The 144,179-nt window shown below is 42.5% G+C and overlaps 2 protein-coding genes across 2 annotated transcripts; both read right to left on the reverse strand.

Annotated features, from left to right (window-relative positions):
• Positions 1-3,015: 3,015 nt before the first annotated feature.
• Positions 3,016-4,173, reverse strand: LOC123774482 (uncharacterized). Its single transcript, XM_045768816.2, has one exon. It carries the CDS (start codon positions 4,171-4,173, stop codon positions 3,016-3,018), a length of 1,158 nt encoding a protein of 385 aa, XP_045624772.2.
• Positions 4,174-65,957: 61,784 nt separating this feature from the next.
• Positions 65,958-105,223, reverse strand: LOC123774567 (zwei Ig domain protein zig-8). The gene is made up of 6 exons (XM_045768931.2): positions 104,814-105,223; positions 80,242-80,498; positions 79,111-79,315; positions 75,803-75,901; positions 71,278-71,469; positions 65,958-67,758 (listed from the first exon to the last, which is right to left on the reverse strand). The coding sequence occupies exons 1-6, from the start codon at positions 104,887-104,889 to the stop codon at positions 67,649-67,651; spliced, it is 939 nt and encodes a 312-aa protein (XP_045624887.2). The 5' UTR covers positions 104,890-105,223; the 3' UTR covers positions 65,958-67,648.
• Between the last annotated feature and the right edge of the window lie 38,956 nt (positions 105,224-144,179).

Consider the following 144,179-nt stretch of genomic DNA (forward strand, 5'->3'; position numbering starts at 1 on the left):
GTCTTACGATGTTGACCAGACCACACACTAGAACGACGACGTTTCGGTCCGTCCTGGACCATTCTCAAGTCGATATCTTCTGCCATGTTATCGTGACTCATCGCCTGGATATCGATCTTGCAATAATATTGATAATAGCACTAATAATAATAATAACAAAATAAAGAGGAGAAGCATTGCATGGTGAGCAAGACTGCAACCAAACAAGCACACCAACACACCAGGAACATCAATGTATCATTGTTTGGTGTAAACTTTACGGTTGATGTCAATAGTTCCAAGCTTCAGAGCTGAAATATTTCCAAGCGTCACGAAATATTCAACTTTTTAACAACTTTCATTAAAAACAGAAAATAACAATACGGTATATGAACAAAATATTAAATTTTGGGGAATCGTCAGAAGCATTGTTTGTTCCCCTTTAAGGTGACTTGTTCTTCCTGCATAAACTCTATAGAAAATTATTGACAAAAAACTTAACTAACGATAGTAGACCAAAATTTGCACTATATGGGTCTAGTCGAACCTGATCTCGTCCCAAATAAAGTACTTATATGTAGTTCATTTGGCTTAAATTCTCATTATCAAGGACGCCGTTGGCTGCCCTATGGCACCCGTTGTGCCCAAGGTGGCACCCGTTGTGCCCAAGGTGGCACCCGTTGTCCCCAAGGAGGCACCCGTTGTGCCCAAGGTGGCACCCATCGTGCCCAAGGTGGCACCCATCGTGCCCAAGGTGGCACCTATTGTTGCCAAGTTGGCAAGCGGCCAGCAGTGCCTGCCCTTGGTTCCTTAAACCCAATCCAAAACAAATGCATAATTATAACATTATATTGCTGTTTGTTTTGATATTTCAAACATTATTGCTGAAGGTGGACAGCCGCTCCTTGATGCAGAGTAGATATTATCGTGGCCACAATGTTTTCTTTTCCGCGTCGATGGTTTCCCAGCAGAATTAGGACTATGGCGTCGGGATTGATAAGTGAGAGAAACAGGAAAAAGTTCAACAACAATACCTTTTTTAAAGACTCATAAAAAAAATTGAGATTTTTGTGAGCTTCAGGGAGGCCTGACAGCAGAGTGAACAGCGCTCAGGATTCGTTGTCCTGAGGTTCCGGGTTCGATCCCCGGTGAAGGCGGAAGCAAATGGGAAGAGTTTCTTTCACCCTGATCCTCTTGTTCAACTAGCAGTAAATAGATACCTGGGAGTTAGACAGCTGCTACGGGCTGCTTCCTGGGGGGTTTGTGCAACAAAAAAGGAGGCCTAGTCGAGGACCGGGCCGCTGGGACGCTAAGCACCCGAAATCATCTTAAGACAACCCTCAAGTTAGGAGAGTGCAGCCGGCACCACGTCAACAACAGCCCCAATTTACGCCGCCACACGTCCCCATTTTTCCAGCCTGGCGCTCGTCAGATTCTAGGAATGTGTCCGTGATCAATAGCGAAGTGTTTACTGCCAGCGAACGCGATCAACGCGATGTGCCAGGCAGCTAACAACCATGAGTGTAGTGGCAGTGTTGGCATAACTAGCTGGCTTATACCAGAGACAAGGTCAGCTAATCAGTGTATGTGATAATGTGATTACAATATGAATTATTGAGGTGGTTGTAGGCGAGAGTCATCCTTACAGCACAGATGTTCCAAAGGTTTCACACTTCCCAGAAAGTGTGCCTTAGCTTGAACTTGAGTTCGTGAAGAAAGATCGTAAGTCCAGTCGAGCCCTCAAGTGAATTCTTAAGTTAGAACAAGAAACTAAATTTGCAACTAAAGATTAAGGCCTTAAACAAACTCTTAAACAACTTAAACAAGTAGGAGTTAGAAGCTAGAACCATCTGCTCAAAGCCATAAGTGTTTGAGGAGGTAGTTCTAAGACAGATACTCCTTTCCTGGAGACGGAAAGGCCGTATTTCCTGAGGCCCCTAATGAGGAAATTCCTCATTTACCGAAGTGAGGAGCAACATCATTCATCACGAGACTTACAGGCTTCCCTGTAAGTCACACAAATCGTCTTGAAACGTCCCTAAGTAGGTTCGGGGAATATGTCCATTTGATTTTCCACCGTATAATCCGCTATCACAACTTGGGGAACTGAACTCGTCTCTACCAGTGCCTCGGTGAGAATCGCGAAGAGAAGCTCATTGATCCTACTCGACCGGCTGTCACCTCAGTAGATACTATGCATATCAGTGTGGCGTCTCACCCACGTTGGCTGCCCCATCACCCACGCTGGCTACACCATCACCCACACTGGCTGCACCATCACCCACGTTGGCTACACCATCACCCACGCTGGCTACACCATCACCCACACTGGCTGTCCCATCACCCACGCTGGCTACACCATCACCCACACTGGCTGCACCATCACCCACGCTGGCTACACCATCACCCACACTGGCTGTCCCATCACCCACACTGGCTACACCATCACCCACGCTGGCTACACCATCACCCACACTGGCTACACCATCACCCACGCTGGCTACCCCATCACCCACACTGGCTGTCCCATCACCCACGCTGGCTACCCCATCACCCACGGTGGCTGCCCCATCACCCACGGTGGCTGTCCCATCACCCAGCCAACCAACATGTCCTGCGGGTCACGCTTCAACTCCTCCCTGATGTTCCACATAACTTTCATAGACTTGGAATTCAGTCATATAATTTGCATGCATTGAATAAACGCCGCTTCCCAAATGTTGGTTGATTATTGGGACGTATGTTGAGTTACTCACTCCCATAATAATTGCAATAGTGAACGGCGCTCGGTGTATCTAATTCAATCTGTAAAGCTGAATAAGCAATCGCCTGCCAATATATATATATATAATATAAGCAATTATTATGGTAAACGCTATTTAAAACGCATCCAGTCCGTTCAGTAATGCGTTAACACTCTAGCTAATTGGTTAGTTATGCGGTTCGAGCTTTATTTAATTTCTCAGATATGTGGCAGGGAGAATAAATTAGTTACTCAGGTATTTACTAATGAAAACAATTATATCTTTCCGATGCTTAATCTTCGTAATCACTCAAGTGGAGGTTAAAGTTACTTAGAACAACTTTGGGTTCCAGCCCAACTCTAGTGGGGTGGGGGGTGGGGGTGGGGGGGGTAGGGAAGGTGAGGTCTAAAGTTTGTAAAAAATACAAGATATTTGAGATATAAAGTTTTAAGCTGAAGCAAACTTTAGGCGAGACTCTGGAGTTAACGACATGACGTGATGAATTAAAGAAGTTGTCCCTTATGGAAAGACGTGTCGGGTTAGTTGACAACTTGTGTGGAAGGTCCCCAAGTGACGTGTACTGGAGTGTGTCAAGTGGAGGGTCCCCAGGTGACGTGTACTGGAGTGTGTCATGTGGAAGGTCCCCAGGTGACGTGTACTGGAGTGTGTCAAGTGGAAGGTCCTCAGGTGACGTGTACTGGAGTGTGTCATGTGGAGGATCCCCAGGTGACGTGTACTGGAGTGTGTCAAGTGGAGGGTCTTCAGGTGACGTGCACTGGAGTGTGTCATGTGGAGGGTCCTCAAGTGACGTGTACTGGAGTGTGTCAAGTGGAGGGTCCCCAAGTGACGTGTACTGGAGTGTGTCAAGTGGAGGGTCCCCAAGTGACGTGTACTGGAGTGTGTCATGTGGAAGGTCCCCAGGTGACGTGTACTGGAGTGTGTCAAGTGGAGGGTCCCCAAGTGACGTGTACTGGAGTGTGTCAAGTGGAGGGTCCCAAGGTGACGTGAACTGGAGTGTGTCAAGTGGAAGGTCCTCAGGTGACGTGTACTGGAGTGTGTCAAGTGGAATGTCCCCAAGTGACGTGTACTGGAGTGTGTCAAGTGGAAGGTCCTCAGGTGACGTATACTGGAGTGTGTCAAGTGGAAGGTCCTCAGGTGACGTGTACTGGAGTGTGTCATGTGGAGGGTCCTCAAGTGACGTGTACTGGAGTGTGTCAAGTGGAGGGTCCTCAGGTGACGTGTACTGGAGTGTGTCAAGTGGAAGGTCCTCAGGTGACGTGTACTGGAGTGTGTCATGTGGAAGGTCCCCAAGTGACGTGTACTGGAGTGTGTCAAGTGGAAGGTCCTCAGGTGACGTGTACTGGAGTGTGTCATGTGGAGGGTCCCCAAGTGACGTGTACTGGAGTGTTGTCACCAGCAAGCAAGGACAACAAACAACACACTGAGCCATCAACACCCACAGTAAACCCACAACCCCAGACAAATAATCTCATCCCACTCTAAGAATTAGCAACGATCAAAATCTAATTCTGTCGACCGGTGTGTCTCCCAGGTCTCTCTCCAGCCCGTCCACTCGACCAGCTCGTCCACTCGACCAGCCCGTCCAATCGACCAGCCCGTCCAATCGACCAGCCACTCTGTAACAAATGTAACTATTTTACCTAACCAGTTACATGCGGTCCCACGTTACTATTGAGGCCAATGGAAAACGTTTCTATTACGTGGCTCTAATGTTTAACAATACAATTGATATGTTAAATGGATTGGTCGATTCCGTTCAAAATATGACGTATTAGACTGGAGGTCGTGGTATGCGATGCCAGGCTCGACATTTTGTTGCATAGCGCCCTTAATACTCGCCCCGTCTCCCAGTCTTCTCTCACAAAGTGAAAAGTGCAAAATATAAAGTAGTTTTACCTACATTGGAGGAGGATATATGATCAGAGATGGACAAGCAGCGTAAAGCTTGTAGGGGTCGGGAAGTCGTAGGCGGGGAAGACTAAGTAAGAGAGGGGGATATACATTACCAGGGAGGAGGGTCCGCCACTCTCGCTTGTTATCAATACAGTGCTGACACGCACTCATTGAGAGCGTTGATGATTAAGTGCATATCGTCAAGGGTAAGTTGGGGCGCAAGAGTGAAAGGTTCCGCACTATGCGTTGGCCAGGGCTTTGTATTCACCGTCGTGGCCTCAGCATTTATCTTATTGACAAGAGGAATAATTTTGTTTGCAAGTTTCTACTCGCCTGATTTTTTTTTTGGTCAATTTTAAGTACATACTTCCTTATGGATCCTGTGAATCAATGCGTGATGTTTATCAAGACTCGAGTCAGTGCCACAGTTATCATCTTTCGTTCCCTCATGATGACATACGTGGCACTCATTATAAAATAATTAAGAGTGCTTATTGCCCAGTCGATAGAGCATCGGCCTCACATGCGTGGGGTCCACGGTTCGAGACTCCTACAGCCCAGGTGAGTGGAAACTTGTGGCAGCCTTTGTGTTACTCAAGATGGCATTGTTGATGGTCATCCAGTTCCTTGCAATAACGTGGTATTCCTTCTCCAATATTCCATATGATCGTTATGATGCCAAGAAGTGCTTTGCATCATTCATTGACGTTAAAGTGCCTAGTGGAGGGCTTTTGAATGATTCATCTCATTATATTGTAGTGTTTTAAATATGGGGTTTGAAAACTTTCATGGGTATGGTCATGTTCTTGGAATGTGAATATGTTGATATTTTGTCATGTTAGATTATAGTGAAAATAACGAAGTTGTCAACACTCTATTGCACCAATATGACCTGCACCACAGTGGTTGCACCGGAAGCAACATTGTTATTTCGTATACTGCCTCTTATAGAGCAATTACCGTACTCGAGTTGAAGATATGTTAGTTGTCTTCATAATACTTTAATAATTTATTGTTCATAATAGGATAATACTGAACCCTCAGAAAAGCTTGTTATTGTGGTTTAGTTCAACAGCTTCGTCTCCTGACCACATTCTTAAATGCTCATCCTTCAGTTTTTCATTGATGTCTATTCATGCGAATAACTCAATGAATATTGAATTCATTCGCATGAATTCAATATTCATAATTGAATTATTCATTCGTAAAATATACATTATTCCTTGTTATACGTAAGAAAGCTGTTTCGAAAAAACTTATGCCCTTAAGATTACATGGAAAAAGACAAAATTTATTCTAAGAAAGCAGGTTAATTTTCTTTTCACTTTAATAAAACATTTATCTGAGCATTGTTAGTACGTCCTCGTTCCACTTCTCAGACATGAATATAAAGCATAAAGTAGACTGTTCACTCGACAATAATGTAGATGCGAATAAGCCTTTTGTTTCTTTATGGAACAATCTTTCAGAGCAGTAGACGTCACAGAACACTTCTAAGGTGCCATTATGCAAGGAATTGATCCAATAAGTGCACAAATCACAGAGGAGAGACTGTTCACTTCAGGTGAGGAGCCTCAGCACTTGTTTTTACCTATATTTTTGGTACTATAATCTTTTTATTTAGGTAAGGTACATACATAAAGAGATTTACAAAGTTTGTTGGCTTTATAGATAGAGCTAGTACATACAATGCCTAAAGCCACTATTACGCAAAGCGTTTCGGGCAGATGTGCCTTCCTCGTATAGATATTTTGGTGCTCTTGGTAAAGATTGAGAGTATGGCAATTGTTTGCGTGTGTGTAGAGATATTTTGCTGCAAAAATCAATTCAATAGATCACATAAATTTTGAGGAACGTTTAAAATGTCTAAATTTGTATTTTCTAGAGAGCAGGGGAGAGAGGTTCATAATAATTTAGCGATGAAAAATAATAGAGAAACTGGTTCCAAATCTGCATTTGGAAATAACTTCATTCGAAACCAGGAGGCATGGCAGGAAGTGCAAGATAGCCCCCATGACAAGCAGAGGAGCAACAGATACGCCAAGAAACAATTCTTTCAATCTCAAGGGAGCAAGAATTTTGCATTCGTAAATATTGCAGTGTTTTTTTGAATCACTAAAACATTGATTTTTGTTATGTGAGATAGCATCAAAACTGCGATGCACTAAGTGTGAGGACAGCCCGCCAAATACACACCGAAACTACGACGTTGGTACAACGTTCGAACAAGTTTTAACACCTCCTAACCAGTTATAACAACCAATATAGCAAGTTGTAACAACGTTCTAATACGTCATAAACATGTGCCGTTCAACAACTTATTATTATTACGCTGGAATAAAACAAACTATAATTAGTTTAATTAGTTTAATTAGTTTTTGTTAATGACCCCTTGAATAAATAGTGAACCAATTATTCACAATATGACGTAATTGCTGTACTCTAGCCTTCTGTAATTTTGGGCAGGATACAGTTTTCTCTCCATGTGAGTGAGGGTCTAACCATGACACGATCTGGCTCAGTTGCGGGGTTGAGCTTTGGCTCTTTGGTCCCGCCTCTCAACTGTCAATCAACTGATGTACAGATTCCTGAGCCTACTGGGCTCTATCATATCTACATTTGAAACTGTGTATGGAGTCAGCCTCCAACACATCACTTCCTAATGCATTCCACCTGTTAACTACTGTGGTGTTAGTCCTGTGACACTGAACTACCATGGGGGAGCTTCTACCATCAAAAATCAACGACTGTTTGAAGATTCTACCAGGATATTCAACTACTATGACAACCTACTGCGATTATAATCTACTATTATGATACCCTGCTACATTAATAATCCAGTGTCATGATAACCTACAACCATGATAATGTTATCATAATAATTATTCTACTACCATGAAAACATACTCTCATAATCATCTACTATCATGATACTCAACTGTCAGAATAATTATATCATTACAATCTACTTCAATAATAATCTACAATAAAAATCTACTACAATGATACTCTATTTCAATGAAAATTTACTACCATAAGAATCTACCACCGTGTGAGACTGCTTCTAGTTTTGTTGGCCTACAAATGAATGCCAAATATTATTTTAAAGCTTTTATATTGCATGAGAAATAATATGCTCCTTAACCCATTTTCTTTCACTGTTATAAAGCCAAGGACAACCACAGTCACCATTGCATAAAATCTTGTAAAGCAAGTCGCTAGAAAAGACCAACTAACAGCTTTATAATTATATCGTTATACGCTACAACGTTTTGTTTTGTTTTATGTGGGAATTAAATATGTACATAGATTTGCCTTTATATTTTCAGTCCAGCAAACACGCTCAATTATATTGCATGTTTTGGTTCTAATTAAGCCAGCTCAGTTTCGATGCAATATATATTATTTTGCTTTCAATTAAGGGAACCTAAATTCGAAGCAAAGATTATTTTTCTCCCAATTAAACAAACGTCGATGCCAATGGACGGTTTTGAGTTTCAATTTAGCGAACCTTATTTTAATAATTCGTTAAATCAAATCGTCGAAAAAGAGATCATTTGTTGTAAATGACGTAATTGAAGGTAGCGGGACTTGTATAGATCACGTATTTATCGGTTCAGGTCGCGTGTTCTATCATGTCACCCTGATGGTTTATTAAGTTGACGACCAAAACAGCTCTTGCCAGCCCCTTTACGACTCTTGACAACCTGCACACGACTCTTGACAACCAGCACACGACTCTTGACAACCCAAACACGACTCTTGACAACCCAAACACGACTCTTGACAACCCACACACGACTCTTGACAACCCATACACGACTCTTGACAACCTACAAGGCTCCTATTTCCAAAACCCTTATCCACTTAAGTTGTTTGTTTTGGTGTTGGACTTAACAACCGCGGGAGGGTTATTAAGACCACCACAAAAGCTTACACTGACCAACCAGCAAGTCTGCTTTAGTCCTGAGCTTAATCCAGGACTCTAAAGTATAAACATTCAGTACATATAAACACCGGAAAGCGCCGGGAATAACCACCACTCATGGTATATATATATATATATATATATATATATATATATATATATATATATATATATATATATATATATATATATATATATATATATATATATGTATATATATACAATCTTTGGACAACACCCACCAGTGGGACTCGAACCCAGAAAGCACAACTACCTTCCAGTAGCTGGCATAACTAGTATGCTTTAACCCACTACGCCATCAGACCTTACAAAAGAAGTAGATAGTTCGAGATATATATATCTCAAACATCTCTACCTCCCGAAGGCACCAGATGAGTGAGGGGTCAGTCTGCAATTTTCGTCAAGCCACTGTCAATGTGAGAGAACTCGTGTCCAGCTTATAAGCCTATACTTGCATAAACCACAAGTGAAGATAAACAATCTTTGGACAACACCCACCAGTGGGACTCGAACCCAGAAAGCACAACTACCTTCCAGTAGCTGGCATAACTAGTATGCTTTAACCCACTACGCCATCAGACCTTACAAAAGAAGTAGATAGTTCGAGATATATATATCTCAAACATCTCTACCTCCCGAAGGCACCAGATGAGTGAGGGGTCAGTCTGCAATTTTCGTCAAGCCACTGTCAATGTGAGAGAACTCGTGTCCAGCTTATAAGCCTATACTTGCATAAACCACAAGTGAAGATAAACAATCTTTGGACAACACCCACCAGTGGGACTCGAACCCAGAAAGCACAACTACCTTCCAGTAGCTGGCATAACTAGTATGCTTTAACCCACTACGCCATCAGACCTTACAAAAGAAGTAGATAGTTCGAGATATATATATCTCAAACATCTCTACCTCCCGAAGGCACCAGATGAGTGAGGGGTCAGTCTGCAATTTTCGTCAAGCCACTGTCAATGTGAGAGAACTCGTGTCCAGCTTATAAGCCTATACTTGCATAAACCACAAGTGAAGATAAACAATCTTTGGACAACACCCACCAGTGGGACTCGAACCCAGAAAGCACAACTACCTTCCAGTAGCTGGCATAACTAGTATGCTTTAACCCACTACGCCATCAGACCTTACAAAAGAAGTAGATAGTTCGAGATATATATATCTCAAACATCTCTACCTCCCGAAGGCACCAGATGAGTGAGGGGTCAGTCTGCAATTTTCGTCAAGCCACTGTCAATGTGAGAGAACTCGTGTCCAGCTTATAAGCCTATACTTGCATAAACCACAAGTGAAGATAAACAATCTTTGGACAACACCCACCAGTGGGACTCGAACCCAGAAAGCACAACTACCTTCCAGTAGCTGGCATAACTAGTATGCTTTAACCCACTACGCCATCAGACCTTACAAAAGAAGTAGATAGTTCGAGATATATATATCTCAAACATCTCTACCTCCCGAAGGCACCAGATGAGTGAGGGGTCAGTCTGCAATTTTCGTCAAGCCACTGTCAATGTGAGAGAACTCGTGTCCAGCTTATAAGCCTATACTTGCATAAACCACAAGTGAAGATAAACAATCTTTGGACAACACCCACCAGTGGGACTCGAACCCAGAAAGCACAACTACCTTCCAGTAGCTGGCATAACTAGTATGCTTTAACCCACTACGCCATCAGACCTTACAAAAGAAGTAGATAGTTCGAGATATATATATCTCAAACATCTCTACCTCCCGAAGGCACCAGATGAGTGAGGGGTCAGTCTGCAATTTTCGTCAAGCCACTGTCAATGTGAGAGAACTCGTGTCCAGCTTATAAGCCTATACTTGCATAAACCACAAGTGAAGATAAACAATCTTTGGACAACACCCACCAGTGGGACTCGAACCCAGAAAGCACAACTACCTTCCAGTAGCTGGCATAACTAGTATGCTTTAACCCACTACGCCATCAGACCTTACAAAAGAAGTAGATAGTTCGAGATATATATATCTCAAACATCTCTACCTCCCGAAGGCACCAGATGAGTGAGGGGTCAGTCTGCAATTTTCGTCAAGCCACTGTCAATGTGAGAGAACTCGTGTCCAGCTTATAAGCCTATACTTGCATAAACCACAAGTGAAGATAAACAATCTTTGGACAACACCCACCAGTGGGACTCGAACCCAGAAAGCACAACTACCTTCCAGTAGCTGGCATAACTAGTATGCTTTAACCCACTACGCCATCAGACCTTACAAAAGAAGTAGATAGTTCGAGATATATATATCTCAAACATCTCTACCTCCCGAAGGCACCAGATGAGTGAGGGGTCAGTCTGCAATTTTCGTCAAGCCACTGTCAATGTGAGAGAACTCGTGTCCAGCTTATAAGCCTATACTTGCATAAACCACAAGTGAAGATAAACAATCTTTGGACAACACCCACCAGTGGGACTCGAACCCAGAAAGCACAACTACCTTCCAGTAGCTGGCATAACTAGTATGCTTTAACCCACTACGCCATCAGACCTTACAAAAGAAGTAGATAGTTCGAGATATATATATCTCAAACATCTCTACCTCCCTACCTCTACCTCCCTACCTCCCTACCTCCCTCATCTCTACCTGGGTTCGAGTCCCACTGGTGGGTGTTGTCCAAAGATTGTTTATCTTCACTTGTGGTTTATGCAAGTATAGGCTTATAAGCTGGACACGAGTTCTCTCACATTGACAGTGGCTTGACGAAAATTGCAGACTGACCCCTCACTCATCTGGTGCCTTCGGGAGGTAGAGATGTTTGAGATATATATATCTCGAACTATCTACTTCTTTTGTAAGGTCTGATGGCGTAGTGGGTTAAAGCATACTAGTTATGCCAGCTACTGGAAGGTAGTTGTGCTTTCTGGGTTCGAGTCCCACTGGTGGGTGTTGTCCAAAGATTGTTTATCTTCACTTGTGGTTTATGCAAGTATAGGCTTATAAGCTGGACACGAGTTCTCTCACATTGACAGTGGCTTGACGAAAATTGCAGACTGACCCCTCATTCATCTGGTGCCTTCGGGAGGTAGAGATGTTTGAGATATATATATCTCGAACTATCTACTTCTTTTGTAAGGTCTGATGGCGTAGTGGGTTAAAGCATACTAGTTATGCCAGCTACTGGAAGGTAGTTGTGCTTTCTGGGTTCGAGTCCCACTGGTGGGTGTTGTCCAAAGATTGTTTATCTTCACTTGTGGTTTATGCAAGTATAGGCTTATAAGCTGGACACGAGTTCTCTCACATTGACAGTGGCTTGACGAAAATTGCAGACTGACCCCTCACTCATCTGGTGCCTTCGGGAGGTAGAGATGTTTGAGATATATATATCTCGAACTATCTACTTCTTTTGTAAGGTCTGATGGCGTAGTGGGTTAAAGCATACTAGTTATGCCAGCTACTGGAAGGTAGTTGTGCTTTCTGGGTTCGAGTCCCACTGGTGGGTGTTGTCCAAAGATTGTTTATCTTCACTTGTGGTTTATGCAAGTATAGGCTTATAAGCTGGACACGAGTTCTCTCACATTGACAGTGGCTTGACGAAAATTGCAGACTGACCCCTCACTCATCTGGTGCCTTCGGGAGGTAGAGATGTTTGAGATATATATATCTCGAACTATCTACTTCTTTTGTAAGGTCTGATGGCGTAGTGGGTTAAAGCATACTAGTTATGCCAGCTACTGGAAGGTAGTTGTGCTTTCTGGGTTCGAGTCCCACTGGTGGGTGTTGTCCAAAGATTGTTTATCTTCACTTGTGGTTTATGCAAGTATAGGCTTATAAGCTGGACACGAGTTCTCTCACATTGACAGTGGCTTGACGAAAATTGCAGACTGACCCCTCACTCATCTGGTGCCTTCGGGAGGTAGAGATGTTTGAGATATATATATCTCGAACTATCTACTTCTTTTGTAAGGTCTGATGGCGTAGTGGGTTAAAGCATACTAGTTATGCCAGCTACTGGAAGGTAGTTGTGCTTTCTGGGTTCGAGTCCCACTGGTGGGTGTTGTCCAAAGATTGTTTATCTTCACTTGTGGTTTATGCAAGTATAGGCTTATAAGCTGGACACGAGTTCTCTCACATTGACAGTGGCTTGACGAAAATTGCAGACTGACCCCTCACTCATCTGGTGCCTTCGGGAGGTAGAGATGTTTGAGATATATATATCTCGAACTATCTACTTCTTTTGTAAGGTCTGATGGCGTAGTGGGTTAAAGCATACTAGTTATGCCAGCTACTGGAAGGTAGTTGTGCTTTCTGGGTTCGAGTCCCACTGGTGGGTGTTGTCCAAAGATTGTTTATCTTCACTTGTGGTTTATGCAAGTATAGGCTTATAAGCTGGACACGAGTTCTCTCACATTGACAGTGGCTTGACGAAAATTGCAGACTGACCCCTCACTCATCTGGTGCCTTCGGGAGGTAGAGATGTTTGAGATATATATATCTCGAACTATCTACTTCTTTTGTAAGGTCTGATGGCGTAGTGGGTTAAAGCATACTAGTTATGCCAGCTACTGGAAGGTAGTTGTGCTTTCTGGGTTCGAGTCCCACTGGTGGGTGTTGTCCAAAGATTGTTTATCTTCACTTGTGGTTTATGCAAGTATAGGCTTATAAGCTGGACACGAGTTCTCTCACATTGACAGTGGCTTGACGAAAATTGCAGACTGACCCCTCACTCATCTGGTGCCTTCGGGAGGTAGAGATGTTTGAGATATATATATCTCGAACTATCTACTTCTTTTGTAAGGTCTGATGGCGTAGTGGGTTAAAGCATACTAGTTATGCCAGCTACTGGAAGGTAGTTGTGCTTTCTGGGTTCGAGTCCCACTGGTGGGTGTTGTCCAAAGATTGTTTATCTTCACTTGTGGTTTATGCAAGTATAGGCTTATAAGCTGGACACGAGTTCTCTCACATTGACAGTGGCTTGACGAAAATTGCAGACTGACCCCTCACTCATCTGGTGCCTTCGGGAGGTAGAGATGTTTGAGATATATATATCTCGAACTATCTACTTCTTTTGTAAGGTCTGATGGCGTAGTGGGTTAAAGCATACTAGTTATGCCAGCTACTGGAAGGTAGTTGTGCTTTCTGGGTTCGAGTCCCACTGGTGGGTGTTGTCCAAAGATTGTTTATCTTCACTTGTGGTTTATGCAAGTATAGGCTTATGTATATATATATATATATATATATATATATATATATATATATATATATATATATATATAAATTCTCATCTGCTGTGGGTGGGTGTGTATTTATTATTTGTTTATTTTCGTTTTGGAGGGGTGGGGGAGGAGGAGGCTGCTGTGTTCGTTAATGTGAATTCGGTGTTTGAATATTGAAACTTATCGAGAGTTATTTAAATGTTAGGTTTATGCAAATTCCAGAAGGATTTAACGTTAAACAAATTCTTTACGAAGTTCTGATGTTTGCCTTTTTTTTTTTATTATTCATATATACAAGAGTTTTTACATTCTTGTACAGCCACTAGGACGTATAGCATTTCGGACAAGTCCTTAATCCTAATTTTCCACACACATACATCCCCCAGGAAGCAGCCCGTAGCAGCTGTCTAACTTTCAGGTACCTATTTACTGCTAAGAAACAGGGGTATCTGGTTGAAAGAAACTGTGCTCATTTGTTTTCGCCTTCCGCCGGGGATCCAACCCGGACCCTTAGGACTACGAATCCCGGGCGCTCTCCACTCAGCCGTCAGGCCCCTTGCCTTCTGGAGGGCAATTTTACGTTAAAGCTGTTTGTGGAATCGCTAGATCTCTGACATCGTATACGTCAGTGTTTGCCCATGCAGCTGCTACCATGAGAATCTACTACCATGAGAATCTACTGCCATGAGAATCTACTACCATGAGAATCTACTACCATGAGAATCTACTACCATGAGAATATACTGCTATGAGAATCTACTACCATGAGAATCTACTACCATGAGAATCTACTACCATGAGAATCTACTGCCATGAGAATCTACTGCCATGAGAAACTACTGCCATGAGAATCTACTACCATGAGAATCTACTGCCATGAGAACCTACTACCATGAGAATCTACTGCCATGAGAATCTACTGCCATGAGAATCTACTGCCATGAGAATCTACTACCATGAGAACCTACTACCATGAGAATCTACTGCCATGAGAATCTACTGCCATGAGAATCTACTACCATGAGAATCTACTACCATGAGAACCTACTACCATGAGAATCTACTGCCATGAGAATCTACTGCCATGAGAATCTACTACCATGAGAATCTACTACCGTGAGGATATACTACCACGAGAATTTAATACTATTAAAATTTAAAATCGGGGAAATCTTCTACATTGACGATCTGTTACCATGAAAATCTGCTACCATGATAGTTAACTAGCATGATAATCTAATATTATAAAAATCAACTGGCAAATGGGTCTTCAGCCAAGAGAATCTAATACCATGATAATCAGTTACCAAGGGGCAAGGGTTACTATCTCCTGATGGTAACTGATATCATCAATTACCATCACTAATGATATCAGTTACCATCAGAAAAAAGCTCCAGGCCGTTGCAACTATATAGCACTTGGAAGGGATAAGGATAATGATTTGGGATGGGATGGGGGGTAAGGAATGGTGCCCAACCATTCGGTCGGCACACACAGTTACAGCCCCGCTCCTGTGGTGCCAGGTAACTCCACTTCGGGCTCACCCTAGCCCGTGCTACTTGTAACTTTTTGTTCCGTGTAGCTGAATCTAAAACAACAACACAACATTCGGTCGGGGATTGAATGGGCGGTCGAGGATTGAACGCCGAACCTACACAAAGCGAGACCGTCGCTCTACCGTCCAGTCCAAGTGGTTGGGCAATCAGCTACCAAGTGAACCAACCACTCGCCCATATGACGACCTCCATCCTGTAAGTTCTCTGTTGTCGAGCGCTCAGATTCCTCCCAGCAGCTTCTCCGACCCCTCACGGAACCTCACCGACATCAAAGATCACTGAGAGCAACTTGGAAGACAGTATGCAAGACGCCACTCTCCTTCACACCACGGCTCTTCCCTCGCAGAAGAGGATATGCAGATTATCTGCTTTGAAAGGCTCTGCGCTGAGCAGGAAGGGAAAAGGATTGGGGGAACTGGTGAGATAAGTCATGCATAGATCATGAAGGCCGCTCCAGAGAGGTAGAAGGGCTTCCCCTCTGACAGTCTACCAAAGCCGGTCTACTGAAGCCGGTCAACCGAAGCCGGTCTACCGAAGCCGGTCTACCGAAGCCGGTCTACCGAAGCCGGTCTACTGAAGCCAGTCGAGGTAACCTGACGCAGGTAATGCATCCATGGGCACTATAATCGATAATGTGAAAGCTTTTTAGATATGTACTATTGTTTCGCTTCTTAAAATGGTAACACACTAACCCACAAAAGTTTATTTTCCAAGTGACTCTCATAAGTGTTGCCTAAACAAGTGAGTCGAGGATGGTGGAGTTATTCAAGCGAGGCCTCGTATGAGCAATGATCAGGACCTCTAAGATGATACCGCCATGCCTATTACTGATGCAGCGGTGAGCGAATGAGTTGTCTGCTGTGAGTGGATTCTCTGCTGTGGGTTAGTGAGTTGTTCGGTGGTTGTGAATGAGTATACGGACTGCACACACAAACCTTCTCATCTATCCTCTCTTCCACCTTCCCCAAACTAACTCCACTCCAACGTACCCACCCACCCAGCCTCCCACCCAGTTTCCCGCCCACCCATCCACCCAGCTTAAGCTTCCCGCCCACCAAACCATGCCGGGGCAGTGTTTTGACCAGCGACCCGCCGAGTCTCATATTATTTAACCCGGTGTCTCGAATCTTTGTACCATGTGCAGGCTAAAGTCCTATTCCTCGTTGTCCATCCACTTCCCATGTGATTAACTTACCCACGCTCTCACGCACGCACCCACGCACGCACACATTCACACACACACAGGGGGGGGGGGGGCCTCGTAGCCTGGTGGATAGCGCGCAGGACTCGTAATTCTGTGGCGCGGGTTCGATTCCCGCACGAGGCAGAAACAAATGGGCAAAGTTTCTTTCACCCTAAGTGCCCCTGTTACCTAGCAGTAAATAGGTACCTGGGAGTTAGTCAGCTGTCACGGGCTGCTTACTGGGGGGTGTGTGTGTGGTGTGGAAAAAAAAAAAAAAAGTAGTTAGTAAACAGTTGATTGACAGTTGAGAGGCGGGCCGAAAGAGCAAGGCTCAACCCCCGCAAAAAACACAACTAGTAAACACACACACCGGGGCGCCGGTGGCTGTGTGGACAGCACGCTGTACACGTAATTCTGTGGCTAGAGTTCGATTCCCGGCGCCGAAGAGGAAACAAAATGGCCAGAGTTTTACGCTGATGCCCTTGTTACTTAGCAGTAAATAGGTACCTGGGAGTTAGACAGCTGTTACGGGCTGCCTCCTGAGGGGGGGGGGGGGGAATTTAGTTAGTTGTTAGTAACAGTTCATTGATTGACAGCTGAGAGGCGGGCCGAAAGAGCAAAGCTCAACCCCCGCAAGCATATCTAGGTGAATATAACTAGGTAAATACACACACACACACACACACACACACACACACACACACACACACACACACACACACACACACACACACATACATTACTGCTTCGAGCGCTGTCAGGTGTTGGGTAAATAGTCTCACGATTAAGAACATTTTTGTACAGTGAATTTGGCTATCGTACCAGATACGCCGAGGTGCATAGTGCTCCTGGCTATATATATATATATATATATATATATATATATATATATATATATATATATATATATATATATATATATATATATATATATATATATATATATATACATATATATATACATATTTCTCCTGCCGGAAAATTAACGGAAATACTGTGAGCTGCTGTTGTGCATACTATGAATATTTAATGTAATAATTGGAACTGACCGACTAACTGTTGCACTAGGGAAGGTAGAGGCGAATTAATCTCTCCTGGATTAATGAACACGAAAAATAATATTTTATTCTGCCATTTTGCCTGAGCATTTTATCATAATATTTTTCATTTATCTTTTCCACGGCTTCATTAAGGCGAGACGGTTACACAGTTACTCAACGAACACTGTTTTATGTTACTAAGTTTGGGTTCGGTTAAGGTTCATCATATTAATACGGAACACAGAGCCGGTCAGTCAGCCGTGTTGGCGTTGGTGTTGACTTGGGGGAGGCGTTGACGACCTGGGGAGCGGATCCGCTTCCCGGGGTCTGGGGGGCGTTGGTTGGGATCCCCCCACTACGGGCTCTTCAGACCTGCGTCGCTCGTGGGGTCTTGTGGGATATGTTGGTAGTTTAGAAGGGGGCCGAGTTGCTGCCGAAGGGCGAGATATTTCAGGTGATCCTCAAACTTAACTCGATGTCGAGTTTCCAACAAATCCAGCTGGTTTTAACCTCTACTCATGAAACTTATGAGTTTCAAAGACATATTTCGAATCACGCAAACGTAAAAAGTACTTCTTCACCCCCACACAAAAGGTGAAAAATGGATAAAAATTCTTCTGCTCCGAAACTTTGCCAAAAATTTTTACACATCAAATGATGAGTAACGAAGGCTGGTAGCTATCTCCGCTCCTGAGATGTGATTGGATACCAATCGTTATCTTAATACGAGTGCGGTTAGATATTTTCTGTAATTTCAAGTTTACGCCTTTAAAAAGCTTATCACAGAACTTGTGTACATCAAACCTGAAAAGCTAACTCGCATGCTATAAAAGTTATTCTGTATACGTTTGCATATGTTAACAATAATTTTAATTTCTTCCACCTGGATAAGCAGGGAATCGAACCCCAGACCAGTGATAGAGGAACACAATGTAATATATCATCAAATGACAATCATATTTACGTAATATTAGCCAAGGTAACTAGTGTGTTATTTGACCAGCTTCCTTCCAAGAGATGTAAAACATATGAAATATCGAGAAAATCTGTGTTAGCATCATGGATTAAACCTCTTCAGTCATAATCATTAACACATGTTTACAAAAATGACTGCGTCCAGCATATTTATACAGTATATCTAAATATATATTTAGATATACTGTATTAGGTGTACAGGCCATTTTGGTGTGGAGAGCCTTCAGAATGAACCTCTTCCATCACAATATTCGTTTTGCACACCTATTGTAATAGTACCCGGCGGTGCCCGGGGGTTACTGGGTCGACCTGGTGACCGAGTAAACTCTAAATGATTGCGCCATTTAAGTGTTGGGCGCCCCCAGGGTGTAACTCTGCCATCTGAACATGCAATGTTCATATCACAATGATGATTGAACCTCACGCCAGAAGATGAAGAGACGACGACGTTTCGCTCCGTCCTGGACCATTACCACGTCGATTGTGGACCATTATTAAGTCGATTGTGGACCATTACCACGTCGATTGTGGACCATTACCACGTCGATTGTGAACCATTATCAAGTCGATTGTGGACCATTATCAAGTCGATTGTGAACCATTATCAAGTCGATTGTGGACCATTATCAAGTCGATTGTGAACCATTATCAAGTCGATTGTGGACCATTATCAAGTCGATTGTGGACCATTATCAAGTCGATTGTGGACCATTATCAAGTCGATTGTGAACCATTATCACGTCGATTGTGGACCATTACCAAGTAGATTGTGAACCGATTGTGATTGGGGGAGCCGATTCCTCTTGCAGGGGGACAATGGAGCCGAGCCAGATACGCTTACAACAGGCTTCTACTACCTACTACTTCTAGAAGTAGAACTACTACCTAGTAGTTCTACTTCTACTTCTATGATGTATGTTTTAGTAATTAATACACAGGTTCGCTGTGGCGAATATAAAGTCAGACATGTATAGGAGGTATAACTGGAAACTAGTAATAGAAATAGCAAGCATCCATCAGTCTCAGGAGGAACCTTGAATCTCAAATAAGTCACAGAGATGTCAAGCAGAACGTCTTCAGTGTTAGATGCCGTAAGGCCGTATACCCGCCAATCACACACCGAAACTACGACGTTGGTACAACGTTCGAACAAGTTTTAACACCTCCTAACCAGTTATAACAACCAATATAGCAAGTTGTAACAACGTTCTAATACGTCATAAACACGTTAAGCCAAGATGTAACAACTTTATTACAAGTTGTAACAAGCGGAAAATAGAGACAGCTTCGGTTTGTGTTTCCAGGGTATAGGATGGCTTATGAGGAATGATTAAATAACTTCAGATCTGAGAAAAATGTGGGACTTGTGTCATGACATTACTCTTGGATATATTCCTCAGGCAGAGGTATTATATAATGCTCGACTCTGCAAGTATATTTAAGTGAGTACCATCATATTATTACATTGTTTCAAAAAAAAACATTTACATTTAGTCAACTTAAATCCCTCAATCGCCCCATTGGATCACGTGATAATAAAAACAAAATATATTGAGACAATAAAGGTTTGGTGGAAATTAATGTATTGGGTAACAATATAGTGTAAATTTAGAGGAAATAGTTGGGAGTTGCGTACGATAACCGACCAGCTCGGGCTAAGATATACTAAGCTGATATAAGCCATACTACCAGCCATGTATTCGTATGTGTATTAGCCATGTAAACATCCAGCTGTCTACGAATTATTTCAAATATACACAGTGCAGTGTATAAGGCGAATTCTGTGTATGTTATTCCATGCATATAGAGTGCATATAATGTTATACTCTGTGTGTGTGTGTCTATATACGTTTGGGCTGGTTACTGCGCTGGTAGCCCAGAAGAAATACAGACAGATATACAAGTATTTGTAACTAGATCAGCAAATGTGTGTGTATTTCATGCATAACTCACTGAACTGTGTGTGGCTTTGTACTTCAAAACTATCCACATACCGAGAATAACATTAGTAACCAATTCCTGATACATAACACACTGCGTTACGTGATTAGCTCCGGACACATAACACTCCAAGATGATTATTTTCGTAACAAGCATAACAATAACATAACAAGCTAAGCTGAGTAAGATATTACCGATACATATCACGTTCAGCTGAGGGAGCAACTCCGGTCACATGCAGATTAGTTCTGCAATCCTTGCAAGACTTGTATTTACATTACAAGCACTCCAACCCAAGGCATCAACGCAAACACATTTACCTTCTGTCAACACTGAAGACGATGCATGTCGAGAGTATGCTGGTTATATGCGTAACTAAATATGTGCACACTATGCTCGCGTTAGTGTATGTGCATGGGGGCCGGAACGTTGAGACCGTGGATGGTGGCTGGCCCATCAGAGCGGGTTCTAGAGCCAGGGGGCAAGGGGGCGGGTTCCAGTTGTTGGGTCCTGGAGGCCGGTTTCTGGACGCTGGAAAAATAGGGCCGGGTTTGGAGGCTGCGTCGTGAAAACCGGTTTCTGGAGGCTGGGAGGAAGGAAGCTGGGTTCCGAGGCTGAATCCAGGAGGCCGGTTTCTGGAAGTTTGGCCCAGGTAGTCGGGTTTTGGGAAGCCGGATTAAAGACGCCGAGTCTGGGAGGCCGTGTCTAAGAACTGACTCCTCGAGTTTAAGCCCTGAAAAATTACCTTGGAAGCCGGGTTCCTGGAGTCCGGGTTTTGGAGGATGGATTTCAGAAGATGGATCCAAGAGGTCGAATCCAAGAGCAGATTTCTGGAAGCTGAGTGAGCAGACTTTTGAAGGCTGAACCACAAGACAATGGGTTCCTGACGGTGTCCCCACCACAAGACAATGGGTTCCTGACGGTGTCCCCACCACAAGACAATGGGTTCCTGACAGTGTCCCCACCACAAGACAATGGGTTCCTGACAGTGTCCCCACCACAAGACAATGGGTTCCTGACGGTGTCCCCACCACAAGACAATGGGTTCCTGACAGTGTCCCCACCACAAGACAATGGGTTCCTGACGGTGTCCCCACCACAAGACAATGGGTTCCTGACTGTGTCCCCACCACAAGACAATGGGTTCCTGACGGTGTCCCCACCACAAGACAATGGGTTCCTGACAGTGTCCCCACCACAAGACAATGGGTTCCTGACAGTGTCTCCACCACCCACAAGACAATGGGTCCCTGACAGTGTCTCCACCACCCACAAGACAATGGGTTCCTGACAGTGTCTCCACCACCCACAAGACAATGGGTACTTTTCTGCGTTTCTACCACACCGAGATAATCGTCCAGTCCTACAAAACAAATAATTTTATTCTCGACAACTCATAAACAATTCTGGTTTCCCTTCAAAATTCACAAATCTTTCATAAGCAAAACATAACAGAAACAGTGAAGACACAGAGTGTCACTAGACACGACACCCTCAGGCAATACATGTATCACATACAGGTATCACCACACCTTCAGTAATTGACCATTCCCTGAGAGGGATCAGGACGAGCGAGGTCTGATTTCCCCTGAGCTTAATCTCCCTGTGTTGCTGATTTTTCTCCCTCTGCCAATTATCAGAAGCTTCTTAATACATTCCTTCAGAACAAAACTCATTTTCCTCAGAGGGGAAAAGATGATAGATGTTCTCGTCATGTAATAAATATTCGTTAACTGTTTGATTTCTCTTAATTTAATGGTGGTAATTAGATGTCTCTTATATCTGCGTAAGTGATTAGGATCGAACCTGCACTAGATTCTGTATTTTGACGCAAAACTTCCCACCTGCTTATAACTTAGAGGAATTATTGTTTACACTAATATATTAGTGGTGTTATTTTCTGTATTTAATGATCAATATTTTCTACATATATTATTCTCTTTATTACATTATTATTATTGTTGACTTGAGCCATCTTTATGTTTTCTTAATATCCACCGTCGGCTTTTGGACGTGGACTCTCGAGGGCCAGACTGTTACTCACTCACCTCCTCGCCTTTTACCGCGCTCTAAAGGACCTCGGTAGAGCCTGCTAGAGTTAAATTGGGTGAGAAGTGTTTTAAAACTGCCTGGGAGCGGAGTTTACCGCAGCTGCGTCACGGGTCATTGTCAGCAGCGAGCCAAGTTACAGTGTTAGGCTGGCGAACTCTGCACATTACCCATGTAACGTCTGGCTGTTAGGCACCAGGGGTATTATTTGTGTGTGTGTGTGTGTGTGTGTGTGTGTGTGTGTGTGTGTGTGTGTGTGTGTGTGTGTGTGTGTGTGTGTGTGTGTGTGTGTGTTTACTCACCTAGTTGTGATTGCGGGGGTTGAGCTCTGGTTCTGTGTGTGTGTGTGTGTGTGTGTGTGTGTGTGTGTGTGTGTGTGTGTGTGTGTGTACTCACCTAGTTGTGTTTGCGCGGGTTGAGCTCTGGTTCTTTGTGTGTGTGTGTGTGTGTGTGTGTGTGTGTGTGTGTGTGTGTGTGTGTGTGTGTGTGTGTGTGTGTGTACTCACCTAGTTGTGTTTGCGGGGGTTGAGCTCTGGTTCTTTGTGTGTGTGTGTGTATGTGTGTGTGTGTGTGTGTGTGTGTGTGTGTGTGTGTGTGTGTGTGTGTGTGTGGTGTGTGTTTACCTATCAGTGCTTACCTATCATTGTCCACTGGGGAAGAGAGGTCTTTAGCGCCTCTGCCTACTAGCCTTGAATCTGTTGCGTTTCAACTTAATTACTCTGACTTTCAAATTCTTTGCTGAATCGGGCCTTAAAGTTGCGGACGTAAGTGGCTTCCATGCACAACTTCCTCTGGTAGACCAATCCACTTGTTAACTACCTGTAGAGAGTACGAGTACTTTCTTATATCTCTTCGCTTTATTTGCGTTTTCAGCTCCCACCTGTGTCCTCTTGTCCTGCTTTCTCTCAGTCTAAAGAAGCTGTTCTTCTCCACGTTATCTATTCCCCTCAGTATCTAGTATGTTGTAATCATATTCCCTCTGTTCCTTCTATCCTCTAAGGTTGTCAGATTTAGTTCCAGTATTATATCTTCCTAGCTTAGACCTCGTAGTTCTGGCACCAATTGTGTAGCAGACCTTTGTATTTTCTTCTATTTTGGCTTTGTTTCACAATTCCATACCTGTGATATGAATTCTAGTATTGATCGAGGAAATGTTTGGTTTATTGCGTTGAGTCCTGATTCAGGACTCAATGATGTTCTTATATTTGCCAGCGTCCCATATGCCGCCGATGTTACCCTGTTCAGGTGTGCCTCCGGTGTGTGAGTATCTGAATTGTACCCAGCTCCAGATCTTTCTTTCTATCTGATTAAAGCACAACGGTTAAGGCAGGCGTCTAGGAATCCCCAGAACGCTGGTTCAAGTCACCTCATTGCTTCAAAATGATTTTCATTGATATATCACGCCATTGAGATTATATATATATATATATATATATATATATATATATATATATATATATATATATATATATATATATATATATATATATATATATATATATATATATATATATAATTAAATGTGTTAGTGTCAATAGGCACTATGCAGTTTCATTTATTCATATATTACTAAGACAATGCTGATTATCTCGATTAATATTACATAATTATTAATGTTATTTGATGTAATATTATATTGTGTTCTATGTTAGTTGTTTCGGGGGTTCGATTACCCGCAATTCCAGGTGGATGATATTTTAATAATCATGTATACATGCATATATATATGGTTTTTAGAGCTTACAAACTTTAATGTATATATTACACAACTTTGATGTATATAATTAACAGCTTTCATGTATATAATACTCAGCTTTGAGGTATTTAATACAAATTTGTATGTATTTCAACATTTATTTTTGGGCGTACACTTGAAATTTTGTGGAAAAATAGCAAGTCCATTATGTGAACATCGCAGAAATTATGAGGCCGTATCGTGTTGAAGGAGGAAGGGAACTGTCAGGAAAAAACGCCAAGCCATTACGACTATATATCACTGGGAAGGGGTCAGGATAAGGATTTCGGATGAGACGGGAGGAAGAAATGGTGCCCCAACCACTTGGACGATCGGGGGATTGAACATCGACCTGCATGATCCGAGACCGTCGCTCAACCGTCCAGCCCAAGTGGTTGGACATGCGTATCGCGTTGAAAGAAACTGTTGAGTATCCGATCATTCCTCAGGAAGGGAGATTTGCGTAACTGCTTCGTGAATCTGGCCCCCAAGATCAGGTTCCATGTGGGAGGAGAGTGAGTGGAGTATTTCTGACGTTTGCCCTTTTCCGAATATTTAATTGACACGTATAAACTCAAAGGTTTCATGAGTAGAGATGAAAACCAGCTGGTTTTGGCGGAGACTCGACATCGAGTTAAGTTTGAGGACCACCTGAAGTATCTCGCCCGTCGGCAGCAACTCGGCTCCCTTGTAAACTACCAACATATCCCACAAGACCCCACGAGCGACGCAGGTCTGAAGAGCCCGTAGTGGGGGGATCCCAACCAACGCCCCCAGACCCCGGGAAGCGGATCCGCTCCCCAGGTCGTCAACGCCTCCCCCAAGTCAACACCAACGATAACACGGCTGACTGACCGGCACTGTGTTCCGTATTAATATGATGAACCTTAACCGAACCCAAACTTAGTAACATAAAACAGTGTTCGTTGAGTAACTGTGTAACCGTCTCGCCTTAATGAAGCCGTGGAAAAGATAAATGAAAAATATTATGATAAAATGCTCAGGCAAAATGGCAGAATAAAATATTTATTTTTCGTGTTCATTAATCCAGGAGAGATTAATTCGCCTCTACCTTCCCTAGTGCAACAGTTAGTCGGTCAGTTCCAATTATTGCATTAAATATTCATAGTATGCACAACAGCAGCTCACAGTATTTCCGTTAATTTTCCGGCAGGAGAAATATGTATGTATATGTATATATATATATATATATATATATATATATATATATATATATATATATATATATATATATATATATATATATATATATATATATATATATATATGTCGTACCTAGTAGCCAGAACGCACTTCTCAGCCTACTATACAAGGCCCGATTTGCCTAATAAGCCAAGTTTTCTTGAACTAATGTTTTTTCGACTACCTAACCTACCTAACCTAACCTAACCTAACTTTTTCGGCTACCTAACCTAACCTAACCTATAAAGATAGGTTAGGTTAGGTTAGGTAGGGTCGGTTAGGTTCGGTCACATATCTACGTTAATTTTAACTCCAATAAAAAAGAATTGACCTCGTACATTATGAAATGGGTAGGTTTATCATTTCATAAGAAAAAAATTTGAGAAAATATATTAATTCATGAAAACTTGGCTTATTAGGCAAATCAGGCCTTGCATAGTAGGCTGAGAAGTGCGTTCTGGCTACTAGGTACGACATATATATACATATATATATATATATATATATATATATATATATATATATATATATATATATATATATATATTGGTTAGAGTCTTTGTTTGGAGGACGGGCTGGAACAGCCCGTCCTCCAAGTTCTGTCCTCCATGTCCAAGGCTGTTCCAAACGTTCCCGTTTGGAACAGCCAGTTCCAAACAAAGACTCAAAAGCGATTCCGTACACCCACCAAACTCCCTGTTTATGAATGAAAAACGGTTTACACACGACTCACAACTGATGACTTTCGAACACTTCCGGAATAAGTGTTTCACTGACAAATTTTGTTCGAACCACAACTATGTAAATGCTTCACCCACATACTTCAAATTAAAATAATCTCCAACATAGCCTAAACACCTAACCCAACTTAAGCCACACCTAACTATACATTTGAATACTTTGAATACGCGTTACATTAAACTGATCAGAGCGTCATGGGGGAAGGCGGCAGCTTTAACGACCCTTGACTGAGGACAGGATGGTGATCAGCTGTGAGTCGTGTGTAAAGTGTTTTTCACTCATAAGAAGGTGGTTTGGTGGCTGGATTAACGATCATTAAACATTATTGATGAGGACGGGCTGGTGTCGCTGCGAGGCTTCTCGCATCACTTCAGAGACATGGGCGTAAATCACAGAGTCTTCAGGCGTACGTAGACGATGTGTTTGGGAGCAACGTGTTAACGTTTGTGGAGGGCTTGGTGGGGGGGGGGGAGATATGGTGGGGGTGCTGTGTGGGAGAGGCATGGTGTAGAGGGTGCTGTGTGGGGGAGGCATGTAGGGGGGTGCTGTGTGGGGAAGGCTGTGTGAGATTAAGAAATAAACGAAACAACATGATTTAAAACAAATACGTAGAGGAATGATGAGGAAATGGATAGGAAAAACTCCTTCTTCCACTCTCCCTGTCCAAACCCAGACAGCTGTAATATCCTTAGAGACAGTCGAGATTCAACCCGCCTCAGAGCCCAGAGCCAAATAGAAAAACGGTATCAATTTTCTAGCGGGGTGCGTACCCCTGTCGACGGTTGCTCCCGTGGGCGGTGGCGGTGGCGGTGGCGGTGGCGGTGGCGGTGGCGTGGGCGGTGGCGATGGCGGTGGCGTGGGCGGTGGCGTGGGCGGTGGCGTGGGTAGTGGCGTGGGTGGAGTGGGCGGTCACGCCTCGTCCGGAATAGTGTTTTCCAATTTCCGTCAACAGTTTCCGTCCTCTCTCTCTCTCTCTCTCTCTCTCTCTCTCTCTAAAAGTGACCCTCTGGCTGAGAAGACGTGCATTCAATCATTGCTTCTTCATCTGTTGACTTACAAATGTGAACCCAATTCTTGAGTGCAATAAAATAATATAAACAAATATTTCAGAAAAGTAAATATGCAACATCTTTCATCTCTTCATGGCTCGTACACGAGTGGATGAACTCGTATGTATAACGATACACTCTTAGCTCAAACACGAGTGGATGAACTCGTCAGTATATCAATGTTCGCAAGTCTAGAAGGTGAGTGTGTTGATGGTCGAGGCAATCACCCTGTAGTCGAAGTCCAGCTAAAATATTTTCCTTTTTTTTAATAGTGTAACACAAAGTGTCGTATTACTTGTTCAGAGAGAAAGAGTGACATATTTAGGAAGGGCATGACACGATAGAGATGTCATGCCCTTCATACTTATTGAATTTGTCGAAATTAAACCCCCAAAAGTTTTTAATATTCGTCACCATTCAATTCTTGATGGTATATATATAAATCACAAATGATTTCCACGTATATCGAACGAGCAGAAAATCGGTGCTCATCGGATTTCTTCCCAAATGCAGCTTATAAAATACCATGAGCTTCAGAGAACCTCTGGCCAAATATTTCAAGCAATATTCCATAGGGGATTTTACCTGATAACTTCAACACAGTGATGTATTCAATGCAGTTTTAAAGTAAGCAAACACTTACGTCACATGGCAATCAACTTGATGCCTGACACACTAACGTCAAGATCCAAAGATGATACAAATCTAAATTATTAGCGAAATATTAAGTTAAGGAAAGTACTGGTGCGCATCGTAATCTATTTTATATAGATTTACCAGAGCCTTTCTGATGACCAGAATGTTCTTGTGTGTTAGCCCTGCACAACACACAAGAACGCTGATACAGTCGTCTTTGAGACTGCATTAATACACACCTTTCGTCTTACAATGTCTGTTTCAATGCCCTCAATGTCATTCATCTATGATTTCTTCTAACGAGTTCACATCTACGCTAATGTAAGTAGGTTTAGGATCCAAATGGATTTTATTTGAGACTGTTTTAATGGCTTTGAAGCCACTCTCAGTTATCGTAGAGAGTTCTATATGTCTGTGCCACTGAACCTAGACCAGAAATGTCTATGACACATGATTTAGACCTATGTCTATGACACATGATTTAGACCCATGTCTATGACACATGATTTAGACCCCAGGGGTGGCCAACCCGCGGCGTGCCAGGCATATGCGGCTTGTGAAAAATTCTTGAGAATCCGAGTATTCTAGAGATTTCGACCCGAATCCAAAGCAAGAAAGGTGCGGGCATATAACATGTTGCGATACCTAGAGATGGGAGCTCAGTGTAAAGTGCAGACATGATATATCCGGAACATATCCTGAATTAAAGAAAACTTGTTTGCAATTCTCGTCAATTTTCACCACAACACACTGTTGAGAATCACTGCACTGTGTAGTGAAGTTTGCCTCTGGATCATGATCGGGGTTGAGTCTGTGCCAGGACTCAACACAGTCTGTGCCAGGACTCAACACAGTCTGTGCCAGGACTCAACACAGTCTGTGCCAGGACTCAACACAGTCTGTGCCAGGACTCAACACAGTCTGTGCCAGGACTCAACACAGTCTGTGCCAGGACTCAACACAGTCTGTGCCAGGACTCAACACAGTCTGTGCCTGGACTCAACACAGTCTGTGCCTGGACTCAACACAGTCTGTGCCAGGACTCTACACAGTCTGTGCCTGGACTCAACACAGTCTGTGCCAGGACTCAACACAGTCTGTGCCAGGACTCAACACAGTCTGTGCCAGGACTCAGCACAGTCTGTGCCAGGACTCTACACAGTCTGTGCCAGGACTCAACACAGTCTGTGCCAGGACTCTACACAGTCTGTGCCAATGAATTAAGACTAGGGATAGTTTTTGCCCATAGATCTAGAGGAGGGCAGCTGCCTGCGGGGTCTCCCCAAAATTAGCATTTCGATTACCCGACAAAAAAGTTATTAGCCTATCATGAATTGCCATTAACTTGATAAAACCTGAATTAATAGTTAATTATCACTAAAAAAAATACCGATTTATCTATTTCTAATAACAACAAAGATTCAGTTATTGCTGATATTATAATAACTTATCCATTTAAAGTCATTCAGAGAAGCAATATCTTTTATGTGTAAGATTTAGATTCTTGCGACTGTTGGGCAGTACATGAATTAAATATTTTGAAAGGTCGATTTGAGTTATAGACTGATAATATTCCTCTGTATTCGAGGAGGAAAACGGTATCTCACCGTAACGTTATGGACGCGTCGAGGGCTGAACGATGGGTCACCTTCACGTGCTGGACAAAGTATTATTATACCGTCAACAAGGCTGAAAAATACGAGTGTTGTCTTACCTCCTCCAGGGAGCGGCGTCAACATCGTCCACAATATACTGCAGAGCTTGGACGGTAACGGTGGTCGTGGGAGGGTCGGTCTATAATGGTGCCCGAGGTGAGAGAGAGAGAGAGACAGAGAGAGAGACAGAGTGAGAGAGACAGAGAGAGAGAGAGAGAGAGAGAGAGAGAGAGAGAGAGAGAGAGAGATAGAGAGAAAGTGAGGAGAGAGAGAGAGACACAGGCAGAGAGACAGATAGAAAGTCCAACTCAGTGGACAACCGGTAGATAGACCCGTAGCACTAGGCTCTCAACCTTCAACAGTCTTATGCTGGAAGGGCCTTTCTCAAGAACATCATTCCATCAGCAATCATTCATTCCTAGGCTTACATCTGGAACTTGGTCACTCAACAGGTCGATACGTGGGTGATCAGGTCAACTGATCACATGAAGGCTCTGGCACACAGTTGGCTACAGGCTCATCCTGTTCCTTATATGAGTGTTACCTAATGTTACTAATAAAGTACATCCCTAATGATGTATATAACAGGCTCGTGCAATGAATAGGTCTCTAAGAGAAGGTTTCAACTGAGCTGAGTTAGGATTACAGCTATCACTGGTAATTCCACTAGGTTCCTCATATGATAGTCACTATATAATAGTTCCATATGTGATAGTTTCAAAGTACATTCTTATGAAATAAATGAGTCTCTTGCAGGCGATGAGTCACAATAACGTGGCTGAAGTATGTTGACCAGACCACACACTAGAAATTGAAGGGACGACGACGTTTCGGTCCGTCCTGGACCATTCTCAAGTCGATTTCCTGGACCATTCTCAAGTCGAAACGTCGTCGTCCCTTCAATTTCTAGTGTGTGGTCTGGTCATCAAATGAGTCTCTTACTTGCAGTTTCACTAGGTACATCATTTCATAACCCCTGTGAACACTAGACTTAATAAAAAAAAACAGAGAGAGAGATAGAAAGAGAAATGAGAGCGAGGAAGAGAGAGAGAGTGAGAAAGAGACCGACTTCAAATGGAATTACATGAAGAAAAAAAACAGGTTCACAGAGAAGCTTTATCCCTTTGAAAGTTTACCTAGCGGGAAGAATAAGCGCTGCTGCTGGTATCTCTGTAAATTATATATGCACAAATAATGGCCGGATGGAGAATAGACTCACCCTCCGCCTCCCAACACCGGCACGGGGGAATTTTATTATTTTTGTTATAAATCATTATGGATATGTAATACCTGAAAATGAATGGCGAACCTAATCTTACTGTTGCCACTGCTACTCACAGTAGCAACAGTAAGATGTCAACCTACTTACTCACACTTCTGGCACATGTACTACAATCAGGTCCACTACTTCAACTACTACTACAATCAGATCCACTACTTCAACTACTACTACAATCAGATCCACTACTTCAACTACTACTACAATTAGATCCACTACTTCAACTACTACTACAATCAGATCCACTACTTCAACTACTACTACAATCAGATACACTACTCCAACCACTACTACAATCAGATCCACTACTTCAACCATTACTACAATCAGATCCACTACTTCAACTACTACAATCAGATCCAGTACTTCAACCATTACTACAATCAGATCCACTACTTATAGATACTCAGGTGAAGATGAGTATCCTGAGTAAAATATTCAGGCGACGGTGAGTATCCTGAGTTAGATATTCATGTCAAGGTGAATATCCTGAGTAAGATATTCAGGTCTTATCTTAGGTGTCCATTCTCCCACTCGGTGTGACTTGCTGCCTGGCCTTATATCCACAGTTCGTGGGGTTTTTTTACGTTCTATAGTAATCAGCGTTACAAAATGCGTTACAAATTTAACCTACTGTTAAAAGTAACGGATCACATATATGTTAAGTGGGATGTTTGGGTTCGGCACGTTTCTGGTCAGGTTAGGTTGGATTATTTTTTTTTCGGAGTGGCGAATGAGAAGGACGGACGGGTCATAGTTTGAGTCAAGTTAATTGGCTGAAGTTAAACGATGTTATTGCTGCAGTTGAAGAGGTCGGGCTGTGTGTAATGTAGAGGGTGGCTTAGTTTGCACCGCTTGCACCTGTTATGTCCCTGTTGGAAGTGTTATGACACTTGTACAAGTGTGGTGGGTTTTTTGGCCAAACATGTGAACAAACGTGGGTGGTGGGAGGTTGGCCTCATACCTGTACAGGTGTCGGGAGAGTGTGTTTTGACCACACACATTTGTACAGGTGCCGGGAGGTGGGTTGTTATGTCTTCACATTTGTACAGGTGCCAGGAGGTGAGTTGTTATGTCCTCACCTTTGTACAGGTGCCAGGAGGTGGGTTGTTATGTCTTCACATTTGTACAGGTGTCAGGAGATGGGTTGTTTTGTCTTCACATTTGTACAGGTGCCAAAAGGTGGGTTGTTATGTCCTCACCATTGTACAGGTGCCAGGAGGAGGGTTGTTACGTCCTCACATTTGTACAGGTGCCAGGAGGTGAGTTGTTACGTCCTCACATTTGTACAGATGCGGTGGGTGTTGGGTGAAGCAGTGTCGGAGAAACCGACACTGAATATGCCAAGTATATATATGCCCTGACTGAGGCATGCGAGGCACTATGCAGTTTCCATAGTAAACAGCGCGCTGAGAGAGGCATATGTATCTCGGCTTGTCCAAAGCATGTCGTTCCTTTTCAGAAATGACGCGACTCTTTCTCCTTCGATGATAAATAGGTCACTCTGAAACTGAAGACATATAATTAACTAAGAAAAATGTTTTTCACTCTATTATTGAAAAAGGAATTCTATGAAATGCATTTTTTTAAATTGAAATGTATTAACTTCATTCTCAGATTTTCTGGACGAATTAATAAATGTTTTTGGAGGTATTTTTTTAGTAATTTTCTATCTCGTGCCCTAAACTGATTTTTTTTTCCCAATTAACACCATTAGACAAGTGGATAATAAAAAACCTTTTATTAGGATTTAATCTTTTAGTCACTTTTAGTCACTTTTAGTCACTTTTAGTCATTTAGGTGATTTTTAGGCAACTGGTCAGTGGGAAAACTTGCACCAGGCTGGGTGGAGGGTTCGTATCTCAAGGTACGAGTATTTTCGGGAAATAGCCTCGGCTACCAATGTCCTTTGAACAGTCACGGTGGTCGAGTAGTTAAAGAACCAGTTACGTCATGGTGCTCCTGGCTGTCTGGGTTCGAATCCTTCTGGGGTGTGGAGTTTTCAGTGATATGAATATATATATATATATATATATATATATATATATATATATATATATATATATATATATATATATATATAAAGTTGCACACGTTTGGTTTTAACATGTATTTATGTTGATTGTTTTTACCATGTTTTGTAAAATCTTCTCTGTTCATATTTAGTTTGTGTCATGTCTTAATGTGTCAATTGCAGCTAGATTAACTGTTCCTGTTGCTGCCCTGTATGGTTGTTTTATGATTGGTGTCGGGAAAGGTGTTTTGGGGTTTTATAATTTGATTTGTACATCTGTTATATGTTTGTGCTACATACATACCATTAAGAAAAAACAAATTGACACCCAAAGTAGTTGATGACCGAACTGGGACAGAGAACAAATGAGAATGCAGGTCCAGATGCAGGCGATGAGTCACAATAACGTGGCTGAAGTATGTTGACCAGACCACACACTAGAAATTGAAGGGACGACGACGTTTCGGTCCGTCCTGGACCATTCTCAAGTCGATTGAGAATTGAGAATGGTCCAGGACGGACCGAAACGTCGTCGTCCCTTCAATTTCTAGTGTGTGGTCTGGTCAACATGCAGGTCCAGATTAAGCTGTCCATTCGACAAGTTAACTACCACCCCCCCCCCCCCTCGTTCCACAACACTCACAAGAACTATATATATTAGTTAACTGTTGTTTTGTCTCTCTATACCTGAGAATGCTTAGTGGAACATAATAATGTACAGGTCAAATTTGTCCTCGTCTATCGAAGTTTCACAATGAACTTAAAATACCGTCATTATGAGAAATTATTTAACCCAAACCACTACAAAACATCTGGTAAGAGGAGATAGTCATCCTCCAAAATCATACTCAAGCCAGCCTCGAAAGTCTTAAATATTGCCTTTTAATAGAGCTTCCGATAGTTATTGACAATATGAATTTATGATGCTGCATAAAAGCAATAACCTTAGGAGTGTGTGAGGAGGAGGAACCAGGATGAATTATATGATGGAGCAGCATCCCAATATGCTCTCCTTTCAGAATAAACTATTCAGGATAAAATATTAAGGTTAAACGATAAAATATTAAGAATAAATTATTAAGGATAAACTATTAAAAATAAATAATTATGGATAAACCATTGTGATAAAATACAACCCATCTTATTTACATCGTATTTACATCGTAAATATATTGACATAAAAGGTAATTAGATAGTTGAATTTGGTACTATTTATAGAGTCCGAAAAAATAAAGCTAAAAAAAACAAACGTAAATATCCTTAGTATAGCACATATGTGTACTATATTAGACCTCAGATAGTGTAAATTACGCCTAGGAAAGTTAGATTAGGTTAGGTTAGGTTAGGTTAGGTTAGGTTAGGTTAGGTTAGGTTAGGTTAGGTTAGATTAGGTTAGTTTAGGTTGTCTTTGGAACATAAATACACAACCTTCTACGGTTTGCCCAAATTAAATAGTACCGTCTACTGTCTACTCTAGTATTTGGCTGTCTAAATAGACATAAAGTAAGTAGAAAGTAGTAGAAAGTAGACATAAAATGTCTACTTTCTATTTGGCTGTTACGTCAATATATGTACGATGGTTCTCTTCGTTACTATAAGTACTTCTAGTATTTGGCTGTCTAAATAGACATAAAGTAAGTAGAAAGTAGACATAAAATGTCTACTTTCTATTTGGCTGTTACGTCAATATATGTACGATGGTTCTCTTCGTTACTATAAGTACTACCTAAAGAGGAGGATGGTCTGTAAGACATTAACGATAAACTATAATTGATAAAATGTTAAGGATAAAGAATTAGGTATAAACTATTATGATAAACAGATTAGTATAAACTATTAATATAAGCTATTAAGGATTATCTATTAAAGATAATCTATTATCGAGATTTTGTGTTTGATTTTCTTGGGAAAATTTATATTATAAAAATTTTATATGTATTAAAGTAATTTCATGAAGCCAAGAATAGGAGTATATTCACTGAAGAGGATTACAAAGAACACAATTGTTCTATCTAATCAAGTCCTATGCTTAAGAACATATTACTATTTTCAGTTGCTTTCCAGACCTACCCACGTAAACAAATAAAAGAATTGAATACAAACTCACAGACAAAAAAAAATGCAGTCACATTCATGAAAAGAAAGTGTTTTGTAAAATCATTTTCTGCCGGTATGTTGTAAGCCAATTTCTGGGGTGTTGTATGCCTATTTCTGGGGGTGTTGTAAGCCTATTTCTGGGGTGTTGTAAGCCTATTTCTGGGGTGTTGTATGCCTATTTCTGGGGGTGTTGTAAGCCTATTTCTGGGGTGTTGTAAGCCTATTTCTGGGGGAGTTGTAAGCCTATTTCTGGGGTGTTGTAAGCCTATTTCTGGGGGTGTTGTAAGCCTATTTCTGGGGTGTTGTATGCCTATTTCTGGGGTGTTGTAAGCCTATTTCTGGGGTGTTGTAAGCCTATTTCTGGGGTGTTGTAAGCCTATTTCTGGGATGTTGTAAGCCTTTTTTCTGGGGTGTTGTAAGCCTATTTCTGGTGTGTTGTATGCCTATTTCTGGGGGTGTTGTATGCCTATTTCTGGGGTGTTGTATGCCTATTTCTGGGGTGTTGTATGCCTATTTCTGGGGTGTTGTATGCCTATTTCTGGGGTGTTGTAAGCCAATTTCTGGTGTGTTGTAAGCCTATTTCTGGGGTGTTGTATGCCTATTTCTGGGGTGTTGTAAGCCAATTTCTGGTGTGTTGTAAGCCTATTTCTGGGGTGTTGTATGCCTGTTTCTGGGGTGTTGTAAGCCTATTTCTGGTGTGTTGTATGCCTATTTCTGGTGTGTTGTATGCCTATATCTGGTGTGTTGTAAGCCAATTTCTGGGGTGTTGTATGCCTATTTCTGGGGTGTTGTAAGCTTATTTCTGGGGTGTTGTATGCCTATTTCTGGGGGTGTTGTATGCCTATTTCTGGTGTGTTGTAAGCCTATTTCTGGGGTGTTGTATGCCTATTTCTGGGGGTGTTGTAAGCCTATTTCTGGGATGTTGTAAGCCTATTTCTGGGGTGTTGTAAGCCTATTTCTGGGGTGTTGTATGCCTATTTCTGGGGGTGTTGTAAGCCTATTTCTGGGATGTTGTAAGCCTATTTCTGGGGTGTTGTATGCCTGTTTCTGGGGTGTTGTAAGCCTATTTCTGGGGTGTTGTAAGCCTATTTCTGGGGTGTTGTATGCCTATTTCTGGGGTGTTGTATGACTATTTCTGGTGTGTTGTAAGCCTATTTCTGGGGTGTTGTAAGCCTATTTCTGGGGTGTTGTAAGCCTATTTCTGGGGTGTTGTAAGCCTATTTCTGGGGTGTTGTAAGCCAATTTCTGGGGTGTTGTAAGCCAATTTCTGGGGTGTTGTAAGCCTATTTCTGGGGATGTTTTAGTCTACACCTTGTGCCTTGTAAACCCATATCTGATTAGTTTTAAGTATATTTAGTAGCCCTGGATCACGCAACGTCATCGACAGGAGCCGTGTGGCTGTTGTGAGACAGGAAAGCGGGTGGAATATCACTGACGGAAACACTGGACAGGCACGTCACTATCTGTCTGTCGTTCGCAGGCGTCGAGGGAGAGTTGTCTGGTATATCTCTGGAGAGTTGTTTTTTGTATTTTTTGAGCTCGGAATATATTACAATTTCTAGTTGATACCACATACCTCACACATTTTTTCTACGCTGTCGAGTACAGGAACAGAAAATTTCTAACTCCTGTTTGCAGGCTGATAGCTTGCCCTTCCTATAGTTCATAGCAAGCCTTACCTAGTAGTTTGCCATGGAAAACGACCCTACTCAATTACGTCTGGGTTAACAGAGGCAAACAGTTAAGGATTGACGCCCAGACAGTCTTGACGCTATGACGCTTGACGCTTGACGTTTCTGACTGACTTGACAGTCAGTCAGAAACTATAATATCAAACCAAACATTGAGCCGCTAGAACTATTACAGATACCGTCTTTACATCTTTAAAAAGAGTACTAAATGCTGAAAACTGCTCCTGGGCATTTATCCTTTATAACACACTATCCAGCAATGGTAACTCATAATTTGATTTTTTTTGTGAGGGATGATACAGACCAATTCACTTCACGCAATAAGAATTTCTTTGATGTCTACAAATAATTGTATACAAAGGACCTTTTAGAAAAGGACCTAAAAATCGAAACTGCCTTCAAAATAAAATTAAAATTTGTACAACATTCACTTTGTTAAAAGTATGCGATGGTTCGATTAATTCCTCTTTATAAATTCAATTGTTTTTTCCCTGCTTTCATGTGTATATTGTAAATGTTATATCGTGCTTAATTAAACTATATGGTCTTTTTATCTCTGAGGCAGGAGATGAGTCACAATAACGTGGCTAAAGTATCTTGACCAGACCACACACTAGAAGGTGAAGGGACGACGACGACGTTTCGGTCCGTCCTGGACCATTCTCAAGTCGATTGAGAATGGTCCAGGACGGACCGAAACGTCGTCGTCCCTTCACCTTCTAGTGTGTGGTCTGGTCACCTTTTTATCTCTTGAGTTGCTAATCAACAGCTACTACGAACTTTTCAAACATTTTATCGCAGCGACGCGCGGAGTTGGTCCACAGCAGATTGGACTTTAGCTTGATTTTCAAACAAGATGAAACGTTCGAACATCTAGTCATTCTGTTCACGTAGCAGTAAATAGGTACCAGGGGGGGGGGGGGAGGGTGAGGGGGTTTAGGCAACTGTTATGGGTAGCATTCTGATGAAGGTCAGTCGTATCCTAGGAGACGGTCACGTCTATGGTAGTTTACAACAAAATATCTATGACCGGCTTCCTTTTTTTTTAGTTTAGTTCATTTATTATGCACCCCATGCCCATCTTGTGGGCGGTAGTGGAAAGGGTTACAGAGGCACATAATGGGCTCAGAGACAGAACCCCACAATTTATTTAGCTAAGCAAGTTACAATCTTGATGAGCTAGTTACAAAATTCAGTATAAGTCGCCACATCAACAATGGGTTTCCACAATCTGTTTTGATCAGTCACACAACTAAATGATTGTTAAATATCTTCTAAACCAGCGATAAATTGTCCTTCATACGAGAGATTTTCTTCCAATAGGATTTATTTTTCCCCTATGTCTACAAATTATATTTATTGATTAGTTTATATATGGTTGTAAAATTACGTATGTTGATTATAAACTGGTTCATTCCTGTAAAGTCACTAACACGCATAATGTCTCTGCCAAACCTTAAAGGTAAATCAGAAATTGTAGTGAATTTTAAATTAAAAGGGGAAAACAGGGGTTTGGAAGCAAATTTTATATATATATATATATATATATATATATATATATATATATATATATATATATATATATATATATATATATACATATATATATATAATATATATATATATATATATATATATATATATATATATATATATAATAAATACGCAATGGACAAAGAACTGAACAGGCAAATTATGATGGAGACAATATATGAATACAAACAGGAACAAACAGGATAAACATAACATAGTAATAATACATGAAAACAAACAGGGCATATAGAACAAAGAAACAAAAAAAATGAAACATACATGCTGCAAAAAAAAAGTATAAAACCCCCCTAACTGGGCACTGTATACACAAAAAAAAAAAAAAACTGAAATGTTATAAAGCAAAACGTCCAGAAAACAATGGACACAAAACATACACAGCTGGAAGGACATAAATACAGAAAAACAGCCAACCACACAACCCACACACACTAATACATAATAGAACATAAGAACAACCAGCCTCGCAAACCATATACAGAGAGGCATAAGCACAAAACAGCAATCAGCCACAAAACATACAAATAAAGACAGTCACACACACACACACACACACACACACACATACATAAAGACAGCACCACACAACAATCACACAGCTACACAATCACACAGCACGCTACCAGAAAGAACGAGAAGAAAGCACATAACGAAAAACTGTAGCAGAGCAAACCGCAACACACACACACACACTGCTCCTACACAGGGAGCGCAGGCCCGGGGGCAAACCAAAAGGCCAAATGGAAACAGAAAAGCACAAGCTCACACAGGAGCCAGGAATAAACACCCATACCGCACACACACACACACACGCACACACACAGACAACCACCAGAACACGCAGGCTCCAGGAAGCAAAACACAGGCACAGGCACAGCATAAAAGACACACACACACAATCCACCCACACCGCCCTCTAGAAGGTCCGACGGAAGGGGAGGGTAACACAGAGGGAAAACCCGTCCTCACCACCCACCCAAACCAACAACCTATAGCCAACAACCCAACCCCACCCCCGAAAACACGCCAACAACCCAACCCCACCCAAAAACAAGCACGCCCAACCACCCACGTACCCACCCACCGGCCCAAGAACCCCCCCCCCCCCCCACCCCCCCCCCCCCGAACATACTCATCCGTAAACCAATGACAAAAGCCGCTGGGAAAGCGCGCTGGTTTGGAAGCACATAATACCCTGTTCCTTCTCACGAGACGCCACGCCTTGCCCAGGCTGTCGCTCGTCTCAAGGTGTCCTTTCTGTGTGACAGAGCTGTCACATTGCTACAGTTTTGTTCCCATTGGCTCGGAAACCCTTGAGGTTCGCGAGGCCAAGAAGTTCTTAAAAGAGCTGGGCAACAGACTAATTAGAATTACAAAAGACCACAGAGCGATAAGGTTCTTGTTTCAGTGTCTCGTTGTCATACTTCAGACTGGAAATGCTGCATTTTGAGTACGCGTCCAATCTCGGAAGAGTTCGAGAAGTTTGACTTGTAAAAATTATGAAATTAGTTTTTGATTTTTATTAATAAATACTTTTCATTTGTTCTTCCCTTGTAATATCAGTGATGTATGTTAGTGCAATGTAATTTTCAACCATGTAAAAATAAACAATAAAGTGTACAATTGTAAAAATAGACGGTTGTAGGAGATGTAAATGCTCATTCGAAATCAAAGACAAACGGCAAGATTTCCTCAGCAAGCTCTTTATTTCCTTTTCCCAGTTTTTAACGTACATATTACAAGTATTCATTAAGTACACATTTGCAATTGAATTCCACGGTCATCATAATAAATATGTTGTATGTACCAATATTATATTTGCACAATGTCACCAGTGTTCTGACACGCCTCCCCGTGTGTGTGTGTGTGTGTGTGTGTGTGTGTGTGTGTGTGTGTGTGTGTGTGTGTGTGTGTGTGTGTGTGTGTGTGTGTGTGTGTGTGAGCGTGACAGCCGTGGTCGGAACTCCCAGTCTGCTGACACCAACAGCCGGCTTGATTACTCTCTTATATTTTATTTTATTTTTAAATTGTTTGCATCATATTAGAGGAAAAATGACTAACTGGAGTTCCGTAATATGAACCGAATATCAATTTACATTGGTATTGGATGTACCATTTAATAATGTGATGTATCAAATAAGCAGCAGTTTGGGTGAAGGTTTAATAACCTGTGGTTTTGGATGCTCCTGGACGCAGGTTCGAATCCTCGTCACGGCCCTTGTGGATTTGTTAACCTGGGGAGTATAATTATAACCACTACAGCAGCAGAGCTGTGACCTAAGATATACTCAGTATATATTCCCTGAGATATAAGGCTCTCATCTCGAAGTATATATATATTCCATGTTGAATCCACTATAGTGGATTCTTTTATTTGTATTCAACATTAAAATAATGAATAAAAATATATTAATTTTGTACGGATTTTAATTTAACAAAATAATTTTATTTGTATTATTATATATAATTTTTCGCAAGCAGACCTGAATATCGAAATATACTAAGCAAGGGATCAAGTAAGTTCAGTAGAACTTCGGTTTCAACCCTTTTACCCTGTCGTAGCTCAGTCGATTAAGGCAGTGTCTGGGATGCTCCTGGACGCAGGTTCGAATCCTCGTCACGGCCCTTGTGGATTTGTTCACTCGAAATTTACTAAGCTTGGAAAATTTACCTAAATGCAAATTGCCGTTATTCTCTTGGTAGAAACAACTTCAAAGTAATGACATAGCAGCATTGATTATTTCTACCCCACTAAGTATTCTTCTCATTGCAATAAATCCGGTTAAATTATCCCTTCCTTGCAGAGCTTCACATGATACTCTGTATTCGCCGCCCTCCTTTTACCCCTCAAGCAATAGTGGTATAAACTGCATCGTTCCGGGCCTGGAGGCGTCCTACTCCTCGCTCTGCTCTCGTAAACAATGAACGACCTCGTAACCCTATCGTCCTTAAGCTGGGGGGGGGGGGTCTTCTACCCTTCACTCCGCTCGCATAAACAACGACCTATTTGCAAACTATTCCCTGAACTTCTCCTCAGTACCAGGAGAGTTGGCGTTCCACCCTTCACTCCGCTCTCGTAAACAACGAACGTGCTCACAACCCTCCCTTTCTTGAGCTTTTCTGCGGTTATTTGTTTTACTCACATCGCATTATCATATCTTCCTCTCACACTCTCCCCCATCAGCCATATTACTTACACAAAACTGGGATAGGGTTTTGCTTCGCCCACATTTCCAGATTCATGATAACCTGAGCATTTCTTCTGACCATTCGTTGGTGGAGGGAAATGTTATCTTATAATTTTCGTACCTTTTGAGTCATTTGAAGGTTGACGGTACAGTGAGAATAGTAGCGGCGGCTGTCTTACACGGTGCTGGGTGATGGTGGCTCTGTCAAACTTACCAAATGTTATCTAATCAAAGCTAAAATCCTATTGGGTTAAATCTATCATATTGACACTATGATAGATTTGCTGAAGTAACTGACTGTTTTGGTCGGTAACCTGATACTACAATGGGTTACGTATTTGTGGGTGTTTTGGGTGACAAGAGCATCGAAATGGCTCAATTCGTTCCCAGTAACATTTATCTAGTAAAGATAGGACTCCGTAGTCCACTGTAACATTACTCACCGTTATCTGAGTCATACTCAGGAGGACGGGCTAGCATACTCACCCCAAGCCTACAAGAAGAACTGTCTGGTGAATATTTTATGTATGACAAGATGAGTACTTATTTTTAATAAGCCTAAGTATGACTGAATGTAATTTTTTGTTGAAATTAAAAAAATAAAAACATGTTGCTTCTGCTATTTACATGTCTGGGTTTTCTGTCATTTATTGGAGGGGTTATATATTGCTACTCCTGTTATCTTTGGTCCTCCCATTGTCATGGGGCCTGTTACGTAGTCTCTGCAGCCCAGATATCATGTCCTTAAAACTAGTCTTTTGTTATCAGTAGTGTATTCACCTAGTTGTGCTTGCGGGGGTTGAACGTTGCTCTTTGCTCCTCTCAACTGTCAATCAATCAACTGTTACTAGCTACTATTTTTTTTTCCTCCACACACACACACACACACACACACACACACACACACACACACACACACACACACACACACACACACACACACACACACACACACACACACACCAAGCAACCCGAAGTAGCTGTCTAACTCCCTGGTACCTATTTACTGCTAGGTAACAGGTGAATCAGGGTTAAGGAAACTCTGCACCCTGAAAAAAGCACACACTGAACCCCGACGCACCCGTCGGGGTTCTGTCCCCGACGGGTGCGGGGATCGAACCTCGGTTTCTAGGTCCACGCGCGTAGAGCGTTGTCCACTCAGCCACCCAGCTCCCACAGTGTGTGTGTGTGTACTCACCTAATCACCTGATTGTACTCACCTAATTGTGCTTGCGGGGGTTGAGCTCTGGCTCTTTGGTCCCGCCTCTCAACCGTCAATCAACAGGTTCTTGAGCCTATTGGGCTCTATCATATCTACACTTGAAACTGTGTATGGAGTCAGCCTCCACCACATCACTTCCTAATGCATTCCATTTGTCAACCACTCTGACACTAAAAAAGTTCTTTCTAATATCTCTGTGGCTCATTTGGGCACACAGTTTACACCTGTGTGTGTGTGCGTGTGTGTGTGTGTGTGTGTGTGTGTGTGTGTGTGTGTGTGTGTGTGTGTGTGTGTGTGTGTGTGTTTGTGTGTGTGTGTGTGTGTGTGAGTGTGTGTATGTGCATCCAGAGAGCAGATGAAATCATTTACCTTTGTCGATAGGAATACATTGAATGTTTGGCTACATTTTAATCCCGTCCACCAAAATTATACCTTTCTCCCCCACATCTTCTCAAACACGAACCAAAAAAAAAAATGTAATTTTCAAAATCTTTGGGATTAAGATCTTGACAAAGAAGATGTAAAAGAAAAGCCTCCATCCACAGTGGCCAATAAACTCCCGGATGTTTGCATACATTGCAGAATGCATTTTATTACATGAGTTTTAGTTTAGATCATTTATTATGCGCCCCATACTCATAAAATGACCGATAGTGGAAAGAGTTACAGGGGTACTTAATGGGCTCAGGGACTGAACCCCAAAATTCATGTGGCTCAGGAAATTACAGTTTTGATGAGATAGTTACAAAACTATATCGATCACTAATCAGGCTTGGATACCTATTTGCATGTGAAACAGGCTTGTAGATTCCAGAAGATGAGAGGAAATGTCAACACTGTGGAGAAATGCCCGACAGATCACTGGAACATTATCTAACACAGTGCACAGTTACAAACCCATTAAGATTTCAACTTAGATTCAACAAAGCATAAGAAGTTGTTAAACACATGGGACAAAATCTTAATGAAGCGACCATACGAGTCATAAATACCCATACTCCGCCCAAGTAAAACAGAAACAAGCAACACTTAGTGGGTCAGCCAGAGGCTTAGGGCCCGCGCAGGAATATCCCTGCAAAAAAAAAACGAAAAGTACCAAGGGGTTACCAGAGTAGCTGTACTCTCCTAGTTGTGTTTGTAGGAACTCTAGCTTCACAGTCTGGCTTGCTATTTAACTTTCGAAGCTGACATATATCGTAGCAACCTTCATATATATATATATATATATATATATATATATATATATATATATATATATATATATATATATATATATATATATATATATATATATATATATATATGATACAACATGTAACTTGATCATTCATTATAGTTTTCAAAGTTATGGTATTCCAGGACGGATAAGAGCTAGCTAAGCCACGTCCTTACAATGAGAACTTTACTTTTTATATATATACAATGAGTCTACATTCAGTAAAATATATGTTTCGTATTTCTAAATTCGTTAAATTTTGTTAACTTTAGTGTTTCCTTGTTACGATTTTACGTGTAAAGACTGAATCAGGAGGTTCACGAGAGTAAGGAACCAGTTCTTTAATAACCTTTAGGTTATTAAGGTTAAATAACGTTAATAACCTTTAGGTTATTAAGGTTAAAGGTTATTAAAGAACTGGTTCCTTCCTCTCGTGAGAATAGTTTCCTTAGGAAGCCCCATGAAAGTAGTGTATGTCTCTGTCACCTGAAGTCTCACCCTTCACCTTTCCAGCGTTTTAGGGTCGTGTCTTCTTTGCCTTTCACCCTTCACCTTTGCTGCGTAGTGAGGGCACTTTCTCTCACCCTCTCTCTCTCTCCCTTTTCTCTCAGCTCCGGCACAGAGCATGTAGCAAAGTCTTCCATATTCTCCCTTTTCGAGTTACGTTCTAATTGGCAATGGCTCTATACCTTAGGCAGCATGTTCCAGCGCTGGTCTCACGTAGGTGAACCCTTGTGTTCTGAAGGCTGCCACCTCGAGGTCACTAACGGCATTCAGATATCTGTATATGCGCTCACATACATGTACTAACCTAGAGATGCTTGATGGGCTAGGCTTCAGATAAGAAACTATAAGAAACCATAAGCCTTAAGGCTCACTGGTACGTTTTATTTGACGAGATTGTACAGGGGAAAAGTACCAAGATATCGATGAACAACTCCAGGAGAGCAATGATTGGCTATCAGGAGATTGATAACTACTAGGTAATTGTTAATAAACTACCATAAAGTTGATGATTAACTACCAAGAGAATAATAACCAACTATTTATAAGAGTTTATAAACCAACTAGCAAGAGATTGATCATCAACTAATAAGAGATTGATAACAGGCTACAAGGATACTGATAACCAGCTATAAAGAGATCAATAACCAGCTACCAGTAGAAAATTAACCAACTAACAGGAGATCGATCACCGACTACCAGGAGATCAATAACCAGGAAATCAATGGTTACATACTAGAAGATCAATAACCAACTACCAGAAGATCAATGACCAACTACCAGAAGATCAATGACCAACTACCACAACTACCAGAAGATCAATGACCAGCTACCAGAAGATCAATAACCAGCTACCAGAACATGGATGAGTTAAGCCCAGCAGAGTGTTGAGTGTTTTACACTGTTTAAAGTGTCTAACACCACAGGAAAGTGCTTAAGAACAGCTGTTCGCACTTCGGAAGCGGATAAATGGATTCCATTACGCATTTAACACGCAAACCCCCTCTCAGGATTTACCTGAAACAGCAGCAGAAAAAATACTTTTATGCTACATGAAAGATTTATGATATTTTATACTTTTTTTTTAGAAAACAGATCATGTTTTAACTATTATTACTCACTATTACACTATCACTATTATTAATCCTTATTTAGATTACTAATTTAAGATTAAAACAGCATCTAACACTACAAATATATCCGTTTGTTGAGATTTCAGTCCCGTTATCGGATTTAAGTGAGTTCACTATAGCCGGATAAGCGAGACGCGTCCATTAGTGATCCGGATGTCATTATGCTGGTCTTTCCGGAGCGCTGACCTTCCTGCGTGAGGTGATAATCTTCCCTGAAGACTCTACAAGCACCGATCTGCACTTCACAGATGCTCTGCAACGAACTAAGAAGCGACTTAACATAATATGAATTAAAAAACTCAATAAACTGTTCAAGAACCATTTCGTTCAGCTCATTAAGAGCGACGTATTTCATGAACAGATGTTGACTGTGAAGTTAGAATAATTTAGAGAGGTGTCAGATAAATACTGTCAGAAGGACAAGTTATTTCTGTGCTTGATACAGCAGACAGAAGGATTATTTTCACACTTTATTCTGCCCAACAGAAGGAACATTTACCTTTCTATATACTATAGTCTTGGAGTTAGGGTTATGTAACCAAGGGAAGCCTGAAATATGGTTGTTTTCACTGTAGCGTGGGCACGTCTCTTGGCTACACTGCTTCAACCATAAAGCTGATGATCGCGACCTAGTGCTGACGGAGAGATAGAGAGATAGAGAGAGACAGACAGAGACAGAGAGAGAGAGAGAGAGAGCCGTAATTTGCTGATTGGCCTCCAGTGGTCACGAGGATGCTGAGACAGCACAGACCACAAGAGGACTTGTTCATCTTCCTTATCTCCCAAACGCCACAAAACTGAACAGGCAAGATTCCCAAGATTGATTTAGGCTCCTTTTCCAGCCAACAGACAATGAAAGACTGGAGAAAAAATCCCACCAGACGTGGTTAATATTATCAGCGGCATGTAAGTCACTGTCATAGAATTCGTGGTGAATATGTGACAAAGAATTGACGTTGCAGTGCCAGCATTCAGTGCCTCACTGCCCACACCAGCACCACCAGGGTTGTAGTGCCAGTGACTATTGCACTGTCGGGCAATAACTGGCCGTGATGCTGCTGAAAGTGGAGGTTTCTGGTCAAATTCATGGTGTAGGTGAGCTTTAAGGACTCGCTACGCCCGGATATTGGCCTCTCACCCGACCTGCCTCTCTCACACTTACTATACTGCTCTACACGGGTAGTCTGGTGTATACAGGGGTAGTCTAGTGCATACAGGGGTAGTCTGGTGTATACAGGGGTAGTCTAGTGCATACAGGGGGTAGTCTGGTGCATACAGGGGTAGTCTAGTGCATACAGGGGTAGTCTGGTGCATACAGGGGTAGTCTGGTGCATACAGGGGGTAGTCTGGTGCATACAGGGGTAGTCTGGTGCATACAGGGGTAGTCTGATGCATACAGGGGTAGTCTGGTGCATACAGGGGTAGTCTAGTGCATACAGGGGTAGTCTGGTGCATACAGGGGTAGTCTGGTGCATACAGGGGTAGTCTGGTGCATACAGGGGTAGTCTGGTGCATACAGGGGTAGTCTGGTGCATACAGGGGGTAGTCTGGTGCATACAGGGGGTAGTCTGGTGCATACAGGGGTAGTCTGGTGCATACAGGGGTAGTCTGGTCCATATAGGGGTAGTCTGGTGCATACAGGGGTAGTCTAGTGCATACAGGGGTAGTCTGGTGCATACAGGGGTAGTCTGGTGCATACAGGGGGTAGTCTGGTGAATACAGGGGTAGTCTAGTGCATACAGGGGTAGTCTGGTGCATACAGGGGTAGTCTGGTGCATACAGGGGTAGTCTGGTGCATACAGGGGTTAGTCTGGTGCATACAGGGGGTAGTCTGGTGCATACAGGGGTAGTCTGGTGCATACAGGGGTTAGTTTGGTGCATACAAGGGGTAGTCTGGTGCATACAAGGGTAGTCTGGTGCATACAGGGGTTAGTCTGGTGCATACAGGGGTAGTCTAGTGCATACAGGGGGTAGTCTAGTGCATACTGGGGTAGTCTGGTGCATACAGGGGTTAGTTTGGTGCATACAAGGGGTAGTCTGGTGCATACAAGGGTAGTCTGGTGCATACAGGGGTTAGTCTGGTGCATACAGGGGTAGTCTGGTGCATACAGGGGTTAGTCTGGTGCATACAGGGGGTAGTCTGGTGCATACAGGGGTAGTCTAGTGCATACAGGGGGTAGTCTAGTGCATACTGGGGTAGTCTGATACATACAGGGGTAGTCTGGTACATACACGGGTAGTCTGATACATACACGGGTAGTAAAATAGACACAGCCCTCTCATTGTATATACATTCATTATCATAACCTTATTTTATGTTTCAACATAATTTTGAAAGATTATTGGCATCTAGAAAGAAAGGGAAGGCTAAGAATTGCATATTTTTTATAGGTTTCCAAAGGTTTATATTTTAAGGTTTAAGCTTTAGGTCTATCATTATAGATCTATCACTTTGCCTACTGTTCCAGCTTTAGGTCTATTATTATAGATCTATCATTTTGCCTACTGTTCCATCAGCTACTTGAATATTTTCGATTTTGTATATTTTCAGTTTTAATAATTTGCTCACTTTTCCACAATTTTCTTCTGCTATTTTTTTCTTCAGTTGATAAGTTGTCCCAATTATTTTCCAATACATTTGCCTATCTTTCCCTAATTATCTAAATAGGACAGAATTTGCCAATTGGGTTATTTTCCTGACTCGTCGGCCCTGGTTAATCCTCATGGCGTTGTTATAATGGTCACGTGATATCTTCTTATTATGACTTTCCTTGGTGTAAATATTGTGATGAACTTCTGTGTAAAGTTTGTTATAAATGAACAATCGTTTACGAATAAAGATTTTAAATTTGATTTTGAGTTATTACAGGTCTCTCTCTCTGACACTGTTATCGGCTTCTCTCTGACACCATTATTGGCGTCTCTCTGACACCATTATCGGCTTCTCTCTGACACTATTATCGGCTTCTCTCTGACACTATTATCGGCTTCTCTCTGACACCATTATCGGCTTCTCTCTGACACCACTACCGTCCTCTCTTTGACACCACTACTGTCCTCTCTCTGACACCACTACCGGCTACTCTCTGACACCACTACTGTCCTCTCTCTGACACCACTACCGGCTACTCTCTGACACCACTACTGTCCTCTCTCTGACACCACTACCGGCTACTCTCTGACACCACTACTGTCCTCTCTCTGACACCACTACTGTCCTCTCTCTAACACCACTACCGGCCCGAAGATCATCCGAGAGGTTTCAACAACGCGGGGTCCTGTGGTAACATGATTCAATACTAAGAAAGAGTTCAATGACAACAGGAGGTTTTAAGAACATCAAAAGGATTCATCCGTAACAGGAGTGAATCAGCAAGTGGGAAATCAGGTACAGAAACCTCACAGCAACAAGGAGGGATATCTGTGGCAACAGAAGGATCGACAAAAAGAAAGGAGCATTAGGTTACGAAAGTCTAGTTCATTTCGGTTTTAAATGACTTCCTCTAAGGAAATGAAGAAAAATTTTCCAATCTCGCTCAGTGTAACTTTACATGGAAATGAGAGACTAAAGCAGACGAAAGTAAGGGATAAATGAGAGTGTATAGGTGAAAGAAGAGTGTAAGGGAGAGTGAAGAGTATTAGGAGGAGAGGAGAGTGTAAGAGAAGAGTGGAGAGTATTAGGAGGAGAGGAGAGTGTAAGGGAAAAGTGGAGAGTATTAGGAGGAGAGGAGAGTGTAAGGGAGAGTGAAGAGTATTAGGAGGAGAGGAGAGTGTAAGGGAAGAGTGGAGAGTATTAGGAGGAGAGGAGAGTGTAAGGGAAGAGTGGAGAGTATTAGGAGGAGAGGAGAGTGTAAGGGAAGAGTGGAGAGTATTAGGAGGAGAGGAGAGTGTAAGGGAAGAGTGGAGAGTATTAGGAGGAGAGAAGAGTGCAAGGGAGAGTGAAGAGTATGAGGAGGAGAGAAGAGTGCAAGGGAGAGTGAAGAGTATAAGGAGGAGAGGAGAGTGTAAGGGAGAGTGAAGAGTATAAGGAGGAGAGAAGAGTGCAAGGGAGAGTGAAGAGTATAAGGAGGAGAGAAGAGTGCAAGGGAGAGTGAAGAGTATAAGGAGGAGAGAAGAGTGCAAGGGAGAGTGAAGAGTATAAGGAGGAGAGAAGAGTGTAAGGGAGAGGGTGATGGAGTTGCCATTAAGACTGGAAAATACAATTGAAGGTTGTTAGTGGAAACTTTTGTTAAAGGGGAAATTTATTGTTGCTGAAATAAGTAAAGATCTCGCAAGAGTTGTCGGAATTAAATGATAATTTGACAGCAAGGTGCCCACTGACAACACAGCTATCAATTAACAGCAGGGGCACCAATTGACATGAACACCAGTTGACAACAGGGGGTGCCAGTTGAAAGCTGGGGTACCAATTGACAGCACTGCTGCCAGTTGACAACAGGGAACAGGTGTGCCAATTTGAAAAAAGTCAATTAATCGCAAATGTTTCAACTGATATTCCTAACGGCAATTGACAAGTGCCAGTTGACAAAAGTGCCAGTTGACAAAAGATGTGTCAGTTGATAGCTGGAGTGTCAACTGACAACAAAAGAACCAATTGACAGCACAGGGTGCCAAATGGAAAACTTTTATTTCAATTGGCCAGAGAAGTGCCACTTGGCAGCAGGTGTGCCAATTTATTCCAAATGTTTCACTTGACAGCAGGGAAAGTCGTACAACAACTGGTATTTCAATTGGCAAGAGGAGTTTCACTTCACATTGATGACCTGCACGAGCCCGCGGGGCAGACCACTGTGACGAGGACGGAAACTGTGAACTGTTTCACGGTTAATGTTGTGTTGACAATGACAGTCCCAGGCGGGCACCGAGCGAGGGAGGGAGGAGAGTGTGACGAACATTCCAGTGGGAGATATTGACTGTGAATTAGATAGGAGACTGAAAAATAGACCAAAGGAGAGAGAGAGAGAGAGAGAGAGAGAGAGAGAGAGAGAGAGAGACACACAGAGTCACAAGGTAGATAGATATGCCCAGTGGGGAAAAGTATTACCGCAAGGTCAACATATCTATCTATCGATATACCCAACGTTTCAAAATACATGTATTCCGATGTACAAATTGTTCACCATTATAAAAATGTATTAATTTTTGAACCTATGGTACGAATGAAGGAAAGCCAAATTTTCAAACTACCTGACAGCATGAGAAAAATATACATATTTACGAACTCCCAAAAAGCAAGAATTTTTACCGTAAGTTAAATCTAAAGTTTACAGTTCAATTTGTAGGATATATGTTACAAAATAGGATTCTTTTGAGTGTCGTTGCGCTAGATATTATAATGAAGCTTTTCGTTTCGCTGAATATTTTGCTGAATATAAACAATTAAAATTCCAAATTCAATAGAGATACAATGGGAACAATAATAAAATATTGTAGAGGAATTTTATATCTGATTTAAATAACTGTGTTTGGACTCGCTGAACTATACTTACTTATTCATACTTGCTGGGACTGAGCTTTGGTTCCTTGCTGTGATTTGTCTCTCCTAGCGCCTAGCGTGTGCAGCGTGCTGTGACTAGTGTCTCCTAGCACCTAGCGTGTGCACCGTGCTGTGCCTAGTGTCTCCTAGCGCCTAGCGTGTGCACCGTGCTATGCCTAGTGTCTCCTAGCGCCTAGCGTGTGCAGCGTGCTGTGCCTAGTGTCTCCTAGCACCTAGCTTGTGCACCGTGCTGTGGCTAGTGTCTCCTAGCGCCTAGCGTGTGCACCGTGTTGTGCCTAGTGTCTCCTAGCGCCTAGCGTGTGCACCGTGCTGTGCCTAGTGCCTCCTAGTGCCTAGCGTGTGCACCGTGCTGTGCCTAGTGTCTCCTAGCACCTAGCGTGTGCACCGTGCTGTGCCTAGTGTCTCCTAGCGCCTAGCGTGTGCACCGTGCTGTGCCTAGTGTCTCCTAGCACCTAGCGTGTGCACCGTGCTGTGCCTAGTGTCTCCTAGCACCTAGCGTGTGCACCGTGCTGTGCCTAGTCTCTCCTAGCACCTAGCGTGTGCACCGTGCTGTGCCTAGTCTCTCCTATCACCTAGCGTGTGCACCGTGCTGTGCCTAGTCTCTCCTAGCACCTAGCGTGTGCACCGTACAGGCACATGCTCTCAACACAATGGCTCACTGCGTCTTCTCTCTATACATATCCTTCAGTTACGTGATATCAAGTAATTGTGTATTTATTTCTTCTACACTCCAGAATATTTGATATGTCGTGATCATATGCTCATTGATTTCTCCGTTAATGCAGTCGTCACTGTTGACTTCGTCCGTGTAACACTGTAGCTCGCCCCGTTCACTGATGGGTTCAGTTTTGTAACAAACCTCTGTATTTTTCAGATTTAATTTAGGGTTTTAATATGTTTACCATCCACTCTGATTCCCTTACACAGCGATAGCCTCCATTCTTACATAGCGGTACTCTCCTAGTTGTGCTTGCGAGGGTCGAGCTTCGGCTCTTTGGTCCCGCCACTTAATTGTCAATCAACTTGTGTATTGATTCCTGAAAGCGCTGTTCGATCCCCGATGGTGCAAGTGATTATACTGCGTTCCTTAACTCCGTCCTCATATCTCACCTTCTTGTCTTCATATCCCTTCATAGTGTCATACAATGTTGTTGGTGCAGCGCTTTCTTCTGAAAATTAACCAGCCTCACTTTTCAGAAGTTTGGGTTCCACGTTGGTGCTGCAAACTGTACCAGTTCCAATACAGCTGAAACTTATGCTGCATACAACTTTTTAAAAGCATTATTGGCTAAGCACCTGAAAGCAATCCTGAGATTCCTCTGTTTTTCTATTTGTCACTCATGTAACACCGTTAACATATCTCGCTTCGTGCAGGTCGGCGTTCGATCCCCGACCGTCCATGTGGTTAGGGCACCATTTCTCCCCCCCCCCCCCACCCCCGTCTCATCCCTAAACCCCTTATCCTGACCCCTTCCAAGTGCTATATAGTCGTAATGGCTTTGCGCTTTACCCTGATAGTTCCCTCCCTCCTTTTCGAGACCTGCTCTTTGTTCAGTCCGTCCTCCTAAGGTTTCCCAATGACAAGAAAACGGGCAGTTTAATATGTCGTCTCCTAACCTACCAGAGGACCCAAAGCAGAAAACGGGACAGTACGTCACTTTCGCGAGCCGCTTCCATTTACTAGTACGACAGTTTTTGGCCTTAAGTAACGCATACGAGCGAAAAACGACGTTCTTTGTTGGGGTGTGACAAGTTGTTGTGTCACGTTTTCTTTGTCACTTTACTCCTATCCCCCATGCTCAAACCCTTGCACTTACCATCATTAAAGTCTGGTAACCACTTGTCCGACCAAGTGGTTATCTTCCTGTATATCGTTATCTTCTACAAGTTATCTTCCCTATATATCGTGGCAATTAAAAACTGAGTGAACTCGTGAAGTTATTTCTCTGAACAATTTAAAGATAACTTTTTATACACTTAGTATTCATGAGACTTAATATTGGTGTAATGAGGGTACTCATAGAGCGAGAAAAAGTTTCCTTTAATTGAGTTTTCCTGAGAAATTGAAATATTTGATGGAGAGTTTACAGTGGCTAGTTAGAGGAGGGATACAGTGATTAGTTGCTGGAATAATAGTTGCTAGTTACTGGAATGATACAGTGATTAGTTGCTGGAAGGATACAGTGATTCGTTACTAGAGTGATACAGTGATTAGTTGCTAGTTTTATAAAGTGATTAGCTACTGGAGTAAAACAGTGATTAGTTACCGGAGTGATAAAGTGATTGGTTACTGCAATAATACAGTTATTACTTACTGGAGTGATTCAGTTATTACTTACTGGAGTGATACAGTGATTAGTTACTAGAGTTATACTAAGATTAGTTGCTGTAGTGAGCGAGTGGTTAGATACTGAATTTACACAGTGTTTAAGTGCTGAAGTGATGTAGCGGTACAGTGAGGTTAAATAAGCAATGCACTGATACAGGCATGCAGCAGTGCACTGACACAAGAATGCACAAATGCACTAATACAAGCATGTAACACTGCATTGATACAGGTATGCAGGAATTCAATTTTACACTCAGAAACATATATTAAGAAATGCAGCGATCCACATACACAGAAATTCAAGGACACAAGTGGGCACAAATATGGGGGTAACATTTATATGTGAAGCAATATTGCAGACGTATTGACAAACCTGTATGCATGCATTGCAGACGTATTGACAAACCTGTATGCATGTATTGCAGACGTATTGACAAATCTGTATGCATGTATTGCAGACGTATTGACAAATCTGTATGCATGTATTGCAGACGTATTGACAAATCTGTATGCATGTATTGCACGCGTATTGACAAATCTGTATGCATGTATTGCAGACGTATTGACAAATCTGTATGCATGTATTGCAGACGTATTGACAAATCTGTATGCATGTATTGCAGACGTATTGACAAATCTGTATGCATGTATTGCACGCGTATTGACAAATCTGTATGCATGTATTGCAGACGTATTGACAAATCTGTATGCATGTATTGCAGACGTATTGACAAATCTGTATGCATGTATTGCAGATGTATTGACAAATCTGTATACATGTATTGCACGCGTATTGACAAATCTGTATGCATGTATTGCAGACGTATTGACAAACCTGTATGCATGTATTGCATGCGTATTGATAAATCTTAGTGTTGTATCTGTGGAATACAATTGCCGGAGTTGCCAAACAGGTCAAGATATATAATCTCGCTTTTTGAACATTCAAAGGGGTGCATTGATTTAGTGAATTCAAACCTATGAATTTCGTGGTTCGTAAACACACTTTGAGTAAGAAAACATTCCATTTTCTTGCACCTATATCATAAGAAGCAAGAAAACACTATGGTGGCATACCGTGGGTTATTTAGTCAACCGATTTTTTTTGTCTAGTTGGTGACGTTTGGAAACTATCCTGGTGGCCATGGCAACCGACCTCCAGTTATTTCAGAGGACAAATTACAAAATTTTTTAACTTTTACAAAATGAGAGTAAATATTGCACCGGTTATTTCATAATACAATAAAAATCCCACACCGAGCACTCAACCGGAAACTATTCACCAGACAAAAGCACAAACATTTTAAATTCGATATATGTATATTTGACAGCAAAATGGTTTAGGATAACGGTATGCTAGCCAACAAAAATATGTCTAAAAAGTAACTTCTAATATATTTTCCGAGGTAACTTCTATATTTTAGGTAAAAAAAAAATATGTTATTTATCAATAATTAGAAATCAATATATATATTCCCAATTTGGTATCGTATGTTGACCAATCCACACACTAAGAAAATGAAGGGACGACGACGTTTCGGTCGTCGTCCGACTTGAGAATGGTCCAGGACGGACCGAAACGTCGTCGTCCCTTCATTTTCTAGTGTGTGGTCTGATCAACATACTTCAGCCACGTTATTGTGACTCATCGCCTGCATTTGGTATCGTATTTTTTAAGAAAACTTTAAAACCTGTTAAAAACTTCCTAAAAACTGTAAACTGAAGTTTATATTATTTTATCTCCTTCGGCTATTCTTATTCTCGCTTATTTTATTTAACTTGAGCATAATTTAGATGTCTCAGAGGAGTTCCGAGAACTATTGTGGGATGCACAAGACGATTTTCACTCCTGCTCTTCAGGCAATAAAGTCGTCCATGTTTGTGGATGTGAGGACTAAGCGACTTTTCTCGGAACTGATCTGATGTAAGTGGTATACAAGATCCTGAACGTCTCCTTCTTCAGATTTCTGAACTAATTTAATATGTTGGCCAACTTTGCATATGCAGCGGATGAACTCCGGTTGATTTATGTTTCATGAGATGTATCCGATGTTATATGAGCCAGGAGGTGTTTTTGTCTTTCCTGACTCCAGTGCGTTAACCTTCCTATTTGATATATTATACTTGGTCTTGAGTTTTCAGCTATTTTCTTCATTGCATTACACTTGCAGGAGTTGAGTTCTAGAATCCAAATCTAGTGAATAAATTAAGCTTAATATTCTCTATACATAAGCTAGATTTTTATTTCTTTGGATTAACTTTTGTCATCTCTCACTGTAAACGCTCAAATTAATTAATATCCATTCTAAACTTAAGTGTGTAATCTAAATGAGGCTTTGCAAAGGCAAGATCAAGCAGAATAATAATAATATCAGATGTGTTACTAACTCTTCCAGAAATATATCCAAGAATCCTGTTTTTTATTTTTTCCGCACATGTGTGCATATATTTTTTCTCTTAAAACCTACTAATCATGAGTTCTAGATCTTTCTTGCATTCGAAACTCACAATTTTAATACTATCCAGCTGATATCTGGGAACTGTTATTGTTACCTAAACTCAAAACCCTACATTTTTTAGCATTCAACTGCATCGGCCAATCGTCCATTTTCTAAGTCTGTCTAGATCGTCTTGAAGCAATTTTATGAATTTTAAATATATTTCAGGGCCAGTTTTTGTATCGTTTTGCAAATTTGTACAACGATGCTTTTCATTCCTGTCTCTAAATATATATATATATATATATATATATATATATATATATATATATATATATATATATATATATATATATATATATATATATATATATTGTGACGGTAACGCGTTGGTGTTCGGCTGTTCAAAAGCTAGGGGTATGGCCTCGTCACATATAGAAACAAAAAATAGAAAATCTGGAACTTCGTCTGTGGTAAGGTAATGAGAAGACACACAAAACACAAGTAAATTTAACAATGAAATTTTAATTACGTTAGAAAAGCAAAACATGAATAAAATGGACATACAAATTCGTATAATAAAATCAATCAATCAAAATAGTAAGAATAATCAAATGACAAAATGAAAAGTTACGTTAAGACAAGTGAGTAATAACAAGTGAGCAATATACAATCAAATAAGAGGTGCAGGAATATTGGCTTTAAGCTATCACCTCTCTTAGTACACGTAAGCCACAGCTTAGTCTACCAACGAGACGTGTTAACCTGATGAAAGCACTGGATATTCTGAGATCTGGTGGTCGTGTGGCCCCAGACATCAAGTAGTGTGGTGGGTGGAGTGCAGTTGCAACTGGACCCGCAGCCAATCAGCGATGAGCAGGCGACAAGATAGGTAGTTTGGTGGTTCGAGGTGGAGCAGGTGTTCCTGGCTGCATACGTTTTGCGCTTCTGGCAAAACTTGGAGATGTTGTTGTCGTTGTTGGATATTTCTTCCATATTAGTTGTATAGGGATGTATGTATCGACGTATTTTGAAGGGAAGAGCAGGCTCAATCTCTTGAAGGAGATTATCGTCACAATATATATATATATATATATATATATATATATATATATATATATATATATATATATATATATATATAGTAAATAATAGGTGTTCCGGTGAGTAACAAGAAAGTTACAACCCATGTACCACTCCAACTACTTGGGCTGGACGGTAGAGCGACGGTCTTGCTTCATGCAGGTCGGCGTTCAGTCCCTGACCGTCCAAGTTGTTGGGCACCATTCCATCCCACCGTCCCATCCCAAATCCTTATCGTGACCCCCCTTCCAAGGGCTATATAGTCATAATGGCTTGATGCTTTCTTCTGACAGTTTTCTTCCATTCCGTTGGTAACTTCTCGCAAGTTTAATGCCTCTTCCATAACTTTGTAATGTTTTGCAAAGGTTTTATCTATCTACCTATATAAATATCTATCTATCTATCTATCTATCTATCATCTACCCAACCATTTATGCATCCATCTGCTTATCTATCTTTCTATCCATTTGCCTGTTCATTTACATATCCATACACCCATCCATTAATCTATTCATAATATATATCCATCTATCTATCTACTGTCTTTGTTTCTGTCTCGCTTTATCTCTGACTTTTTTTTCTACGTCTTTCTCTTTGTCTCTGTTCCTATCTCTATCTTTGCCTGTCTCGGTCTCTACCTCTGTCTTTACCTGGCTTTATCTTTGCCTCTCTCGGTCCATGTCTCTGTCTCTCTATCTTATAAAATATGTAATTGTCAAAAGTGTGAGTGGTCGCGAGTGAGAGGATCTTAGGCAACTGAAATACTAAAACATAATAGTTACCCCCCTTAGTCTGCAACCCGTTCTCGCACTTGCGTGTAGTCAATATTGGCTTATTTAATAAGTGCATATGTGACATACTAATTGATTGTGAATAGTTTAGTTTACCTTGAAAAGCTTCATAGAAAACACCGACCTCACCTAACCTTCTTAGTATGTTAAGATAAGCTTGTCTGTTGTCTCTGTCTTGTCTTGCCTGCTTGTCTCTGAGACGGGACTCTGGCTTGAGAAACCTTAGTAGCTGTGGGAAGGATCGTGAATTTTATGCGAATACGGGCAAATTACCGACAGGGGGGAAATTTATGTTAATTTTCCCGAGATCATTAAATAATGTGCATATTAATATATCAAAATATTGTATTTTCATTATAAAAATTATGATATAAAACAATTATATTATTTTAAAATTCCCCACCAGTGTTGCGCCTAACGATTCCTCTTCTCCACACTTTGAAATACTGACACCATGATCCGAAGTTAATATTGTGGTAGTGAGAGTTTCGTACCCATCTATTGAAATGGTAATTGCATACGTCCCTGAGAAGCGTGTCGCCTCCCACCAGAGGAAAAGCCCATTGCAAGAAGACTTGTAATATTGGCAATATGCTATATTCAATTTCCCCTCTGCTGTTTCTGGCAGCACGGGGTGCAAAGTTGTAAGGGAGGGAGTGGACGGAGGCGAAGGGTTCAGTGTCCATTCACTGGTTGTGGTTGACAGATCCAATATTATTTTTTCGAGGCCTGAGCAGCTTGATCTCTCAATGCTACAGCTGCCGGGTCTTGAATGCTGGAACCCTCAACACCATTGATCCTGAATATCGAGTGTTGCAGTCACTAAAGACACTGATCCCGTCTCTTGATTTCTAGATCACATAACACTGTCGATTGTGCGTACTGAGTCCTGGAAACCCAATTCCAGCACTCCAAAGTACTCTGGGGTGCTCCAAGGTACTCCAAAGTATTTTGGAGAACTTTGGAGTACTCCAAAGTAGGCGATGAGTCACAATAACGTGGCTAAAGTAAGTTGACCAGACCACACACTAGAAGGTGGATGGACGACGACGTTTCGGTCCTTCCTGGACCATTCTCAAGTCGATGGACTTGAATCGACTTGAGATTGGTCCAGGACGGACCGAAACGTCGTCGTCCCTTCACCTTCTAGTGTGTGGTCTGGTTAACTACTCCAAAGTACTTCATTACTAATGGATCTTGTTACTGGAACTCCCCAACTCATCACTGTTAGCAGATCTTCTTTGCTGGAATCCCCAACACCAGTGCCACAGAGTATTCTTTGTAGGAACCTCCAATTCTGCAACTTACGGGTCTTCACTGTTAAATTTCGCAACATTCAGGATCCAGTGTCATGGCTGCAGTGTCTTCCCCATTACCACTGGTCGCTGGTCTTAGCATCAAGACTCCAGCATCATAGGCACCGAGTTTTCTAGTGCTGAAGTTCCCGCCACCACCACCACTGTCGGGTCCCGAGAAGGCTGTTTTCAGATTTTTTTCCTAGAAATAGAAAGTTGCTGGATGCTGTAAACATTGAAGTCTGTTTATTCTGTTTGATCATAAAGAGATAGAGAAATTTTTTTCAGTAATTCTATCAAGTAAAACCGCTCCTCGTGTAGACAAACAAAATATTTTTTCCTGACAAATTATTTTGTCTTGACAAATGAACTTCCATCAAACTCACCCCTCCCCTCCCTTTCCAAAAGAAAACAAAAATATTAACGTTGGTGCATTGCTTGCTACCAAAATTAACTTTAAACTGAGGACGATAATGAAACTAACCCACAACGTCCACATGGACTATTAACAGTCGCCGCTTCTCCCCAGATATCGAGGACGTCGTCACTCTTTAGACCAATGTTGACACACCTTGGGAAGCGACGGACACTGGCGACTGGTGAGTCAAAGTAACGTGTTCCACAGTCTTGGTAACACGAAGAGAAACTGGTGAACGGCTGAGTACACGGGGGACATGGGTGACGTATGGAATACTAGTACACACGGTGAGGCAGTACACGGTGAGGCAGTACACGGCGAGGCAGTACACGGTGAGGCAGTACACGGTGAGGCAGTACACGGTGAGGCAGTACACGGCGAGGCAGTACACGGTGAGGCAGTACACGGTGAGGCAGTACACGGCGAGGCAGCACACGGTGAGGCAGTACACGGTGAGGCAGTACACGGTGAGGCAGTACACGGTGAGGCAGTACACGGCGAGGCAGTACACGGTGTAGGAGGGAGGCTGGTGGGATACAGCAATGGGTGTTGAGAGAAACCGTCCACGAGAGAAAACTGCCTCGTCTGGGCCACTTCCTGATAAACTGGTCATTTATGAACATGGAGAGAAGCTTGGGTCCCTGCGGATGATGGAATACCGACCGGTAAAGAGGCTCTCACTCCTCTCTCTCTCCTCTCTTCTCTCTTGCTCCCCTCTTTATTCTTCTCTCGCTATCTTTCTCTCTCTCGCATGCTCCCAAAGCGGTCAGAGCTAAGGACTTCCACTTCCTGATTAATGTGAAGGATTTTTCAATTGGAAAAGACTCCTTCCTATATACCTTTATTGATGGAACAAAAACTTTTAAGCATTAATATAGAGGAAGACTGACATAAACTTCAGGATGATCAGGATAAACAGAACATATAATCTAACAATTGGATTTAGGAGTTTTACTCTAGCAAGTGCAATGTTATATCGATCTGGTGAGGAAACGGGATGCTGGACATTAGATATCCTATGGAAAGGAAAATATTCTTTGAAGGAAGCAGAGTAAAACTTGGTGGATTACATCACACAGAATCTGCATCCCAAAACCCACATCAACCAGATACCATCAGCTGCATATGCAATGATCAGTAATTAGTGTAGTACAAGTTATATTAATCCTGGAATATCTGGTTCGAAGCTGGAGAAAGTCAAGAGATTCGCCGCCAGACTAGTCCCTGAGCTGAGAGTCATAAGATAATAAGAGAGTCCAGGGACATTAAACCTCACGACACTGAAAAAAAAGAGAAGAAACAGAGCGACCATGAGCACCAGATACAAAATACTTAGTGCGAGGGGAAAATGATAAGAATTACAAACGTTAAACTATTCTTGTAAGAAACCACATCTCTAACCCCCAAGCCAGCACAGCAATAACCCCTAAGCCAGCATAGCTATAACTCTCCGTAAACACGACTACAACGCCCTCAAACACACCTACAACACCCGCAAGCACACCTACAACACCAGCAGGCACACCTACAACACCCGCAAGCACACCTACAACACCCGCAGGCACACCTACAACACCCGCAAGCACACCTACAACACCCGCAAGCACACCTTCAACACCCACAAGCACACCTACAACACCCACAAGCACACCTACAACACCCGCAAGCACACCTACAACACCCAAGCACACCTACAACACCCACAAGCACACCTACAACACCCGCAAGCACACCTACAACACCCACAAGCACACCTACAACACCCGCAAGCACACCTGCAACACCCGCAAGCACACCTACAACACCCGCAAGCACACCTACAACACCCACAAGCACACCTACAACACCCACAAGCACACCTACAACACCCACAAGCACACCTACAACACCCACAAGCACACCTACAACACCCGCAAGCACACCTACATATTTTCAGGGTCGTCTCCAAATCGGCTTCAGTTGTTCTTGAACTATTTGATCGTGGATTAAATGCTCGCTGGGAGAAAATCCCTGAAAGCTGTTAATTAATAACTGTGACCTTCATTTGCACAGTGTTCGTGCTTGTGAAGAGAAAATGTGTTCAATCTGAAAAAAAATTATGCCTGGGTTCCAGTGGCTTTGTTTGCTGGAGTAACGTTGGGCTCCAGTGGCTTTGTTTGCTGGAGTAACGTTGGGCTCCAGTGGCTTTGTTTGCTGGAGTAACGTTGGGTTCCAGTGGCTTTGTTTGCAGGAGTAACGTTGGGTTCCAGTGGCTTTGTTTGCTGGAGTAACGTTGGGTTCCAGTGGCTTTGTTTGCTGGAGTAGCGTTGGGTTCCAGTGGCTTTGTTTGCTGGAGTAACGTTGGGTTCCAGTGGCTTTGTTTGCTGGAGTAGCGTTGGGTTCCAGTGGCTTTGTTTGCTGGAGTAACGTTGGGTTCCAGTGGCTTTGTTTGCTGGAGTAACGTTTGGTTCCAGTGGCTTTGTTTGCAGGAGTAACGTTGGGTTCCAGTGGCTTTGTTTGCAGGAGTAACGTTGGGCTCCAGTGGCTTTGTTTGCTGGAGTAACGTTGGGTTCCAGTGGCTTTGTTTGCTGGAGTAACGTTGGGTTCCAGTGGCTTTGTTTGCAGGAGTAACGTTGGGTTCCAGTGGCTTTGTTTGCTGGAATAACGTTGGGTTCCAGTGGCTTTGTTTGCTGGAGTAACGTTGGGTTCCAGTGCCTTTGTTTGCTGGAGTAACGTTGGGTTCCAGTGGCTTTGTTTGCAGGAGTAACGTTGGGTTCCAGTGGCTTTGTTTGCTGGAGTAACGTTGGGTTCCAATGTCTTTGTTTGCAGGAGTAACTTTGGGTTCCAATGTCTTTGTTTGCAGGAGTAACTTTGGGTTCCAATGTCTTTGTTTGCAGGAGTAACGTTGGGTTCCAGTGGCTTTGTTTGCAGGAGTAACGGTGGGTTCCAGTGGCTTTGTTTACAGGAGTAACTTTGGATTCCAAAGGCTTTGTTTGCTGGAGTAACGTTGGATTCCAGTGGCTTTGTTTGCTGGAGTAACGTTGGGTTCCAGTGGCTTTGTTTGCAGGAGTAACGTTGCTTCATATCTACGATTAATATTAAGTGGCCTCATATTTACGATTGAATTCAAGATATCACGTTTCTAAGAGTAACGATAGTTTCAAAGATTTCACTACTCGGAGTAACTTTAGAGACAATTTAGCTGTAACAGCTAAATTACACACAGCACAACCTGCTACTCAAAAAGCAGGTCCAAACGAGGCATTGCAAGATAAAATATGAATCGAGTCTTGCTTCATTACCAGAAGAGGACCCCGGAGACGGTTTGCACTTTGCAAAACTGTGTAGTGGAGCTACAATATCACGGGTGGATCGCTCCCTCTTAAGTAGTGGCGCTTTTCCTACAGATACAAAACAAATAAGACTCGTCTTGATGCCCTTTATAAGCACGGGCGAAGGAGCGGATTCGCGATTATCTGGCAAGTGGGTCCAGGACTGTAACGCTGAATGCAGCATGGGATTATTGTGTTCTAAAAACAGTTTATGTGTGCTCGTCTAGTTGTGCTTGCTGGGGTTGCGATTTGGCTCTTTGGTCCCACCTCTCAACTGTCAATCAACTGGTGTATAGATTCTGGAGTCTATTGGGCTCTATCAGATCTACATTTGAAACTGTGTATGGAGTCAGCCTCCACCACATTACTGCCTAATGTGTGTATGTGTGTTTGTGTGTATTTGCGCGCGCGCACACACACACACATACACACACACACACACACACACACACACACACACACACACACACACACACACACACACACACACACACACACACACACACACACACACACAGGGGGGACATGATCACCACATTCAAGATTCTGAAGGGGATTGATAGGGTAGATAAAGACAGTCTATTTAACACAAGGGGAACACGCACAAGGGGACACAGGTGGAAACTGAGTGCCCAAATGAGCCACAGAGATATTAGAAAGAACTTTTTTAGTGTCAGAGTGGTTGACAAATGGAATGCATTAGGGGGTGATGTGGTGGAGGCTGACTCCATACACAGTTTCAAGTGTAGATATGACAGAGCCCGATAGGCTCAGGAATCTGTACACCTGTTGATTGACGGTTGAGAGGCGGGACCAAAGAGCCAGAGCTCAACCCCCGCAAACACAACTAGGTGAGTACAACTAGGTGAGTACACACACATACACACACACACACAAACAATACATTAGGACACACACGAATATTATGCAACCGACGGTTAGAAAGGTGGGGTCCAAGAGCTAACAGCTTGATCCTGCAGGTTCAAATAGTAAACACACATAAACACACATATATTTATTATATTAACGTTGATCTGAACAAAGAATACTAACTATAAACATTTGAGGTTACTTTTACTGAATGTGACTTAAGTAAACATTAATGACGTTATTCAAACTGAAAGTAAGGTGCTAACCTTACAAGTGTTAAGTAGTTGTACTATCAAAAGAGCCTTGGTGGTACAACTACTTAGCACATGAAGGGATATGAGGACATGATGTACCTTCTCACTTGTTCCAATCGTCTACCACTCTGCTGGCAAAAGAAAACTTTCTAACATTTTATCGACATCTATGTTTTCTTATCTTGAATCTATGACCTCTTGTTTGTGAAGTCGCAGATTTCAAGAATTTCCTCTTTGTCAATTTTGTCGATTCTTGTTACTATTTTGTAAGTACATATCGTCTCTTTTTCTTCTTTCTTCCAGCTCTGTTCCACTGAACGCCTCTTGCCTCTCCTCGTAGCTCTTTTTTTGTCGGTTCCGGAAGCCATTTCGCTGCATGATCTTGGGCCTTTTCCGGTTTATTGATGTGCCTCTTGAGTTATGGGAACCACTCAGCCGCTGTGTAGTCAACAGTGTGTATTTACTATTTGTCTGCAGAATCGAGCCATTACCTCTTGAACCCGACCTTTCTAGCCGAACTATTTTTCCTCTATTATGTCTGCAACATATATTTCCCTTTGCCACACTCACACACACACACACACACACACACACACACACACACACACACACACACACACACACACACACACACACACACACACACACACACACACACATCCACAGGAAGTAGCCCGTAGCAGTTGTCTAACTCCCAGGTGCCTATTTACTGATGGGTGAACAGAGGCATCATGGTGAAAGAAACTCTGCCCAATTGTTTCCGCAACCGCCGGGAATCGAACCCGGGCCATTATGACTACGACCCCCAAGGGCTGTCCACTCAGCCGCGAGGCGTCCACTACACATAATACAAGGGCCTCGCGGCTGAGTGGACAGAGCTCTGGGATCCTGGTCCTAAGGGCCCGGATTCGATCCCCGGCAGAGGCAGAAACAAATTGGCAGAGTTTCTTTCATCCTAGTGCTTCTGTTCACCTAGCAGTATGTAGGTACCTGGGAGTTAGACAGCTGCTGCGGGCTGCTTCCTGGGGATGTGTGTGTGTGTGTGTGTGTGTGTGTGTGTGTGTGTGTGTGTGTGTGTGTGTGTGTGTGTGTGTACTTACCTAGTTGTGCTTGCGGTGGTTGAGCCCTAACTCTTTGGTCCCGCCTCTGAACTGTCACTCAACTAATGTACAGGTTCCTGAGCCTACTGGGCTCTATTATATCTACTCTTGAAGCTGTGTATGTAGTCAGCCTCCACCACATCACTTCCTAATACATTCCATTTGTCTACTACTCTGACACTGAAAAAATTCTTTCTAACGTCTCTATGACTCATTTGGGCACTCAGTTTCCACCTGTGGCACCCTAGTGCGTGTGCCCCTTGTGGTAAAAAGTGTGTGTGTGTGTGTGTGTGTGTGTGTGTGTGTGTGTGTGTGTGTGTGTGTGTGTGTGTGTGTGTGTGTGTGTGTGTGTGTGTGTTTGTGTGTAAACTCTCGTGCGCTTTCTTAGGGATGCATTGTATGTTAGTGTTTTAGTATTTAAGTTCTAATCACCAATAATACTAGTGCTTGTACCCACTGGCTGTAGAGAGGGTCCAGAGAGACTGTGCACTTTTGCGTGTGTAGCTATCAGCAATATGAAGGCATTACATCCATGCGTATGTAGTGGTCAACTTTATGGCGGCATTATACATGTGTATATTGTGTTAAGCTTTATTTTAGTCATACACCTGTCTTTCGAATATCGTTAATTTTCTATACTACTGCTGGCTGTTTATATTAAAGATGACAATATAAAAATTTTTATTATTATTATGATATCTTAGTAATATGATTGCTATATAATAGTGATGATTGCCAACAAATAGTTCTACTCATGGGGCAGTTATCCCCCAATATTAAGTTATTTATAAAAGGTTAAAATATTAAACAAAGTTTGAGTACACATTTATTTCAAAATAGGGATCTGAGGCCGCAACAGAAAGATGAAAACACAATTTTCATATCATTATATCCTTCTGCCACGGTAATTGTAGTCATCGGCATCTAATTATGCACACATTACACATAAGTGTGTATGTATACATATATATATATATATATATATATATATATATATATATATATATATATATATATATATATATATATATATTTATATATATATATATATATATATATATATATATATATATTTATATATATATATATATATATATATATATATATATATATATATATATATATATATATATAGGCTTTTATAAAACTGCATTGGAAAGTGTATCAAAGTGTAAGAAAAGTGTTGAATGTCACTTATGTAGACAGTCTGACATGTCGACATTCGCCAGAGTATGATAACAATCAGTGCAGAAAGCAATGTTCTCATTTCTTGTCTTCAAACTGTTATTTGTCTGTGAACAATATCTCTTTTTTTTCTTTCTCTGACAGTTTTGTCACGTGTAATTTGGCAAGACAAAGATTGTATTAGTGCACGATAACACTCTTGACTCTGTCTTAGCACGTGTATATTTTCCTTGAACTGAGTTTTAAAAACAATTCAAGTGGTTTCTAAGATTTTTTTATACCGAAATGTCTGAGTGATATTTTATGAATGGTTGAAATATGTAATCTTGAGGTTATCTTGAGATGATTTCGGGGATTAGCTTCCCCGCGTAATTTTAATTACGGATTAATTCCCCGCCTATTTTTTGTTACTCACCCCTAGGAAGTAGTTCGTAGCAGCTGTCTAACTCCCAGGTACCTATTTACTGCTAGATGAACAGATGCATCAGGGGTGAACGGAACTCTGGCCATTTGTTTCTGTCTCCATCGGGGATTGAACCCGGAACCTCAGGACTACGAATCGCGAGCGCTGTCCGCTCAGCTATCAGGCCCCTTGCAGGAATCATTATTTGTTAGATTTACATATATTTTACGTGTTGTATATATATATATATCCTGACGTAAAGGAGAATATATTTAACATACAAAGTAGGGTTCATTAAATATTTTGAGAAATCACATTCGTCAGCGGTCAAGACTATAGAGCTGATCTTCAACATACGTCAGTTGCTCTGCAGCTGCTGACGGTGCAAAAACATCTGTTGATTGTATGAAACATTTCGCAGGTAGGTGTTTTTTTTTTAGGTAACATCAGTGCTCATTGTTCCCACAGTTTGACGAGCGTCAGATTTGTAGCGGTATTTCCCTAACCTAGTAAAACCCAGCTGACCTATTACAACCCATTAGTCCAAGGAAGGGGTCGATATTACGTAGCTTTGAATTTGACTCAAACACCTGTAATTTGACAGTGAGGTCCATGACGCCGTTAAACACGGTGCAGGTGTCATTCCACACATATTGCATATGTCATGTCACACGCAACGCAGATAAAACACCATACCCCACTGCACGTGTTTTCCCAGCCTGTTTTTCCCTCGTGTTCTATGTTGAATATTTCTATTGTCCCTTGATTTGCTCCGACATACAGGAGGGAATAACTCATTACTCATAGAGTTTTGACGTAAATATGTTGAGGATGATCGCTTAATGTTATTTCATGACACTAACGAATCAGTCACCAGTTTTTGGTCTGTGTCGGGGGGTAATGGTAATTGTGTTTGTTGGTGACCTCCTGTGTCCTTGTTAAACTTAGGGTTGAGCTGAGAAGATATAGTTTACACCAGGAGGAGAGAGAGACATCTTGGGTACACTTCTGCCGCTCTACACACGCCTTGGGTACACTTCTGCCGCTCTACACACGCCTTGGGTACACTTCTGCCGCTCTACACACGCCTTGGGTACACTTCTGCCGCTCTACACACGTCTTTGAGATCCAGGAGCAAGACGGTGGTAGAGGCGACTTGAGGCAGCAAATGGAGATGAAAGTGGAGAGGCTGGAAGGTCAGGTAGATGAGCGTCCCGTCAGCAGGGCGAGGAGCAGATCACTGTCACGTCAGGAGGAGCAGGAGCAGTGTCAGCAGGGAGGCAACGGGCACCAGCAGGACGGTGGAGACCCAGGTGGCTGAGTTGCCATGTTGCATGGCAGCTGGCGGGTCACCTGAGGGGGTAGAAGTGATGACACGTGTTACTCTAGTGTTGTTGTTTGGGTTAAATGGGTTCCCTGCTTGCTTGGATTTTTTTTTAACTAGGGGTTAAATGGGTTAAATGGGTTCCCTGCTTGCTTGGATTTTTTTTTTTTTACTAGGGGTTGGGTTCATAAGGGCTGTCTAATGACGTACCTAGTGAAGCTGCAAACCAGAGCTGTTATTCTGCCTTAGGTCATTTGAAGCCTGCTCTTAGGAGCTCATTTATTTCATAAGAATGTTCTTTGAAATTATCACATAGAGAACTCTAATAGAGGAACTATCGTTAAAACTATTTATCAGTCTCTTTGTCTGATCCTGTCTTTCTGTCTGGCCTCTCTCTCTTTCTCTCCCTCTTCTCACTCTCACTCTATCATTCTCTCTCTCTCTCTCTCTCTCTCTCTCTCTCTCTCTCTCTCTCTCTCTCTCTCTCTCTCTCTCTCTCTCTCTCTCTCTCTCTCTCTCTCTTCTGATAAGAGATATATATTGTCACTACTTGTAATGACAACATATCTCTTATCACAAACAATTATTTCAAACGCTAGTCAGCTATCAGAATCTCCAGCCCCAGATCACACCAGTCTATTTAACAGTTCCATCTAAAGTGGTTTTGGTCAATTTAACGTGTACACAGCGTCAAGGAATGTAAACTATAGATACGGGGTCATGTGACCCAGCACGTACACGGGGTCATCCCAAGCTTCACATATGTACGAGTCCAGTTCAACCTAATTTATGTACGGGGTCAGGTGAGCCTAACATGTACATGTATTTCAGGGTAATTCAATATATAAACTGAGTCAGTTCACCCAATGCAAAAAATATTTGGATAGGGTTGCAGTATTTCAGAATTACAAATGTATATAAATGTTCACTATTCGTTTCCATCATGCCAAGGGCTAAGCAATAAATATGCTGGAAAAATTAAAAACTAAACAAAATCCTAATTAAAACAGTTTTCCATATTGGCAAATACAGTACAAATAAAAGTAGGGATTTAGAAGTGAGCTGTGGTTAAAGGAGCTGGTTGTTGTAGAAGGGATTATTCTTAAAATTACCAACAATTATTTTGTTTTAATAAAACAAATTAGACTTTGTCACGGTGCCATATTGGGACGATGCACTATCTTGGTCTAACACAGAGGTTTAATAAAATAAATATGTGAATATTGTGTGTATATAATTAACTGATTTTGAGAATCACTCACTAGTATATATATATATATATATATATATATATATATATATATATATATATATATATATATATATATATATATATATATATGTCGTACCTAGTAGCCAGAACGCACTTCTCAGCCTACTATGCAAGGCCCGATTTGCCTAATAAGCCAAGTTTTCATGAATTAATGTTTTTCGACTACCTAACCTAACTTTTTCGGCTACCTCACCTAACCTAACCTATAAAGATAGGTTAGGTTAGGTTAGGTAGGGTTGGTTAGGTTCGGTCATATATCTACGTTAATTTTAACTTCAATAAAAAAAAATTGACCTCATACATAATGAAATGGGTAGCTTTATCATTTCATAAGAAAAAAATTAGAGAAAATATATTAATTCAGGAAAACTTGGCTTATTAGGCAAATCGGGCCCTGCATAGTAGGCAAAAAAGTGCGTTCTGGCTACTAGGTACGACATATATATATATATATATATATATATATATATATATATATATATATATATATATATATATATATATATATATAACCTCTTGAATGTTGAGAGAACCTCAAGAGAGAACCTCTTGAATGTTGAACAGCTAAGCCACACCCAACAGAAAGCAGAAACAGCCCAGCTGGTGGAAAAAATAACCACTGCCATGATTCATTAATATCGTCTAAAAAGAGGAAGTATAATTCTAGTTTCAGTTTTCGTAGGTCCCTACTACCTCGTAGGCCCTAGCCCTACTATGCCTAGTGTGCCTGATGATAATCTGGCACTATGAGTAGGTGCTAACCTACTGAGTACCTTATATATGCACATACTGCATATATATATATATATAACTCAGCATGAATGTGTGTCTGCCCATCTCTGTCTCTCGGAGCAGAACCGAAATCAAACAGCATCAATCGGAAAAGCAGGCGAGGCGTGTAGCAGTGAACGAGGGAGCCATCAGTATTCCAGGCAGCACCCGCCACACATCCCTCCTGCACCATACGCTAAAACCTTAAATTCCGACAGCAAAACCCCGCTGGTCCCACTGGGGGTCAGATTCTGAGGAGGTGCTCACATCCTCCTGCCTCGTCTGCAAGTCAAGTAGTTGGCTGTTGCAACCGTCCCCCCAAGACCTGACTCACCCCCACACTCATGTGAATAAGCCTTATATGAAGGCGATGAGTCACAATCACGTGGCTGAAGTATGTTGACCAATCCACACACTATAAAATGAAGGGACGACGACGTTTCGGTCCGTCCTGGACCATTCTCAAGTCGATTGAGAATGCTCCAAGACTGACCGAATCGTTGTCGTCCCTTCATTTTCTAGTGTGTGGATTGGTCAACATCCTTACATGAAGGTTGAAGCGCTATAGCATGTTATAGTCACCAGTATAGTTACTGGTGAGCTGACTCACTCCTTTATCCTTAATCTCATGTCTTTATATGATAGGTTAAGGGCTATAGCGTGTTGTATTAAGGGTGATTTGACTCACCGCTTTTCCTGGTACTTGGTAAGCTGACTCTCGCAGAGTACAAAGCTCCGAGGGCAGAATGTTTTCATTGAAAACAGTAAATAAATTTTACTTATCAAATTATTAGGTCCCGTATTTCATTTTATTTAGAAAGATCCCGGGTATCATAATTAACTATGAAGCAGTTAACACAAAATCCATCTCAATAAGCTAACCTACTCTTGTGAATCAGCTGACCTACGCTGTGAATCAGCTGACCTACGTTCTGAATCAGCTGACCAAAGAGATAACAACAGCACATGCAACTAGGGACCCTAGTGCATTATTCAACACGGTCAGCAATATACTTACATATATACTTACATATATATACTACATGAAAAAAATTGACTAAATATTATGCAGTTCGTAATGAGATGTTTATTTACTAACGTGAAGAGGTTACGTGAGCTATAATGATAACACGAGTCGGAAAATATGTTTATATTAATTACAAAAAATAATATTTACGACTAAGGGGAAACAAATTATAAAAATTGTGAATATGTTCAAGAAAAATTACAGACTGTCCATTATAGAAGGGATGATAATGTGTGAGGTGACAGCATTATAGTTACCATGTGTGTGAAGTCGGAGCATTATATTTACCATGACAGCACTGTAGTTTTTATGAGGAGACAGCATTGTAGTTCCTATGAGGTGACAGCATTGTAGATACTATGACAGCATTGTAGTTATTATGAGGTGAAAGCATTGTAGATACTATGAGACCATTGTAGTTATAATGAGGTGACAGCATTATAGTTGCCATGTGTGAAGTCGGAGCATTATAGGTACCTTGTATGACGTGGACGATGACGTTGTCAGGGCGGCCTGCAGAAGGCCAGCAGGAATAGTTGCCTGAGTCATGGCGCGTGGCCCCGGCCACCGTCAGTGTACTGGTGGTCACGTTACCCACAATGGTGACCACCTTCACCCTCCCGGAGTCCCGGTCCACCAGTCTGTCGCCCTGGTACCACAGCACCAGTCCTGTGGAGGAGCAATACTGTGGTGACTCTCTTGGTAGTGTACCACAGCACCAGTCCTGTGGAGGAGCAATACTGTGGTGACTCTCCTGGTAGTGTACCACAGCACCAGTCCTGTGGAGGAGCAATACTGTGGTGACTCCTGGTAGTGTACCACAGCACCAATCCTGTGGAGGAGCAATACTGTGGTGACTCTCTTGGTAGTGTACCACAGCACCAGTCCTGTGGAGGAGCAATACTGTGGTGACTCCTGGTAGTGTAACACAGCACCAGTCCTGTGGATGAGCAATACTGTGGTGACTCCTGGTAGTGTACCACAGCACCAGTCCTGTGGAGGAGCAATACTGTGGTGACTCTCCTGGTAGTGTACCACAGCACCAGTCCTGTGGAGGAGCAATACTGTGGTGACTCTCCTGGTAGTGTACCACAGCACCAGTCCTGTGGAGGAGCAATACTGTGGTGACTCTCCTGGTAGTGTACCACAGCACCAGTCCTGTGGAGGAGCAATACTGTGGTGACTCTCCTGGTAGTGTACCACAGCACCAGTCCTGTGGAGGAGCAATACTGTGGTGACTCTCCTGGTAGTGTACCACAGCACCAGTCCTGTGGAGGAGCAATACTGTGGTGACTCTCCTGGTAGTGTACCACAGCACCAGTCCTGTGGAGGAGCAATACTGTGGTGACTCTCTTGGCAGTGTACCACAGCACCAGTCCTGTGGAGGAGCAATACTGTGGTGACTCTCCTGGAAGTGTACCACAGCACCAGTCCTGTGGAGGAGCAATACTGTGGTGACTCCTGGTAGTGTACCACAGCACCAGTCCTGTGGAGGAGCAATACTGTGGTGACTCTCCTGGCAGTGTACCACAGCACCAGTCCTGTGGAGGAGCAATACTGTGGTGACTCCTGGTAGTGTACCACAGCACCAGTCCTGTGGAGGAGCAATACTGTGGTGACTCCTGGTAGTGTACCACAGCACCAGTCCTGTGGAGGAGCAATACTGTGGTGACTCTTGGTAGTGTACCACAGCACCAGTCCTGTGGAGGAGCAATACTGTGGTGACTCCTGGTAGTGTAACACAGCACCAGTCCTGTGGAGGAGCAATACTGTGGTGACTCTTGGTAGTGTACCACAGCACCAGTACTGTGGAGGAGCAATACTGTGGTGACTCTCTTGGTAGTGTACCACAGCACCAGTCCTGTGGATATATTTTCTTGAACAGAGTTTGACACGTTCCAAATCATCTCAGTTGGGAGATAGGCTTACACTTTCTCCATCTCTCTCTCTCTCTCTCTCTCTCTCTCTCTCTCTCTCTCTCTCTCTCTCTCTCTCTCTCTCTCTCTCTCTCTCTCTCTCTCTCTCTCTCTCTCTTTCTCTCTCTCTCTCTCTCTCTCTCTCTCTCTCTCTCTCTCTCTCTCTCTCTCTCTCTCTCTCTCTCTCTCTCTCTCTCTCTCTCTCTTTCTCTCTCTCTCTCTCTCTCTCTCTCTCTCTCTCTCTCTCTCTCTCTCTCTCTCTCTCTCTCTCTCTCTCTCTCTCTCTCTCTCGAATACATACTGTATCTCTTGTCAAATGAATGTACTTTACATAAATAACAATTACTATTACTACTATTATCGCTATGGAATATTTTGAAATTCTGAAACCTACTCAAAAACTCTTGGGAAAACATATCAACGATTTCAGATTTCCTGAATTCGCAAAGGGGGACGATATAAGTGCCGATATTCTTAATGAAGGGCAATTGGGCCGACTCCGACCAGCCCAGGTGTTGCACCAACCCTACAAAAATCCCCTTAAAATGTGAGACTTGGCCCAAGCGTCTAGCCTCGTAAAGACACAGACAGATACATTCTTTTGTAGATTTACATCGATATATCCATTAATAGATATAGATATTAATACATACAACAATTTGCACACTAATTTCACCTCTGAATAATGTAGGTTACGTGAACCCTGCAACCAAGCCGGCCATTGGGAATGCACCTCAAAAATATTAAACTATTGTTCATTGAATTATATATAATTTTAATAAACTATTGTTCATTGAATTATATATAATTACCATACGTTATGTAAATTGTCTAATTAACTGTTGCACAATTTTTTTATCCTGATCTATATACTGGTTAAATATTATGTTATGTTGAAATAGAGCAAAGCTCTCTTGGCAACTAGCATTATACGATAGATTATAAGTATTACACACTTGACAGATGACACTATACAATACAGAATCACACACTTGACGGCTGACACTATACAATACAGTGTTACACACTTGACAACTGACACTATACAATACAGTATCACACAGTTGACTGTTGACACTATATAATACAGTATCGCACACTTGACAGCTGATACTCTACACTACAGAATCAAACACTTGACAGCTGACACTATACAATACAGTATCATTTGACAGCTGACACTATATAATACAGTATCGCACACTTGACAGCTGACACTTACAATACAGTATCGCACACCTGACAGCTGACACTATACAATACAGTATCGCACACTTTACAGCTGACACTATACAATACAGTATCACACACTTGACAGCTGACATTTACAATACAGTATCGCACACTTTATAACTGACACTATACAATACAGTATCACACACTTGACAGCAGACACTATACAATACAGTATCGCACACTTGACAGCTGACACTATAGAATACAGTATCGCACATTTGACAGCTGACTTCAATAATACAGTATCGCACACTTGACAGCTGACTTCAGTAATACAGTATCGCACACTTGGCAGCTGACTTCAGTAATACAGTATCGCACACTTGACAGCTGACTTCAGTAATACAGTATCGCACACTTGACAGCTGACTTCAGTAATACAGTATCGCACACTTGACAGCTGACTTCAGTAATACAGTGTCACACACTTGACAGCTGACACTATAATACAGTATCGCACACTTGACAGCTGCCACTGTGCAATAGAGTATCACACTCTTGAGAGTTGATGCTACACAGTTCATTATTTCACAAACTTAACATTTACAATTATTCATTTCGATATAAAACTCTTGACAGATGACAGTAAAATAAAGTGTCAAACTCCTGACAGATGACACTGTATTCACGTTGAGTTGTGAGCTGATGTGTTCTTTGACTCATCAACATGATATTCAACAGTGTAATACAGCCAGCATGATTTCTAGAGCAACACTGAGTTGAATCATCAAAGTGTTCACATAAAAAAAACCGTCATTAATTTTCCTTGGGGAAGGGACACTTTCAGTGATATATCTGTGCCCAAGCGTTCTGGAGGACGCCAATATATTTTCCTTATACGGCTGTTCATCTTTCGTACCACAGAACATCGTCCTGGCCACGCCACTGAGTTAAAGAATCTATAGGTTATAGAATGTATTGATTACACAGTCACTATCTGAGATAACGTTTAATCTCTCATTACAAATATTTGAGTCTTTGTAACATGTATTCCTGTATATATACACAAGTACAGATTTCTGTAAGAAAATATCTGGATTACAACATACACATGAACCTATATTGTACGTGTTAGGGTTTCCTAAATGCATAATTTTTAATCCTGCCTTGCTCTTATATAAATGGAACTTAAAACTTAAATTAATACAAATTGACCCTTAATTTAAATCTTAAAATAATACAATTAATACAACATCCAAAGTAGGAAAAATATTGTTGTTAACAATTTCAAAATCAAAATCAAAACCTCAGTTATCTAGAATTGTTTAGGAAGAATTAATACCTAAACCAAGCATGTCATCACATCTATGTTCCAGACAACCAGCATTTCCATATTATACTTTGCTGGGAAGATTAGTCTCAAAATATTCCATGTATAAGGTAAGTAACGTAGGGAATATTGGCTTCCACATTGGCACTTTTTCTCGCGTCGACAAATTTCATGCAAATACGTGCTTAAAACTTATGTATGCATATATGAATGAGATACATACAACTCATCAGGGATGACACGTGGATACGCAACTCACAAGGGATGACACATGGACACACAACTCACCAGGGATGACACATGGACACACAACTCACCCGGGATGACACATGGACACACAACTCACCAGGGATGACACATGGACACACAACTCACCAGGGATGACACATGGACACACAACTCCCCAGGGATGACACATGGACACACAACTCATCAGGGATGACACATGGACACACAACTCACCAGGGATGACACATGGACACACACAACTCATCAAGGATGACACATGAACACACAACTCACCAGGGATGACACATGAACCCACAACTCACCAGGGATGACACATGGACACATAACTCACCAGGGATGACCAGCTCCTCCTTGATGACACACTCAAGACTGACGGTGCTGCCCATCTGGACGTACATCGTCTCCTTCCCCAAGATGTTGGCCCGAGCCTCTGAGGAAACACACACACCAAAACATCTCAAGTACAGCTCAAGATGTATAACATCCAGGCGCATGCAGCTTGCAATACCTGCAAACGGGTCCTACTACCATGTGAAGATTGCAGCTGGTGGCAGAAAATGGTCAATTTTTGACAGACACTGTAATGTAACCAATAAACTGTTAACCCATCCGTTTCATTACAACAAATGTTAACAAAAGGCAGACTATATACGTACTTTGTATTTTGTTTACAGTTTCAATGCGTTTGTATTAACATCAATTAAATATACACTGGCTTCTCCAATTATCGTCTTGTATTAATCGTGGAATGTCAAGAGAGGAGCAAATGACGATAAACTTGGTAATATACCTAATACGCTAGGTATTGTAATACTCACTAAACCTGGTATTGAATACCCATTAAATCTGGCATTTTAATATCCACTAAACCTGGCATTCGTATGGTTTCAACCTATTATCACCTTAGCTCACAGTCACCTGACATCACAGTCATTCCTCATACCTCAACAGCGGTGAACTCCCTTCAACCTCAGTCATCATTCTCGCAAGTTCCCTTAAGGTAGCCTACATGTACTTAACTGAACCTGCTGAATCTAATGACAAAAATTATTTAATGTAGCATTTTCCCGTTCCCAGACAACTGCTTTAGTGCCAATACAACAAGATGAAGATGGGAATAGCCGGGAAGATTATGCTGGAATATATATATGGTTGTCGTTGGTCTTTGTTTCTTATGTAGGTCTTATTTTCCTTAAGTGATTCCTTAATCTCATATTTTCCTATGAGATTTTTCAAACATTCCCCAGAAAAGTTTCTCGACTTGCTCATGTGGAAGGTCCAGGAGCACGGTACGGGGTCGTGTGCTGGAACACTGACATATTCAAATGATTTGACTGAATATAAATTTGAGTTTAAGCAAGAATTCGTGATAACATTGACTTTTGTCTCCTAAGAAAAACGCGAGTCTCGATAGACTGTCAAATATAAGTCGGCAAATAGTTTCTAGTTCCTAATTCTCTTCTACTGTGTGATTTAGCATCAGATTGATATTTTTTGGTTGAGAACTCACTCGGTATTCAGCTCCTTTCCTGATGAATATCCTGATGAATATCCTGATGAATATGGAACATAATATTCTCCAGCTCGAGGAAATATAATTTTTTTTTGTTCAGACCTGCTTACATTAAGCCAAGCTCATTTGCATTTCTTCCGACAAAGAAAATTGTGAATCTTTAAGTTTGAGAAGAGCAAATATTATTTTTGCCTCAAGATATTTTTAACTGTTACAGAACAGTTCAGACTGCTACACAGTCTGAACTATGACGAGGAGCCGCCGTCCAGAGGCAGTTATTGATCCAGGAGACTGTCGTGTAGACACAGTCAGTGTTCCGTGTGTAGACACAGTCAGTGTTCCGGTGCTCTTCCAGTCAGGAGCTATTGCTGGTTACTAATGAAACAGTGTGTACTCACCTAGATGTTCTTGTGTGGTCGAACTAGGCTTCTTCCCGCCAAACACACACCGAAACTACGACGTTGGTACAACGTTCGAACCAGTTTGAACACCTCCTAACCAGTTATAACAACCAATATAGCAAGTTGTAACACCGTTCTAATACGTCATAAACACGTTAAGCCAAGATGTAACAACTTTATTACTAGTTGTAACAAGTGGAAAATAGAGACAGTTTCGGTTTGTGTTTCCAGGGTTGGCCCCGCCTTCCGAACGTCCTTAGATTACTGCATGTAGTTTTTTTTTTGAGATATATACAAGAGTTGTTACATTCTTGTACAGTCACTAGTACGCGTAGCGTTTCGGGCTATTCCAAAATTCCATTTCCCTGGAATACGATCCCCGCCGCGAAGAATCGTTTTTACAACCCAGTACACATTTTACTGTTGAGTTAAACAGAGGCTACAGTTAAGGATTTGCGCCCAGTAAATCCTCCCCGACCAGGATACGAACCCATGACAAAGCGCTCGCGAAACGCCAGGCGAGTGTCTTACCACTGCACCACGGGGACTGATACAGATTCACGTACAGAGGACGTGATTCATTTCTCACGCTTTTATAATGTTCACATATACAATTTTGAATCGAATTAGCTGTAACGACTTGTACATCTAACCTGTTCCACTTATTGACAGCTCTGACATTGTAAACGTTCTCATTTATTTCTATACGACAGATATGTGTCTGTAGTTCCCTCTATGACCCCCTTGTTCTGCTGTTCCTAGCTATGAACAAAACTGATTTGTGTACTTTATCAATTTCTCTTAGAATCTTGAATGCTGTTGTCATGTCCCCCTCTACATCTCATTTCCTCCAGTGTGGTAAGGTCCAATTTTCTCAGTCATTCCTCATAGCTCAATTCGTTAATCTCAGAAAGGGGTCTCGTTGCATATCTTTGGAGCTTTTCTAGTTTCACCATGTCTTTTTCAAGTAAGGGGTTCCATGCTGGAGATGCATATTCAAGAGTGGGTCTCACCTTTGCTGCATATAGGGCTTTGATTGCCCTTTGTCCAAGTTCCTGAAGGATACACGGACTTTGGCCTTTATGCCATATGCTGCATATGATATAAAGGCCGAAGTCCTGGGGTTGTACCAGGAATGACCCGTGACTGACCTACGACGGTGAAGTTGTACCAAGAGTGACCCGTGACTGACCTACGACGGTGAGGTTGTACCAAGAGTAACCCGTGACTGACCTACGACGGTGAGGTTGTACCAAGAGTGACCCGTGACTGACCTACGACGGTGAAGTTGTACCAAGAGTGACCCGTGACTGACCTACGACGGTGAGGTTGTACCAAGAGTGACCCGTGACTGACCTACGACGGTGAGGTTGTACCAGGAGTGACCCGTGACTGACCTACGACGGTGAAGTTGTACCAAGAGTGACCCGTGACTGACCTACGACGGTGAGGTTGTACCAAGAGTGACCCGTGACTGACCTACGACGGTGAGGTTGTACCAAGAGTGACCCGTGACTGACCTACGACGGTGAGGTTGTACCAGGAGTGACCCGTGACTGACCTACGACGGTGAGGTTGTACCAAGAGTGACCCGTGACTGACCTACGACGGTGAAGTTGTACCAAGAGTGACCCGTGCCTGACCTACGACGGTGAGGTTGTACCAAGAGTGACCCGTGACTGACCTACGACGGTGAGGTTGTACCAAGAGTGACCCGTGACTGACCTACGACGGTGAGGTTGTACCAGGAGGCGAGGGGGGGCTGGGTGTTGACCTGGCAGGAGTAGCTCCCGGCGTCTCGGGGCTGAGAGTATCTGATGGTCAGGGTCCACGAGTCCTTCAGGTGAGTGACGCTGACCCGCGAGTCTGATGAGAAGGTCACCTGACCTGAGCTGAGCACGTGTAGGTCGCGACCCCTGATCCACGACACCTGTGTACGGGACACCTGTCAGTCTGGACACCTGTTAGGCTGGACACCTGTCAGTCTGGACACCTGTCATCCTGGACACCTGTCAGTCTGGACACCTGTCAGGCTGGACACCTGTCAGTCTGGACATCTGTCAGGCTGGACACCTGTCAATCTGGACACCTGTCAGGCTGGACACCTGTCAGTTTGGACATCTGTCAGTCAGGACACCTGTCAATCTGGACACATGTCAGTCTGGACACCTGTCAGGCTGGACACCTGTCAGTTTGGACATCTGTCAGTCAGGGCATCTGTCAATCTGGACACATGTCAGTCTGGACACCAGTTAGTATGGACACATGTCAGTCTGGACACCAGTTAGTATGGACATCTGTCAGTGGTTAGGTTCAGTCATATATCTACATTAGTTTTAAATAAAATTAAAAAAAAATTAACTCATAATGAAATGGATATCTTTATCAATTCATAAGAAAAAATATATAAATTCAGGAAAACTTGGCTTATTAGGCAAATCGGGCCTTGCATAGTAGGCCGAGAAGTGTGTTCTGGCTACTAGGTACGACATATATATATATATATATATATATATATATATATATATATATATATATATATATATATATATATATATATATATATATATATATATATATTACCCAACATTCTTATTGATGAACATGTCCAGTTCTTCCTTTCTATTTAATTAACTTTGCAAGTTTCTATTTGTTAACTTTTAATTTGGTGTTCCGGGTGCAGCCTATCAACTTCTGGAGGGTTATTAGGTCCACCCCGAAAGCCTACTGGCAACCATGAAGTATATTTTAGTCAAGAACTATAATAAACTTTCAGTGAATACATCACCGAGAAATTATGCTCACGTTACGTTGTATATATCTCTATGTTGACTACCTATACGACCTGTCGCTTACCTGCCTGTTGGCCAAATGCTTGACTATGCAGGTGAGGGCTGCGGTCTGGCCGGCCCTGACTGTGACGTGCCTGGTGGGGGGCTCCAGGAAACTGGGTCCCTCTCGTTCCCTCTCATCGTTGTTCTCGTTGGCCGACCCATCGCTGGTGCCGGTTCCAGGCTCCTGCTTCAGGTTGTGGATCACGTTCTGTAGCTCTCTGGGGTTCGCCTGGTCCGTCTGGGTGGCGTGGGTCGTCTCACTCCCACCAACCACTGCAACTAAGAGCAAATACATACGTCAACTCCTGACTATTGGCTAATACGAGTATTTATTGCGGTGGGGCTGTCTTTGAAATCCGTGTTCAGGAAATTGTGGCCGACTGATATCCGGCCTCCAGCCGCATACGGAAAATTGCTACCGGCTCGCTGGATGCATAAAGAGAGAGTACAGAGAATGAGTCGCAATAACGCGGTGGAACGCAAATAACCGAACTCCTCACACATGAAATGAAAGAAAAGTGACGTCTTTGCCGCCCGTCTTCAACACTCATGACGATTTCGTAAAAGCTCCACGACATATATTCAACAAACACTTACCCAAGTACTTCCGAACCTTTACACCTTTTCTCAATCTTTGACGGCTTTGTCTTCCTTTATTAAACGGTGTAGGAGCATCGAAACTTCCCAAACAAATGTTATCATTGTTATAAACATGCTTCTGGTGCTCTGGAGCGTGTGAACGATTTAATAAATGTAAACCAAGCCGCCAAAAATGTAAACAAATCCGCCAAAAATGTAAACCAAGCCGCCAAAAATGTTAACAAATCCGCCAAAAATGTAAACCAAGCCGCCAAAAATGTAAACAAAGCCGCCAAAAATGTAAACCAAACCGCCAAAAATATAAACAAATCCGCCAAAAATGTAAACCAAGCCGCCAAAAATGTAAACCAAGCCGCCAAAAATATAAACCAAGACGCCAAAAATGTAAACAAAACCACCAAAAATGTAAACAAAGTCACCAAAAATTGACAAAAGATATACAGGTTCGTATGGACTTGCGTTATACACTTCTTGTTGAGGGCGGCCCGGCGAAGTGTGTTCCCTTTTCCCTCGTATATGTGGAGCGGGTAATTGACGAAGAGAGTCTTCGTGAGAACATGGAGGTCTGAGAGGCTGTAACCCTCAGGACGTCTACCATCATGGGAGCCGAGGTGCCGATGGACTCCACCTCCTGATTAAGCTCTGACGAGGCATATTACCTAGAGATAAGCTTTTTTGTAGCTATAACTATAGATAATATTTAAATACAGTACCAAATAGTGATTCCAGTCTGGGGGAGGGGGAATACTTCTCCATAACACCAAATGCCGTTGTCTGGGGGGAGGAATACTTCCCCACAACAGCAAATACCGTTGTCTGGGGAGAATACGTCCCCACAACACCAAATACCGTTGTCTAGGGGGAGGAATACTTCCCCACAACACCAAATACCGTTGTCTAGGGGGAGGAATACTTCCCCACAACACCAAATACCGTTGTCTAGGGGGAGGAATACTTCCCCACAACACCAAATACCGTTGTCTGGGGGAGGAATACTTCCCCACAACAGCAAATACCGTTGTTTGGGCGCCCTGACGCCGGCCTGTGGATGCTCTCACTTTAGGTCTGGTCAAAGAGGATAACTGGTGTTGTTCGCCTGTAAACGTAATTACTTGTTTGGTTCGAGAACTCTTCTTCTCTTTTACTCTATATTTTGTGTTTTCTCTCAAAATTAGCGTGTGTATGTGTATGTTTTGTGGGTAGATACTCATATGCACGTTTGTATGTGTTCGGCATCTGTTCGTGGCATCTCTACGTATGTATAAATGTTTGTATGTATATATGACTGCATTCATAATTATATATATATAATGTGTGCTACAAGAGAGAGAATGTTTGTCACTCTGTTTATTTGTCCAAAGCTGCTAGTTAGATGCTTGGTCTAGCACCAAGCATCTGACTTCTGGCTACTAGATACAATATATATATATATATATATATATATATATATATATATATATATATATATATATATATATATATATATATATATATATATATATATTAGTATATTTTGGTAGCAGTCTTTCCTGTAGACATATATTATTAAATATGACCGAAAAAGTAAGATTAATAATTCTAACACGAATTTTCTCAATCTTTCGTACATTTCTTTTCACTGTTGGAGGTAAATCAAAAATCAATTCTCCAAAATTCATTTTTATTTCTAGTCTGACGCGACACGAGCGCGTTTCGTAAAACTTATTACATTTTCAAAGACTTTAGTTTACAAATACACAACTGAATAGAACTTACGCATCTCCGATTTTATATCTACATTTTAGTGAGGTGGATGGGGTGAGGTGGCATTAATAGGGTATTAATTTCATCAACACAAGACAGAACAAGAGGTGGCATTAATAGGGTATTAATTTCATCAACACAAGACAGAACACGAAACAATGGGTATTGAATAGAAGTGTTTGTAGAAAGCCTATTGGTCCATATTTCTTGATGCTTCTATATTGGAGCGGAGTCTTGAGGTGGGTAGAATATAGTTGTGCATTAATTGGCTGTTGATTGCTGGTGTTGACTTCTTGATGTGTAGTGCCTCGCAAACGTCAAGCCGCCTGCTATCGCTGTATCTGTCGATGATAGATACAACACAGAAATCATCGATAGATACAGCGATAGCAGGCGGCTTGACGTTTGCGAGGCACTACACATCAAGAAGTCAACACCAGCAATCAACAGCCAATTAATGCACAACTATATTCTACCCACCTCAAGACTCCGCTCCAATATAGAAGCATCAAGAAATATGGACCAGTAGGCTTTCTACAAACACTTCTATTCAATACCCATTGTTTCGTGTTCTGTCTTGTGTTGATGAAATTAATACCCTATTAATGCCACCTCTTGTTCTGTCTTGTGTTGATGAAATTAATACCCTATTAATGCCACCTCACCCCATCCACCTCACTCAAATGTAGATATAAAATCGGAGATGCGTAAGTTCTATTCAGTTGTGTATTTGTAAACTAAAGTCTTTGAAAATGTAATAAGTTTTACGAAACGCGCTCGTGTCGCGTCAGACTAGAAATAAAAATGAATTTTGGAGAATTGATTTTTTATTTACCTCCAACAGTGAAAAGAAATGTACGAAAGATTGAGAAAATTCGTGTTAGAATTATTAATCTTACTTTTTCGGTCATATTTAATATATATATATATATATATATATATATATATATATATATATATATATATATATATATATATATATATATATATATGTATGTATATATATATATATATATATATATATATATATATATATATATATATATATATATATATATATATATATATATATATATGCAAGGTCTGATTTGCCTAAAAAGTCGAGTTTTCCTTAAATTATATATTTTTCTACAAAAAAAATCTTATCGAATGACAAAGCTTTTCATTATGTTATATATGATTTATGTTTTTGTTTAATTGGAGTTAAGACGAGAGTAGAGATATGACCAAACCTAACCTATCCTAACCTATCCTAACTTAGCCAACCTAATATAATTAAGGTACTATTTCAAGTTCTTTATATAATATAATAATATTAGTTTAAATCAAATAATTTAAAATTTTTGCTGAAAATAACGAAAATCACTCTGCCAGTTAGGCAAATCGGGCCTTGAATACTAGGCCAAGCAGTATGCTTACCAAGTGATTGTTCGAGGCTGCAGAGGAGAGAGGAGAGAGGGGGGTAGGGGTGGGAAAAGAAGAGGTAAGATGGGAGAGAAGCAGGAGGTAAGAAGGAAGAGGAGGGATGGACTGGAAGGTAGGGAGAACAGCAGACTATCCCCGGGCACAGCCGGGTACCTCTCCTAGTTATCTATCCACCACAGCATCACGCTTCAGATAAACATGAGTGCAATTATGAATTGTCTTCATAGAAAAGATAAAATAATTCACATATCGTGTAGAAGTAATTATTAAAAAAATGAAAATGAGTAAGTTCACATTTCATCGATGTTAATAACAAAATTTATATGATTTTTGTAAAAAAAAATTAATGTCAGAAGGTCAGAAAACATGAAAACGCTTTCTATTTAAATTTACTGCCAGGAGCGTTATTGAAATTATAATGGCATTTGATAAATTATAATAAAAAGGAGTAATAATCGTTTGATGTCCAATAAAATAAAGAATATAATTTTATTTTTTATTTGTCAAAAATCTGTTGCAAGTACCCGTCATTAGCGTCTTTCTATCTCTTGCATTGCTTCGTTTTATATTAAAATGTGCATTCTGTTTGAGGATAGGAAATTATATTCTGCTGAACGTAAGGGCTGTTGGCTGGCTGGCTGGCTGGCTGGCTGGCTGGCTGGCTGGCTGGCTGACTGGCTGGCTGGCTTGGCTGGCTAGCTGGCTGGCTGGTTAGCTACCTGGTTGGCTGGCAGGCTGGCTGGTTGGTTGGCATTTTGGGATGGGGTTGAAAGTGGTAAAGACGGGGGCTGTGAAGGGTGATGATGATAATATGTGAAAGATCAGAAGCACTGAAGGGCCAACAAATGTGATGTAAGGGCGGGATGGGACAGTACTTCAGGAAAGGAAGAGGAAAAACAAGGTGGGGACAGAATACTGATTGATTAACCAACCACGCGTTCCTCTCCCACCACAGACGAACAGTGATCTCATGTTTGTACTGAGATGGAGAAAGATGCCCACAATGACCAGAGGGGAACTGCTCGGTGGCTGTGTAGTTACGAGGTGTTTTTAGCGAGATGGGAAGGGTGTTTACAATGTGAGAGGGGAGCATGTATGGATGCTCCCCTCTCTCTTACACACACAGGTGTTGCTCCAATGACACGTGAAAATTTAAATGGCAAGTAGAAAATACGTATGGGAGGGGTGTGGACAAATCGTGTTGTGGTGGGAGGCTTGAGTCCAAAGGTCTCATAATCCCTCTCGGGGAATCGAACCCGGGTCGTGTGCCGACGGCGCTACAGGTCACCATCCTTAGGGGACCGAGATCAGGCATGCTAGTCATTTACGAAATATTTTCACAGGAAATCTGAAATAATCCGGAGAATTTCCTTATTAGAATTAATGAGTTCCAAAAAGTTTCTCCTCTGACGTCAACAATTTTGTTTACACGACGCTCGACCTTCCTGCCAGACGAGAGACTCTAGAGAGAGCTTTACTGAGACTCTAGAGAGAGCTTTACTGAGACTCTAGAGAGAGATTTACTGAGACTCTAGAGAGAGCTTTACTGAGACTCTAGAGAGAGCTTTACTGAGACTCTAGAGAGAGCTTTACTGAGACTCTAGAGAGAGCTTTACTGAAACTCTAGAGAGAGCTTTACTGAGACTCTAGAGAGAGCTTTACTCAGACTCTAGAGAGAGCTTTACTCAGACTCTAGAGAGAGCTTTACTCAGACTCTAGAGAGAGCTTTGCTCAGACTCTAGAGAGAGCTTTACTGAGACTCTAGAGAGAGCTTTACTGAGACTCTAGAGAGAGCTTTACTGAGACTCTAGAGAGAGCTTTACTCAGACTCTAGAGAGAGCTTTACTCAGACTCTAGAGAGAGCTTTACTCAGACTCTAGAGAGAGCTTTACTCAGACTCTAGAGAGAGCTTTACTGAGACTCTAGACAGAGCATTACAGAGACTCTAGAGGCTTTACTAAGATCACAGAGATTGCCTTACAAAAATTGGAGATAGCTTTAATAGTACTAGGGAGAGAGCTTTACTACGACTGGAGATAGCTTTACTGCCACTCTGGAGAGAGCTTTACTGTAACACTGGAGAGAGAGCTTTACTGCCACTCTGGATAGAACTTTACTGCCACTCTGAAGAGAGCTTTACTGCCACTCTGGAGAAAGCTTCACTGCCACACTGGAGAAAGCTTTACTGCCACTCTGGAGAGAACTTTACTGAGACTCACTGGGAGAGCTTTACAAAAACTCTGTAAGAGAAGTTTACTTTGGTTCTGTGAGAGCGCTTTGTTTTGATACTGTGACAGAGCTTCAATAAAACTCTCTGAGAGATTCAATAAAGTTTCAAAGAGAGCTTTACTAAAACTTTGTCGAGAGCTTTGCAAAATAATGGTGAAAGAGCTTTACTAAGATTTTGCGAAGAGCTTTACTATTAATATGTGAAGAGCTTAACTAAGACTCTGTGATAGATTTTTTCTAAGACTCTGCAAGAAAGCTTTACTAAGACTGAGACACTTTACTAAGACTGTAAGAGAGCTTTAATAACACTGTGAAAGAGCTTTACTAAGACTGTAAGACGCTTTACTAAGACTGTGAGAGAGCTTTTCTAAGACTGTAAGAGAGCTTTACTAAGACTCTGTGAGAGATTTACAAAGACTGTGAGAAAGTTAATTAAGTATATGAGAGAGCTTTACCAATACTCTGAGAAAACTTTACTAAGACTCTGTGAAAGAGCTTTACTAAAAGTGTGGGAGAGCTTTACTAAAAATCTACTAGAGAGCTTTACCAAAATTCGAAAAAAATTTTACTAAAGTTCCGAGAAAAGCTTTATCGTAAAGCAATAAAGGACGTATGGGAAATAGATACACTTTATATGTGGAATAGCACAGATGGGTTGTGTTCGATCTTTGTTTTTTTCATGATGTTGATCCTGCAACTGTTCTCCCACACCTGTCTCCCCACACCTGTTCCTCCACACCTGGTCTCACACACGTGTTATCACACGCACGTGTTTTCACACATAATATTCCTACACCTGGCCTCTCACACCCACAACATATTCCACACCTGCTTTCCCACACTTGTTCCTCCACATCTTTTTCCCATAGCTGTTTTTTCACACATATTATCCCACACCTGCCATCCAGTACCTGTTCTTCCTACCCTACCTGTCTTCCCACACCAGTTTTCCCATACCTGCTCTCCCACAAATGTTCTACTATACGTGTCCTCCAACCCCTGTTGGAGCTAACACAAGCTTCCCGTCACTTGTTCTTCCAATCCTCTTCTCCCACACACCTGTCTCGACAGAATGCCGTCACTTCTCATCCGCCCCCTGTCCCACTAATTTGAAACACGACCTCGCTATTTCTTTATTTTTACCGTCTCTCTCACAAGTTATGTGTGCCTTCGTTATCAAGGGCCACATGTGTGTGCGCTGGCTACGAGAGTACCGTCCGAGGCAGGTGTGTGTACAACTGTTGCCTGAATGGGGGAGGGAGAGAAGGGAGGGTGGGTTGTGGATAATGTGGTCGGAGTGTTCTGAGTGGCGGAGTCCCCCGCCAAACGAGTCATTCTTTTACGTCAAGAGAGGAAGAGAGAGGGCGGTAAGATGGACGTGCTTTTAGCTCTGAGCTCTTGATTAGTTCCGGTGAGCCAATTAAGACTCCGGGTCTCCACATCCCCACCACAGTGGCGAAATGTGATTGGCCAAGACCTACCTCGAGATTACAGGAGGTGGCAAGGTCCGCAAGGATTCGAGTCTTGACCTTAGTGGAGGGCGGATATCAGTCTGTGTAAATCCCAGGTTGACAGTTAATCAATCTTCTGGGAAAGTTTGTCCCCTCGCTGGAAGCTGCGAGAAGACGTCGACGCTGGTGAAGACAATTTCTGAGATGATTTTGGACCGACAAAGGAGTTCCTGATGCAACAAAATCATTCACAACTATTGTACTGGGTTGCGGTTGCAACTGTGCGCCTCCGAGCTCGTAGGATCGAGGCTCTGAAGGCGAATTTATAGACTTAAGCTGGCGGTTCGTTATTAACGTTATCAAGGAGGCGGGATGGGCGTCAGTTGCAAGTGCGCGGTGCAGAAAACTGCGCTGGCCAGCCTAAACGTGACTCGGTGAGTAATTGTTAAAATCTCAGACAAGAAGGCATGTGGGCTGTGCCCTCTGTGAGATCTATGGCTCTGTGGAGCAGCCTCAGAGTTATGCCTCAGCCTCAGCCTCGTGTTGTTAATCTCCCAATAAGCGTAACTCATTACCACTACATTGTAACACTGATCTTACGCACCTGTTCATCTACACCACTTCTTCCTCACTTGCTCTCACACAGCTCACGCAGGAAACAGTAACTGTGAGGGGGAAGACATCAGAGTGGCGAGAAGTTACCAGTGGAGTCCCACAGGGCTCTATACTTGGACCTATCTTTTTTTCTGATATATTTAAACGATATTCCAGAGGGCATAGACTCATTCCTCTCAATGTTTGCTGATGACGCAACAATTTTGAGAAGAATCAAGACAGATGAAATAGACAGCGACTACAAGACGACCTGGACAAACTGCTGGAATGGTCTAGAAAATGGCTACGAAAGTTTAACTCAGGAAAGTGTAAAGTAATGAAATTAAATGAAGGGAGCAGGAGGTGGAACACAAGGTATCATCTGGAAGCAGAAATCCTGCAAGAGTCAATTAGAGAGAAAGATCTGGGGGTTGATATCACACCGAACCTGTTCCCCAGAGGTCCACATCAAAAGAATATCATCAGCGGCATATGCTATATTGGCCAACATAAGAACTGCCTTAAGAAACTTGTGTAAGGATTCGTTCAGGACCCTGTATGCCACTTATGTCAGACCAGTCCTGGAGAATGTAGCTCCAGCCTGAACTCCATGCCTAGTTAAACACAATTCAGAGTTAAAGAAAATTCCGAGGTATGCCACAAGACTAATCCCAGAACCGAGAGATTTGAGCTACGAGGAAAGGTTAAGGAAGCTAAACCTCACGTCCCTAGAAGACAGAAGAGTAAGGGAAGACATGATCACCACATACAAATATTCTTAGAGGAATTGACAATGAGTGGAGAAACACAGACTATTTAGCATGGGTGGAACACGAACACGAAGACACAGGTGGAAACTTAGTACCCAAATGACCCAGAGACATTAGAATGAATTTTGTCAGTGTCAGAGGAGTTAACAAATGGAATACATTAGGCAATGATGTGGTGGAAGCAGATTCCATATACAGTTTCAGATGTAGATATAATAGAGCCCAGTAGGCTCAAGAATCTGTACGCCAGTTGATTGACATTTAAGAGGCGGGACCAAAGAGCCAAAGCTCAACTCACGCAGGCACAACCAGATGAGTACAACTAGATAAGAACAGCTGGTGTATGAAAAAGACTGTTTTAATACACCAGTTCTCCTGCACCCTCTTTCACTTACCAGCTATCCAAGTGCACTTATCTCACAATGCACTCGAGTTTCTGAAGTGCAATCACCTAGAACTAGTCTTCTCCCAAAGACCCTCAGAAGTCTTTATAACTTCCTTATGACTTACCAGTCTCTGTCCTAAACTTCTTTTTACGTGGCACATCACCAGCAACAGTGTGGAGTATCACCCCATCCACCTTAGTGTGTAGTGTCACCCTATCCACCCTTAGTGTGTAGTGTCACCCTATCCACCCTTAGTGTGTAGTGTCACCCCATCCCCCTTAGTGTGTAGTATCACCCCATCCACCTTAGTGTGGAGTATCACCCTATCCACCTTAGTGTGGAGTATCACCCTATCCACCCTTACTGTGGAGTATCACCCCATCCACCTTAGTGTGGAGTATCACCCTATCCACCCTTAGTGTGTAGTGTCACCCTATCCACCCTTAGTGTGTAGTGTCACCCTATCCACCCTTAGTGTGTAGTGTCACCCTATCCACCCTTAGTGTGTAGTGTCACCCTATCCACCCTTAGTGTGTAGTGTCACCCTATCCACCCTTAGTGTGTAGTGCCACCCTATCCACCCTTAGTGTGTAGTGTCACCCTATCCATCCTTAGTGTGTAGTGTCACCCTATCCACCCTTAGTGTGTAGTGCCACCCTATCCACCCTTAGTGTGTAGTGTCACCCTATCCACCCTTAGTGTGTAGTGTCACCCCATCCACCTTAGTGTGTAGTGTCACCCTATCCACCCTTAGTGTGTAGTGCCACCCTATCCACCCTTAGTGTGTAGTGTCACCCTATCCACCCTTAGTGTGTAGTGCCACCCTATCCACCCTTAGTGTGTAGTGTCACCCCATCCACCTTAGTGTGTAGTGTCACCCTATCCACCCTTAGTGTGTAGTGTCACCCTATCCACCCTTAGTGTGTAGTGTCACCCTATCCACCCTTAGTGTGTAGTGTCACCCTATCCACCCTTAGTGTGTAGTGTCACCCTATCCACCCTTAGTGTGTAGTGTCACCCTATCCACCCTTAGTGTGTAGTGTCACCCTATCCACCCTTAGTGTGTAGTGTCACCCTATCCACCCTTAGTGTGTAGTGTCACCCTATCCACCCTTAGTGTGTAGTGTCACCCTATCCACCCTTAGTGTGTAGTGTCACCCTATCCACCCTTAGTGTGTAGTGTCACCCTATCCACCCTTAGTGTGTAGTGTCACCCTATCCACCCTTAGTGTGTAGTGTCACCCTATCCCCCTTAGTGTGTAGTAGCACCCCATCCCCCTTAGTGTGTAGAGTCACCCCACCCCCCTTAGTGTGCAGTGTCACCCCATCCCCCTTAGTGTGAAGTGTCACCCCATCCCCCTTAGTGTGTAGAGTCACCCCACCCCCCTTAGTGTGCAGTGTCACCCCATCCCCCCTTAGTGTGTAGTGTCACCCCATCCCCCTTAGTGTGTAGTGTCACCCCATCCCCCCTTAGTGTGTAGTGTCACCCCATCCCCCTTAGTGTGTAGTGTCACCCCATCCCCCCTTAGTGTGTAGTGTCACCCCATCCCCCTTAGTGTGCAGTGTCACCCCATCCCCCTTAGTGTGTAGTATCACCCCATCCCCCTTAGTGTGTAGTGTCACCCCACCCCCCTTAGTGTGCAGTGTCACCCCACCCCCCTTAGTGTGTAGTGTCACCCCACCCCCCTTAGTGTGCAGTGTCACCCCATCCCCCTTAGTGTGTAGTATCACCCCATCCCCCTTAGTGTGTAGTGTCACCCCACCCCCCTTAGTGTGCAGTGTCACCCCATCCCCCTTAGTGTGTAGTGTCACCCCACCCCCCTTAGTGTGTAGTGTCACCCCATCCCCCTTAGTGTGTAGTATCACCCCATCCCCCTTAGTGTGTAGAGTCACCCCACCCCCTCCAAGCAGCCTGAATTCCACTACCCCTTCCCCTCTCTTCCCCCCTCGTCTCCGGCCCCCCCTCTCTCCTGCCCCCCATCCTGCCCCCCTCTCTCCTGCCCCCCATCCTGCCCCCCCTCTCTCCTGCCCCCCCCCCTCTCTCCTGCCCCCCATCCTGCCCCCCCTCTCTCCTGCCCCCCCCCCCCCCTCTCTCCTGCCCCCCCCCCACTACTATACACAATCCCCCCACCCCGCCCCCCGGCCATTCAGCTCTAGTAGGTTGGAAAGTGTTGCCAACCCGCCAGTGGGAAACCTGTATGCAAACTGCTCTAGTGGAAGTGTTGCCAGCGCTCCTCAGTGCAATATAAGACTTGATACTATCTATTCCTTTCATAAATGTCTTACGGCTTCATGAGCACTCTGAGCAGATGACTCTGCTCAAGTGTCAACATGTTGCATTCCTGCAGTCTGTAGAATATGCAAAGATAACAGAAGTACCCAGCCCATTAGTGGGAGACTAAATAACTGGCTCATGTTCACACTTGCGGAAATAGGTTCACTACAACTTGCCATTAAAGCACTGAAAAACACTTGATGAACAATTTTCCACGATTTAAAGTCAGCTCTGCAAGCACTTGAAAACTCAACTTGCAAAATACTAACAATCTTATATCATCTATTAGAGAGAGGGAGGCAGGTCCTTAATCTACATAAAATTATCTGTTAGAATAAGGACCTGCCCGAAACGCTGCGCGTACTAGTGGCTTTACAAGAGTGTAAATACTGTACTATGCTATGTATTCTCACAAACCCAATTTACCTTCTTGTATATAAATAAATAAAATCTATTATAAACAACTTAGCAAGAGTATGAGTGCCATTTTTAAAGATGCCAACTGACACCGGAGTTATCCGGCATGATGACACGGACAAGATAGATAAAGCTGCATGTGATAAGCCTGAAATTAAGTTAGATCTAGGAATTCCAATCTCCTTGGTGAAAGTCGCCGTAATTTAGGAAATTGGGGATGAGAGAAGAGGAATAGCTGACACTCAAAGGCCAGAAAGCACGAGTATAAAGAGCTATGACATATTTAGAACCGAGAATTATGTGTACGGACAGCATGAAAGAACCACTGGACAGTGTGACATTATAATCGCCAGAATTAGGCTAGGATATCGATATATATGGCAGGTGGCTGCAGGTCATGAAACCCAAAAGGTGATCATTAAAATTGTAAACTAAGTGACCGAGCTAGGATATACTCTCCAAAGCCATATCTGTAATTACTCTGTTATTAAAGATTTTTGACGGATTGGTAAGAGGAACTTTAAGCTCTGTTACTTCTTCATACACGACTATGAGAGTACTTCTTACTGCTTAGTACGTCTACCAAGATTTTGCTAGTGCAGGCTCGGAGATTAGACTCGTATTTCATGTACTCTCGTGATTCCATGTGTGGCAGCCGTCCTTAGAAGAACTTATAGCTAGCTTTTGATCTGCACTCAATAATCCTTCATATATAAATATGTACATATCGAATATGGTTGCAGAATATTGCTGTGTATACCCAAGCTTGTTAATTAAACCAAAAAGCTTTCCTCTCTGCACCTCTAACCACCTACACATTCCCTCACACAATAGTTACCCACGCAAAAAGGGCGCCAAATCAGCCAGCGTTCACAACGAGCCGACAGAACAATTGACTGCATCAAACCACTGTGGCGTAGTTTTAGTCCGCAGTTTTACAATATAACGAAGCTACGGCCAACCCGCTGTTCAAGTTCCTGGATGACAACAGTGGCATCTGTTTTGTTTCATACATACTACGTCACGACGCTCATAGGTACGTCACGACGCAGCTGCGTGACGTACAAACTCTCACAAGTCAAGTCTGGCCTCGGGCCGGGCTTGGGGAGCAGAAGAACTCCCAGAACCCCATCATCCAGGTACTTTCCGTCGCCCCCGTACCCTTGGGGGCCGCACGAGCTGCCCCGAGCCCCCGACACTCCCGTACCCTTGGGGCCGCACGAGCTGTCCCCAGCCCCCGACACCCCCGTACCCTTGGGGCCGCACGAGCTGCCCCGAGCCCCCGACACCCCCGTACCCTTGGGGCCGCACGAGCTGCCCCGAGCCCCCGACACCCCCGTACCCTTGGGGCCGCACGAGCTGCCCCGAGCCCCCGACACCCCCGTACCCTTGGGGCCGCACGAGCTGTTCCGAGCCCCCGACACCCCCGTACCCTTGGGGCCGCACGAGCTGCCCCGAGCCCCCGACACCCCCGTACCCTTGGGGCCGCACGAGCTGCCCCGAGCCCCCGACATCCCCGTACCCTTGGGGCCGCACGAGCTGCCCCGAGCCCCCGACACCCCCGTACCCTTGGGGCCGCACGAGCCGCTCCGAGCCCCCGACACCCCCGTACCCTTGGGGCCGCACGAACTGCCCCGAGCCCCCGACACCCCCGTACCCTTGGGGCCGCACGAACTGCCCCGAGCCCCCGACACCCCCGTACCCTTAGGGCCGCACGAGCCGCCCCGAGCCCCCGACACCCCCGTACCCTTGGGGCCGCACGAACTGCCCCGAGCCACCGTCAACCCCATACCCTTGGGGCTGCACGAGCTGCCCTCAGCCACCGTCAACCCCATACCCTTGGGGCCGCACGAGCCGCCCCGAGCCCCCGACACCCCCGTACCCTTGGGGCCGCACGAGCCGCCCCGAGCCCCCGACACCCCCGTACCCTTAGGGCCGCACGAACTGCCCCGAGCCCCCGACACCCCCGTACCCTTGGGGCCGCACGAACTGCCCCGAGCCACCGTCAACCCCATACCCTTGGGGCTGCACGAGCTGCCCCCAGCCACCGTCAACCCCATACCCTTGGGGCTGCACGAGCTGCCCCCAGCCACCGTCAACCCCATACCCTTGGGGCCGCACGAGCTGCCCCGAGCCCCCGACACCCCCGTACCCTTGGGGGCCGCACGAGCCGCCCCGAGCCCCCGACACCCCCGTACCCTTGGGGCCGCACGAGCCGCCCCGAGCCCCCGACACCCCCGTACCCTTGGGGCTGCACGAGATGCCTCCAGACCAACCACCTTAAGTCAACACACTCACCCACCTACTGAACATCGAGATTTATACCCCAGATATCTTGACATGATGTGTTATCTTAGATCAAACAAGCTGTATAGTAATACTGGCTTAGCGCTCTCCCCTCGTAATTTCCTTCCTTTCTTCGATAACACGACGAAACATCCAACACACACACTGCCTTAGCCATCATTGTAATATAGGAGATTGTAAGCTATAGTTGGCCTGAACAAATCCACAAGGGCCGTGACGAGGATTCGAACCTACTATATTCGAACCCTTGTGAATTTATTCATTTGATTCATCACGCTATTGTGATTTCTGTGTGTATAGTTGGCCTTTGGGGTCATAGTGAGGTGACTCACTTCAATCCCCCCCCCTGGGCTATATATCCAACTTCCCTAAAATAGTAACCAACGGGAGACATCTCCCGTCACGCAGGGTGCAGTTGCGCCTCCACAGATCTCCAGTATCAGCTCTTGATACTGGTAATGGCTCAAAAGGGCCACCACTTACGGGCTATTCATGCCCGTGCCACCTCTTGGGTGGCTTAATCTTTATCAATCAATCAATCAATTGTAACCAGTTATACTCTGCCTTTGGTAATGTTGACATGGTCAACGAAACGCATTAGCGTCAGGCTATAATACAACTTCTATTATAGCACATATATATGTACTATATGAGGCCTCTGATGGGGTGTATTAATGCTAAGATTGTTAGGTTAGGTTAGGTTAGGTTAGGTTAGGTTAGGTTAGGTTAGGTTAGGTTAGTTTGGCAACATAAGTAAGCTTTTCCGGTTTGTCCAAATCCAACTCCACTTACAATTGGTCCTCATCGTTACTACAATAACTTGCATTAATAAGTTATATGTACCCTGATACATATAAGACAATGCTGTAGTAATCGTAGAGGGTGAATAAATATCGTCCACACAAGACAACAACGACATAACTCTCAGTCATCTTGGTTATCATAATTCACCTGTGAATAGAATGATCACTTCAGGGGGGATGGAGGGGGGGGGGGGGGATTGTGCTAGCAGAACAGCTGGCTGGGGTTCGAATCCCACTGTCTTCCATACACCTTCCTTCACATCCTGGAAAATTTACCACCTACCAAAACATTAATAGCAGTTCCTGGACTCTTCACAATTTGTAATGTCGAGTTAGCTTCTTCACTGTGTTCGAGTGGTCTTATAGTTCCATTAGTGTCTCTCTACTGGTTAGAAATGTAATGCCTTCAAGGAACTCCACAGAAACTGACCATCTTAGATGGTGTTTTCCTCCCGCACTAGACCAAGAGGTCTAGACCTAGAGCACTAGACCTCTCAGGTCACTTAACTAGCTCGGGGAACTGTCGCGAATTCACAGCGTCTTCTTACTGCCCATCAGATCACCAGCGATGACTCGTGGCTAAATTAACAGGACGAGGTAACAGTGTTTACGCAACAATGACTGTCAAAACAGTTAGTAACTCTGTCACTAGATGGTGCTCACTTTCGGCTGCCCTTCGCCTTTGTAAGAAATGTTGTTGGTGTTGACAAATACTGCATATGAGAGAGCATCTAGCGCTGAAAGTCATGTCCTGAGACCTTCCATGCTCTAAACTATTAATTCGGTCCTCCGTACAGGCCACCGATGATGATGATGAGTTTGAACTAAGTGTAGAACATGGGAGATGAGCGTGTTCACTCACGCACGCCACAAAATGCTCATCTAACAACCAATCAGACCAATGACCGCCACGGAATGACCTCACATGATGCTTCTTATCGGCTCCAATCGGGGTGAGAATAGCTTGAGCTACCTCATCCCTTTGTGTGTACGTATTCCTCAATAAACTTATTTGAATTGAATTGAAGTGTCGTCAGAGGTTTATCAAGCACCACCTTGCCTGTCAAACCACTCAAACTTGTCGGTAGAGCGAAGATGAATAGATCTCTATCTCTTCTTGCATTTCAGCGGTCGATGCCCAGTGGTCCAGTTGGTTGGGCACTATTCCTTCCTATCCCAGTTTCTCATCTCTCTTGCAAGAGCTGTATAGCCGAAGTGGCTTAGCGCTCTCGCCTCATAATTACCTTACCATAATTATGAGGTAATTATGAGTCTGTCCAGTAAAAATGTCCCCCAAATACTCCCTAATACTCTGTTTATTAACACTGCCTCAGTTCTTAAAAAACGCTTTGGTTAGTCCGCAATGCCTCTACTTTTAACTCAAGTAATGTTAATTTAATTTAGCTGTCCGAAAACAATTTAATTCTTTAAACATATTAAAATCCCGTGATGGTATAGCCAGCTAACGCGGGAGTGAAAATATATTACGGACATAGTGACAGGGATTATTTGCGTTCCACTTAATAAAACTGGCGGCTGAATTGGAAAGCAAATCTGTCGATAAACATCAGCCAGTAATCATTGTGTTGGAGCTCGACAGGACGAGCCTTTTTGAGCCACTGTAATTCTCATGTAAAATGTCTAAACATTTTTTGTTTAGTAATTATCATAATGACTTCGCATGGAGTACTGGCGCTGGTACAGCCTTTTTCCCAGGAAAAACTATGGTTTTAGGTCCATAATGTATGTAATGTGTGTGTATGTTATGTGTTGTGATGTATATTATTTGTCTGTGGCGTACCTATGACGCTTACATGGTTCATTTACGTCGAATGTACTGTATGTATATAGTGTATACATGGTGTAGCTTTGGTGTATCTGGGGTGTTTATATTATGAATCTATTGCATATTTATAGTGCATATAAAGCGTGCCTCTTGTGTATCTGTGTTGCATCAAGTGTATATATATTAGATGATATTATGGTGTTTGATTAGTAAATCTATTGGGAATCCAATCCAATCCAGATACTCAATGTATCTCTGCCACTAACCCAGAGTTAAATTGCATATACACAAATAACCACGAACAGGATATTTAAATAGATAATTATAAATAGGATATTTAACACTACACGAGGACAGTACTCTAGCCCCTAGCCGAATGTGTTAAATCTTTCACTAAAATCTAGAATTTTGTTACTGTGTTAACAGTATCGTTGACTATCGAGAGGGAGGAAAGGGAATTATCAAGGGAAAGCTCCAAACCATTAGGACTATATAGCACTAGGAAACGGACAGGATAAGGATTTGGGGAAAAAATGGTGCCCAAGCACTTAGATGGTCGGAGATTGAACGCCGACCTGCATGAAGCGAGACAGTCGCTCTACCGTCCAGCCCAAGTGGTTGGGCACCATTCCATTGGGCACCAGAGAGGAAGAAGCTGCAAAGAAATGTGCCCAAGCACTTAGACGGTCGGGGATTGAACGCCGACCTGCATGAAACTAGACGGTCACTCTACCGTCCAGCCCAAGTGGTTGTGCACCATTCCATTAGGCACCAGAGAGGAAGAAGCTGCAAAGAAATGTGCCCAAGCACTTAGACGGTCGGGGATTGAACGCCGACCTGCATGAAGCGAGATGGTCACTCTACCGTCCAGCCCAAGTGGTTGGGCACCAGAGAGGAAGAAACTGCAAAGAAATGCGATTTTCCATTGAATTCGAAGGGCCTCCTCTCCAGGGAAGGTCTGCGGACGCTGAGAAATATCTCGGTATTAGAGGAACGGAGCAGTTACAAGGCAATATGCATATCAGTTTGGAAAACGGACCTCAAGGGAAAACGTCGATGTGGATTACACAACGTCGCAGGGGAACTCAGCTCACTTTTCTACAGTTTTCACCCGATGTGTCGGTGATAACAAAACAATATTTGTAATGTGAAACCGAGGTCGCAAGCCAAGTTATTTTTACATTGCCACAATTTGGAGTGTAAGCATAAAATATTATTAGGAAGCCTCAACAAGTAACCTAAATTGGGTTAAAATGGGACTTCGAAAATGTAATTTGTATATATGGTATCATTATAGGCGTCACTGGGGGAGAGGTGCCAATGGGGAAGGTTTAAAGAGACGACTGGTGGGGAAGGGACTTTAAGGGGGGAATGGTAGTCAGGTGAGAGAAGGGTTAGGGGTGAAGGGAGGTGTTAAATGGAAGAGTAGTGAGTGGAGGGCTGATAGACAAGGAAAAGAAGGGGGGATCAGAGGGATGGATTATTAAGGCCAGGGACATCTAAGGGGCTGTAATGGCCAAATAGCCTCTCAAGTGGAAGCTATAAAGTGGTGTAAATAAAGAGGTACCAAATTCTTAAAGAAAACCCCTTCAGTCTAACACAATGATCACCTTCAGAAGCTCCATCGGTGCACAATACCTGGCGATGGAGCATTTGTCACCTTTAGAATCGTATTCCCATCATTTTCATTTGATAATAAATATTTAGCCAATAAAAGTCTCACAGTTTAACAGTAAGTTATACTTTATTTACAACTGTAGACGTATTCACTCCAGTCACAACGATAATGATTTGCACAAATCACTTACGGATCAAATTGAAAATCTAAATCTAAATTGTTCCAATAACTTGCACATTCGCACCACATTCTATACTAAACTATACACATCCCTTACTCTATACAGCATACTCAGGAAACACGTATAACACATTCTGAACGTGCATTGCTGTAGTATAACAAAATGCAGGGAAAACCTCTGTGTGATAATTTAGATCCAAGTTAAAAATTTATAGATTAGTCCTACATTTCTAATCGAAAGAGAGCAACACAGCTTCAGATATTGGTGGCTTCGTGTGGAGGCTTGAAGCCTTTTTGCACTAATGTTATTTACGTGTGTTTACCTTCATACACGTCTTTGTTATCACAATATATATTTCCTTCTCCTTTGGGCACTAGGAGCTTCGAACACCCGACCTCGAGCGTTGTGTGTGTGTGTACACACAAAGTTGTATTCACCTAATTATATTCACCTAGTTATGCTTGCGGGGGTTGAGCTCTGGCCCGCCTCTCAACTGTCAATCAATCAACAATTTGTTTTCCCCTACACACACACACAAGAAGCAGCCCGTTGCAGCTGTCTAGCTCCCAAGTACCTATTTACTGCTAGGTGAAAAGGGACATCAGGGTGAAAGAAACTCTGGCGATTTGTTTCCGCCATCAATGGGGGTCGATTCCCGGTCCTTAGGATTACGAGTCCCGAGCGCTGTCCACTCAGCCACATGCCCTGTGTGTACTCACTTAGTTGTGCTTGCGGGGGGTTGAGATTTGGATCTTTGATCCCGCCTCTTAAGTGTCAATCAACTGGTGTACAGGTTCCTGAGCCTACTGGGCTCTATCATATCTACATTTGAAACTGTGTATGGAGTCAGCCTCCACCACATCACTTCCTAATGCATTCCATTTGTCAACCACGCTGACACTAAAAAAGTTCTTTCTAATATCTCTGTGGCTCATTTGGGCACTCATTTTCCACCTGTGTCCCCTTGTTCGCGTACCACCCGTGTTAAACAGTTTATCCTTATATACCCTGTCAATTCCTCTGAGAATTTTGTAGGTAGTGATCATGTGTGTGTGTGTGTGTGTGTGTGTGTGTGTGTGTTCAAGACATAACACTAACCAGAACCATGGACCACCACAGGTTTTGAACCAATGGTCTAGACTCTGGAGTCTCAGCTCCCTTCCACAAACTTAATCTAATTCGCTTCAACTTACACCACAAATTTCTTACCGCAACACACTTCTGTGTAACATCTTCGCTGGTCTCTATCAGTAAACACTGAAGAGGACTTAACCAGGTTTCCCAGCCAAACTTGGGCTATTATCAACCATAAACAAACTTTTATTGAACATTTATTACCTACACGTATTAGCAGCGTCTGTGTACTGTGTGCTACCTGCTACCTAAAGGTCTTGGGGAGTCATAGCTGAAACCACTTACAGTACCACTAGCACACTACCAGCAACACACTACCACCAACACACTACCATCAACACACTACCATCAAACACACTACCATCAACACACTACCATCAACACACTACCATCAACACACTACCATCAAACACACTACCATCAAACACACTACCATCAACACACTACCATCAAACACACTACCATCAACACACTACCACCAACACACTACCATCAACACACCACCACCAACACACTACCACCAACACACTACCACCAACAAACTACCACCAACACACCACCACCAACAAACTACCACCAACACACCACCACCAACACACTACCACCAACACACTACCACCAACAAACTACCACCAACACACCACCACCAACAAACTACCACCAACACACCACCACCAACACACTACCACCAACACACTACCACCAACAAACTACCACCAACACACCACCACCAACAAACTACCACCAACACACCACCACCAACACACTACCACCAACACACTACCACCAACAAACTACCACCAACACACCACCACCAACAAACTACCACCAACACACCACCACCAACACACTACCACCAACACACCACCATCAACACACTACCACCAACACACCACCACCAAGTCTCATCTAGCCTCTAGGGGGGCCGCCAAAGTGTTCTACAATGGCTGTCATAACCTTATCAAATATTAACGTTAAAGTAGTTCCCTGTTTCTATCCAGAAGTACCTGAGAGAGAGTCAGCACCTCACCAATATCCCTCGTCACTCTCAGTCTCCTATCCTAACTTTTATCCTTTTCTCATATCCCTTCTGTGGGCAATATGGTCACACTAGCTTACCGCTTTCTGATAAATACCTTCCTTTACCCCCTCTCGTTTTTAGTATGGATTCGATAACAACGAAGCTATCTTTTCCAATAAGGATATCGTCTATCACGGAGCCAATGTGATAACAAGAATTATTATCCTCACAAGAATTATTGTCTTCCGAAGGGGTGACTGATGAGAAATTACACATCGGGTGGAAACGAGAACTCCAAACGGCAATGTTAGACAAACATGCCAGCCGCACCGTCAGTAGAGAGGAGTGAGGAGTCACTGTTGAAGCTCTCCTAACTGCCTAATTAGCCGTCTGAGCGTCCCCTCTGAGGAAGGTATACACCAAGAGCCGCAATCAGTAGCCCGGTGTATGCACACTGTGAGTTTAGTTAAGTTCTGGGCTATGTTCAGGGCTGAAGTATCCTTTGATGATTGGTCTTTCTAGTGTCACGGCCATTTTTGTTAGCTCTCCAGCGTTCCTCGCTTACTTTAAACAATAACAAGTAGGTAGTGACGTGTTCTGTTGGGACTTAGGCCTTGGACCAAGCTGCGGAACCGGTTAGGTTATCCAGCTCGATGTGTATGTAATATATATATATATATATATATATATATATATATATATATATATATATATATATATATATATATATATATATATATATATATATATATATATATACATATTTTTGGTGTTTTTTTGGTATTTATGTTACTGACGTAATAAGAAGTAGAGTAAACATGTGTTGGTATCACTGCAATGGGTCCATATCTCTGCCTGATGGCTCACACTTGATCGAAATTGAATAAGATAATTATAGGCACACGAACGAGCTGTGGAATTGGTTAAAATAGGGACAGAGAGAGAGAGAGAGAGAGAGAGAGAGAGAGAGAGAGAGAGAGAGAGAGAGAGAGAGAGAGAGAGTTTTAGAGACGCTAATGAGAAGGTTAAAAGTTGCAGAATTAAGCGGGAGTTTTAGAAGTATTCAGTAATTGAACCTCTTTTGATGTTGAGTCGTAAAAACAAATTCGTTCCTCCTATTAATCGCATCAGATAAAACAATGGAAAAATGTTACTAGCATTAAATAGTTATAATCTTTGCTATTATACTGTTATTATTTGTATTATTGTTACTGTTATAAAATTATTATTATTATTATTATTATTATTATTATTATTATTATTATTATTATTATTATTATTACAAAATATTATTGATTTTACAAAATACCTTGCACACCCTGGTTATAATATAATGAGATATAACTTTAGACTTAAGATATGAAACGGTGTGGAAATCGTCACCAAATCTCAGGGAAGGAGTCATATCCTAATCCTCAGGACATGTGTCACAGGGAAGGAAGGATACATGATACACAGTGATACATGTATCACCTCCAACCAAACCTGCCATAATCTGTGGCAGGACTATGGCCTAGACGACTGGCAGAGGCAGGTGGCTGGGAGATCACTTCCTGGAGTCCTCTTCACCAAGTTTACCTTGATAACAGGAGGTCTTCACGTCCTCTTTGTGGGAGTCACTTGTGTCAACTGTGCGAGACACAGTCACGTGTGTGAGGCAGTGTTGCAGTAGAGAGGCAGCCGGGTGACTAGTTGAGATGACGAGGAAAGTTTCCCATTCATGTCTGTGTGACTCATCAAGTTACGTGGACAATTATTAGTTGGGTACTCTGGACGTTCTCTTGTGAACATTCCCTGCTGAACATTCGTCACCGTTCCTCTCTGAGGACCGATCACAACACACGACAGCCACTGGATTGTGTATGTATGAATTTATGTATGTATACACACACCCACATACACCATTGGCAACGTGTACAATTATGTGTGATCATATTAAGAAAACATGAAACCACATGCTTAGCGACAAATTTTATAACTACAACACTTAGACAATTATTCATAAGCACAAACTACTACCAATACATTACTACCATTAGGTATCACTAAGAAACTACCACCAATATGCTGCGACTCTCGGTGGAAACAAGCAACCTGACCCGTCAGATTCGGTGACCTTGGTGTCCGCACAACCTCCCAGTTTGCGCTACCAGCCTTTCTTTCCTCATCCTATACGTCACTCGACATTGCAAAAGAAATCCTCTGAGGTAAGAAGGCTCGGAAAGACAATCCTACTTATATTTTATGTTCAAATTAGAAGGAGGTCCTTGTAGCCCCAAACACTCAAACCAGAGTCAACAAATGGTCGAGCTGGGACAACCTAGTGGTGAACAAAAATAGCTGATGCCATGCTCAATGCTGCAACATCACAACAGGGAAAAGCCCCCCTCTTAGAGTGGTGGGTGCCCAGTGCAAGAGGACTTCCTTTTGGCAGTACCTTTGTCTGCTGCAGACAATGGGTCTAGATCCAGTGACCCTCCATGTTGCAATGGTGCCTCAATTCACACTAAATACAAGTTTAGTTGCAACAGAGTGGAAGCTGACCAATACAAATTGCATGGCTACAGTCATCATCAACAGGAGCCGTTCCTCTTCCTAGTGCCCAGTAGAGAGAAAACTTCGCATTCTAATGGCCCAAAATCCAGGCAATTCATCGCTTTGCCCTGACAGCATCAAAATATGCCCCTGGAAGAGGGTGCAGAAATCTGGTCTGGAACTACACATCTGTGTCCGCTCTAGTTACTATCTATGTATGCTTCGATGCTGAACGAGCATGTGGTACAGCTAATTGCAGGGAAGCTGTGAAATTACAAAAAATAAAAGCAATTTGAAGGGCAGTACACGTTTCTTCCCATAGATCTGAGATACTTTGTCTTTGGGGTAAAGGTGCATTGAAGTTTCTCCGAGAATTGGGTTCTAGGCTGATTGACACTACCAAAAACCCAAGAGCTACAAGTTTCCAGTTTCAGCGCTTCAATGTGGCGATCCAGAGGGGGAAACGCCTGCTGTGTTCTCGCTTCCCGCCCAGAAGCTGAGGAGCCCAAAGAGACCCACAACCTCCAGCCTTTTAGTGTATTCACCAATGTGTAATATGTATATATATGTGTGTGTGTGTGTGTGTGTGTGTGTGTGTGTGTGTGTGTGTGTGTGTGTGTGTGTGTGTGTGTGTGTGTGTGTGTGTGTGTGTGTGTTCAAATATATCAATATATTTCAGGAGCATACTTATTAAAAGGGTTAAAGCTGTCCCCTCGACATTGTTGCTGAAGACACCGCTCAGGGATCGCTGGGAATCCTTCGGTAACAACACTACAAAAGATAGTTACTATCGTGGCCCCTTTGGAGCCCCCGCCGGTACAAACCTGCAGAAGCTCCGCGATTTCAGAGACCATTTCTGGCCCCATAAATGATAAGATTGCTTGAACTTATTGCAGAAAGTGGTTAACAAAGTTACTTGTACTGCAAACGTAAGTTCGGAATCTTATTTTGGAGAGATCAAAGTTTTCCCCAGAGTTATGAAACTACGAGCGTCACTGGGAGAGAGAGAGAGAGAGAGAGAGAGAGAGAGAGAGAGAGAGAGAGAGAGAGAGAGAGAGAGAGAGAGAGAGAGAGGTGAGGTGGAAAGAGGTCTGCATAATGTAAGACAATACCTAGCAACAGTGACTTCCTGTAAAACACGGGAGACATCTCCCGTCACGCAGGGTGCAGTCGCACCTCCACAGATCTCCAGTATCATCTGTTGATACTGGTAATGGCTCAAAAGGGCCACCACTTACGGGCTATTCATGCCCGTGCCACCTCTTGGATGGCTTAATCTTTATCAATCAATCAATCAACAGTGACTATCAGGAACGTACCAGAGAGGACAACAGCAAGGCAGCAGGCGGGGATGATACAGGCGATGAACGTCCCCGATCCTCGGAGACCGTCCATCCTTCCGCACACTCCTCTATCCGGCCAGTTCGCTTTACCCGGACTCCACTAGAGGCCCATCCACCTCGTCTTGGTACTTCTCTACTTCCTCGACGACTCAGGCCTCTAATGCCTCAAGTGTAAGATATCAGCAGCAGTAGACTAGTGATTGTCAACTATAACATCTCGCAATTATAACCACAGTTGCTGGAAACACTCCCTCTATGTCCGATTAAATGTCATTAACATAAAAAAATTCCTAATTATATTTGTGTTTCTATTTTGTAGTTCAGATATCAAATACACTTTTTTATATCAATCTGGAGTTGTATTTCACTTGTTATCACTGCATATAATGTGGTGAGGTTAGGGGATGGTGTGGGATAGAAGCCGGGATGGTGTGGGATAGAAGCCGGGATGTAGGAATAATCCTGCAGGAATAATATTATTGTATTCTATGAAGATTTTAACAACTCGGTCATAATTTTGGGGTCTTGGTTTAATTAACGTAACACTAACTATTATCCTGGTGACTTTTTTCAATTAATACTATCGGTTGTTTCGTTCGGTGGTGGAGTTCTTGGCTATCAACCTCAGGAGGGTTATTAAGATCACCTCATAATGTTAATTTATTTCCTTCTATAGCTACATCTATGGTAGGAAATTCCATAGCTACGTCTATGGTAGGAAATTCCATAGCACAAATTACAAATAATTTGTACAAATAAGTACAAATTATTTTTGTATAAGTGAGGAAATCAATACAAAAATAATTAAAGTTAAGAGGACGCCATTACCTAATACCTTCCTCTTGATTACTGCGAATATGCAATATCCCCCACAACGTGACTAATGGGTGGGACTTGAACCACTCAGCGTGCACCTCGCCGCGTTGTCATATAATGTCTATATAGCCAGGGGCGGTAGACAACAGCCAGGTCTCGTTGTTAATCAATGTTCACGGTTGCCAACTGGCCAGCTAGACTATTATAGCAATAATTTGATTGGGTATTGCTATTTATTTAGCAATTTTAGAAATTTATATAATTCTTTTCAAATACATATATATTTTTTTCCCCGTAAATAGCCAGAAAGTTCTGTTGAATATTATATAGATGCTTTTGGGTGTATAACTGAACAGATGCTCTTAACTTCTAGCAATGAAAAATCTCTTATAAGTTTGTTATAGAAAACTTTGCTGCTCCATCAGTCTTTCGGAAAATTTCCAATGTATTGAAAGTATTGTTGACTTTTCAAATAAAATACTAATAATCATATTACCATCGATAAAAACGACGCATACATCAAATAATTTAAACGTGTTTACAATATCAAACTTAGTAATTGTTTTAATTCTATAGTTATAGTGTGCTTTTTATATAAATATTGTCCATATCTGAAACTAAAACGATATCACTAGAATCAACGCTATTAAGTCTATCATAATTAGCTGATAACAATCTGTAGAGAAGACACAGTTATTATAATATGGCTCTTTAACCATAAAGCTATCGGATGATTAATTCATTTTTTTATCATATGATAATGATTAATTAAATATTTGATAATTTTTATCTCTGAAAAGTACGGTGGTTTAGTCAAATTATAAACAAAAACACACCAAAATAGACTCTATCTCTGTAATTGAGTATTTGAGTTCGAAATTAAGATATACCGTTTAGTTTCGTACGTTTTTGGTCAGACAAAACCACTTCATGTGGACCACATGTCAAATCTTGAGAACAGACTGGTGAGACAGCTCTCAAATATTTACTAAAGGATATAAGCTTCGAAAATACAATGAATAAACACAAAAATACAGATTAATATTCGATATATTCCTTTCAAACCCCAGTTAATATATATGCTTCAAAAGAATCCCCCAAAAAATAAAAATATATATAATTAAGAAAATTTACAAACGGAAAAATCACAATGATTCTCATTTTGAATATTTACAAATCGAGAAATAGTTTTAGGCGTTTTACTGCGACGTTTCCGGTCGACATCGAAAAAAATACATATTTTTCCAATTCAATTTACAATGATGCCAGTGAAAGGCAGCAAGTATTATAGTTTGGGATGGCAGCCAAGTGCAGCCAGGGAGAATAGGCAGGTACAGCCAGGGAGAACAGACAGGTACAGCCAGGCAGGATAGGCAGGTACAGCCAGAGAGGACAGGCAGGTACAGCCAGGGAGGACAGGCAGGTACAGCCAGGGAGGACAGGCAGGCACAGCCAGGGAGGACAGGCAGGTACAGCCAGGAAGGACAGGCAGGCACAGCCAGGAAGGGCAGGCAGGTACAGCCAGGGAGGACAGGCAGGTACAGCCAGGGAGGACAGGCAGGTACAGCCAGGGAGGACAGGCAGGTACAGCCAGGAAGGACAGGCAGGTACAGCCAGGGAGGACAGGCAGGTACAGCCAGGAAGGACAGGCAGGTACAGCCAGGGAGGACAGGCAGGTACAGCCAGGGAGGACAGGCAGATACAGCCAGGGAGGACAGGCAGGTACAGCCAGGAAAGACAGGCAGGTACAGCCAGGGAGGACAGGCAGGTACAGCCAGGGAGGACAGGCAGGGAGGACAGGCAGGTACAGCCAGGAAGGACAGGCAGGCACAGCCAGGGAGGGCAGGCAGGTACTGCCAGGGAGGACAGGCAGGTACAGCCAGGGAGGACAGGCAGGTACAGCCAGGGAGGACAGGCAGGTACAGCCAGGGAGGACAGGCAGGTACAGCCAGGGAGGACAGGCAGGTACAGCCAGGGAGGACAGGCAGGTCCAGCCAGGGAGGACAGGCAGGTACAGCCAGGGAGGACAGGCAGGTACAGCCAGGGAGGACAGGCAGGTACAGCCAGGGAGGACAGCTAAAGAGGACGGCCAGGGAGGAATAATAATAATAATAATAATAATAATAATAATAATAATAATAATAATAATAATAATAATAATAATAATAATAATAATAATAATATTAACATGGAATAAAAAAAACCTACTTGTGTATTTGTCAATTTTATGTAAGGAATTTACACCAAGTCTTTCACACTCTCCTGAGTGCTTGGTCAAGGTCTGAGTGTGTGTGATTAGGACGAGACTTACTTCTCAACGTCTAATCGACTAATCGACTAATCGTGATTAGACGTTGAGATCTAAGATCCGTCCTAATCACACACTCAGACCATGACAAAACACTTAGGAAAGTGTGACAGACTTGGTGTAAATTCCTTACAAAAATTTCACAAATATACAAGTGTGGATTTTTTTTCTTATATTATTATGTTTGTGAGAAGACATTACCATTACAAATAATAATAATAGTTAATAATAAACATGACAGAATCATTCAAATCTTCACTGTTTAATGAGGTTCGAGTCTTAAATTACATTTCAGTGGGCGTATGTTACGAGCACTAGACTGGGAACGCGCGTTCGAGGTTGCTCGCGCCACCATGGACCTAACTGGCACTCTGTATCACAGTTCCGAGGCCCTAGTCTGACTGTGGAGGGAGAGTGTACGGTACTAGGCAGTCGGTGCAGTCTAGCGCGCGCCCAAGCTGGTACACATCCTGCTTCCACCACTGGTCAAACCAGACTGAGTCTCTCACTCTCTCTCTCTCTCTCTCTCTCTCTCTCTCTCTAGCCTCTCCCTCCGCACTTCTAGCCGCTCCGTTCCTCGCTCTCTACTCTCCCATCCCTCGCTCTCTTATCTCCCTTACGCTATCTGGCTTCTCCCTTCCCCGTTCTCTTGGTTTTCCCCTCTCTCTCTCTCTCTCTCTCTCTTTCATATCCTCTCGGCTCTCCATTCCCTTCTCTTGTCTCTCATCTCTCGCCTCTCGCTCATCCTCTCTTGCCTCTCACTTGCTCACTCTCTTCTCTCTCCAACTTTCTCTTCTCTCACACCCACTCTTACGTCTCTCCATCATCTAATCTCTCCCTCTTCCTCCTTCTCTTCCACCCTTCCTACAATACTCTATGCCATTCAATTTAATTTTTTCTCCAGAATACATATTCTGCCGAATATATAAATATATATATATATATATATATATATATATATATATATATATATATATATATATATATATATATATATATATACATATATATATGCGTGTAAATCATGAAAATTAACACGTGATGAAAAATATGACAGTGTCAGACCACGGAGGAAGAATTGAATCAGGAATTTCCTTATGTACTTTCGTATATTATTACATCTTCAGAAGGAATCATTCCTTCTGAAGATTTATTAATATACGAAAGTACTTAAGGAAATTCCTGTTTCATTTCTTCCTCCGTAGTATGACAGTCATATATATATATATATATATATATATATATATATATATATATATATATATATATATATATATATATATATATATATATATATATGTTGTTGAATATGACCGAAAGGGTAAGATTAATAATTCTAACACGAATCTTCGCAATATTTCTTACGTTTTTCTTCACTGTCGAGGGTAATTGAAAAATTAACTCTCCAAAATTTATTTTTAGCAGAAGACTCGACATCAGCGAGGTACTACATATCAAAAAGTCAACACCGGTAATCAACAGCTAATTTATGCATAACTATATTCTACCCACTTCAAGACCCCGAACCAACATAGAAGCAGCACGAGAAAGTATGGGCCAATAGGCCTTCGTTTAGGCTCATGTTCGTTTTTCAAGGTGAAAAAAAAGTGAATTACTATAGAAGGTATAGCATTTATTATACAATTGCACAACGTTTCGAACCTACATGGTTCATTCTCAAGTGATAAGAAATTACAGATCTCGTTAGATTTATACCAGTACGGGGTCACGTGAGAAAACAAGTAGAATAAAGGAAAAGGCAAGGGGATAAATAGGGGGATAATAGGGGACGAAGCACATACAAAGATTAATCGGGTGTAATAGACCTATTATGTTGAGATAATAGTTGAGAACCCGCAGATCTTCATCACTGGAAGATCTGCGGGTTGACCAAGGCAAACATTATCTTTTTAATTTCAGATCAAGTCCACAATATTCGTAAAATTTTAGCAACACGCCGGTGGACGACCCTTTTTGTTGCACCATATTATTCGAATTCTGAAAAGATCAGAATATTTACCATGATATCTGTTTTTACTGAGGATTGTTTCGTGTGGGGAAATGGTCAAGGAATTATTTGTTCACTCTTCGCTGATACTGAGTCTGATAACATCTCGAGCGTTAAAAGGCAGCGGTGTAACCCTGGAGGGCAGCAAAGTACCGTTGGAGAGAGCAGGCAGATTCAACCAGCGAGGACACGCTCACAGCTTATATTAGTGACTGCGACAGGTCCAGGGAGAAAGAGTTGATTATCAAAAAGACTCACCGTGTGTGATCGTCTAACCTGCCTGGAAGTTGGAGAGAGAAAAGGGCGAGCCATCCAGGCCTTTGCCACAGAGGAAGGTTATGCATAGATGGGGCTGAATGATCCAGGAATTTGACACAGGTTGGTTATGGGTAGGTTGTGAGGCGAGTTTTCCAGGACTGTGGTCCAGACGTCGGAGACAGGATAGGGGGTTCGGCCATCCAGATCTGTGGTTCAGATGTTGGATGCCTTCACGCTGTAAAGTTCTTGGTAGCCTTACTCACAAGATTCATTATATGGCTGTTCACTCCATGACGCAAAATCACAGTTCCCTTCCATGGTTCTTCATTCCGTGACGCAAAATCACAGTTCCCTTCCATGGTTCTTCATTCCATGACGCAAAATCACAGTTCCCTTCCATGATATACGCTTCATCAGAGATAGGGAACTCCTCATGTTAAGCCTCTCACAGGATAACAAAAACTTGACTGAACAGGGTGAACTTGTTCACCCTACACATACAAGTCTGAGTGCTTGTAACACAGTGCGATCATCGTAGTTTGTATATTATTAAAAAGATACGCAGAGCGCCAATATATATATATATATCCAAAATATTGTCACTAGTCTGGTAACGATGAGACTCAAGGCAGGTGGTAACCTATTTTTTGTGTATGTGTAGGTTAGTGTGCAGACATTTGTATAAGTATTATATCTGTGTAAGTATGAGGTTAGTGTAAGTATGATGTCTGTGTAAGTATGAGGTTAGTGTAAGCATGATGTCTGTGTAAGTATGAGGTTAGTGTAAGTATGATGTCTGTGTAAGTATGAGGTTAGTGTAAGTATGATGTCTGTGTAAGTATGAGGTTAGTGTAAGTATGAAGTCTGTGTAAGTATGAGGTTAGTGTAAGTATGATGTCTGTGTAAGTATGAGGTTAGTGTAAGTATGATGTCACTGAAGTAAATATTCCTAACCAAGGGCTTCCTCCTGTCCGATTAACATGAAGCACCTTCCTACTGTCCCATAGTGACTTGAAGCTCTTTACTCCTGTCTCATTGACTTGAAATGCATTTCCCGATTGCCTTGAAATATATTCCTTCTGTCCTATTGACTTGAAGCATTCTGTTCGATTCACTAGAAGCACTGTGCTCCATGCAAGATGACAGACAGCATTACCCTTCATAACTAATTGCCATTAACCAACTTTTTCATGTCCTATTTTTAAGGACCATTTTTTCTCCTGTCCTGTTTACACATTTGATCATAGCAATTATTTAATATAATTATTCTAATTTGTTTTACTAATTATTATTTGTTTCTCTGCTTTAAATGATTTATCATTTATAACTCTGAATGTGAACTACACTTCCTCTCATTACAAATTATTTCCCAATTAAATGTAAATCTATTTACTATTGTATGAATGACGAAAAAAACAAATGTTTTATTTATCAACATCGGCTATATTTTATACAGTAAGTACTCACCTAGTTGTGATTGCGGGGGTTGAGCTTCGGCTCTTTGGTCCCGCCTCTCCCAGGCGTACCCAGTGTGAGTGCGTGAGCAGACGTCCCACAGATCAAGATTTTCTATACTGCCGCCCTCAGGGTTCAGGTTCTCTCCCCTCAGCTCCTGTCATGGGGAGCTATATTGCCGCCCTCAGGGTTCAGGTTCTCTCCCCTCAGCTCCTGTCATGGGGACCTATACTGCCGCCCTCGGGGCTCAGGTTCTCTCCCCTCAGCTCCTGTCATGGGGAGCTATACTGCCGCCCTCAGGGTTCAGGTTCTCTCCCCTCAGCTCCTGTCATGGGGACCTATACTGCCGCCCTCAGGGCTCAGGTTCTCTCCCCTCAGCTCCTGTCATGGGGAGCTATACTGCCGCCCTCAGGGTTCAGGTTCTCTCCCCTCAGCTCCTGTCATGGGGAGCTATACTGCCGCCCTCGGGGCTCAGGTTCTCTCCCCTCAGCTCCTGTCATGGGGAGCTATACTGCCGCCCTCGGGGCTCAGGTTCTCTCCCCTCAGCTCCTGTCAGAAGGAGCTAAAATGTTATTACCAAAAAGTGTGTCCCTCGCGGTTCTTGGACTGCGGTAGTAGGGAGTTTACGAGTGTAGGCGAGACGTTGCTCTCGTCCAGTTAGTGATTCCTGGAATGTCGGACTGGAAGCTCTCTCCTCCGCCTGTTGCCCGCACAGGAGACCGGTATCTCAACCCCGCTAACGTTGTTAATTGCAATTGCAATAAGAGATTATCGGATCAATCAATTGAAAAACTATATGGGGCTTTCAGTGGCGATCAGGAATTGAACCTAGCATCACTGGAAGACAGAAGAGTTAGGGAAGACATGATTACAACCTACAAAATTCTCATATAAATTGATAGGGCAGATAATGACAGACTAGCGCGGGTGGTACTTGTTCAAGAGGTCACAGGTGGAAACTGAATTCCCAAATGAGCCACAGAAACTTAAATACATTTTTCAGAGTCTGAGAACTGAAACAAATCGAGTGCCCAGGGAAGTGAGGTGGCGGAGGCTGACTCCATACACAGTTTGAAATTAATAAATGACAGACCCCTTATATAATAGTCTCCGGATCTTGTACTCCAGTTAACTATTGAGAGGCGGAACCATAGAGCCAGAATTCAAATCACGCAAGCATAATTAGGCAAGTACATCTACGTCTCATGTCGCTGTGGTGAGCACCGTTATTCCCGCTAAGTGGTTATTAGTATTAACGAAGGTATTAATAACATTAAGAGTAAAAGGTTTACAAGTATATTATTAGTAATGATGGAAGTGCCAGCAGGAACACCAATAAGGAAGATCAATAATGGCCGTGGCAGGTAGCTGGCGAGATTATCTTGAGATTATCTTGAGATGATTTCGGGGCTTTAGTGTCCCCGCGGCCCGGTCCTCGACCAGGCCTCCACCCCCAGGAAGCAGCCCGTGACAGCTGACTAACACCCAGGTACCTATTTACTGCTAGGTAGCAGGGGCATAGGGTGAAAGAAACTCTGCCCATTGTTTCTCGCCGGCGCCTGGGATCGAACCCAGGACCACAGGATCACAAGTCCAGCGTGCTGTCCGCTCGGCTGACCGGGATGAGGTCATTAGCACCGCTGTCTCGCCACACCAGGTGAGAGAGAAGATGGTAGAGACCAAGAACGTCAGTAGTTTCAAAGCGTTATATGACAAAGAGTGCTGGGAAGACGGGACACCACGAGCGTAGCTCTCATCCTGTAACTACACTTAGGTAATTACACTTAGGTAATTACACCAGTGTTGTCAACGCTGGCACAATACACGCGGAACCCGAAGCGCACCTCGAAGGTGGCACGGTAAAAGCAGTTGTCATCCCTCGAGGTCAGAATTAGAGTGCGGCTCAGTTTTTTTTTTTTTATTATTATTATTTTCTACCACAGACGTGGCCACACATTTACAATGCTAACCAGCATATATACATTTTCTTCTGTCCTCCATGGACAGGGTTAGAGAAGTGTTAAACATATAGTTCAAGGGTTTATTGAACACTCAACCACAGAAGGTGATTCGTGGTGACTCGAATGGTGACTCGAATTGCGACTCAGCGGTGGTCACCTGAGACGCAGGGAGACACGACGGTGGAGAGCCCTTCACCTCAAACACCGCGCTATTAACACCTGTATTGGACACAATCAGGTGTTATTTATATATTGAATATATATTTTTATATGACTGATATATTGAAGTTATAGTCATCTTCGACCCTGAAGGACGAACATCATCATATAATATTATATATATAGTATAATGTAATATAATTGTAATATAATATAATATAATATAATATAATTAAACTGGGGAGTTTTTCATGAGTAGGTTGGCCGTTTTTTTGTTTTTGTAGTAAATTGTCAATTGTATCTTCTGATTTTTGTCTGTAGGGATAACGTTCCTATCAATAATGTCTTTCAGGATCCTTTCCTCCGTTTAATGAGCCGTCGAAAAGAAGTTCCTGTAAAACAGTCAAATAGGGGATATAAGTGTTGTGTTAGTTGACTCTTCAGAGGTTGCATGGCGTTTCACCTTTCTTTTTATGATGTCTTCAGCAAAACCGTTAGAGAAACCGTTGTTGACAAGGACTTGCCTTACCCTACAGAGTTCTTCATCGACTTCTTTCCATCCTGAGCTGAGCTGTGGCTTAGAGCACGGTCGACGTAAGAGTTGACAACACTCCTCTTGTACCTGTCTGGGCAGTCACTATTGGCATTGCGGCACATTCCTATGTTTGTTTCTTTGGTGTAGACTGCAGTATGGAAGCCTCCGCTCCTTTCCGTGACTGTTACATCCAGAAAGGGCAGCTTCCTATTGTTCTCCATCTCGTACGTGAAATTCAACACAGAATTTTGCTCAAATGCCTCCTTCAGCTGCTGCAGACATCTGGCATCAGGTACCTGTGTAAAAATGTCGTCAACATACCTGCATTATATGGCAGGTTTCAAGTCCATGTCAACTAAGACTCTCTGCTCGATGGTGCCCATGTAGAAGTTCGCAAACAGGACACCTAGGGGAGAACCCATGGCGACCCCATCTACTTGCTTATACATGTGCCCATCTGAGCTCACGAAGGGTGCCTCTTTAGTGCAGGCTTGGAGTAATTTCCTATTTTTTTAGATATTTTTATTACAACCGACAGTGAAGAAAAACATAAGAAATATTGAGAAGATTCGTGTTAGAATTATTAATCTTACCTTTTCAGTCATATTCAATATTATATACATATATATATGTATATATATATATATATATATATATATATATATATATATATATATATATATATATATATATATATATATATATGTATATATATATATTGGTGTATACTGGCAGCAGGTTTTCTTTCAAACATGTTTCATTGAATATGACCGCATATTCTGTATTTATTATTTTCTGGTTTAGGGCTTCTATCCCTCTAACTATTTTCTTAGCATCAGGGCTTAATTGAAATAGGAGTTCTCCAAAACTCATTTTCGTACTTTTAAGGTGAAGAAAAGAAGTGATTTACTATAGAGTGTATTACACTTATTTGTATAATTTGCACGACGTTTCGAACCTCCATGGTTCATTCTCAAGTGAACAGATCTTACAATACTAGTTGATTTTATACCCGCATTAGGTCAGGTGATAATACAATGAAGGTGAAAACATGGGGGGATACATAAGGGATAAACATAGGGGCTGCAGAAGGCTTATTGGCCCATACGAGGCATCTCCTATATATATATATATATATATGTATATATATATATATATATATATATATATATATATATATATATATATATATATATATATATATATATTTATATATATATATATATATATATATATATATATAAATTATTCTCGTCACATATCTTGCAGTGGGAGTAGGATGGAAAGAGTTCCATCTGTGATGTAAAATGTTAGCGTTAAACTCTGGAGAATTCAATCACACTGAGAAATTTAAGCAATTTACCCGGTCGGAGTGTGCGGGGAGTTGGCTACACCTTCCAGCATGCATGCTTTTTATTGCCCATCCTACGTCAAATCCCCCCTTTCCCCCTTTCCCCCTTTCCCCCTTTCCGCCTTCCCAATCCACTTTTTCCCAGATATGAACCCAAGATATCATCACGACCCCTCGTACCATTCTCTTTTTCCCCCCCTGTATGAACGCACTGTTGAGGTGAACGTCACCTTCACTATTGGCCTCCACCGGTGTGAATGTTTCAGTTAAAGACTTTTACCCGTTCTTATCCTTTCCCGGTATGAACGCACTGGTTTTGCCACGACCCCTCACACCCATTTTATTTCCATCCACCCATCCCCCTTCCATCTCTCTCTCCCTCTCTCTCTCTCTCTCTCTCTCTCTCTCTCTCTCTCTCTCTCTCTCTCTCTCTCTCTCTCTTTCTCTCTTCTCTCTCTCTCTCTCTCTCTCTCTCTCTCTCTCTCTCTCTCTCTCTCTCTCTCTCTCTCTCTCTCTCTCTCTCTCTCTCTCTCTCTCTCTCTCTCTCTCTCTCTCTCTCTCTCTCTCTCTCTCTCTCTCTCTCTCTCTCTCTTTCTCCTCTACAGCATTACTAGTAACACTTTTAAAACCCTTTTTAAAATATCCGTTGATCCCCATTTTTTATTTTGTAATGACTTGGGCTGGACGGTAGAGCGACGGTCTCGCTTCATGCAGGTCGGCGTTCAATCCCCGACCGTCTAAGTGGTTGGCCACCATTCCTTTCCCTCGTCCCATCCCGAATCCGTATTCTCATATCCCTTCCAAGTGCTGCATGGCCGTAATGGCTTACGGGTTTCTGCTGATAATGACCTTACGAGGATGCATTAGTGAATATGAGAGTGAATAAAGTAACAATGTTGTTCAAATATCTCCCAGATATTAATACACGTTCCATAAAAGTCTCAGGGCAGATAGCATTATCATGCACAGAGAGACGCAGACATGGATGCAAAGAAAAAGGCAAATAAACTGAAACTCTGATTCACATAGAGAGAGACAGATAGACATACACAGAGACAGAGGGAGACAGACAGACAGGCATACACATAGGCAGACAGACAGACAAATAGAGAAACAAAGACAGAGACAGCCAGGCAGACAGACAGATAGAGAATTAAAGACGGACTAAGACAGAAAAAAAGACAAAGAGACATAAAAACAGACGTAGAGAGACTGACAACAATTCAAATAGCGATATACAGATATACACAAAGAGAGATATATACAGTCAGACAAACAATGACGCAGAGAGACAGAGACAGACAACAGCAGAGACAGGGAATCAGAGAAAGAGAGATAGAGATACAAAGACAGAGAGACCTTTACGACCTGGACATCGCCGGGCATCCCAACTTGCGTGTGAGTATATATATATATATATATATATATATATATATATATATATATATATATATATATATATATATATATATATATATATATAGTATATATATATATATATATATATATATATATATATATATATATATATATATATATATATATATATATATATATATATTCAGGCAGTGATGTATTGCCGTCCAGTCCTGGCGCCTTCCTTTGGCAATTACTTGTATTTCAAACCTTTCCTTATAATAAACAATCGCGAAGAGCTTGGTTGTGCCTCGACAAACTCACCTTTTTTCTCTCATCAACTTTCCAATTAGGCGAGAAGCTCGGCAAGATGAAGCAGCGAAATTTTCTAATAACACGTCTTTTACGGTGGGAGACGCAGGTACGTCTCATCTCAGAGCCCCTGGGATAATTACAGGTGAGGTGAGACCGTCTATAGGGACCCTTGTTAGTGAAGACCTCCCAATCCTCGGCTCGGACCGTCTAGGGACCCCCGTGGGAGAAGACCACGGGGGTCCCTAGTCTCAGGACTCAGTCCAGGGTTGAGTATTGTCACTACTGCCACTGGCTACCAGTCATGTTCTCCTGGAAGGTTTTAAGAGCTGGTTGGGTGGCAGTGTTGTCACCTGCTTCCTCATTCCCCATTGTGACCTCTGCGACCCGGTGGCTGAGCTCCGGCCTGCCTGTAAATAGGTCGGGGGCTCGATGATCTATATCTATGGCTCAATAGATATAGGAATATGTACATACTTTAGACGAATATTTGAACTGAATGACATTAGATGTATAATTATTTAACGAGCTTATGATTAGTTATTTTATTTTGAGTGATTTATTTTTACGGGATGAAATCTTTCTATTACCAACTGTCTTTGTGTCATGCACTACACGTCTCTCTCTCTCTCTCTCTCTCTCTCTCTCTCTCTCTCTCTCTCTCTCTCTCTCTCTCTCTCTCTCTCTCTCTCTCTCTCTCTCTCTCTCTTTCTCTTTCTCTCTCTCTCTCTCTCTCTCTCTCTCTCTCTCTCCAATTTTTCTATGATGCTTAATTTATTTGATTTATTTGGCTATTAACTTTTTCACCTCAGCAGGAGTCAGTGTGCGGTGTTCCTCAGTGTAGGCCGACCTCCTATTTTTCACTCGTCATCCATTTCTGGGAGTTATAGCGCCGTATATATCAACGCACTCGGCGCCGTGGAGGAAAATAATAGTGGATATATATACTGAAGGTAATACTTGTTTCATTTCGACCCGTCTGGAGGTTGTTTTAGTCACGTCCTGCCTCATAGTGCTTGTAAGTCTTACATGCAGATGAAGTCTTGGAATGTGTGGCTACACTTTTTGCTGTGTTGTAGGGGGGTTTATTTGGTTTTATTTACCCCTTTACCGTGTTATATGTGGTCTATACGTTTTTATTACCCATTGACCGTACTAAATGTGGTTCATACGCTCCTTATTACCTCTTTACTGTCGAATTGTTGGAGCTGCTACGCCTGGACGGAAATGAGGGGCAAAAGTGTATGCAAATTTATTACATAAATCCTGACTATCACTTGAGTTATGGCCGTAACCCGAGGTGGTCCGCATGTTGAGTGGTGCGGTCGCCTGAGCTACAGTTAATGCTCAATATAACTCTGACAATCAGCCCACAGATGTGGAAATAAAGGAACAGATGACGTTTCCGTCCGTCCGGGACCATTATTAAGTCGTTATCATTATCAAGGTTACTTGATAATTTTCCAGGACGGATTGAAACGTTTTCAGTTCCTTTATTTTCTGATTTGTGGTTTGGGTTCGTAATTTTCTGGCCCGTTGTTGTGTCTTTTACTGTCTGTACTATAAGTGTGGACCTTCAGGGCGTCTGTGGATGTCTGGAGAAGGCACAAAATAATTCAGATTTGAAGCCATGATCGCGTGTCTTCGAAAGGAATTCAATGCTGCGCTGAAGTCGTCTCATATCAAAACAGCTTTTTAATGGTTTAAGATTTATTATGCAATGGTGAAACTATTATGTCTGTATCTGATATGTTATCTACAGTGGTGAGTTTGTATATGGGGGTCTGTGTGTTATGATGGGCCTCCGAGCCAGTGGTTCTGAAGCCATGGTAATGGAAACACCCAGTCGGTATCTGTGCATGGTAGATGCCCCAGACAGTGGGTATCTGTGCATGGTAGATGCCCCAGCCAGTGGGTATCTGTGCATGGTAGATGCCCCAGCCAGTGGGTATCTGTGCATGGTAGATGCCCCAGCCAGTGGGTATCTGTGCATGGTAGATGCCCTAGCCAGTGGGTATCTGTGCATGGTAGATGCCCCAGCCAGTGGGTATCTGTGCATGGTAGATGCCCCAGCCAGTGGGTATCTGTGCATGGTAGATGCCCCAGCCAGTGGGTATCTGTGCATGGTAGATACCCTAGCCAGTGGGTACCTGTGCATGGTAGATGCCCCAGCCAGTGGGTATCTATGTATGGTAGATGCCCCAGCCAGTGGGTATCTGTGTATGGTAGATGCCCCAGCCAGTGGGTATCTGTGCATGGTAGATGCCCCAGCCAGTGGGTATCTATGTATGGTAGATGCCCCAGCCAGTGGGTATCTGTGTATGGTAGGATGCCCCAGCCAGTGGGTATCTGTGCATGGTAGATGCCCCAGCCAGTGGGTATCTGTGCATGGTAGATGCCCCAGCCAGTGGGTATCTGTGCATGGTAGATGCCCCAGCCAGTAGGTATCTGTGCATGGTAGATGCCCCAGTCAGTGGGTATCTGTGCATGGTAGATGCCCCAGCCAGTGGGTATCTGTGCATGGTAGATGCCCCAGCCAGTGGGTATCTGTGCATGGTAGATGCCCCAGCCAGTAGGTATCTGTGCATAGTAGATGCCCCAGCCAGTGGGTATCTATGCATAGTAGATGCCCCAGCCAGTGGGTATCTATGTATGGTAGATGCCCCAGCCAGTGGGTATCAATGCATGGTAGATGCCCCAGCCAGTGGGTATCTATGTATGGTAGATGCCCCAGCCAGAGGGTATCTATGTTTGGTAGATGCCCCAGCCAGTGGGTATCTATGTATGGTAGATGCCCCAGCCAGTGGGTATCTATGTATGGTAGATGCCCCAGCCAGAGGGTATCTATGTTTGGTAGATGCCCCAGCCAGTGGGTATCTGTGCATGGTAGATGCCCCAGCCAGTGGGTCTCTTTACATGGTAGATGCCCCAGCCAGTGGGTGTCTGTGCATGGTAGATGCCCCAGCCAGTGGGTCTCTGTGCATGGTAGATGCCCCAGCCAGTGGGTATCTATGCATGGTAGATGCCCCAGCCAGTGGGTCTCTTTACGTGGTAGATGTCCCGGCCAGTGGGTCTCTGTGCATGGTAGATGCCCCAGCCAGTGGGTATCTATGCATGGTAGATGCCCCAGCCAGTGGGTCTCTTTACGTGGTAGATGTCCCGGCCAGTGGGTCTCTGTAGATGGAAGATGCCCCGGCCAGAGGGGCATCTACCCCTCTATGATGGTAGATATGTACCCCTCCTTACATGGTAGATGCCCCAGCCAGTGCCTCCCTATTCATGGTAGTGGCCACAACCAGTACCTGTTACGTTTGTCATTACTTAGTCTTTACGTGTAGTGCCGAGTTATTTTTAGAGTTCATAATTTAAAAACTAATACATTATAATTATTGTCAAGATTATTTCTATTATCACATGTAAATCCTTGGCGTAATTTGTAAACAAAACTCATACTAATTATCTATCTGTTTCATGTTATACGTGGCTCATATGGTCCTAATTAATCTTTAAACGCCGAGAAGGATATGATGATAAAGATTGTAATAATAATAATAATAATAATAATAATAATAATAATAATAATAATAATAATAATAAGATACGTTTCCAACAACGAAAATAAGAATATCTTAGAGGAAAACCTGAGGAATAATTTAAGAAAATGGGATGAAGGAAGAAAACTATCGATAACTCCACCTAGAGACGCAGACAATTATTTGCTGAAGAAAATTGTAAATTATTTGATGGCGCTTGTTGTTTTATATATATATATATATATATATATATATATATATATATATATATATATATATATATATATAAATTATATATAGATATTTAACATCAGAAGTGACACAAAAGCATATTTTTTTCATATTTTTCAATACGAAAAATGTTTGAGCCTATAAAATTGCTGTTATTAACTGCAAATTACATCCACATTTGCATGGCTGAGGGAAGCATAACTGTCAGATGACACAACCGTTGTCTATAATAACATGACTCATAATGAAAGCTTGACAATGGTAATGAAAATTAATAATGACAAAACCAACGAGCGCAGCAGCTTTGAAAGCAGTGAAATATTAATATCAATAGAAAGTGAATAGTCTCTACAACCTATATATATATATATATTTAGGTTTAATTTAATTTAAAACTCACACCCCAGAAGTGACTCGAACCCATACTGCCAGAAGCACTCTGCAACTGATGTACAGGATACCTTAACCCTTCGACCATCACGACCGGACAAAAGAGGATGGTAGCGGAGGCTAATTTCCCATCCTCCCACCGGCACTCTGATGGTAATCTTGGGCATGGTATTTTATCAAATCACCTCATTCTTTGGGACACACATGAGGAACTCAAATGCGAACAAGCCTGTGTATATGTGTATATATATATATATATATATATATATATATATATATATATATATATATATTTACCAATAAATTAAGGGCTGAGAGATGGAACCCGAGGGCCGTAGCTCACCCTCCGTAAGTACAACTAGACAAGCATTAAATCTTTTGTTGAGAGTTCAAGTTCAAGAGAATTTAATGAAATAATAAAATATATCCTTGAAGGATAGAATATGTTTAGGTATGTCTACCTTGCTTCAATAGTTAGATGGTTGTTAGAGGTTGCATAATGGGATAAGGTCAATCAATAGTTGGGGAGGACCTCTATATGCCGAACTTCCTGTCCTCGATAATAAGGACCTTTCACTCCCTTCTGAATTCAGAGTTGCATAAGAGTTGACCGACTCTCTGCAACCTGCAGTCACAGGTTGCTGAGAGATCGTGTACCTTTTTTTATGCAATTGTCCTCAGCGTTAAAATTTCACTGTTTTGACGAAATTAAGAGCACCGCAATACTGATGTTACTTCTTACTAATGAGCAATGGGCCTTGATAGGTTAAGTGGACTGTTTAGGGTTGAAAGCTTTTGGTTAGGTCGAACGCCTTCAAATTGGTCGCTTTTCAGATTGGAAGAACAAATCTTAGAGTTTTCAGTCAGCTGTCTTCTGAGACCAGTTTAGAGAGTGTCTACTGTATTCCTAGATGGAGCTTCCATCTTTATATGTAGTGAAGGAACTTATTTAAACTAAGGATTTAAATATACGTATATGTTTCTGAGAAATATTGAATTTAGGTCAAAAACTGAGTGAGATTAAAGTGCATCGATATTTCTAACTAGGTGATCAAAATTTTATTAAGAAAATATTTTACTTAAGAACAGATATATATATATATATATATATATATATATATATATATATATATATATATATATATATATATATATATATATATATTTTATTTTTCTTATATATTTAGGGGTACCACCACTGGTTTAATTAAAGGGACCCACATCCTCGAAGAAGAAAATAAATAGTGTTCAGAGAAGACCTTGTGGATTCTCACTGAATACTTTAATCTTTTCCTCTCCTACCACCCCTATTATTTTTTTTATTTTTTTTACATGATTTTATTGCAATGCTACAGTTTACAGAAAACACACACTTATACAACAATATACCGAAAATATATATATATATATATATATATATATATATATATATATATATATATATATATATATATATATATATATATATATATATATGTCGTACCTAGTAGCCAGAACGCACTTCTATGCCTACTATGCAAGGCCCGATTTGCCTAATAAGCCAAGTTTTCATGAATTAATTGTTTTTCGACCACCTAACCTACCTAACCTAACCTAACCTAACTTTTTCGGCTACCCAACCTAACCTAACCTATAAAGATAGGTTAGGTTAGGTTAGGTAGGGTTGGTTAGGTTCGGTCATACATCTACGTTAATTTTAACTCCAATAAAAAAAAATTGACCTCATACGTAATGAAATGGGTAGCTTTATCATTTCATAAGAAAAAAAATTGAGAAAAATAATAATTCAGGAAAACTTGGCTTATTAGGCAAATCGGGCCTTGCATAGTAGGCTGAGAAGTGAGTTCTGGCTACTAGGTACGACATATATATATATATATATATATATATATATGTTGTACCTAGTAGCCAGAATGCAATTGTTGGCCTACTATGCAAGGCCCGATTTGCCTGATAAGCCAAGTTTTCTGGAGTTTCAATATTTAAAAAAAAAAATCTTATGAAATGATAAAGCTATTCATTTCATTAAGTATGAGCTAATTTTTTTTAAATAGAGTTAAAACTAACGTAGATATATGACCGAACCTAACCAATCCTACCTAACCTAAACTAACGAAACTAAATCAATAATTTATGTTCTTAACATAATATAATAATAATTTTTAAAATAAACCATTAGGAAACAATTTATTGAAAATAAAGAAAATCTCTCGGCCTATTAGGCAAATCGGGCCTTGCATAGTAGGCCGAGAAGTGCGTTCTGGCTACTAGGTACGACATATATATATATATATATATATATATATATATATATATATATATATATATATATATATATATATATATATATATATATATATATATATATATATATATACAGTGTTTTAAGTACTTCCTTGGCGTGAGGTGCTGTGACTCGCCCTGATACACCAGGACACTCAACGTTATACTTTTGTAGTGTCTCTCAAGGTCCTGTGACCAACTTGGTGCTCACTTCGCAGGAGTCGCGAGCATCGTTCCTGGTTCTTATTGTATGCGTTATGTTCACCAGTTATGTTATTGCTGCTTAAAAACACTCCATCAACAAATACGAAATTGAAATTGTTATGTCGGAGATATGTTATCATGACGCCCTCACAGGCTGGGACATTATCTTGTTATCGTCAGCAGTAACAACGGTGAACATTTCTAATGCCATTCATCCTTCCCATCTCTCTCGCTAAGTAGCTCCCTCACAGCTCTGTCTCCTTCCTTAACTAATTCCAAGTTCCTCTCCTCCCTCCCGTCTCCTCTCTGCCCCCATTTCCGTCTCATTGGAAGTGTGTGTGTACTCACGTATTTGTGAGAACACACACACACGCACACACACACACACGCACACACACACACACACACACACACACACACACACACACACACACACACACACACACACACACACACACACACACACACACACACACACACACACACAAGGCCACCCACCCAGATGGGGCTGGGTGGCCGAGTGGACAGCGATCTATTCTCGTGGACCTAGGGACCGGGGTTCGGTCCCCGCACCCGGCGGAGACAGATGGGCAGAGTTTCCTTAATCCTGATTCGCCTGTTACCTAGCAGTAAATAGGTACCTGGGAGTTAGACAGCTGCTACAGGCTGCTTCCTGGGTGTGTGTGTGTGCAGGGGGGGGGGGGGGGGGGGAATTAGTTAATAGTTAGTATCAGTTGATTGACTGACAGTTGAGAGGCTGGCCGATAGAGCAGAGCTCAACCCCCTCAAGCACAACTAGGTGAATACAAATAGGTGAATACACACACATGGTGCAAAAGTTTGCAACGAGACATGTGCGTATTCGCGCGCACGCGAGTGTGTGTTTGCATATGGCTTGTTAAATTCAAGCAGCCATTTTTCAAACATCTGGAGTGTGTCTATATCCATTTGCAATTTCAGTCTATCTCTGTCCCGACACTTCTCATTAGTTTTGCATCATCTGCAAACAATTAATATGAAAGAACCCATTTACTCTGTCAGGTCCTTGACATCCTCGTAACCTCTCTCGACTCTCATATTTCTGCTCTCATTGTAACCCTTTGTTTCCTTTCAGAGAGGTATTCTCCCACCCAGGCAGCTTCTCGAGTTTGAGAAGGAATGTCTAATGAGAGTAGAATAGAATGCCTTCTGGCAATAGAGGACTACTGAGTTTACCCATTTTCTCTCTCTTGTTTGATTTCTGCCATCTTATTATTAAGTTTCATTAAGAGTGTCAAGCTGAACTTTCCTTTATTAAATCAGTGTATATTTTTACTATTTACTACTTAAACCCCGCCTTGCTAACCTATATTTTTTTATTATGTCTACTACTTATATTTCTCTCTAATACACGTACATACAACCCCAGGAAGCAGCCCGTAGCAGCCGTCTAACTGTCACGTACCTATTTACTGCTGAGTGAACCGGTGCATCAGGTTAAAAAAAAATTACTCTGCTCGTTTGTTTCTGTTTTGCCCGGGAATTGAACCCGGGTCCTTCAGATTAAGACCTCAGAGCACTGCCAAAATTCGTGTACTCACTTAGTTGTACTTACCTAGTTGTGCTTGCGGGGCTGACTTCGGCTCTTTGGTTCCACCTCTCAACTGTCAATACCTGGTGTTGATTTTTATGGCATAAATGACTAAAAAAAAATCTCTGAATGAGACTTTGAATGAAGAATCCTTTCCTCTTTGCAGCGATATTATCATAGTGATATCGCAACGATATCCACGTATGTAAGCTGACTGGAAGAGGCTGAGGCATTTATGATAACAATACCTAAAAGCGACATTTTATCGCGTGTAAGCAAGACGAATTACGCCATTTTTCTTGAGACCAAAATTTGCTTCACAATGTCATAACAAATGTTCCTATCATGGAAATCTCTCGGAACTTTTGTAGTTTTATCGCCTGTTCTTTACCTTAATATATGTCACTCTAAGATCTGTCACTTAAACATCAGTCACTTTGACATCTGTCACTCTAACATCTGTCACTCTGACATCTGTCACTCTAACATCTGTCACTCTAATATCTGTCACTCTAACATCTGACACACAAACATGTAATCCTAACATTTGTAACGTTAACATATCTCATCCTAACATCTCTAACATTAACATATCTCATCTTAACATCTGTCTCCACAACATCTGTCACCCTATCAGTCTCCTTGACATCTGTCACAAAAATATCTCCCATAAAACATCTGTCAACCACACTATTAACTTCCACTAATGTAAAAAAAACAAAGATTGGGGTGTTATGCCAAAAATAAGGGGGAAGTGGTAGGAACAATAGGGTGTGGTAGGACAATAATAAGGGGAGGTGGTAAGAAAGATAAGGGTGTGGTAGGTGAAAAAATAGGAAGAACCTGCATTAGCGCGAAAGACTTGCCAAATCTGCTCTCGTACACAACCTGCCCAACATTAAATTTAGTCCTGGGGCCAGATTCACGAAAGCACTTATGAACCTGTACATCTTTTCTCAATCTTTGGCGGCTTTGTTTCCAATTATTAAACAGTTAATGAGCTCCGAAACACCAGGAGGCTGTTTATAACAATAACAACAGTTGACTGGGAAGTTTTCATGCTTGTAAACTGTTTAATAAATGTAACCAAAGCCGTCAAAGATTGAGGAAAGATGTACACGTTCGTAAGTGCTTTCGTGAATCTGGCCCCTGGCTTTTTTGCTGTTGACTTCTGTTTTTTTCTCGGTTCACAGTGGAATGTTGTAAGCATCTCAGGGGAGCGTGACTGGCTTGGCTATCCCGCCACATGTGCTCTCTTGGTGTCTAATTGTCTTCTTTCTCTTTTCCTTTCTTTTACAGATTCGTGTTTACTTTCAATCTCTTCTCAGCTTATTTTTATATTTTTTTTAGTTTCTCCTTTCATCTAGGGAGATCCTTTTATTTCGTTGATCAAGCTTTGTTTATGCACCAACATTTCACTGCTTCTCCTCCCACGTTCCATATTCTCCCTTGTATTCCTTCTCCTGTATGCCTCAGTTTCCACATGAAAGTGTCCTGAGGTGACATAAGCGTCAGGAATTTCATTTTATATGTATAGCTTGAGTTATTGTTTTCAGCCACGTTATTAATATTTATTCTTTGCATATATATATATATATATATATATATATATATATATATATATATATATATATATATATATATATATATATATATATATATATATATATATATTATTAAATATGACCGAAAAAGTAAGATTAATAATTCTAACACGAATTTTCTCAATCTTTCGTACATTACGCTTCACTGTTGGAGGTAAATCAAAAATCAATTCTCCAAAATTCATTTTTATTTCTAGTCTGACGCGACACGGGCGCGTTTCGTAAAACTTATTACATTTTCAAAGACTTTTAGTTCACAAATACACAACTGAATAGAACTTACGTATCTCCGATTTTATATCTACATTTGAGTGAGGTGGGAGGGGTGATGTGGCATTAACACAAAAAGGGGATATTAATAGGGTATTAAAAGTATCAACACAAGACAGAACACAAACAATGGGTATTGAATAGAAGTGTTTGTAGAAAGCCTATTGGTCCATATTTCTTGATGCTTCTATATTGGAGCGGAGTCTTGAGGTGGGTAGAATATAGTTGTGCAATAATTGGCTGTTGATTGCTGGTGTTGACTTCTTGATGTGTAGTGCCTCGCAAACGTCAAGCCGCCTGCTATCGCTGTATCTATCGATGATTTCTGTGTTGTTTATCACAATCATGTAATTGGCCAATTACACTGGATTAATCTTTGTGTTTAGATAGGAGATGCCTCGTATGGGCCAATAAGCCTTCTGCAGCCCCTATGTTTATCCCTTATGTATCCCCCCATGTTTTCACCTTCATTGTATTATCACCTGACCTAATGCGGGTATAAAATCAACTAGTATTGTAAGATCTGTTCACTTGAGAATGAACCATGGAGGTTCGAAACGTCGTGCAAATTATACAAATAAGTGTAATACACTCTATAGTAAATCACTTCTTTTCTTCACCTTAAAAGTACGAAAATGAGTTTTGGAGAACTCCTATTTCAATTAAGCCCTGATGCTAAGAAAATAGTTAGAGGGATAGAAGCCCTAAACCGGAAAATAATAAATACAGAATATGCGGTCATATTCAATGAAACATGTTTGAAAGAAAACCTGCTGCCAGTATACACCAATATATATATATATATATATATATATATATATATATATATATATATATATATATATATATATATATATATATATATATATATATATAATCTAAAAGGGATACCACCTCTGGTGCAATTGTAGGGACACATAGCTTCAGAGAAGAATATGTATGTATACTTCCTTAGCTACATGCAGCTCTTACGAAAGTCGTCTGGCAATGATAATAAGAAGGTAACGATCAGCGACGTTGGCCACACCTCGACTCATGAAACAGACATCAGCAGACAATTGCATTGATTGCGAGGAATCAAGTATTCACAGCACCATTGACCTGAACAACATTTCATTTACAGTGTGCGGATATGCCCAAAATTGATGGTTTTGCAACATTGGAGAGTGCCGTAAATTATCAACTTGGGCTTTAATTGACTTTGTAATGTGTTAGTCATTTAGCAACAGCAATGCAATTTGCATAATAGGCATTTCGTCTGCCTCATAGAGTGCTTGACTTCCATCCGGTGCACACACACACATACACACACACACACACACACACACACACACACACACACACACACACACACACACACACACACACACACACACACACACACACACACACACACACACACACACACACACACAACACACACAAACTCAGGCCTAGGTCAAAGTTTAACAATCTTTGTGATGTAGTGGTAAGACACTCGCCTGGCGTTCCGCGAGCGCTTTGTCCTGGGTTCGTATCCTGGCCGGGGAGGATTTACTGGGTGCAAATCCTAACCTGTAGCCTCTGTTTAACCCAACAATAAAATGGGTACTTGGTTGTTAAACGATTCTTCGTGGGGGTCGTATTCCAAGGAACATAGGATTAAGGACTTGCCCGAAATGCTAAGCATACTAGTGGCTGTACATGAATGTAACAACTCTTGTATATATAAAAAAATGCCTTAAGAAATATTAGTAATTATAAACACCCTAGGCCATTTGTACTGGGTCAATTGTGAAAAATATCATATGATTTTCGAGGAGTTTTTGATGTCATAATAATATAACTTCTGAGACCATACAATTGTTTCAGTGCTCCTTAATAATTAATTTTCTGAGAAAAGGGGCAAGTGGGGAAGCGGGGGAATGGGGTGAGGAAGGTGGAGAAGAGGGGAGGATGGGAGCAGAGGGACGAAGAAGGAATAAGAAAGAATGATGACCAAGGGGGGATGTGGATGAGGGTGTTTAGTCGGAAAGATTTCTCCTCCACACTCTTGTGGGGTGTGGAGGAGAGGGCATAGGGTGGCATGGAGCCCTGGCTGTCCGGGTTCGAATCCTTCAGGGATAAAGAGCTTTCTGATATATATATATATATATATATATATATATATATATATATATATATATATATATATATATATATATTCTGGAAAACTTGGCTTATTAGGCAAAGCGGGCCTTGCATAGTAGGCCAAGTATTGCGTTCTGGCTACTAGGTACAACATATATATATATATATATATATATATATATATATATATATATATATATATATATATATATATATATATATATATATATATATATATATATATATATATATATAATTATATTGCAGTTTGTATATTCAAAATATTTAAATTCAATGGCTGTATAACTACATATATTACAACAGAGAGGCAGAAAGAAGCAGTCAGTCAGACAGACTGACACAGCTAAACAAACATATTGACAGCCAGGTAGAATAAAAATCAATTTGACAGCTTGACAGGCTTGACATACGGACAGACAAACACATCGGATGAAGGTGAAGCGAGCAGCGACAGGAATGAAAACAATGAATGAATTCATGGTAAACAAAGACTGTAATATTCAAGCAAATTTCCCACACTTTGTTCAGTATGTTCAGCTTTCCTTCTCTAGCTCTCTCTCTCTCTCTCTCTCTCTCTCTCTCTCTCTCTCTCTCTCTCTCTCTCTCTCTCTCTCTCTCTCTCTCTCTCTCTCTCCATTCTTTCTCTCTGTCTGGCTCTATATTTTACAAATTCATATTCATTTCTCTGTACATTCTCCTTCCATTTTTAATTTTTTTTTATATTTCGAAATTCTCTTTCCTGTATAAGTTTACCAGAGTTGGTTGCAAGTTGTGACACCTGACAACTTCGACTCTCCCATAATTAAGAAGCGCAGGAACTTGAAACACTACCGGAGGTCAGAGTTTACCCTCCCTCTTGCTCCAGTGTCAGCTGGGTGAGGTCAGACTTTACCTTACCTCTTGCCCCAGTGTGCGTTGTGGGAGGTCACAGTTTACCCTCCCTCTTGCTCCAGTGTGCGTTGTGGGAGGCCACAGTTTACCCTCCCTCTTGCTCCAGTGTGCGTTGTGGGAGGCCACAGTTTACCCTCCCTCTTGCTCCAGTGTGCGTTGTGGGAGGTCACAGTTTACCCTCCCTCTTGCTCCAGTGTGCGTTGTGGGAGGCCACAGTTTACCCTCCCTCTTGCTCCAGTGTGCGTTGTGGGAGGCCACAGTTTACCCTCCCTCTTGCTCCAGTGTGCGTTGTGGGAGGTCAGACTTTACCCTACCTCTTGCCCCAGTGTGCGTTGTGGGAGGTCACAGTTTACCCTACCTCTTGCCCCAGTGTGCGTTGTGGGAGGTCAGACTTTACCCTACCTCTTGCCCCAGTGTGCGTTGTGGGAGGTCACAGTTTACCCTACCTCTTGCCCCAGTGTGCGTTGTGGGAGGTCACAGTTTACCCTACCTCTTGCCCCAGTGTGCGTTGTGGGAGGTCACAGTTTACCCTACCTCTTGCCCCAGTGTGCGTTGTGGGAGGTCAGACTTTACCCTACCTCTTGCCCCAGTGTGCGTTGTGGGAGGTCACAGTTTACCCTACCTCTTGCCGCAGTGTGCGTTGTGGGAGGTCACAGTTTACCCTACCTCTTGCCCCAGTGTGCATTGTGGGAGGTCACAGTTTACCCTACCTCTTGCCCCAGTGTGCGTTGTGGGAGGTCACAGTTTACCCTACCTCTTGCCCCAGTGTGTGTTGTGGGAGGTCACAGTTTACCCTACCTCTTGCCCCAGTGTGCGTTGTGGGAGGTCACAGTTTACCCTACCTCTTGCCCCAGTGTGCGTTGTGGGAGGTCACAGTTTACCCTACCTCTTGCCCCAGTGTGCGTTGTGGGAGGTCACAGTTTACCCTACCTCTTGCCCCAGTGTGCGTTGTGGGAGGTCACAGTTTACCCTACCTCTTGCCCCAGTGTGCGTTGTGGGAGGTCACAGTTTACCCTACCTCTTGCCCTGTGTGCGTTGTGGGAGGTCACAGTTTACCCTACCTCTTGCCCCAGTGTGCGTTGTGGGAGGTCACAGTTTACCCTACCTCTTGCCCCAGTGTGCGTTGTGGGAGGTCACTGTTTACCCTACCTCTTGCCCCAGTGTGCGTTGTGGGAGGTCACAGTTTACCCTACCTCTTGCCCCAGTGTGCGTTGTGGGAGGTCACAGTTTACCCTACCTCTTGCCCCAGTGTGCGTTGTGGGAGGTCACAGTTTACCCTACCTCTTGCCCCAGTGTGCGTTGTGGGAGGTCACAGTTTACCCTACCTCTTGCCCCAGTGTGCGTTGTGGGAGGTCACAGTTTACCCTACCTCTTGCCCCAGTGTGCGTTGTGGGAGGTCACAGTTTACCCTACCTCTTGCTCCAGTGTGCGTTGTGGGAGGTCACAGTTTACCCTACCTCTTGCCCCAGTGTGCGTTGTGGGAGGTCACAGTTTACCCTACCTCTTGCTCCAGTGTGCGTTGTGGGAGGTCACAGTTTACCCTACCTCTTGCCCCAGTGTGCGTTGTGGGAGGTCACAGTTTACCCTACCTCTTGCCCCAGTGTGCGTTGTGGGAGGTCACAGTTTACCCTACCTCTTGCCCCTGTGTGCGTTGTGGGAGGTCACAGTTTACCCTCCCTCTTGCCCCAGTGTGCGTTGTGGGAGGTCACAGTTTACCCTACCTCTTGCTCCAGTACAACTCCACCCAAAGGTGGTCACATACAGGAGGCTCAACAAAAATCAAACATCACGCATGGTAAAAGTTGGGACAAATGTTAGCTGCTGAGAGCGCGAGCAGACGCATCGCGAAGCTCAACTTGTTGCCTGGTAACTTTTGATTATTAGTATTACTGCTAGTTTTAGCAGGGAGGGGAGGGGAGAGGTCCACGTTTCTGTGCATTTTAACTCGGCGTTATAGCTATCGTGAGTGGCTGCGACTGCCAACTGTGGCGGTGGGCGACATCTGCTGGCTTTTCGCAATAAATAAAAGTTCACGAGAATAATTTCCGTCCAGTTTTCCAGGAAACTGGAAACTGGATGAGTCACAAGAGCAGGACGCCTAGCCTCTGTGTAGAGGAGGTTCTCTGCTGGAAAGAGGACTTCGTACCCTTTCTTACAGAACGCTCTTTGCTGGAAAGATGACTGATGTTTCATGGAGAACGCTCTCTGCTAGAAGGAAATTATCACTTCTGGCTAAGAGTTTTCATTCCATAAATGAAAGCTTACTTAAAAATCAAGGTAATTTATCTTTTGTGGCGCAATAACGATGCATTATGGACGCTAATTTCATTTTAATTAACACTATTAGAAAACTTTTCGTCATTTATTTCCAGTTTTGCCAATAAGGTTTCAATCCATAAGACATTCGGATCACTGGTGACTTGTCTATTTGATTATATTATAAAGAAAGAAATAGTAATGTTTTGAGATTTATTATGACTATCTAGTGATACAAATGCCATCCCATGGACTGTCCAATCATTTTGTGCCAGACCTTCCCAAGTGTCTTGACTGCCCGTCCTCATATACGCCGAGGGATCATTAATTCAGCCGTTAAATCCAAAGTTTATGAATGAAAAATACTTTGCAAACGACTTAAAACTGATTACTTCCTTGTGCTCGAATAGCCTCTCCTCCCTTACTGTAAATATAAATAATTCCTAACTAAACAAACTCACCTGACTTAACCTAATCTAGGCCTTACTATTCACAAAATTATAATCCACAATAATATTTATATATGGAGAAAATATAGTTTTTGGTTAAAAAGTGTGTTAAAAATTGAGGGATGTGTGTTTGTGTCGTCGCCAGCTTGGACGACTACATAGCCTGTGGATAGTCTGGGGTCGAAGCTTAGGGGGTTACAGTTCCGTGAACAATGCTTTCATCATACGGGGCCTGACAGCTGAGTGGACAGCGCTTGGGATTCGTAGTCTTAAGGTTCCGGGTTCGATCCCCGGTGGAGGCGGAAACAAATGAGCAGAGTTTCTTTCACCCTGATGCCCCTTGTTCGCCTAGCAGTAAATTGGTACCTAGGAGTTAGACAGCTGCTACGTGCTCCTTCTTGGGGGTGTGTAACAAAAAGTAAACCTGGCCGAGGACCGGGCCGCAGAGACGCTAAACCCAGAAATCATCTGAAGATAACCTCAAGATCATTGTCTGTTATTCCAAGAGCTGCTGTTCCAACAGACCTAATGAGTATAAGAAATTTCACCTTATTAAACCTGCCGATGTTGCTGATTAAAATAATGTTCGAAAAAAAAATTCTCCCTCTTGATGAAACCTTTGTTCAGTACTGTAGTGTTATTGTCAAAATGTGTAACAAATTGCACAAACAAATCTCACTGTTCATGAACTATTAAGTTTCTATTCATTAAATCAGGAATCAAGTTGTCAAGGGATAAACTCACGAATGTGACTATAAACCTTTATGGCTTACATGACTCATCTTGAGGTTATCTTGAGATGATTTCGGGGCTTTTTAGTGTCCCCGCGGCCCGGTCCTCGACCAGGCCTCCACCCCCAGGAAGCAGCCCGTGATAGCTGACTAACACCCAGGTACCTATTTTACTGCTAGGTAACAGGGGCATAGGGTGAAAGAAACTCTGCCCATTGTTTCTTGCCGGCGTCCGGGATCGAACCTGGGACCACAGGATCACAAGTCCAGTATGCTGTCCGCTCGGCCGACCGGCTCATGTGTCCATCAGAGTCAATTGACTACTCGACCAACACTGTTGGGTCAGAAAATATTCCCACTTGTTGATGTGCTCTTCCTGGCGTAGCTGGGGACTGTTATCTTCTTGAGGTTATCTTGAGATGATTTCGGGGCTTTTTAGTGTCTCCGCGGCCCGGTCCTCGATCAGGCCTTCTTTTTGTTACACACACCCCCAGGAAGCAGCCCGTAGCAGCTGTCTAACCGCCAGGTACCAATTTACTGCTAGGTGAACAGAGGCATCCGGGAGAAAGAAAATCTGCCCATTTCTTTCCGCCTCTACTGGTGATCGAACCCGAAACTTAAAGGAATACGAATCCCGAGCGCTGTCCACTCAGCTGTCAGGCTGTTGGTGGTAGTGCTCGCAAGGTTAATAGCAATATGGGAGTGGATCCATCATTTGCGGAGCTCCAGTATCTGTAATATATACAGACTAGAAGGGAAATGTCCAGATTAGGGTTTAGACAACAAGTTCAGTTCATACCTTGGCGTTATGGTACGTTATGATGACCTACGTACAAACTTCAATGGGTTATGAAAAAGGGGCGGCTCACAATAATAGTTTTCTATGCAGCGATTGCTTAGGTTATGCAGGCGATGAGTCACAATAACGTGGCTAAAGTAAATTGACCAGACCACACACTAGAAGGTGAAGGGACGACGACGTTTCGGTCCGTCCTGGACCATTCTCAAGTCGATTCTCAAGTCGACTTGAGAATGGTCCAGGACGCTCCGAAACGTCGTCGTCCCTTCACCTTCTACTGTGTGGTTTGGTCTACTTGCTTAGGTTAGGTTGGTGGGTTGGAATCGTGCGTTTCTGGTTAGGCTAAGATGTTGGACTTTGCACTTTGTGGCAAATCAATCTATCGTGCTCACGAGATCTTTTTCCGTGTGTTCTAATACGTGTAACGAAATGCCAATTACCATCGAAGATGAGAATAATTTATTGACAGCGGTCCAGGTTGAGCTTGAATTACACTAAAGTTTACATGTACTTGAAGACCAATAAAAAAAATTATATTTTGAATTAAAAAAGTATCAAATATGTTTTGCAGGTTACAGGAAATGACTATAATAATATTTTCTATTTGCTAAGTCTGTGTCACCTTCATATGGTTTCTGGTAATACTTGGAGTCACAGAGAGAGACAGGGAATTAGAATTTCTGAAGTGTGGGGGGGCGGGCTAGACAGGGGGGGGTGTTAGACAGGGGGGGGGTGTTAGACAGACAGACAAACCAGGGTACGTTCGAATACCCTTCCAACTTTATTAAAAACTATCTCCGCTCCCACTCCAGAAAACCAACGTCAACATTTTGCAAACATCTAATTGTTGGCGGAACTTGTGATACTGAAGTGGTGACGTGACGCCGGAGTTCATTAAGGTAACCACACACAAGTTGAGGCTGGCCCGGACGGCCCGTTTCCCTGGGTCGTTGACGAGTTGTTGCACGCCTCTCCCCCTGGATGGTCAGTCTGAGCTCCGACACACGTGGGAATGTCTGTCTGTAAACTGAAAGATCAACAACATTCAGAGAGAGAGAGAGAGAGAGAGAGAGAGAGAGAGAGAGAGAGAGAGAGAGAGAGAGAGAGAGAGAGAGAGAGAGAGAGACAGACAGACAGAGAGAGAGACAGAGAGAGAGAGAGACAGACAGACAGACAGACTGAGACTGGCGAAAAAAAATCACAATTTCTCCTTCGTCAGGTCTTCCTGCCTCCCTCTCGCTTCCCTCCCTCACTACTGCCACTCATCATTACTATTCCTTCCTGCTTATTACTCTCCTTCTCATCTCTCCGTCACTGTTCCTCTCTCACCACTTCTTCCTCACTTCCACCCCTCATCACTCCATCCTCACTTCTCTCTCTCATTACTACTCCCTCACTTCCATCCTTATCTTGAGGTTATCTTGAGTTGATTTCGGGGCTTTAGTGTCCCAGCCGCCCGGTCCTCGACCAGGCCTCCACCCCCAGGAAGCAGCCCGTGACAGCTGACTAACTCCCAGGTACCTATTTACTGCTAGGTAACAGGGGCATAGGGTGAAAGAAACTCTGCCCATCGTTTTTCGCCGGCGCGCGGGATCGATCCATGGACCATAGGATCACGTGGCCAGCGTGCTGTCCGCTCGGCCGGCCGGCTCCTATATATCCTTCACTACTCTCCCTACAATACCCTTGCACACAGTACTCCTCCTCACTACTCCTCACTACACCCTATCACTCCTACCTGACACCCGTAGTGGACCGCCTTCCCCCTCTCCAACACCCCCCCCCCCCTCCCTCTCCCAAGCACACGTCACCTGATTAAAGACCACCTGGACACAAAGACCAGTAATCAAGCGGGAGCCCAGCCATTAAGAACCATTGACCATTGGCTGTTCACATGAACAAAGCCCGGTGTTCTCCCCAGCTCGCCTACACGAACTAAATAATGTCAGACCAAATTGCTCCCCCGAGAGACCTCTATATACCCTAGAGCCGGTCTCTCTAGCCCCGTGCCGTTACACGAGGTCACAGTGAACACTGCTTATAAAATAATGAGGGCAACGCGTTAGTGCCTCTCTGTGGATCGCCACTTGCTCAACTGTGTCCTAATGTGTCTGATATTTGTGGGTGAGGAGCGTGGCGGGACGGTAGGAACCAAGCAGAAAAAGAAGGAAATGATTTCACGGGAATACTTTCGTCGGTGGTGTTCACGTTCGCATTCTTTATCCCTCGAGGTTCTCACATTCCCGTACCTGAGGTGCACCCCTGGCCTCTGGGAGGTGTGGGGGATAGTGTCCTCACACTGTTCCCGTCTCCTCACACTGTCCCTCTAACCTCACACTGTCCCTTCACCCCTGCACTATCCTCTGAGGAGACAGTGCAGGGGTGAGGGTACAGGGGGGAGACAATTCCCCTGTCTCAAAGGAATTGACAGGGGTAGATAAGGACAGATTATATAACACGGGTGGTACACGCACAGGTGGAAGCTGAGTACCCAAATGAGCCACAGATACATTAGAAAGAACTTTTTCAGTGTCAGAGTAGTTTCATTAGGCAGTGATGTAGTGGAGGTTGACTATATACACAGTTTCAAATGTAGATTTGATAGAACCCAGTAGGTTCATGAACTTGTACACCAGTAGACTGACAGCTGAGAGGCAGGACCAAAGAACCCAAGCTCAACCTACCCCTCATGCAGATCTAGGTGAGAACACACTGTTCCCTCAACGCACACTGCTTGGTTAGTTAATATTTGGTTATGATAAGTTAGTTTAGGTTAGGTTTAATACGGTTAGTTTATCTATTCATAGACACTGCTATTTCCTGTTCAGTGGAATGTGTTACATATATCGTGATATCTATATATTTACATATATCGTGATGTAAACTGCTTTATCTGTTATCACTCGTCTTTAAAGTCGCTAGGTGTTCTATATGATGGAGGAAGACTTATTATCTTAGTCATAATGAGTGAGGGAGGATCTGGATCATACTCGAAACTTATTCATCCACTTCCTGCATAAAGGATTAGAATCCATAATGAAAAGTGCGGTTGGAGGAGGACCGTAACTCAGCTGGGAACCCCTGTTATTAGCGTCACACGGGGTGGTGGGGCGGTAACTCATCTCTTCTTTTCCTCGGGGACTCGTGTGTTATCCTGGCTCTTATTTGTCAACCTGTTCCTGGGAGGCGCTGTGGTGTCCCCCCCTTCCCTGGGACCCATGTTAATACCCACCTCTCGCCTTCACTCCCTCACCAACCACGCCACAATAGAACCACCAACACAGTGTCTAGCATCTAAGGGTCGCATCACTGAAACATTCCGTTTCTCTTAACACAACTACTACACACACACACACACACACCACCGGCCCCCACCATCACCACCACCTCACACCACTGCCCCCACCATTACCACCACCTCACACCACTGCCCAATGTCACCACAATCGCCAACCACTATACCACCTTGCACCACCACCAGCACCACCACTACCTGACATCACCGCCCCCTACCACCACCACCACCTCACTCATCAAGACCAAGGTTGCAAAATAAAAGGCCGGAGGAAAGACTGGGTGGCATTGTGGTCACTACAGAGAAGGTGAGAGGATATGAAGGTGAAATACTGGAGGAACTAGACGTGATAAAACCAATGAAGCCAGACATAATCTCACCATGGCTGCTGAAGGAAGCTGCACAGGTACTCTCACCTGTTATCTAAAATGTTAACACTTAAGTCAGGAAATCTCTCAGATGTCTGGAAAAAGGCAAACATAGTCCCAATATTAAAAATGGGGTAGAACGGAGGCACTAAACTCCAGACCGGTGTTATTGACAAGCATTCTTTGTAAGGTAACGGAGAAAGTAATCACGTCGCGAATGGTACAGCATCTGGAAAAGACCAATTATGTGACAAAAAATCTTGTGTTTTCCTTACTAACTCCCTACTCACGTTGCCCCATTCAGAGCAGTGGGTAAGGACTCGACGAATATAAAAGTTGAGAACGCCGACTTTATATCTTCGAGGGCACTCACTCCTACCATCTAGGCGTAATCCTATGTTTGTAGGCTTGGTATATGGGCTGGTGCTTAGCGATGCTTCTGCTTTGTTATTAACCCATCCAGGAAAGGCAGATTGTTATTTTTACAATTTTCATGGGTGAATTGGAGTCCTGACTCCTTCTCTTGATGGATTTTTAGACCAATTAGTTCTTCTAGGTCTTTTACTATAACGAATATGTCATCAATGTAACGGCAGTATAGACTTGGTATTTGCCTGCTACTGAAGCCTCTTCCCTCGATTATGCCCGTGTACAAATTAGCAAATAGCACTCCTAGGGAGGCGCCCATAGGTCCCGTCATTGCCCATAGCTCCCACCATTGCCCATAGGTCTCCCCCTAGGAGCAAGTGTAGTGTATTAGTCCCGCAAATGTTTAGGTTGAGCGAGAAGTGTTTAATTGGTAAGCACAGGAGTCTCTCTCCCCCCCCCCTCTCTCTCTCTCTCTCTCTCTCTCTCTCTCCCTCTCTCTCTCTCTCTCTCTCTCTCTCTCTCTCTCTCTCTCTCTCTCTCTCTCTCTCTCTCTCTCTCTCTCTCTCTCTCTCTCTCTCTCTCTCCCTCTCTCTCTCTCCCTCTCTCTCTCTCTCTCTCTCTCTCTCTCTCTCTCTCTCTCTCTCTCTCTCTCTCTCTCTCTCTCTCTCTCTCTCTCTCTCTCTCTCTCTCTCTCGCTCTCTCTCTTTTTCTCCTTCTTGCCTAGCACACAGCGAAAAAATACATGATGGGGGTTCATGTGAAGGGGGTCCAGGCGCTGGAGTGAGTATGTGTTTGATGTGCTGGGGTCCAAGCGCAGTAAAGCCGCCTGCTGATCCGGGTTGGAAGGATAGAGCGGCTTTACAAACCATTATAAACGATTAATGGCTCGGTTCTGGGGGCGATGTTCGGGGTAGCATTGTCATCACTTAGGTGCCTGTGTTGGCACCCATCCGTGTTGGGTGCCTGTCTTATAGAGCCCGCGCTCTGGCCGTGTCTCCAGAGTCCGGACTGCCCTCGCAAGTAATTATATTGAGTGCACCTACCGTATTAACTGTTCTGTCGTCTTGCTAAGCGGTGTTCTCACTTTGAAGGTTGCAAAAGGCTGAACTTTTGCACTTCTATGTCGGGTCCTCAACGCGCGAGAAGAGATAATTGTCTCTGGGGAACTCGTTGGTTGGGCGCTAATGACTGAACAATGCCAGTAACTTATCTATGCCTGCAGTGACGAGGATACAAGCGTTACTAATCATCACTAACTTCTCTAACTCTTTCTTGAGTCCAAGAGTTTGGATGACGTGTTTCAGAGATTCTGTGAATTCGCTACAAGACCGCCTGCTGATTTAATGAGCTGAGGCCAAAGTTGCGGCAGACATAGCTTTAATTGATTAAATGAGCTTATTATGTGAAGTTCAATTGGATGATGTGCTTAATATATATATATTTTTTAATGTTTGAGAGAGTTGTATATTGTTATTCTCATTAGAAGACAAACACCAAGAAGCGAATTGATAAATGAGTGAAATAAGTCATATAATGTACTTTTTAATCCACAATTCGTATACGAGACAATGAACTTGATGTAGAGAAAAATGTAGTTTAGAAAGAAATAAGAAGAGAACACTTGTTCGGAAAATGAGTCGTAACAAGATCTGTGGAACAAGCAACTAAATAGAAGGAAGTTCACGTATAATATTTAAGAAACATCTGGATAAGTTTAATAGTAGGAGTGTTCGGATATGTACAGGAGTGGGTGTGTTTGGATAAGTTCAAGAGTGGGAGTGTATGGATAAGTACAAGAGTGGGAGTGTATGGATTAGTACAAGAGTGGGAGTGTTTGGATAAGTTCAAGAGTAGGAGTGTATGGATAAGTACAAGAGTGGGAGTGTATGGATTAGTAGAAGAGTGGGAGTGTTTGGATAAGTACAAGAGTGGGAGTGTATGGATAAGTTCACGAGTGGGTGTGTTTGGATAAGTACAAGAGTGGGAGTGTATGGATAAGTACAAGACTGGGAGTGTTTGGATAGGTACAAGACTGGGAGCGTTTGGATAAGTATAAGAGTGGGAGTGTTCGGATAAGTACAAGAGTGGGAGTGTTAGGATAAGTTCAAAAGTGGGAGTGTTTGGATAAGTACAAGAGTGGGAGTGTTTGGATAAGTACAAGAGAGGGAGTGTATGGATAAGTACAAGAGTGGGAGTGTTAGGATAAGTACAAGAGTGGGAGTGTTAGGATAAGTACAAGAGTGGGAGTGTATGGATAAGTACAAGAGTGGGAGTGTATGGATAAGTACAAGAGTGGGAGTATTTGGATAAGTACAAGAGTGGGAGTGTTTGGATAAGTACAAGAGTGGGTGTGTTTGGATAAGTTCAAAAGTGGGAGTGTTTGGATAAGTACAAGAGTGGGAGTGTTTGGATAAGTACAAGAGTGGGAGTGTTTGGATACGTACACGAGTGGGAGTATTTGGATAAGTACAAGAGTGGGAGTGTTAGGATAAGTACAAGAGTGGGAGTGTTTGGATACGTACACGAGTGGGAGTGTTAGGATAAGTACAAAAGTGGGAGTGTTTGGATAAGTTCAAAAGTGGGTGTGTTAGGATAAGTACAAGAGTGGGAGTGTTAGGATAAGTTCAAGAGTGGGAGTGTTTGGATACGTACACGAGTGGGAGTATTTGGATAAGTACAAGAGTGGGAGTGTTAGGATAAGTACAAGAGTGGGAGTGTTTGGATAAGTTCAAAAGCGGGAGTGTTAGAATAAGTACAAGAGAGGGAGTGTTAGGATAAGTACAAGAGAGGGAGTGTATGGATTAGTACAAGAGTGGGAGTGTTTCGATTAGTACAAGAGTGGGAGTGTTAGGATAAGTACAAGAGTGGGAGTGTTAGGATAAGTACAAGAGTGGGTGTGTTTGGATAAGTTCAAAAGTGGGAGTGTTTGGATAAGTACAAGAGTGGGAGTGTTTGGATAAGTACAAGAGTGGGAGTGTTTGGATAAGTACAAGAGTGGGAGTGTTAGGATAAGTAAACGAGTGGGAGTGAATATATATAAATAGACTACGCATCGCATGAGCCAAATAAGAACAAAAAAAAACTTCTGCCGATCCTTTGTCCTGTCCCAGACACCGGTGTGAGCCGTGATTGTCTTGGTAAACATTACCCTTGAGTGAGACACCAGTGTTCATGGTATAGACCCACACTCAATGTTTACTACACACCTCGTACACCTCTCTTGCACCGCTGCTTGTATATCTTGGCTTGCAGGGATTTCTCTCCTTACGGGCTCACCATAGCCCGTGCTACATGGACACTTTGTTCTGAGTAGCTAAATCTGTAACAGCAACAATCTCTCTCCTTCACACACACTATATATATATATATATATATATATATATATATATAAATATATATATATATATATATATATATATATATATATATATATATATATATATATATATATATATATATAAATACAAATTAGATTCCAACTACTACATTTGAAAAATGAGAGTAAAAATATAAGCTCTTTAATTCGGTCTGTTTTTCGGTCTCTTGTCAGTTGGCAAGGGACAGGAAAACAGTCCGGAAACGGTCTGAGAATAATTGTCTGTCTATATCTTCAAGGTTGAAGACCAGAATCTTTGGGTTGACTTCACCCATTTTCCACACATGAAGCATGTGGAGTGAGGGAGTGTCACAGGCAAGGTGGGGTTGACTCCAGTATAACACTTCAAGAAATATCGGCATTTAATCCCCCCCAACCCCACCCACCATGAGATTTTAAGCACTTTTAATACACACTATCTCAATTACTGTAACAAAGTACATGAACCCAGAATGGAAATATGTCATCTGAAGATACGTTTTTAAGTCAATTCATTCTCATATAATCAAATGATAAAGTCTATTGACTCGGCTTGTAACATTTCACTACCACAAACTATGCAAAGGTGTAGGGTTGGGACCAATCTCCCTACAAGGAGAACTTGAGCCGACTCTGGCTTGTCTCAGACACTCAATAAAAATCATAATTAATCCTGGAAAGCTTAATAAGGCTAACCCTAAGCATCTGGCCTCCAAACTCCAGCTGACAGATATTCTCTTTTTTATATCCTGTATATATATCCTGTATATATATCCTGTACATATATCCTGTATATGAAAAACACAAAAGTAATCTTCAGATTTCTTTTTTTTCCTTTTTACTTCGTTTATAATTGAATTCCAACTAAAAAAAAAAGTTATCATATATATCCAGTTTGTATTTCCCGCCCCGTACAGGTGTATGAAGCTGTCTATTTGTTCAGACAGTGTACGAAACTCTTTATTTACACATATATAAATCCTTTTTTTATTTCAGGGGTCACCAAACAAAACACAAAAATTCGCTCCGTGTGAATGGATTATAACTCTAGAGCAGACGGCACAAAAAAACAGTAAAAAACATTGGTGTGTGTAAATAGCAGCAGGTTAGCCGTTCGTGTCAGGAGGACACGGCTGGCGTGACAACACGGTATTACTAAGTCCAGGATATAAGTGAATACGTCGGACACACACACACACACACACACACACACACACACACACACACACACACACACACACACAGGGACGTGGCCGTGTCCGTGCACCTGAACGTAGTTACATGTGGGTTTTGCTTCATGGCTGTGTGATTGGACCTGGTTGGCAGATACATAAGGGTTCCTCCCTGGCCGTGTCAGTGTAGCGTTCTGACAAGCACGGGCGCCACCGTGGCCGTGTCAGTGTAGCGTTCTGGCAAGCACGGGCGCCACCGTGGCCGTGTCAATAGAGCGTTCTGGCAAGCACGCGCGCCACCGTGGCCGTGTCAATAGAGCGTTCTGGCAAGCACGCGCGCCACCGTGGCCGTGTCAATAGAGCTTCTGACAAGGACGGGCGCCACCGTGGCCGTGTCAAGAACTACCTAGCGTTAGCTGGAGTATGATTATTGGATGAGAGGGGTACGATCTGTAGCACTTCAGCTATGTTTCATTCCAATTTTTATTGTATCTTTACAATTATTAATGGTCATGACATTCTGCACAACAACATCAGAATAATCGACAGTTTCAACGAGAATAGGAGTTTAGACATAGCCGAAATAATAAATATAAAACCTTCTCATCCAGCTATCAACAGCCAGCTCACGCTTGGGTAAGTGATAACATCGACAAGACCAGGACGGAACAGCTACTTCACTCTGCACCAACTGCTTCAACCAGCTAATGAGAAGGCCAATTAATATTGCCCAAACCTTTTGACTTGGTAACACCTCAGCTCACCTCATTATACACGGTAGTTAGACTATCAAACCATGTGTCTGGTGTTTGCTTCCAATCTCTCTAAAGATGGAGAAAGCTTCCATGAAATACATCAGGTTCAATCCATTTGTAAAATTAGCGAGGCTAGTCGCTTCAGGTTGGCCTCACCCAACTTTCCGA

The sequence above is a fragment of the Procambarus clarkii genome, chromosome 51, assembly GCF_040958095.1.
Source record: "Procambarus clarkii isolate CNS0578487 chromosome 51, FALCON_Pclarkii_2.0, whole genome shotgun sequence".
NCBI lineage: Eukaryota > Metazoa > Arthropoda > Malacostraca > Decapoda > Cambaridae > Procambarus > Procambarus clarkii.

Bases quoted from the DNA above. Each gene is read 5' to 3' on its own strand.
- LOC123774482 (XM_045768816.2), bottom strand. From the start codon at position 4,173: ATGGCTCAGTGTGTTGTTTGTTGTCCTTGCTTGCTGGTGACAACACTC.
- LOC123774567 (XM_045768931.2), bottom strand. From the start codon at position 104,889: ATGGACGGTCTCCGAGGATCGGGGACGTTCATCGCCTGTATCATCCCC. The intron at 79,316-80,241 runs GTAAGCGACAGG...TCCCGTACACAG, and splicing joins AGCATTTGGCCAACAGGCAG to GTGTCGTGGATCAGGGGTCG. The intron at 71,470-75,802 runs GTGAGTTATGTG...GCTCCTCCACAG, and splicing joins GGAGGAGCTGGTCATCCCTG to GACTGGTGCTGTGGTACCAG.